A 121896-nucleotide genomic window follows, 5' to 3' on the forward strand; every position below is an offset into this window, starting at 1 on the left:
TGTGATATTTTCATTCATAAATATATCATTGTTCTTTTAGAACCACAAATCACATAGAAAATCATGACTGAAATGAGCTTCTTAAAGAAAGAGGAGAATGATTTAGAGTTCTGGAATATGAGAAAAACATATATTCCGGCAAATAAAGAATCAGCTTCTATCCATTTCTGGACTCAAGTTCTGAAAAATGATTCCATGAACCTGGAGAAGATAGGAGGAAGCATTTCCGCTTGGTAGAGAAGTGGACATTGAATGCACAATGCTGCATACAGCATCAAACAGGATCGCTCAGATTTGCTTAACTCTTTTTCTGTCTTTTAAGGGAGGAGGACTCCTTTGTGGGACAATGGATGGGAAAGGAAGGTATATCTGAAAATGATTGTGATATAAAAAGAAAAGATACCCATAACATACTTTCTTAATAGTTGAGTGAAATAAAAAAAATCAGATCTGTAACTAGGAAGGGGGAACTGAGGCTTTGCTCAATGTTATAGATTTGTTAAAGGGAAGAAGGGTTTTTGCCAAGTAGACTAAAGTGATTTGTTTCCCTAAATGGCAAGGAAGCTGTCCCTGAGATTTGATTGATCTGTTTCCCAGTTGCCTAGAGCAAAAAACAAAACAAAACAAAAAAACAGTCCACCAAGATCCAGTGCTCCTTGGAATTGGCAGACATCCCACTGCTGTGACAGGCATCATACCCATCCGACCCAACATACCCGGCTGACATTTCCAGATGGAGATGAAGGGGGCCACTTCTATCTGAACCTATGCTGCATTCTTACTAAGCATTCTCTCCATGCTATTGTTAAGTAAACTTTTTTGTTAAGTGTTGAATCGTAGACAAATATTTCATTTAAATCTGATCCCAAGCTTGAACTCCTAGACCAGATTTGGTCAGGCTTGGCCTACAATATTGGAAAACAAAAAGGCCTGATAATAACACTTGTGCTCCTAAGAAGGTTGTAGCAGGACAGAACTAGTGAAAATGGAACCAGTGGCAAGATGGTGAGTTCCTCAGGTGAGAGGGTAGGGGTCAGGTGGAGGCCATGATTTGCTGGCATGCCTGAAATGCACTCCCTCCTCACCTCTGCCAACTGGCCTTCCTCACTTCTTTCAGGATTCAGCTCAAATCCTGCTCACCCTCCTCCCAACCCCCAATGGCTAGTGTCTTACCTCTGAGATTACCTTCGATCTTCTCTGCATGTATCTTGTATATGTCCATAGTTATTTGAGCATTGACTCTCTCTTCAAAATGTGAGCCCCTTAAAGCCAGGGACCCAGTTTTTGCTTTTCTTTGTATTCCCTGTGCATTGGACAGTGGCTGGCCCACAGTAAGTGCTTAATCAATGCTTATTGACTTACTCATGTCCTGAGACACAAACTGATTCTAACTAGGGCTGAGGAGGGAGGCCAAATCTTGCTTTGGCTCTGGTTCTTTGAGCCAGTTCTCCAGGCCCACTGGGTGATATAAGACAAATTGTTGCAGAGAAAGGATAGTGGTTCCCTAGGCATAGTAGTTCTCAGCTATTTCTCAACACAGTTTGTATCAGCACGGAAGTGGGGTGGGGGGCGGGGAAGGGTTAAGGCAGGAGAGGGTTAAGTCAGGAGAGGGAGCTAGTCCTTCGGTCATTTATTTCATTTATTTTCACTGTAAATTTTGGCTTCCCAAGCCTTTCAAATTTCTTGCTGACTGGAAGTGGGGCAGAGGGAGCTTGGGGCCAGGCTACCCCTTGAGGACCGAAGGCAATCCCTACACCTGAAAAATTCTTAACTCTCTGGGCTCCAGTTTTCTGAGTTGTAAGGGATGAAAGTCCAACCCTCATTTTGCTAACGAGGAAGCTAAGACCTAGACAGGTGAAACAATTTGCCAAAGGTCACACAGCTAGGGATAGTTGCAATAGTTCATACTGAGCCAGGAAGACCTCTATTTTGTTCTAGCACCTGACACAAATATTTATTTGAATGTTCACTATTTACAAAGTACTTTACTAGAAGCTGTTTTTGGCATCATTTTCTACTATAAAACTCCTCCCTCACTACCAGCTGTTAGTCCTGGACCATCAGATCAGAGACAGCTGCCCTGGAAGGGCCAATGTGCTGAGGGAGGTCAAATTTCAACAACTAAAATAAAAAAGCATTCGATTGGTAGTTGAGAGTCTTGGGTTCTGGTCTTTGTACTAACACTAATTCTAGGCTTAAGTTTCTAGGATTTTTTATCCTCTAAAACGTTCTTATTTTATTTTAATTTTCTTATTTATTCCTCTTCATTCTTGTTCTCTTCACCTTTGAACCCTTATTTGCAACAACAACAAAGTTAAGCACCACTGAGACAAAGCAACCGATATATGCAGCATTCTTTGGGTATAGCCCCTACCTCTTTACTGATATATAATAGCTAATGTTTATATAGAGAGCTTTAAGTTTTGCAAAGCAGTTGTTACATCTTCTTAGACTGTTCATTTTAACCAGGTTAAGAATTTCCTATTATTACAGGTCTTGGATGGCATTTTGCCTTGTTGGGATTTGTTTGTGTTTAAGAAAATCCAAATAACTTCCCCAATAACTCAACACAAACTTTCTGTTTTCACTCTAGTGACTCAGCCTTACGCTCAGTGTAGTCTGTAGAAGTAAAGATAAGGAATCAAACCTCACCAGCCAAATTGGGTCTATACATAAACACACTTCTCTCAGTTTAGGATTACTGGAGAAGGTGGGGATTATATAAAATATTCTCTAGACCGCTGGGTGGGGCAGATATTCCTCCTCCGGTCCCTAGATCAGCCATGATTCTGAAACAAATGAGATATTCCCTTTTTTGTTGTTGTTTGCCTGGTTGGAGAAAGAATAGAAAGCCAAAAATTCTCCATCTGTCCTTGCTGATGTGAGTGTGGGTGGTGAAGGAGACAAACTGTGGGGCTGGAAAGATGTGGATTCAGTCAGTGTTCAGCTCACTTGTAGCAAGGACGTGCATCAAGGGCATGACATAGACGGTTTTCCAGTAATTAGAGAAATAAAATTCTGTGCATTTATTCATCCTTATGAAATCATACATCTCCAAACAGGTATGTGTAAACACCAACAAGCTTTTTCTGTAGAATCCTTTCAGATAAAAGGCTGACTGGGCTCCTAATGAGAAAAAGTATAGTAGATTTCACCTACTTCAAAACCATGCCAGAGTCCTTCTCCCACTACCAACTTCTCTTAATTCCCAGCTCCACCTTCAAGAAATGTGTTTTATTTATTCTCCTCCCTCTCCTCCCCACCCCTACCCCATCATGGAAGCCAGTTGGCCAGTGTGTGTGTGTGTGTGTGTGTGTGTGTGTGTGTGTGTGTGTGTGTGTATCTGAGTGTATATGTGTATGTATTTGAAACTGGGTCTCCTTATCTTGCCCTCAGCCTTCCCAATAGCAGGTACTACAGGAATGCTCTGCCACACCTGGTGAACTGGACAGCGTTAAGGGGAGCTGTCTGAAATCAGATCTTTTGGCCTAGACTTTCAGTTTCACTCAAATATCATGAGTTTGTTTGTTTCCTTCTAAGAGGTAGCTTGGTCTACTGCTGTAAAGAAGACTTGGGTTCAAATCCTTCCTCAGATGTTTAGTAGCTGTGTGACCACCGGGAAACCACTTGACCTCTCTGGAACTTAGTTTCCTCACTTGATGCCTTCTAAGATCTCTTCCAGCTAGAAATCTGATTCCCATAGTTAAAATAAGGTGCTGGAACAAAGTCTATAAGTTCTTTAAGTCTCTCTTAAGATCAGTTGAACTTTAAAAAAGCAGAAGTAGCAAAAATAGTTTCAGATGAAGGTAAAGATAGACCTAATAAAAAGAAATAAATAGGAAATTACATTATTTTTAAATGCTCCACAGATAATGAATCAGTGTCCATACTAAACACACACACACACACACACACACACACACACACACACACACTCCCCTAGTAGCTTAGTATCTAAAGAATGAAAGGAAAATTGAATTGAATTAAAAGCAGAAATAGAAAGTAAAATAATAATAATGGGGAACTATAATGTATTCCTTTGAGACCTAGACAAATCTAACCAAAAGATAAACAAGAAAGAAGTTAAGGATATGAATAGAAACTTAGAAAAATTAAAGCTAATAGATCTCTGGCAATTGCTGAATGGAAACCGAAAGCAATTTACGTCTTTCTTAGATGTACATGGCACTTTCATAAAACTTGACCATATATTGGGATGTAAAATCCTCACCTATATATATAAAAGCAGAAATAATAAACACATCATCTAGTAATGCTAATGCAATCAAAATTATATTTTAATTAAGGGCCCTTAAGTAAAGAATTTAGAAGTAATTGGACACTGAATAATGTAATTCTAAAGAACAGGTAGCTCAAAGAGCAAATTACAGAAAAATAGAAAATATCATCAAAGAAAATGACAATAATTTTTAAAATACCAAAACTTATGGGATGGAGCTAAAGCAGTTCTGAGGGAAAAAATGTATATCTTTAAATGTTTTCATCAATATAATAAAGAACAATGAATTGGTCATGTAATTTTTTAAAATGTGAAGACTACCAGAGTAGAATTTATTAAAATTAAAAAGAGATTTACAAAATTGAAAATAGCAAGATCATTGAATTGATAAATAAAATGAAGATCTGTCTTTTGAAGAAAAAACAACTAAAAAAGATAACAGTTAATCTTATTTTTAAAAAGGAAGAGGAAAAGCAAATGGCTGGAGAAGAAATAAAGGAAATGATCAGAAGCTATTTTGCCCAGTCACATACTAACAAATTGATAACTTACAGAAAATGGATACTAAAAAAAAATATAAAATACCCAGATTAACAAAAGAACGAATAGACTATTTTAATAATCCCATCTAACAGTGGTCAATCCAATATAATAAAAAATGACAAAACTATCTAAATTAATTTACTTATTTGGTGCCTTACCAAACTACCAAAGGAATGTTTTATGAAACTAGAAAACTAATAAAATTCATATGGAGGAACAAAAAGTCAAAAATCTCAAGGTTAACAATGAAAGAAAGGGGGTCTATTAGTAGAAGATCTCAAATTGTACTACAAAGTAGTAATCACTAAAATGATTTGATACTGGTTTAAAATAAGAGGTTGATCAGTAGAACAGATTCCATGTACAACATACAGAAGCAAACAAATGCAGTAGTCAAATGTTTGATAGATGCAAAGTCCCAAGTTACTGGGGGAATTACTCCCATTTTGATGAAAACTGCTGGGGAAACTGGACAAAAGTCTGGCAGAAATTAGAGTTAGGCCATACCTCACACCATATACTAAGTTAAGCTCCAGATGGTTATATGACCTAGATATAAAAGGTCACATTGTAAACATATTATAGGAGCAAGGAAGAAATCAGTTTTGAGATCTATGGATAGGGGAAGAATTCATGACTAAACAAGCAATGGCAAATCAAAGATAAATGATTACATCAAATTTAACAGATTTTGCACAAACAAATCTAATGTTGTTAAAATTAGCAAGAAAACAAGTAACTCTGGAAATTTTTTTTATGATGAGCTTCTCTGATAAAGTTCTTATGTCCAGAATACCTAAGAAACTTATTCAAATTTATAGCACAAAGAACCATTCTCCAATAGATAAATGGACAAAGGATATGAAACAGGCAGTTTTCAAAGGAATAAATACAAGTTATCAGCAACCATAGGAAAAAATGCTTTAAATCACTCAGAGAAATGCAAATTAAAGCAATTTTGAAGTTCCATCTCACACCTATCAGATTGGCAAAGATGACAACACAGGAAAATGGCAAATGTTGGAGGGCTGGAGGTGGGGGGTGGGGTGGAAAGAGGAGAAGAATTACACTACTGCACTGTTGGTGGAGCCCGTGAATGGGCCCAGCCATTCTGGAAAGCAATCTGGAACTATGCTCCACTCCAAATTACTAAATTCTGCATACCCTTTGACCCAGCTATAACACTACTAGTCTTATATTCCCCAAAGAAAGAAAAAAAGAGGAAAAGGGCATATAGGTACAAAAATATTTATTGTGGTGGCCAGAATTGGAAACAAAGGGGTTATCCTTCAATTGTGACTGGTTAAATAAATTGTGGCGTAATGCAATATTATTGTTCTAATAAAAGGACAGTTTCAGAGGAAACGGGGAAGACCTTTTTAAACTGATGAACAACTTGAGTAGGAGTATGTTTTATACAATAATAACACAGAAAAAAATTGAAAGACTTTAGAACTCTGATCAACACAACAACAACAACAACAACCACATGTACAAAAGAATAAAGATGAAACATGCTATTCACTACCTGCCAGAGAAGTGACAAACTCAGAATGCAGAAAGAGATACATATGTTTTTTGGTTTTTGACATGGCCAGTGAGGAAATTTGTTTTACCAGATTATGCATGTATATATTGAGGTTTCTTCCTTCCTTCTGTGACATTTAAAAAGTTTAAGACATAATTTCTGGGAAATTTAATCATTTTATCAACAAGGCTAGCATATTATTAATAAAAAGAGGTCAGTGGCACTCTTGAATGCCAAAGACCCTGAATGCAGCAGGCTCAAGTTTTGTATGCCCTTGGAAGAACAGGTGTTCCTGAGGGTAGCACTCAATTCTGATTGGTTAACAATTAATGAGAGAATATTATAAGGGGTGGGTTATATTACAGTGAGAATCTTGAGGTACACTTGGATCACTAAAGTCTAGATCAAAGAGACACCAATTTTCCATGTCACCTGTCCTACAAAAAGGAGAATCCACATTTTCCCCAGATCTGTCTGAGTAAACGAGTAGGAATGCACCCATTCTCAAGGCCACATGCGGCCCTCTAGGGCCTCAAGTGCAGCCCTTTGACTGGATGGCCTGAACTTAGAATTTCTTTTACTATCTGATTAGATCTTAGCCAGTGTAAGTCTTTGCCCAAGATTTCCTGCACTGGTTGATTCCTGGATGAGGAAGTGGAAAAGTGGAAAAACCTCGACCTTGATTCAATAATTAGTTATTAATACAAGAAAGAAATAATCATTTCTCTTTCTTTCTTCTTTCCTTTCTTCCTTTTCCTCCTTTATTTGTAAAAAGGAAAAACTAGAAACAACCCTGATGTCCAACCACTGGGAACTGACTGATATGGTATATTAATGTAACAGAACATTATATAACCATAAAATATGAAGGATATGAGCAAATATGAAAAGTCCTAAATGAATTGATGTAAAATAAAATCAATGAAGTAAGAAAAACATTATACACATTGACTCCAACATAAAAAAATCAAAGGAAGTGATTCATTATTCAAAATAGGAAATGGTGCAATTTAAAAAAAATGTTAAAATGCATGCTTCTTTGATAACGGATCTATGAGCTCTTAATATGGGTACTTCTTCCACCAATGTGGATCATAGCCTATCTAAGCCTAGTTTCTATAAATCCTCCGCAGATGATCTACCCAAAACATGAAGGCCTTTCTCTAGATCTTTGAATATTTCATGTATAATGTTATCTTTTTAAAAATATAGTTTTTAATCAAAATATAAATTTTAAGATTTTATTTGGAGATTTACTTTATTTTTGCTTTTATTATTTGTTGGGAACATTAAATTTATGCTAATAAAAGGATGTATTCTAATCTGACTTTGTAAATTGAAAAGAGAGATTAACATTGAACTAAGATACCTATGATGTACCTATGTTCATGGGTTCTTGACAACATTCCAAACTCTTTCACAGTTATTGGACTATTCAATATGCTGTACAGAGCATTGTGAGGCAAGACAGAACTAGAATGACAGGTTTAAAGAAGGACGCTGAGGAACTCTTGCCAGTCACTGTGTGCATGTCTCTGAGGGAAAACCTTGGCCAAGTAAGACTGAGCTGCATTTTCTACCAGAGCTATACCAGACATAGAAATAGGGGTTGAGGTGGCAGACAGATGAACTCCATTACCTGAGTTGAGAGAGTTAACTTAATTCCATCCCGCCCCCCCCCATGTTTTATGGGATAGCGGATACTCAGCCTGAGGGGGACCTACACTAGGAAAGACTGTGGCCTACCATTCTGGGTTTTTTTTTATTCACTTTGAAAAAAAAACCAAATTCACCATGTAGGCACCCTTCAAATGAGCAAACCAGCCTTCCTGGAAGTATAAGGGACCTGAAGCCTGAAGCTAGCAGTCAGGTAACTTAGTCACACCTAAGTGAGGCCATTATGGCTATCACCAAAGGGCAAATAGCTACTGACACCTAGAATAACTTCTCTTTATGACAGTCCCCCTCCCCCAATCCTCTACTTTTTTTTCTTAATGGGTGAATGATTACTTTCGATCTTAAGCACAAACATAGGATCCTGGAGATTATTGAAAAAGAGTGACCTTTGGGAGTTCCCTTCTTCATCTAAGTAAAGCTATAACAGGTGTTAAATTGACGAGATTTTTGTGCGAGATATTGACATCTGAGTTAAAATAGACTTCTTCACCTTGTGGTAAGGAGATCCCATGCTTCTTGCAACCCCCTAGGCCTGAGGGGATAGTAGACTCTAGAAAGAGGGAGATGTAATAAGGTAGTGAAGGGCTAATGGAAGTTGTTGGAGAAACACTCTCCAAGACTGTCATCTGTAGCACTCCCCTCTTCTTATCCCAGGTGAAAACATTTCTAGTTATGCCTCTGTCACTGAGATACTTAAAATTCATCAGTCCCCAACTAAAACGGTTCACTAAGTCAATATCAAGCATCTATGCTATCCTAGGTCCTGTGAGGGATACAACAGTTCATGACATCATACCTACCACGTAGAAGCTTATAATCTCTTTGGGCAGACTAAGATACAACCCAGAGAGTTAAGTAACAGTCTAAGGCAGTATATGACTAAATGCTGAAATGAGTAGTACAATCAATGTAATAGGAATGCGGAGCAGGAGACCTCAGGGGTAAGCGAAGGGAAAATGTCATGAAGGAAGTGGGACTTGCACTGAGGCGGAGAACTATGGGTAGGATTTGCATAGTTCGGGAAGAAGAGGACAGACATTCTAGGTAGAAGGACCAGGATTAATAGAAGCAGTAGGAGGTTAGGAGCAGCGAGGAGTGAGTGGCTCAGGTTGGGGGAGCCGACTTGTTGAAGGCTTTGAATGCCCTGAGGAGACTGGACTAGTTTATAGTCTGTGAGGAGCTGTAGAAAGATTTTAGCCGGGGAATGACAATAGCTCCCTTCCAAAACTTCATAGAACTGCAACTGGAATAAAATTAAACATTCCTCACCATATCTATCAGCGGAGGCATGAATTCTGTGAATAACAGTAGCCTATATTTATATAGGTTAATAGTTGTTAGCGAGCACTTTCCTCACAACCCTGTGAGGTACGCAGTGTAAATATTATCCCCAGACTTGCTTGGGATCCCAGAATCAGTAACCATCAGAACCAGAATTTGAATCAGTGCTCCTAACTGGGTCCAAGACTCTTTCCACTAGCCCAGCTGTCCAGAGGGCAGGTCCAATAGGATTTTGTAATGGTGTGTAGGCATGTGGTTGTTTGGTTGGGTGTTGTACCCTGCTAAACACAACGATTCAGTGCCTTTAGTGTGATGTCCTGCCATTGGTTTTCCTGTGCATTCTTCTTTGCAGTCATTATAGCCTAAATATAAGGTGATGTCATATGGCAGGTAGTTGAGCCCATCTAAAGGGGGAGGAGGATGTCGTGGGTGCTTCCTGCTAGAGTATTACGTTCTTTCAGGGTGGGGACAGAGTCTCTTTTCTCTTTGGACCTAAGGTACCGTTTTGCTTAAGCACGGTGGGTACTACAGTTTGCTGAATGAAGAGAGCACTTTAGTGCTTAAGTTGGTGTCAAAGGACGTGGGTTCAAATCCCTATGGTTACTAACTACTTGTGTGGTTTTGGACCTATGACTTAATTTCTCTGGGCCTTAATTTCTCAGGTGTCAAACAAGGAAGCTGGACCAAATGACCTTCCAGGTCGGGCTCTGATTGGATGACTCTTCTGCCTTTTTGTGGGAGGCCATCTAAGATGTAAATATTCCATCAATTAGGATCCGTGTGATTACGTCATTTCACGCTCTGATTCGGTGACATAGCTGTTTCTATTCTGAGATAATGATGTGTGAGAGAAGTTTGACTTGGGGTTAGTTAAGAGGAACGAAGGGGGTAGCCTTTTTGGGACCGGGCCTTTTGAGACCAACCTACCGCAGTCAGCCTAGCTGGCACGGGTACGCATACGCGAGCGCGCTCTCCCCTTCAAACCCCCGCCCCGCTTCTTTCTCCCCAGGTGAGAGGAGACGTGAAGGTGCAGGGAGAAGATAAGGAGGAGGAAGCTATTAGAAACGGAAGTGTCTACTGCCCGGGGGCGGGGGTGGAGAAAAGAGGCTGTGGTTGGAAGGGGCGGGACGGCATCTAGGCAACCAGCCCGAACGCTCTTCAGCGTCCTGCCGAGCACCCTTCCGGGAGGTGTCTCCATGGCAACGCACCGTAAAGCACGGCTGCGCAGCTGGTGACGGGGTGACGGGGTGACGAGCGAGACGGGGTGACGGGGGAGTAAGGGAGGGTGTTTTGGTGCCTGTCGCTCGCCGTCCTTTTTCCTTCTCTGGTCGATTTCGCCGCTCAGTCCTTTCCTCTTCCCCCTCCCCTCCCCTGCCCCTGTTCTCCCTCCAGCCCCAGGCCTCTCTCCTCCCGCTTTCGCCTCTTCTCCTGCGTCTTCCCCCCAACCTAACCCTACCCATTTCCCCTCCCCCTCCCCCAGTATATGCCCCGCAGCGCGGCCGCCCCCCGCTCCCCCCGGTCCTGCCGCCCCATGTGGCTGCGGGGCCGCCGCGGCGTTTCCCACTATGGCCCGGAAAACAGTTAGCAGGAAGCGGAAAGCGCCCGCGGCGCCGGGGACCGGGAGCGGGACCCAGGGCCAGCAGGTAACCGGGCGACTGGGAGGCTGGGCGGGGGGGTTGCCGAGGGCCGCGGAAGAGGGGAGTCGGGGCTGCGTAGGAACCAGGAGGCAGGCCCGAAGCGTCATCAGTCGGAGGCCCTTCTAGGCCCGCGGCTCCCCCGGGAAGGCAGGCGGGCAGGCCTGCGGAGGGTGGGCAGCGGGAAACCGGGGGGCGGGGGTAGCGGCCGGGATCAGGGCCTGGGCTGTCACCGAGGGCGGATCCGAGCCCTGCCCTCGCCCCCCGCCAAGACCCTCCTCCCAAAGCCCTCCTTTTCTCCAATGTCAGCGAGAAGTCCTGTTGCCGATCCCCCCCAAAGCGCATGATGGAGCTTCCGAACCCCCTGCTCTCCGGCCTGTCCTTCCTCATCTGCGGCCCGAGGCGAAGGAAGAAGCTCAGGGCCAAGTTCACCCCAGCCCATCGCCCCCAGCAAATGGCGCCCCTTTGGGGGAGTATGGTTGATAAAAGCAGGGTCCCCAACTCGGGTCTTTTTCTCCCCGCGGCCTCCCGGCCGGGTCCCCTCCCGGTCTCGTGTTTGTGTTTGACTTTTCGAACCCCCGCAACGACTGTCTGGAGCGCGGGGGCCGCGGCCGAGGGAGTCAGGGCTGCCCGGGTGCTCGGAAGGCCTAGGGACCCGGCGCCCCTACCTAGGCTCGCCGCCCTTTTCTAGGCCAGCCTAGCCCCGCAAGACCCTTTCGATGCTTCGTAGCGATTGCAAGCGTAGAGGGAGGAGGGGGCTGGATAGAGATGTGTCCCAGGTCGGTATGGGACCCACCCCATCCCTGGTTCCTTCCGCGGCTGAAAAGGTGCTTCTCCTTTTCCCCAAATCCCTTCTGTTTAATACTGTCTTGCTGGAAGATGATTGTAGACAGTTGCGGGCCTGTTCTGGGATAAACTTTGGGTCTCTGTCTCTCTCTCCATCTCTCTCTCCCCCTGTGTCTCTGTCTCTCTCTCTCTTTCTCTCTCTCTCCCTCTCCCTCTCCCCCTCCCTCCCTTCCTCTCTCCCTTCCTGTTTTCCTTTGTTCTTCCACATCTGTGGTCCTTACGTATCAATATGTCTATAAGCGTCTTTATGGAGCTGTGAGTTAAAAAGGGGCCTCTGGATTAAGTTTCTTCCTCCGTTGTGTTCAGGGCAGATTATTTAAAAACTGTAGGTTAGGTTACCAATTTTCATTGATATTTATAGGTTTTTATATTCAGAAGGGCAATGGCTGCAGCCTGTGATTTCTGATATTGCTTTCCACAGTTTGGCTGGGATCATTCACTAAACAAAAGGAAAAGGCTCCCTCCAGTGAAGAGGTCCTTGGTCTACTACCTGAAAGGCAGAGAAGTCAGGTTGCAGAATGAGTCCAGTTACTACCGAGTGTTGCATGGTTATGCAGCACAGCACCTTCCCAGTCTCCTGAAGGAGAGAGAGTTTCACCTTGGGACCCTTAACAAAGTGTTTGCATCTCAGTGGCTGAATCACCGGCAAGTGGTGTGTGGCACAAAATGCAACACGGTAAGCAGGAAGCCTTGTTTCTTGTGGTTTCTGCAGCTGTATGGATGGATAATCATTTTCCTATGTGACCTGGCTTAAAATGGGGTTCAAGGCAAACCAGAATCTTTTTCCCCTGCTTCACTTTCTCTTGGCCTGTCCAGTTTGGAGATTGCCTTGGTCCCAATACTTTTATTTCTAATAGCCGTTCTAGACCATCTTGTCTGTTTGACTTTGGACTAACCAAGGTTATCCTATGATAATAACACATTTTTATTGTTTTTATGACTTACATATAACTTTTACGTATGTTGTCTCATCGGATTCTCACAACTTTTGTGAGGTAGGAAGGGCAGAAGAAGAGATGAGAAATCAATCAACAGAAATTTATTAAGCACCTATTGTATTTAATACATGGTAGTTAACGAGTTAACCACTAACCCTACTCAGTGCTAGGCACTGTGATAAGCAAGGGGGTACAAAGAAAAGCAAGAGAGAGTGTCTGCTCTCAGGGAGCTCACAATCTAATGGACTATTATTAAGCTAGATTATGTGTGCTAGACACTGGGGATACAGGGATGGCAATCAAATAGTTCCTCCTTTAAGGAGTGTACATTCTCTCTAGAGCCATCCAGATAAAAGAACAGAGGTGCATGGTCAAGAACCCTTGGTTTCTTGGTTCCTAGGCTAGTGCTCTTCTCACTAGACTGAATCGGGAAGAAAGGGAAAAAGTTAAGCAGTATTTATTTAGCATTTAAAATGTGCCAGTATATTGGTGGGTACTATAAAAGAGTCAGACCGAAGATACAGTTAGAAATGAGGAGGGAGAAGTGTATGATGGGAAGGAAGGCTAGTAAAAGAAGATAGTACTAGAAGATATTAAGAGGTAGGTATTGGGAGGACAGCTGTATCTAGGTTTGAGGCTTTTTTATATTCACTTCCCTCTTGTATCTTAGGGTTATGTAAAGAGATAAATTTAATACTGGACAGGATGAGGTAGAGGAGGGGATCCCATATAAAATAGAATGCCTAAGTGCCCTGGTCCTTTAAAAATATTTACAGCAAAGATTTAAATTTTGAGGGGAAAGAATAATACCATATTAATTAGAAGTGAACTCCTACTTCACTTCCTGTTGAATGTGACTCACCTTACACGAGTACAATCGAACAGAAGTCTTTTAGAATTAATAGGCTTCTATAAAACACCCTCTTTGGTCATGCCTTCCTGGTTGCCTGCTAATAATAGTTACCTTAAAATCATCTGTTGTCATTGGTGAGAGAAGGTTGTCACACATTTGAGGAAGTTAATTCATATTCTTCCTTTTTACCCTCTGTATTTTTCAAATTCTTTTGCTTTTGCAAAGCCACAAAATTGTATTTGGAATAGTGATATTTTAAAAACTAAAAATAATATTTAACATTTATGTAGAGTTTTAAAGTTGTAAGGTACTTGGCATGTATTATCTTATTTGATCTTCACAACAACCCTATGAAGTGAGTGATATTATTATCCTTTTATTATATAGAACAAATTACTTGATCTAAATATAGGTCTAACCATTTCATTTCTTACCTACTGCTTCTGACCCTGTCAGGGACATAAAAATGTGGGAGAGTAGTGGTCTTCTACCATACTCTTCCTTTTTTCTTCATAGTTACTGAATATCTTTCCTTTTATCAATTTTAGAATCACAGGCTATATTCTTTTCTTTGTGCATTAATTTCTTCATTTTGTAAAAAGATAATGATGCCTTCCCTAGACAGTCTTAGTCCATCTAATGAAGATTTTACAAAGTATTTTGATTTCCCTGCACCATACTTGTTTATGCATAAATACTAGTGTTGGTATACTAAAATATGACCTCAAACAGTCTAATATATCCTTAGCATGGTGCCTGACATGTATTAGGCACTTAATAAATGGCAATTGTTGCTGAAACTATATTTTCCTACTGAGGCTTCATTTGTCTTCAGAGGAAAATCGAGTAAATGAGACCTTTGCCTAATGGCTAGTGTTTTGAGAGAGTAAGGGTTATTGGGAAAAAGTTTTCTGTATAGCGCTTCATTTCCAAGCTTACTTGGGTATTTTACTTGTTGAAGTTTGCCATTTGTAAAATACTTAAGAACTTTTACTGGAAATGGACAAAGTCCAGTGAGTCACAGAATAAGACTATATATTTTTTATAATAAGACTATATAAGACTATATATATTTATCCATGGGTTATGGAAATATTACAGGGTATATATTTTATCTGTCTTGGCTTGATGTTCTTCAGACCATATCCGAATGCCATATAGATAACTTTTAAGTCAGATGATTTCCAAATTAGTCTTGGAACTAAGTAGCATTTAGATTTCTAGTGGGACTATGACTTGTTCTGAATGAGTAACGGTAACAGCACTGTTAAAAGGCCTCCCTGAACGTTTGTGTTGGGTAGGTGTTCTAGCATGTGGAAATTCCAACAATGGGATCAATGCATAACTTGCTAAGACTCTGTAAAGCAGGATTTTAGAAGACTGCAGAAAAGATGTGCTTCCCATCTCTTGGAAGAGAGGTGATAAGCTAGAAATTCAGAAAGAGATACATTTATAGACATAAATAATGTGTTGATTGTTTTGCTTGATTTTATTAGTTAGATGGGAGGGCTTCTGTGGGGTTTGGGCAGGTGGAATTGATAGGTACTGGGAGTGGTCCAAGAAAAAAACCTTCAGTGAAACATTTTTAAAAATTCAGAAAGGGGCACAGGGAAGCAGAACAGTTTTGTTACTATTGTGTTAGCTCTAATATATACTTTGGTAAAGCCTTAATCTCTTTTTTTAATTATTTTTAAATTTTATTTGCATTTTCAGTTCGAAATTCTTTTCTTCCCTCCAGCCACTTTCCCACCCATTGAGAAGGCCAGAAATATAATACCTGTTAAAAACATTTCTGCATTAGCCGTGTTTCTCCTTCCTTCTGCACCCCTCCCCACAAAAAAAGGAAAAATAAAAGGAAAAAATATGCTCCCATCTGTTCTCTGAGTCTATCCATTCTGTATGTGGAGATGGATATCATTTTACATCATGAGTCCTTTGGAGTTGTGGTGAATCATCATACTGATCAGAGTTTCTAAGTCTTTCACAGCAGATTATCTTATTTATTACTTTAGTGAGTAGATTGTTCTCCTGGTTCTGTTCACTTCATTTTGTATCATTTCATATAAGTCTTCCCATGTTTTTCTGGAAACCATCTCCTTTATTATTCCTTACAACACAACAGTATTTCATCACATTCATATGCTATCACTTGTTGAACCATTCCCTGATTGATGGGCATCCCTTTAGTCTCCAATTCTTTGCCACCATGAAAAGAACTGCTGTGAATATTTTTGTATATACGGATTCTTTTATCTCTTTGAGTATAGACCTAGTATCAGTGTTGTTGAGTTAAAGGGTATGTACAGTTTTATAACCCTTTGGGCACAGTTCCAAATTGTTCTTCGTAATGGTTGAATTAGTTCACAGCTCCACCAACTCCATTAGTATACCAGTTTTCCACATCCCCTCCAGCATTTGTCGTTTTCATTTTCTGTCATCTTAGCTAATCTGATGGGTGTGAGGTGGTACTTAAGAGTTATTTTAATTTGTATTTCTTCAATTATTAGTGATTTAGGGCATTTTTAATATGATTATTGATAGCTCTTATTTTTTTCTTCTGAAAACTATTTATATTCTTTGACCGTTTATCAATTATGGAATGGCTCCTGTTTAAAAATCTTAATCTCTTAAAAGATTTAATTTCATATATAATTCTTTATAATATATAATTATATTCTATATAACCCTCTATATCCCTTGTAAATAGAAATGTTCATGTTTGATATTTGTCAAGTCTGTAACTTTTGAAAAAATTAATATAACATTAAACTATAACAAGTTCCGTTTAATAAACAATCCTCTTCACCATTCTTCATTTATAAAAATGTTCATGTTTGTCAAGTTTTAATAAGAAGAAAACTTCTTTTAAAGAAGTAGCATGTGTTATAATTAACATATGGCTTTCTGAGCCACAGTTGTTAGATTGATCTTTTCCTGGTCAGTCATCAGTTGTCTTTAACTCTGGGGATCCCCTGGTCTCAGTTCTTTTTTTTAAAGAGCCCTGACAGTCAAGAGTAAAGGTGGAATTGAAAACTGGAAAGAGTAGCAGCAGTTTGTTACAGTGAAAAGTGAATTTGAGTTGGAGTTGGAGAACCTGGGCTCCAATCCTGCCTCTGTCACAATATGTCTTTGGGTTTAAGTTTTCTTGTTTGTAAAATAAAGGGATTGGATTAGAGAACCTCTAAGGTGCCTACCACCATTAGAATTGTAATTTTATGATCTATGATCCTAAGAAGGTACAAAGAATAGAAGCAACCTAATTTGGGGTAGGGGAGGACCAGGGAAGAAAGATCTGCATTATAAGATATCTGCTGAACTTATTTGCGATATCCTGAAGGTATCAAAACAGAGAAAGAATTTCATTGGGAAGCAACATTGATTAAGCCAAAGAACTTGATTTTTTTCGTTGTTTTCAATTATTTCATTTCTCCAAAGGAACAAATGGTATTTGGAAAATTAATTGGATTTTAATCTTTAAAATAACAAAAATATTAAAAATTCTTTGGCTGGTTTTGGATAAAATATCTTTTTCATGGTGTATATTATTATCTCATGTATCCTATCTTGCCTGTTCGATCCATAGATAATCGGTTCACAAATTTGTTATTCAGTCTTTTTTAAGGAATATCTTATGAATACTTTTATACTTTTTAAGATGAAGTATTGTGGCTTCTAGGTTTAACTTGTTTTGTTATGTTTTAGAGTATTTTACTCCTGTGGAGAATTTTGCTATGAAGTGGCTTTTAGAGACTATGTTTTGGGCATTATGATGGCTCTGCTGTGTGACCTTGGACATGTCACACCTTAGCTTTCTTACCTAGAAAATGAAGGGCTTGTAGTGAATGATTTCTAACTTTCCTCTCAGCTTTAAGTGTGGCATATATGACTAAATTTCATTTCACCTGGCCACTTAGACCAAATTTTCTTTAGGTGTTAAGGTGCACAGGGCACGTTTTATTGCAAGATTCTGACATAAAGGGTTCCAGGCCCTGCCTATTTCTCTTGACCTTCCCTCTCACCCCACCTCCACCCTCCCAGAATTCTCTATCTTGGGTGTAAAGGCATCAAGGATGCTTCGTAATGTGCTATTTTGCTGATACTGTTAGATTCTCAGTAGATGAAGAAGGTGTGAGAGTAATAATGGATAAGAATCCTAGGATGTGAAAGCAGTCAGTTCAGTTCAACAGAAAATTACTCATTGCCCACTATTTGAAAGGTGTTGGGATTAGTGTCAGAAACAAAACAGCCCCTACCTTCTGAGAGTCAAGTCAAAGTCAACAAACATTTATCAAGCATCTGTCGTGTGTCAGGCACTCTGCATAGTGCTAGAAGATAAAGGGAAGAGCAGAAGACAATTCTAGCTATCAGAGTGCTAAGAGCCAAATGAGGGAGAAAGCATGTAAACAGCTATGTACCAACAAGATATGTTCAGGATAAATTGGAGTTAATAATAAAGGGAAAGCAGTAGCATCGAGGGGACTATGCTACCTTATGTTACAATATATTACTTTATGTTAACATTTATGATAACATAACATGTTATCTTTTTTTCTATTTTTTTTTGCAGGGGGGAAGGCAGGGCAATCGGGGTAAAGTGACTTGCCTGAGGTCACACAGCTAGTAAGTGTTTCAAGTGTCTGAGGCTGGATTTGAACTCAGGTCCTCCTGGCTTCAGAGGCAATGCTCTACTCACTGCACCACCTAGCTGCCCCGTAACTTATGTTATCTTATGTTAAATTACGTCACATTATGTTATACACATTAGAAAAGATCAGATGAAGGATGGAGCTTGATAAATTTTGTGTGAAAGGGCTGTTTTTCTTTTTTTGCTTGGTAGAATATGTGAAGAACTTATTAGAATAAATGAGGAGGTAGGAATAGTCGGGTGGTATATGAAATGTCATATTGACTTTTCTGAGGACATAACTGCCTATATTAAGGCAATCTGGGGACAAGGATTTTCATTTCTTCTGAAATGGAAGTGACTACTATTTCCCAGAAGGATGGACTATGAAAACAAGTGAGTTTGCTCTGTCACAGAGAAATGTCTTTTTCCTGTCTGCACTTTAAGCAGAATTTTCACCAAGGTTCATGTTGCATCTACAGACTCAGTGATGAGAGGAAGAGGGTGACCCACAAGTGATCAGTTGCCATTTGAATCTGTCATGGTAGATTCAGTTTAGGATTACATTTGGGCCACTATAATTATTTTTTTTAGTTGGCTTATTCTCAGAGGTTATGTGTGACTTTGAATTAATTCCTGAAAGCCGCCTATCCCTCAGAGAGGATAAAAGAGGTGCTTTTTTTTTAATAGATCTTGTAGGGGAAGAGTAGGAATCAAACAAAATATACTTATGCCATTGGTTGGCATGAGAAGGAATACAAGATGAGAAATTGTGGTTTTTTAATTTTTTTAAAAAAAATCTTCATTAATCATACAAATATTTGTGTGCTTGCTTCATGCAAATCACTTTGCTAGGTGCTGTAGTGATGTTAAAAAAAAATCACGATTTTAGATCTGTAAGTAACCTCTGGATCCTAATCCAGCCTTGTCCTTAAAAGATTAAGAAACTGAGGCCTAGAGAAAGTAAGTAATTTTGTATAAGGTTATTTTGAAGAATTTATTGTTTTATTAGTGTGGGTTTTTTTTCCCATCAATACAATTATAACTCTATAGTAGATTGTTTTGCCTAGATGTGTTCGTCAGCTGATGGAAAACTGCTGATGAGGTTCTCTCGGCAGATATGGGTAAAAATAAAGTAGGGTTAGGTAAAGATTGTAGGAGCCCTTATGCGAAACTCTTTGGGAGGAAATTTTACCTCTTTTCAATGGCTAATAGCGTGTAGCCCATTTTATATTTAATAATATAAGCCTACATAAATATTTTTTTTTCAGAGTTACTGTCCATCTTTTTTTTATTTATTTTTTATTTTTTTTTATTTTTATTTTATTTTTTTTTAAATGCAATTTATTTATTTAACATATTTGGTTTTCAGCATTGATTTTCACAACATTTTGAATTACAAATTTTCTCCCCATTTCTACCCTCCCCCCCCACTCCAAGATGGCTTATATTCTGGTTGCCCTGTTCCCCAGTCAGCCCTCCCCTCTATCACCCCCCTCCCCTCTCATCCCCTTTTCCCTTCCTTTCTTGTAGGGCAAGATAAATTTCTACGCCCCATTGCCTGTGTATCTTATTTTTTAGTTGCATACAAAAACTTTTTTTGTTTTTGAACATCTGATTTTAAAACTTTGAGTTCCAAATTCCCTTCCCTCTTCCCTTCCCACCCAACCTCCCTAAGAAGTTGAGCAATTCAACCTAGGCCACACATGTATTATTATGTATAACCCTTCCACAATACTCATGTTGTGAAAGGCTAACTACATTTTGCTCCTTCCCAACCCATCCCGCTTTATTGAATTTTCTCCCTTGACCCTGTCCCCTTTCCAAAGTGTTTCTTTTGATTACCTCCACCCCCATCTGCCCTCCCCTCCATCATCCCCCCCCCCCCACCTTTCATTTTTTTTTATCTTCCTCCCTCTTCTTTCCTGTGGGGTAAGATACCCAACTGAGTATGTATGGTATTCCCCCTCAGGCCAAATCTGATGAGAGCAAGGTTCACTCATTCCCCCCTCACCTGCCCTCTCCCCTCCTCCCATAGAACTGCTTCCTCTTGCCACCTTTATGCGAGATAATCCACCCCATTCTATCTCTCCCTATCTCCCTCTCTCAGTATGTTACTCTCTCATCCCTTAATTTCATTTTATTTCTTTTAGCTATCTTCCCTTCATCCTCAACTCACCCTGTGTCTGCTCTCTCTCTTTTACATATATATATATATAAACACATATATATATACACATACATACACATACATACATATACACACAGATATATACATACACATTCACTTATATATATACATAAACATATATATATATATATACATATATATATATATATATATATGCATATTCCCTTCAACTACCCTAATACTGAGGTCTCATGAATCATACTCATCATCTTTCCATGTAGGAATGTAAACAAAACAGTTCAACTTTAGTAAGTCCCTTGCAATTTCCGTTTCTTGATTACCTTTTCATGCTTCTCTTGATTCTTGTGTTTGAAAGTCAAATTTTCTATTCAGTTCTGGTCTTTTCACTGAGAAAGCTTGAAAGTCCTCTATTTTATTGAAACTCCATATTTTGCCTTAGAACATGATACTCAGTTTTGCTGGGTAGGTGATTCTAGGTTTTAATCCTAGCTCCATTGACCTCCGGAATATCGCATTCCAAGCCCTTCGATCTCTTAATGTAGAAGCTGCCAGATCTTGGGTTATTCTGATTGGGTTTCCACAATACTCAAATTGTTTCTTTCTGGCTGCTTGCAGTATTTTCTCCTTGATCTGGGAGCTCTGGAATTTGGCAACAATATTCCTAGGAGATTTCTTTTTGGGATCTATTTGAGGAGGCCCTCGATCGATGGATTCTTTCAATTTCTATTTTGCCCTGTGGCTCTAGAATATCAGGGCAGTTCTCCTTGATAATTTCCTGAAAGATGGTATCTAGGCTCTTTTTTTGATCATGGCTTTCAGGTAGTCCAATAATTTTTAAATTATCTCTCCTGGATCTATTTTCCAGGTCAGTGGTTTTTCCAAGGAGATATTTCACATTGTCTTCCATTTTTTCATTCCTCTGGTTCTGTTTTATAATATCCTGATTTCTCATAAAGTTACTAGCTTCCACTTGCTCCAATCTAATTTTTAAAGTAGTATTTTCTTCAGTGGTCTTTTGGACTTCCTTTTCCATTTGGCTAATTCTGCTTTTCAAGGCATTCTTCTCCTCATTGGCTTTTTGGAGCTCTTTTGCCATTTGAGTTAGTCTATTTTTTAAGGTGTTGTTTTCTTCAGTGTATTTTTCAGTATTTTTTTGGGTCTCCTTTAGCAAGTCACTGACTTGTTTTTCATGGTTTTCTCGCATCCTTCTCATTTCTCTTCCCAATTTTTCCTCTACTTCTCTAACTTGCTTTTCCAAATCCTTTTTGAGTTCTTCTATGGCCTGGGGCCAGTTCATGTTTTTCTTGGAGGCTTTGGTTGTAGGCTCTATGACTTTGTTGTCTTCTTTAGGCTGTATATTTTGGTCTTCTTTGTCACCAAAGAAAGAATCCAAAGTCTGAGACTGAATCTGGGCGCGTTTTCGCTGCCTGGCCATATTCCCAACCAACTAACTTGACCCTTGAGTTTTTCAGTGGGGTATGACTGCTTGTAGACTAACGAGTTCTATGTTCTACGTTTGGGGGGGAGGTGCCAGCTCTGTCAGAGCCGCACTCCTCCTTCCCCAAGGACCCCCAGTCCAGACTGGGCTTAGATCTTCAGCAGGCTGTTGCACTCCTGCTCTGATCTGCCACTTAATTCCTCCCACCAGGTGGGCCTGGAGCCGGAAGTAACAACAGCTGTAGCTGCCCCACCTCCGCTGCCCCCGGGGCTGGAAGCCGAACCGCGAACTCCTTCCACTCCCGCAGCTTTTCCCACTAACCTTCTCCGCAGTCTTTGGTGTTTGTGGGTCGAGGGGTCTGGTAACTGCCGCAGCTCACATATTCAGGGCGCTAGGGCCCCCTCCGCCCGGCTTCTGGTCTGGATCGTCCACGCTGTTCAGGCTGGGCTCTGCTCCACTCCGTTCCCAGCTCCCAGCTCCCAGCTCCCAGCTCCGTGTGGAATAGACCTCACCCAGAGACCAACCAGGCTGTCCTGGGCTGGAGCCCTGCTTCCCTCTGCTGTTCTGTGGGTTCTGCCGTTCTAGAATTGGTTCAGAGCCATTTTTATAGGTTTTTGGAGGGACTTGGGTACGGAGCTCACTCTAGTCCGTGCTTACCAGCCGCCATCTTGGCTCCGCCCCCCCCCCCTACATAAATATTTAATAGTGATTGTCCTATTTGGTGAGCCCTTCATCAAGGAAATGGAATTCACATGTTTGACAGCATGTCCACATCTGAGCTTTGGTAATATCCCAGCCATACTCAGATGAAATGCTGAATGTGTCATTAATTTGGTGGGTCCAAGGAAAATAATCATCTTCCTGCTTTCCTTTAATCTTTATCATGAGACCCAACCCAGGTTCAGTGGGGACTTTTTGACTACCATATATCTCTGAAGGAGGAAAGAGTTTTTTTTCCAAGGCAAATGTAGAAGCAGTATGCCAGTTTTTACAAATGGAAAAGTTGCTAGATATCTTGATTCCTGCATATTAGGCTTGATAAATGGCAGTTATTTTTTCTAACACTAGTTATAAACAAGTACGAATCCTATTCGTTTTCCAGTACTGTGTCAGAATCTGCTGGAGGGCACAGGGAACCATAGGTTTAATGAATTTCTGAGGGTTTCCTTGTAGCCTTGTCTCTTCTTAGTAGCCTTTTATGTCTGTGGATCTTATTCATTGTTCTTAAAGAGACAGTGCTGTCTTATCCGCTGTTCAGAGTTACAGATAGAAAGGACAAAGTGAAAACTTTAATCAACTTAGTATTCTTTTATGAGGCAATTAGGAGTGCAGTGGACAGAGCATGGGACTTGGAAGCAGGAATCAGGAATATCCAAATTCAAATCTGGCCTGACAGTTACTAGGTGTGTGACCCTGGGCAAGTCACTTAACTTTTATTTGCCTCAGTTCCTTGTCCACAAAATGGGAACACACTGTAGAAGTAAATGGCAAACCACTCCAGTAACTTTACCAAGAAAACCCCGTAGACAGAAGTCCATGGAGTCATGTAGAGGCGGACACAACTGAACATTATTCTTTTATGAAGGCATTGAGCTCTTTAAGCTTCATTCTACTGGTCTCAAGACCAGGTCATTGTAAAACTGTTTGGAAAAGCCAGTTAGGTTTCATCAACCACCTTGTTTTTATAGTTCCAGAATAGCCAAATATCAGAGAAATATGGAAATACCAAACTGGGTGGGGCCACTTATACCCCTCTCTGGGATATTTCTTCCCTTCTAAGGTAGAGTCATCTGGCTGAATCCTGTCTCTTGGTTTCACATTTTTCAGTAATTTGTAAAAAACCTTTGGTAACTCTTTGTGCTTGTTTTCTTTAACACAGTTGTTACATGAGGAAATTGAGACAGAATATTTGGTGATGAGTCATATAGAAAATGTAATCAGTCAGATTTGAACTAAGCTATCACCTCCGCTATTTGCTTATTTTAGTCTTGCTTTTAATGAGGCTGAATGAGTGATTTTAAGCATATGCAAATAGTGTCTAACACCATTAAATTTCTGCTAAGCCATTTTTATTATGCATCTTCAATTATAATATTGTTGTGTTGAAACAAAGGTGGAATTCATATCCTTTCTGGTTTTCATTTATTAGCCAGTGACCTAATAACTTTTTTTTTAATTCAGCAAACATTTACTGAGCATTTCCTCTATTCAAAGCACCACACTAGTAAGTAGGTCTACTGGGATAAATAGTGATATTGTTCTTACCCTCAAGAAATCTAAATCTTTCAGTGACAGCATCCTTGATTTTCCTAGAAATCTAATTTGTGTGTGTGTGTGTGTGTGTGTGTAAAGTTATTACAATCTATATACAAGTAGCCTGTAAGTTTCAATTTTATAATTATGAATTGATCATTTTAATAAGCACAAGGAAATAATATAGTTTAGATAAGGTAGTCTCTGGCCTTTGGGAGTTTAGTTATTATCTTATCTCTCTGCCTTATCTCCTTATTTGACTGTAATATAGAATTAAAGAAGTACAAAATACAGTGCCTTATGAGGTTCCTACTATCACATTGGTTGACCCATACCATTTGCTTTTGAAAGTGACTATCATTTGATGAATTGATTTGGCTTTTTCCATTGCTATGGTGTGACTGTTTTTTTAAAATATTTTTATTATTTAATATTTTTAGTTTTCCACATTGATTTCCACAAGATTTTGAGTTACAAATTTTCTCCCCATTTCTACCCTTCCCCCCACTCCAAGATGGCATATATTCTGATTGCCCCTTTCCCCAGTCCACTTTCCCTTCTATCACCTCACTGCCCCTCCCATTATCCCCTTTCCTCTTACTTTCTTGTAGGGCAAGATAGATTTCTATACTCCATTGCCTGTATATCTTATTTCCCAGTTGCATGTAAAAACAACCTTTTTTTGAACATTTGTTTTCAGAACTTTGAGTTTCAAATTCTCTCCCTTCTTCCCTCCCCACCCACCCTCCTTGAGAAGGCGAACAATTCAACATAGGCCACACATGTATAATTATGCAAAACACTTCCATAATAATAGTCATGTCGTGAAAAATTAGCTATATTTCCCTTCATCCTATCCTGGCCCCCTTTATTCATTTTTCTCCCTTGATCCTGTCCCTTTTCAAAAGTGTTTGCTTCCTCCCGCAATCTGCCCTCCCTTCTATCATCCCCCCTCTCTTATTCCCTTCCCCCCACTTTCCTGTAGGGTAAGATACCCAATTGAGTGTGTATGTTATTTTCTCCTTAAGTCAAATCCTATGAGAGCAAGATTCACTCATTCCTTTCACCTGCCCCCTCTTCCCTTCCAATAGAACTCCTTTTTCTTGTCACTTTTATGTGAGATAATTTACCCCATTCTATCTTTCTTTATCCTTCTCCCAATATATTCCTCTCTCGCACCTTGATTTTGTTTTATTTTTTTAGATATCATCCCTTCATATTCAACTCACTGTGTGCCCTCTGTCTATATATATGTATTTTCCCTTCAACTACCCTAATACTGAGAAAGGTCTCACGTGTTACAAATATCATCTTTCTATATAGGAATGTAAACAAAATGGTTCAACTTTAGTAAGTCCCTTGAGATTTCTCTTTCCTGTTTACCTTTTCATGTTTCTCTTGACTCTTTCATTTGAAAATCAGATTTCCTATTCAGCTCTGGTCTTTTCATCAAGAAAGCTTGGAAGTCCTCTATTTTATTGAAAATCCATATTTTGCTTTGCAGCATTATACTCAGTTTTGCTGGGTAGGTGATTTTTGGTTTTAATCCTAGGTCCTTTGACCTCTGGAATATATGTTCCAAGCCCTTCAATCCCTTAATGTAGAAGCTGCTAGATCTTGTGTTATCCTGACTGTGTTTCCATAATACTCAAATTGTTTCTTTCTGACTGATTGCAATATTTTCTCCTTGACCTGGGAGCTCTGGAATTTGGCTACAATATTCCTAGGAGTTTTCTTTTTGGGATCTTTTTCAAGAGGCGATTGGTGGATACTTCTAATTTCTATTTTACCCTCTGATTCTAGAATATCAAGGCAGCTTTTCTTGATAATTTCTTGAAAGATGATGTCTAATCTCTTTTTTTGATCATGGTTTTCAGCTAGGCCAATAATTTTTAAATTATCTCTCCTGTATCTGTTGTCCAGGTCAGTGGTTTCTCCAATGAGATATTTCACATTGTCTTCCATTTTTTCATCCTTTGGGTTCTGTTTTATAATTTCTTATAAAGTCACTAGCTTCCACTTGCTCCAATCTAATTTTTAAAGTAGTACTTTCTTCAGTGGTCTTTTGGACCTCCTTTTCCATTTGGCTAATTCTGCCTTTCAAGGCATTCTTCTCCTCCTTGGCTTTTTGGAGCTCTTTTGCCATTTGGGTTAGTCTATTTTTAAGGTGTTATTTTCTTCAGTATTTTGGGGGGTTTCCTTTAGCAAGTTGTTGACTTGTTTTTAGTGATTTTCTTGCATCATTCTCATTTCTCCTCCCAATTTTTCCTCTACTTTTCTTACTTGATTTTCCAAATCCTTTTTGAGCTCTTCCATGGCCTGAGACCAATTCATATTTTTCTTGGAGGCTTTTGATGTAGGCTCTTTGACTTTGTTGACTTCTTCTGGCTGTGTGTTTTGATCTTCTTAGTCATCAAAAAAAGATTCCATAGTCTGAGTCTGAGTCCTTTTATGCTGCCTGCTACGCAGCCAACTACTTGACCCTTGAGCCTTTTATCAGGGTATGACTGCTTTTAGAGTAGAGAGTATTTTATTCCAAACTTTAGGGGCTTTGTGCTGCTGTTTTCAGAGCTATTTCTATTCCACCATTGCCACGAACTCTGCCAAACCAGTGCTCTTCCTTCTCCAAGAACCACCAACTAGGGCCATGACCCAGATCCAAGCAGGGCAAAGCAAGAGAACCCTGCCTCTGCTCCAGCAAAGCAATCCTGCCCTCCTGCTCTGATCCACTGCCTGATTCCTCCCACACTGTGTGGGCCTGGGGCCAGAAGCAGCTTCCACTGGTGTCTGGAAGCAGCCACAGGCGCTTCCTGCTGCTGCTGCCCTGCCACCTCCTCTGCCCCCTGTGGTGGGGCCAGACCATACACTTCTCTCACCCAGATCCAGCAGTTTTCCAACTAACCTGCTCCATTGTCTTTGGCATTTGTGGGTTGAGAAATCTGGTAACTGCCACAGCTCCATGATTCATGGCCCTGACACCTGCTCCACCCAATTCTTGGTCTTATCTGTCCTGGCGCAGCCCATGCTGGGCTATGTTCCGCTCATAGCACAGTGCAATAGACTCTTCCCAGTGACCATCCAGGCTGTCTTGGGCTGGGGACTTGTTTCCCTCTGCTGTTTCATGGGTTCCACAGGTCTGGAATTTGTTCAGAGCCACTTTTACAGGTGTTTGGAGAGATTTTGGGGGAGAGTTTAAGAAAGCCCCTGTTTTCCAGCTGCCATCTTGTCTCTGCCCCATCGTGATTGTTTTTTTAATGCTGAGACTCATGAATTATCTTTAGAGTAAAATTTAATTTGGAGTTCATGGACTCATTTTTTGTTATAAAATTCTTAATTTTGATAACTACATCAATATGATCAGCTTCTCTTGCAATCTTACATATTTTATGCACTTGAAAATATTATTCTTCATCAGACTGCCAAAGGGCCCATGACATAAACAAGGTTAACAACCCCTGACTTAGAGTTAAATAGGCAGTGGCAGAAATGAATTCATAATAAAACTTTTTTATTTTCAGGGGTTTTTTTCCTGTTACGTTGCACCATATTGTATGGGAAACTTCTCAACCACTGTTCACTTGTATATGCCTGAGTTGATGCTTTTTGTATTCCATTTTCTTTGCTTTATCTTTATTACTAGACTTGGAGCTCCTTGAGGGAAAGGATTCTGTTTCTAATCTAGAATCAGAAAAGACTTCAGACCATTTAGTCACAACCCGTTCATCTAACAGATAAAGAAATAGGTTCAGAAAGGTAGTGATCTGCCCAAGGTAACACAGGACCTAATCAGCCTCAGAAATGGGGTTCTTTCTATTGTATTAATCCACCACCTATTTGGTTTTTTTCCCTTTGCTCCTAAAATAGTGCTGTACATGTGGTAGATATTTAATATTTTTTGTTGTACTTTTTACTTTGTAAAAGGAGCTTTAGTATCTACTTCTTTATTTTGAGCTTTGGATGTACTTCCTTTCACCCCAGTCAGATTTTGAATGGACAGAAAGAATATCCTTGTATTAGTTGTGTCAAAGCTTCTTTTTTGTGGGCATATCAGATTTTAAAAATACACCATCCAGATAATTTTCCCTCCTCCCTTTTTCCCCTCCACTTTTCCTTCCCTTTGCCCTGATTTCTTTTGGCTACTGAGAAATGATAAAATTTGGCATTTTCATGGCATTTTTATTTATTATAACAGAGCTTTATAAATGTGACAGTAAGATTAGCACCAAGTAGTTGGTAATTAGTTTTCTTTAAGTTACTTAGTGACTTGATAGATCTAAGAGTAGAACCTGTATATCCTAACTCGGGGGGGGGGGATAGGGGGGAAGGGAAGGGAGAGCTAGGTGTGTTAAAAGACCCCTACCCGTGCCTTAGTATCCTGAGGCTTGGTAGGAATAGCTAGGAAATAAAAGTGAAGGAAAGGATTCATCATTAAAATAACTATAATCCATCTAACAATTCTCACATGTTAAAAGACTGTAGTATCTGTATAACCAAAATCATCTCTGCCCTTTAGCAGTTTGCATCCTAGGTTTTCAGGGTTAAAGGATCTCATCTGGGGAATGCCAGTCGGGGACCAACAAGGAGAAGATTAGGACTTCGTAAGATCATTCTTCTCTTTTCCACTTCAGCAAAATGATCTATCTTTAACCAAGCAGTTTCAATTGAGAAAGAAAGCACAAAAAACGATAAAGTCTCACGTGCAGTGAGCCTTAAGAACAATGCTCCTGTATTCTGCTTTAAATGCAGTAGTATTTGCAAGTTTGAAATGGTTGTTACAATCACTTCAAGGCAAAACTAAGATTCAGATTTAGAATCTAGAAGGAAGAATTCAGACCCAAGTCTATTTAGATATCTTGTTTAATTAAATTTGCTTTTTAAAAAAATTGACATCTAGTGATTTTCTATCACCTTCATTTCTGAATATATCTTTCCTGTTCCCAGTCTCTCCTCCCCCACCCCAACCCCAACCCTCCTGGCAAGCGATTCTTTGTAACCAAAGATAAAAAACACGAAAGAAGAAAGCAGTTGAATGAAACTAACCAATACCTGGTATGTTATGTTACTGTTACTGTTACCGTTACTGTTTTTAAAAAAATGGGGATTACTAGGTTCTTAGAGAGATTATTGTAACTGTTACACTGGTAGAAGATTGTAAAGTTAGACCAGCTAGTTTGTTGTGACTGAGGATCAGATTGACAATTCTAAGGGCAAAACTCTTGTGTCTGTAGAATGGAAATTTCCCCATGACTAGCCTACGGATATTACCTGTAATCTTTATTTAGGATCACCAAAGGATAAAACCTTAAGAGCATATTCAATCTTTAATCAAGGCCTCCAGAGTCATGGATAAAAAATAAATTTACCAGGCATTTCTAGATAATATTTCATTGAATAACACAGCAGTCTTTGTCTTTTAAGAAATTTTGAGTAATGTGACCTGAGGACACTCTTAATCTCTTAAATAATGTTTTTCCCCCACCATTAAATCATGCTGCTAGTCTCTGATAGGAAGAGTTTTACTCTGTTTTACTCAGGCTTGACTGGTTTCCCTTTAGAAAGGAGTCAGGGAGGCTATTTAAACTATTGGCATGTCTGCCAGGTTATCAAGGCATAAAAAACCCAACCTTTGTGGGGGCGGGGTGTTAGTGTTCCCCAGTTTTGGCAGAATTTACTGCCATCATGGTGAATAGAGGTAGAAGGGAAGCCCTCTCCACTTTAATCAATGTTGTATTCTTATTGATCTTTTTTATGGTTGAATAAACTTCTTTTCATTAAATACTTTATGGCCCACAAGTTTCCTGTTCTGTTCCAGTCCTGACACTAAACCACTGGACTGTTTGGAGTTAGTTCTTGCTTGTCATAGAGACTGGACCAGTTATTTCATTAGTATAGGGAACACCTAGGTGAGGAAACTCAGTCTACCAATGCAAGTCAGCACCCTTTCTGCAACTTACAATCTTAAAGAGTTTCCTAGAGCACTGAAAGGTATGTCTGAGGTGAGAGTTGAAGTCTTTCTGACTTTGAAGCCAGCTCTCTTTCTGCCTCACCGTTATTATCTCTAGTACCTTAGTTCAGAAAGTTGATATTTAGTCCCATTTTTGAGCTAGCCAGCCTAGTTCTCCTATATTCTCCTCTATAAGATATTGATTGCCCTTTTGGGGTAAACAGCACATTTGTGGTCTGTGCTCTCCAGTTCTAGTCTTGGCACCACAGCCATTGTTCAGGGGATCAATTCTTGTAGAAATTTGACCTAGCAACTAACTGCAGGTACTGCATTCTCAGTTGCCATGTCTACTGACAACCCAGGAAAGAAAGTCATCATCACCAAATTCCTTAACATTGTCAAATGGTTCAATGAATATGTTTTCATTCATGGACATAGGACTAAAGATGCATTTTTATCTGCCTTTTTTTTTCCATTTTTGCTCTACCCTAAGCACTATTGGGACTTTTCACCTTTCTTGTTAACTGAAACCTTCTATATGTATTGACTTCCCATGACAATGTGAGCTGCTGAGAGCAGGGATTGTCTCGCTTTCCCATTTGTATCCTCAGCATTCAGCACAGTGCTTTGCACATAGTAAGCACTTCATTTATTCCTTTGTAAATGCTTGTTAAATTCGATTACTGCCAGTTTGACCCTTCTTCCCCTAATTTAGTAAACTCTAGTATCATCTCAGTGATCAAATACAAAATCTTCTAGCACTCAAAGTTCTTAATAATTTGGCCTGTTCCTAGTTTTCTAGTTTTCTTACACCTTTCTCCCCACACCCTAAATATTCTTTGATCCAGTGAAACTGACCTCCTTGCTATTCCTTTCATAAGATTATCTATAGACTCTAGGCATTTTCACTGACTATTCCTTGAAATACTGGAATACTCTGAAAGCTTGGAATACTCTCCCTCCTTATCTTTGCATCTTGGTGTCCCTGGCTTCCATCAAGTCCCAGCTAAATCCTATCTTCTACTAGAAGCTTTCTTGATCTCTTTTAATGCTAGTTCCTTCCTGCGGTTGATATTCTCTCTCTCTGTCTCTCCCCTCCCCCCTCTCCCTCCCCCTCTTCCTTCCCCTCTCCCTCCCTTCCTTCCACCTTCCCTCTCTCCCCCCTCTCATTTATCCTGTATATACCTTGATTGTACATAGCTGTGTTCATGTTTTCTTTTCCTCTTCCCCCACCTCATTACATAGTGAACTCCTTAACAGTAGGAACTGTCTTGCCTCCTCATTGCTTAGCACAGTTTCTGGCACATAATAGGTGCTTAATGCATTCTTATTGACTGACTGACAAGGAGTCATGAAGGTAGTCAATTGAAACTGATTACTTATAGTTTTGTTATGTTTTGAAGATATTGTAAGAAAAAAGAAAAGATGGAGGACCTTGTTAACACATAATTGGATTGTGCAAGTGTAATTGTGTAAATGTGGAAAGAGTTGGGGGAATAAGTGTTACTTGAACTTTACTTTCATATAAATTGGCTAAAAGAGGACAAAACACACGCATACACACATGAAGAGTTTGGTTTAGAAATATATTCAACTCAGCAGGGATGCAGACAAGAATAAGAAGAGGAGAAAGGGAATATGAGAGGGATGGTAGATTCAGGGAAAGATTTACTCATAAGCAAAACAAACCTTAAGCTTGGAAGAGAGGAGAGTGAAGAGAAGGGTAAATGAAAAAAAGTTTAATAGCTTGAAACAAGTTATTAACTTGGGAGAGATGTATAGAGAGAAGAAATTATGCGAAGATAGAAAGGAGGGAAATGGGAATGGGATGAACTCACCCATAAAATAGAGGAGTTGAGCAGACTGGGAGGAGGAAGAAGGAAAAGACATTTATATAGTGCCTATTCTGTGATAGGCACTGTACAAAACACTTTTTTAAAAACAAATGTTATCTCATTTGGTACAACAACCCTTGGCAGTAGGTATTTTTATTATCCCCATTTAACAGTTGAGGAAACTGAGGCAAAAAAGTGACTTGCCCAGAGTCATACAGCTAGTACATGTCTGAGATTAGATTTGAATTCAGGTCTTCCTGATTCCTGGCTTAGCATTCTGGGTCACCAACTCCCTGTATGGATTAGAAAGCAAAATCCAACAATATGTTGTTCACAAGAAACACATTTGAAACAAGGAATCCCACAATTAAGAGACTGGAGCAAATTTATTATGCTTCAGCTGAACACAAAGAAGCCAGGATAGTAGTTATGATTTCAAACAAGGCAAAATAGCAGAAATAGACTTAAAGGAGATAAGAGAGGGAAACAACATTTTGCTGAAAGGTAACAGAGACAATGACTTGGTTTCAATACTTAACATAAGTGTACCCACTCAGCTTCTAAATACTTAAACAGCTAAATAAATTATGAAAAAAAGTATACAACAAAACTAAAATAGTGGGGGACTCAATTTACTCCTATCAGCCCTAGCTAACTCTAACCCTCCCCCTTCCTCAAAAAAGGAAAGAATTTAAGGACTCGAATTTTAGAAAAGGCAGGTATGATAAACCTCTGCCAATTACTGAATGGCAATAGAAAAGATGATACACATTTCACAGCTGTGCATGGCAACTTTCCAAAAATCAATCATGTTGATACATAAAAACCTCACAAATTCAGAAATATTATATATATATCCTTTATTGATTGCAATGGAATAAACATTATATTAAAGGGCTCCTAAAAATAGTATTAAAAACTGAATGTCTTTTAAAAAATACTGTTTGTCATATTGAAGGCTTTCTGAGAAAGTGGATACTTGGGATAGCTATAGTGATATAAGAAACAGAAAATGTCAATAAAAATGTATTTTTTAAAAAATCAACTGAATACTAAATGCCTTAATCTCCTCCTGGCCCCGTTCTTGGCCCCCAGAATTCCAAAACATTTTTTCTTATCCTGAAATTTCCCCCAGTGCCTGAGGCCTTCTCACTATGGAACACTCAACTTATCCCTGTAGTCTTATGAACCTGAAATGTCCTGGACCTTTCTCCCATTGGTAAGTTCCACCATTTTGTGTAGGGGCCTAGACCAACCCTCACTCCCCTCTAAGACCTGTTCTTGGCTCCTGAACTTTAAAACCATGCCCCCTCACTGAGTATCCTTCTTCTCCTCCCCCGCCCCCAACTCCCTTCTGTGTATTGTCTTCTCTCATTAGCATATAAGCTCCTTGAGGACAGAGACTGGTCTTTTTTGTTTGTATTTGTATCTCCAGTGCTTATCACAGTGCCTAACATATAAGTGCTTAATAACTCTGCTTGTTTTCTTCCCAAAGACTTGCTGGTCAAACAACAAATAGAAATGATTGATAATTTCATTAAACATATTGACAGCTATGAGACAATATCCATAATTTTAAGGATTCAGACAAAACAATCCTTTGGGGTAAATGTGTATCTTGAAATACTTTTATTATCAAAAAATATAAAGAATAAATCAATAAATTGGGAATGCAACTAAAAATACTAGAAAACCAACAAATTTTAAAAATCAAATTAAACATCAAAATAGAAATCTTGCAAATTAAAGAACTTAATAAAGTTGAGGGCAAAAATCATGGAATTACCTATTAAATAGATAAACCACTAGTTAATTTGATTAAAAAAAAGAGGAAAAGCAAATTGCCAATATCAAAATTGAAAAAAATTCACAATGAATGAAGAAAGGAAGGATATTGTTAGAAACTGTCTTGTCTAACTATATGACAATAAACTAACAGTTTAAATGAAATAAATGAATATTTACAAAAATATTAACTACCCAAATTAACTACCCAAAGAAAGAGAAAATTTAATAAATGACATCATTTCGTAGGAAGAAATTGAATAATTCATAAATGTACTTCCAAAGGAGAAAGCTCCAGAACCAAATGGATTCACAAGTAAATTCTAGTAAACACTCAAAGAATAATTCATTCCAATATCATATGAATTGTTTGCATTAATAGCAAAAGAAGAGATCCTACCAAATTCTTTTATAACTCATATAGTCTTGATACGTAAACTACAGAAAATCAAAAACAAAACCTAAGGATCCATATCCCCAATGAACATAGATGCAAAAATTTCAAATAAAATATTAGGAAAGAGACTAAAACAGCATATCACAAAAATTATTCTTCCTGAGTAGGTTGGATTTATACCAGGAACACTTGTTGTTCATTCATTTCAGTCACGTCCAACTCTTTGTGATCCCACTTGATTTTGTTTTGTTTTGTTTTTTTAGCAAAGATTCAGGAGTGTTTTGCCATTCATTTCCTTCTCCAGCTCATTTTACAGATGAGGAAACTGAGGCACACAGGGTTAAGTGATCTATGCAGAGTCACATAGCTAGTCAGTATCTGAGACCAGATTCGAATTCAGGAAGATGAGTCTAGTGCCAGTCCAGGCCTGGCACTGTATCCACTGTGCCACTGTCTATATCAGGAATATAGGATTGGTTTAATATTAGGAAAACTATAAACTTAACTGTATAATGACAAAAATCAAGAAAAATTATGTAATTATATCAATAGATGCAGAAAAATTTTCGACAAAATATAAGACCCATTTCCATTAAAAACACTAGAAAACATTTAAAAAATGGATCTTTCTTTAAAGATAAATATTATGTGTATATAACCAAGAACTACCATTATTTGTAAAAAAAAAAAATGAACTAGAATCCTTCTAGTAATTGAGAGGTGAAGAAAGGATGGCCATTGTTACTACTTCTATTTGTCATAGTACTAAAAGTGCTCACTATAACAGGCAAGAAAAATAAATTAAAGGAATAACCAGAGTTACAGAAAACAAAATTATCACTTTTTTGCAGGTGATATTGCGGCATACTTAAAGAACCTTGAAGAGTCAGCTAAAAATTAATTGAAACAATAACTTCAGCAAACCTGCAGGATATAAAATAAATCCATACACATCATCAGAATTTCTGCATAATACCAGTAGGAAAAGCTAGAAAGACACTATTTAAAATTACTTGGGTGTATAAAATACTTGAGTCTACCTTTTAAGATGCACACAACTATTTTTTTTAAACTGACTACAAACAAATGTTTGCAGAAATAAATCAGATCTAAGTGAAAAAATATTAATTGTTCATGGATAGGATGAGTCAATATAATAAAAATGATACTACTATCTAAATTAAATAATTTATTTTGTGCGATGTCAAACTACCAAATGATTAAACTAGAAACAAAAGAACTAAAAAGCAGAATATCCAGGTACAATAACCTAATAAGGGAAAAAAAGACCAAGAATCTCAAGAGCAATAATGAGAATCAATGGGAACAGAGAAGGCTAGATCTCAAACTGTATTACAAAACAGTAATTATTAAAATAATCTGGTACTGATTAAAAAGTAGATAGGTCAGTGGAACAGATTAGCTATACAACATATAGAAACAAATGTATTTGATACCTCAGTAGTCTAAATACAAAGACCCCAGCTACTGGGATAAAGACTCACTATTTGACAAAAACTGCTGGGTAAATTGGACAGCTGTATGGAAGAAATTAGATTTAGGCCACAACCTCACACTTTAAACAAAGATAAGCTTTGAATGGTTATATTACGTAGACATAAAAGAACATATAAACAAATTAGAGAAACGGAAAATTACCTATAAGATCTGTAGATAGGAGAAAAATTCATGACTAAAGAATTTGGATCACAGATGAAAAATGGATAATTTTGACAACATAAAATTTAAATGTTTTTAACAGACAAGCTTTAATAAAGCTAAGATTAAAAGGGATTAATGGGAGAATTATAACAAATTTCTCTGATACAGGTCTCATTTACCATACATACATGTGTATATATATATATATATATATATATGTATGTATATATATATATATATATATACATACACAGAGAGAGAGAGAGAGAGAGAGAGATCTATCTTTATAAGGCTCTGTTTCAGATTTATAAGAATAAGCCATTCTCTAATTGACATGAACGCTCAGTTCTCAAGGGAAGAAACTTAGGCTATTGCCATATGAAAAAAGTACTTCTAATTACTAATAATTAGATGTAGATTTAAGCAATTCTGCGATTCTACTTCATATCGATCAAGAATGGCAAAGATGACAAAAAAGAAAAATGGCAAATGTTGGAGGGTCTGTGGGAAAGCAGGAACATCAACACACTGTTGGAGGATCTGTGAATGGGTACAACCATTCTGGAAAGCAATTTGGAATTATACACAAAAATTACTAAAGAGTGCATACCCTGTGTCCCAGCAATACCACTGCTAGGTCTATACACAAAAGAGAGCAAAGAAAGAGGAAAAGGCCCTCTGTGTGTGTGTGTGTGTGTGTACACACACTTTTTGTGATGGCAAAAAAAGAAACTATGATAAAGCCAATCAATTGAGGAATGGCTGAACTAAGTTATAGTATATAAATGTGATGGAATACTATTGTGCTGTAAGAAATGAGGGAAATGAGGATTTCAAAAATTATGGAAAGGCTTAGAGGATGCAGAGTGAAGTAAGAAGAACCAGAAGACCAATTTATATTTTTAACATTAATATAAAAATAAATAAATTTGAGGATTTAAATAAACTGATGAATTAAATGAGCAGGGCCATGAAAATAATTTATACAGTAATAACACTGTTAAAACAAGCAACGTTGAAAGCTGCAAGAACTAAGATCAATATAGTGACCATTCATGATTTCAGAAGATGGATGATGAAACATGCCCTCCATTAAGGTGGTGATGGATTGAGAGTGCAGAATCTCACACACACACACACAGACACATGTATATAACTGTCAAGGGAATTTGTTTTGCTTATGTATATTTGTTTCAAGAAATTTGTTGTTTTTAAATGGGATGACAGATGGGGGAAAAGAGATTTCTTTTAGTTAAAAAATAAAGGGGGGTACTACAGATAGATGCAGGATGTTGCATGCATTTTCAGTTGAGATCACTTTAGTTTTAGTTCATTGTTTTACTTTGTTACAAGATACCTCAGGGAGTAAGGGTAATCTGTATATGTTTATAGTATAAAAATGATCAATAAAACTTTAAAAAAAATGGTTCTAACTGTAAGAGACACCCAAAAGTAGAATGGGTTGCCCCAGGCGATGGAGGAGTCTCCTTCATCAGAGAGAGACTTGATGATCATTTGTTGAGTATATTATAGTGTAAATTCCTTTTGGGTATGAGTTACAATCTCAGAGTATGGTCTTTCTCCCCGGGGGTCCCAGAGATACTTTCAGGCATTCCATGAGGTTAAAATTGTTTTTGTAATAATACTAATGTGTTTTGTCTATTAAAATTCCCCTCCTTTCTCCATTATATATCTGTGTGAGCCCAGATATTCTTTATCTTCTCCAAGGAAAACAACATATTGAAACAGATTGGATGCAAAAACAGATATGAGAATCTAAATGTCTTCCATTAAGCCAGATATTAAAAATATTTGCAAAATTATATAAATCAGTGCTGTTCTCGCTGATTTTTTTGTTTTGGAAAATAGTTATTTTTCATAAAAATATTTATGTTAACACATAATGGCTTTGTTGTTATTTTAAATGAATTAATAAATTTTAAAAGTTGTCAGTTTTAATATTTAATATGGTAAATAAATATAACCCACATAAAGAAAAGCTCTTTGGGGTCCTTAATTATTTTTGAGTGTAAAGGCAACCTGAAACCAAAAAGTTTGTGGACCACTGGACTAATAACCAACTCTAAAATTCTATAATTACCCAGCCAACAAAGGAAAGGATCTAAAGAAGGTTAGGAATGGTTACTGATCATCTAACCCAGGGACCAGCATATTTATAGGATCTAGAAGGGAGTAGCCCAACCACTAAACAATGGACACTTTGGACTGGGGAGAGGAGGGAGTCAATATGAGGGAATCACCTTGCTGAGAAAGTTGATAGATAAGAAGTGGTATGTTGGGTTAGCTAAGAGTATCTGAGACATCAAGAAGTCCAAAATAAACTAGAAATTGACAGATTTTAGAAACTGTTGGTAAGCATATCTGTAAAGGTGGGTCTGACCCCATCTTTTGAAGCTCACCAATTGTCATTTAAAAGAGACGTTCCTCAGAGAGTTATGTGAAAACTAGCACGTCCTCTCCAGTGGAAAAGTGAAAACTTCATAAAATGTCTGCAGGGCTGGGCTGGGTACCTTAGTGATGTTGGAGAGCAAGGGTAACATTAAAACATGGCAAGATCTCCTTAGCAACCTCCAGTGTTTTCCCATTATCTTTTTAATAAAATCCATTTAGTTCTCTCAGCTGTTGTAGAATCTATGGCAATTTTTTTGTTAAACCCTGAAAATTATCAGTCAGTATGAATTTATTAAGTGCCTACTATGTGCCAGGTACTGTGTAAGTGATGGGTCTTCAAACAAAGGCAAAAGACAATCCTTACTCAGTGAACACGCAATCTAATAGCAGGGAAACAAAATAAAGACAGCTATGTAGAAACAGGCTACGTACAGGATAAACTGGGAATAATCAGTAGAGAGAAGGTGCTAGCATTAGAATCAGGAAAGGTTTCTAGTAGAAGGTGAGATTTTATCTGGGATTTGGAAGAAGCCAGGAGGTAGAGATGAGGAAGAAGATTATTCCAGGCATAGGGAACAGTGAAAATGTCCAGAATCTAGAGCCAATGTGTCATGAGAGGAGCAGCAATGAGATAAGTGTTAGTGGATCACAGAGTATTAGGGAGGTAGGGAGGGAGGAAAGTAGAAGAGGACTAGAAAGGTAGGAGAAGTCCAGGTTATTAATGGCTTCAAAAGCATACAAGATTTTATATTTGATCCTGGAGGTAATAGGGAGCTTATTGAATAGAGTGGTGAGATGGTCACATTTGCATTTTAGGAAGATTAATTTGACGGCTGAGTGGAGAATGGAATGGAATGGGGAAACTTGAGGCAGGGAGACCAGGCACTAGGCTCTTGCAATAGTCTAGGCGTGAAGTGATAAAGGCTTGTACCAGGGTTGTAGTAGTGTCAGAGAAGAAAAGGGGACATGCAAGACACGTTATAAAGAGAAAAGCTATAAGACCTGGCAACAAATTGGGTAATATGAGAAGAGAAAGAGAATAAGGGATTGAAGATGGCAACTAGGTGGTGAGCCTGAGTAACTGGGGGAATGATGGGATACTTTATAGTAATAGAGAAGTTAGAAAGAGAGGGAGATTCTGGGGAAAAGATACCAAGTTCAGTTTAGGACACATTGGATTTAAGATGTCTATGGTACATCCAGTTTGAGAGATATTTGATAGGCAGTTGGAAGTGAGCCTGGAAGGCAGAGAGCTTAGGCTATCTAAGTAGATCTGAGAATCATCATTTCCCATGAATTTAGTTATCATCTCTGAAATAGTATAGAGAGAGAAAAGAAGAAGGCCCCTAACGGAGTCCTATGGGACCCCCACTGTTTGTGAGCACAATCTGTATGAAGAGCCTGCAAAGAGTACTGAGAAGGAGCAGTCAAACAAGTGGGAGGAGGATTAGGATGGAGTTATGCTGAGGAAACCAAGAAAGATGAGTGAGTGAAGAAGGAGGAGGTGATGAAAGACAGTGGAAAAGGCTACAGAGAGATCAAGAGGGACGATTACTGGAAAAAGGACATGAGATCTGGCAATTAGCATCTCTGGAGTGAGTAGTTTTGGTTGAATGATGAGGTTAGGAGTCAAAATGTAAAGAGAAAAGGAAGTGGAGGCACTGATTATATACAATCTCCTCAAGGAATTTAGGGAGAAGAGATAGGGGACTATAGCCAATGGGGATCAAGCAAAGGTTTTTCGAGGATTGGCTTGATAAGAAGAAGGAATACTTCTTGTGAGACAGGAGTGAAGGAGGAGATAATGGTAGAAAGGATATGAATGATAGGTGAGGAGGAGAGGAGAAACGTCCCTCAGCAAATGGCCTCAATTTTTTTTTCAATAAAATTTGAGACAAGGTTTTCAGCTGAAAGAGTTGGGAGGAAGAGCCATCACAGATTTGAGGAGGGATAAAAAAGGTTTGGAAGATTTGCTGTGGTGGGTGGGGTAGTGAATTAATCAGGGAGTTAGAAAGATTATTTTGTGGGAGTAAGGGCCCAGTTGAGATTATATAACATAAATTTATAATAGATCCAGTCTACATGGTTTTGTGTTTTTTTTTTCCAGCTTTGTTCATCTAAAAAATTTTCAGAAAAAGGCAACATGAAGATTTTAGTTTGTATACCAGACTGGATTGTGGATGAATGAGAGAGGTTATGAAGTCTCCCCCCTCCTCTCTGGCAAGTTTTTTAGGAGAAAGTCTCATTTGATTTAATAGTGAAAAATAGGGTCTTGCTTTCAGAGAGACTAAATGCATATCAACATTGCTTCCTATCTAAGATTCCATAGGTTGGTTGTTGTGAAGCATGGTTGGGGAAGTCTTGGCAAATCAAAGGGAAATAAAACCCCTCAGAAAGATAAAAGTCAGCTTTCCATTCTAGCTCATTAGAATCTGAGTTCTTGGTTCCTTTTTATATATTTTTTATAGTAAATGGTTGCTTGCTGCTATATAAGCCATGTATTGTGAATCTGTGAGCCCTTACCTCAGGTCACCTATTTATATCATCCACAGACCAACATCCCTCCTTCCCTACCCTCATTATTATTATTATATTCCTACTCCCCTGTCTTTTGTCTGTGATCTCCCCACTCCACTTTTTCTCTCTGAGCCTTATTTTTGTTGTGTCTGGCCCTTTCTTTTAATTCTTTGTCTTCATGCTAAACTTCTAGCTTAAAAAAAGGGTGCTTGGAAAATAACGTGCTGTACATGGAATGGGGATATGGTTTGAATGTTTCAGACCACTGGTAGGGTTGAATTCCAATAAGAAAACTGTACCAATTAGCTTATTTCCAAAGCGTAGAAGGAACAAGGAAACGGACTTAATAAAATGTAATAAATCTAATTTTGATAGGTTTTCTTTTTTTTTCTCTCAGTTCTTTTTTTTATTTAATATATTTAGTTTTCAGCACTGATTTTCACAAGAGTTTGAATTACAAATTTTCTCCCCATTTCTACCTTCCCCCCCACTCCAAGATGCTGTATATTCTGGTTGCCCTGTTCCCCAGTCAGCCACTGCCCTCCCATCCCCTTTTCCTTTCCTTTCTTGTAGGGCAAGATAAATTTCTATGCCCCATTGCCTGTGTATCTTATTTTCTAGTTGCATGCAAAAACTTTTTTTTTGTTTTTCAACATCTGTTTTTAAAACTTTGAGTTCCAAATTCTCTCCCCTCTTCCCTTCCCACCCACCCTCCCTAAGAAGTCAAGCAATTCAACATAGGCCACATGCATATCATTATGTATAACCCTTCCACAATACTCATGTTGTGAAAAACTAACTATATTTTGCTCCTTCCTCACCTATCCCCCTTTATCCAATTTTCTCCCTTGACCCTGTCCCTTTTCGAAAGTGTTTGTTTTTGATTACCTCCTCCCCCATCTGCCCTCCCTTCTATCATCTCCCCTTTTTTATCTTCTTCCTCCTTCTTTCCTGTGGGGTAAAATACCCAATTGAGGTATTCCCTCCTCAGGTCAAATCTGATGAGAGCAAGATTCACTCATTCCCCCTCACCTGCCTTCTCTTCTCTTCCTACAGAACTGCTTTTTCTTGCCACTTTTATATGAGATAATTTACCCCATTCTGTCTCTCCCTTTCTCCCCCTCTCAATATATTCCTCTCTCATCCCTTAATTTGATTTATTTCTTTTAGATATCATCTCTTCATCTTCAACTCACCCTGTGCCCTCTCTCTGTCTATATATATATATATATATATATATATATATATATATGTCTATATATATATATATATATACACATACATATATATATACACATACATACACACACACACACACACACACATATATATATGTATATATATATATATATATACACACACACACACACATACATATTCCCTTCAGCTACCCTAATACTGAGGTCTCACGAATCATACACATCCATGTAGGAATGTAAACAAAACAGTTCACCTTTAGTAAGTCCCTTGCAATTTCTTTTTCTTGTTCTTTTTCTTGATTACCTTTTCATGCTTCTCTTGATTCTTGTGTTTGAAAGTCAGATTTTCTATTCAGCTCTGGTCTTTTCCCTGAGAAAGCTTGAAAGTCCTCTATTTTATTGAAAGTCCATATTTTGCCTTGGAGCATGATACTCAGTTTTGCTGGGTAGGTGATTCTTGGTTTTAATCCTAGCTCCATTGACCTCCGGAATATTGTATTCCAAGCCCTTCGATCTCTTAATGTAGAAGCTGCTAGATCTTGTATTATTTAGATTGTGTTTCCACAATACTCAAATTATTTCTTTCTGGCTGCTTGCAGTATTTTCTCCTTGATCTGGGAGCTCTGGAATTTGGCGACAGTATTCCTAGGAGATTTCTTTTTGGGATCTATTTGAGGAGGCCCTCGATCGATGGATTCTTTCAATTTTTATTTTGCCCTGTGGCTCTAGAATATCAGGGCAGTTCTCCTTGATAATTTCTTGAAAGGTGATATCTAGGCTCTTTTTTTGATCATGGCTTTCAGGTAGCCCAATAATTTTTAAATGATCTCTCCTGGATCTATTTTCCAGGTCAGTGGTTTTTCCAATGAGATATTTCACATTGTCTTCCACTTTTTCATTCCTTTGGTTCTGTTTTATAATATCTTGATTTCTCATAAAGTCACTAGCTTCCACTTGCTCCAATCTGATTTTTAAGGTAATATTTTCTTCAGTGGTCTTTTGGACCTCCTTTTCCATTTGACTAATTCTGCCTTTCAAGGCATTCTTCTCCTCATTGACTTTTTGGAGCTCTTTTGCCATTTGAGTTAGTCTATTTTTTAAGGTGTTGTTTTCTTCAGTATATTTTTCAGTATTTTTTGGGGTCTCCTTTAGCAAGTCATTGACTTCTTTTTCATGGTTTTCTCTCATCCTTCTCATTTCTCTTCCCAATTTTTCCTCTACTTCTCTAACTTGCTCTTCCAACTCCTTTTTGAGCTCTTCCATGGCCTGAGACCAGTTCATGTTTTTCTTGGAGGCTTTTGTTGTAGGCTCTTTGACTTTGTTGACTTCTTCTGGCTGTATGTTTTGGTCTTCTTTGTCACCAAAGAAAGATTCCCGAGTCTGAGACTGAATCTGGGTGCATTTTTGCTGCCTGGCTATGTTCCCAGTGAACTTACTTGACCCTTGAGTTTTTCAGCGGGGTATGACTGCTTGTAGAGTGAAGAGTACTATGTTCCAAGCTTGGGGGGATGTGCTGTTGATTTCAGAGCTATTACAGGCAGCTCTGCCACCCCAGCACTCCTCTTTCCCCAAGAACCCCCAACCGGGACTGGACTTAGATCTTCAGCAGGCTCTGCACTCCTACTCTGATCTGCCACTTAATTCCTCCCACCAGGTAGGCCTAGGACCGGAAGCAACTGCAGCTGTAGTTCTGTAGCTGCCCCACCTCCGCTGCCCCCAGGGTGGTGGCCGAACCACAAATTCCTTCTTTCATTCTGTCCCCAGCAGCTCTTCCCACTAACCTTCTCTGTTGTCTTTGGTGTTTGTGGGTTGAGAAGTCTGGTAACTGCTGCAGCTCACTGATTCAGGGCGCTAGGGCCCGCTCTGCCCAGCTCCTGGTCTGATTGGTCCGTGCCGCCCACGCTGGGCTCTGCTCTGCTCCACTCCCAGCTCCGTGTGGGATAGACCTTACCCAGAGACCATCCAGGCTGTCCTGGGCTAGAGCCCTGCTTCCCTCTGCTATTTTGTGGGTTCTGCAGTTCTTCTCTGTTGTCTTTAGTGTTTGTGGGTTGAGAAGTCTGGCAACTGCCGCAGCTCACTGATTCAGGGCGCTAGGGCCCGCTCCGCCCGGCTGCTGGTCTGGTTGGTCCACGTGGCCCACGCTGGGCTCTGCTCTGCTCCCAGCTCCATGCGCAAAAGACTTCACCCAGCAACCATCCAGGTTGTCCTGGGCTGGAGCCCGCCTTCGCTCTGCTATTTTGTGGGTTCTGCAGTTCTAGAATTGGTTCAGAGCCATTTTTTATAGGTTTTTGGAGGGACTTGGCAGGGAGCTCACGCTAGTTCCTGCTTTCCAGCCGCCATCTTGACTCTGCCACCAGATAGGTTTTCATTAAAAAACATGTAGTAGTAAACAGATACTTGCATTCCCTTAGGCTGCTGCCTTAGGGAATGATAATAAGGCTGTGAATAAAAAGGAGGTGGCTTATGGAACTGATTAAACTGTATTTGGTGCTTGGAGGAAAAATGTTGTAGGCCCTTACATTTTTTTGAAGCTTATTTACAAAGTTATAATAGCCATTCTTTGGTTGTAGCCTACTGTAGTTCACTAGGTGTGGTTCCATGGAAGGAGCCTTAGAATGAAAGGTGAGAGACCTGAGTTTTCATCTATCTTTGCTGTTCTCCCAGTATGACCTTTGACAAATCATGTTACGTCCTTGGGCATTAATTTCTTCATCTGGAAATGAGGGGTTGAAAATAGCTCCTAGCTATAAAATTCTTTATGTTAGGACTCCAATAGCTATGTGATTTCATCAATGTGGTTGTCCCCCCTGCAAAGTTACAGAGTGCAACCCATCCATATCTACCACTCCTCCATTCTCCTAACTTTTCCAAAGGGGTCCATCCAGTATGCTAGGGAGCCTTCCCTGAGTTCTCTTGGTCTCTCAAAGATAGTCACTAGGACCTTCCATCAGTGATCCACTTGTCTTTTTTGATCTTCCACTTTGACATCCTTTACATTGTCCCTTCTTTGTAATTCTTCATTTTGAATGTGTTGCAACCTATTCATACCAGCCATGCTCCTCATTTTTGCTGTGTGGATAATCCTCAACTTCAGTGTTTTAGAGACCATAGCTTTCTATGACTCGCAGCTGCACAACTCCAGAAGAATATTTCTATTTAAAAGATGGGCTTTTGTTTCTTCAAGAAGGTTGTGGTTATTAAAAGAATATTGCAGTTCCCCAAAGGTAATCCAGATTACTTTGCTCCTCCTTTTCAATTCTGGGCTTAATTTTTAAATTAAGATGCATTGTCCATCCAAGAAGTAGGTATATTTCTGTGGATATTTTGGTGGATGAGCTCTATAAGTTGTCCATCTGTAATAGCAATTTATATCTGAAGATCTTTCCCACCTATTAATAGGCCATGTGACCTACTTACATCACAGGAAACCCAAGTCACATGTAGTGGGAAGAGCTTGCTGAGAAGAAAAGGAAATTGTGTCACAGGAAATGCTGAGGGAGCAGTTACGACAGAACTGAGGGAAAGAGAGCAGACCTGTGATAGCTGTGCTGTAAGTTTGGCTTGTTTTTTGTCAAGGCCCCAGCAGAGGGGCGGATGGTTTTGGGATGCTGAGGCTCCATGCTTTGATGTTGTATTTCGAATTCTTCACTGGTGTGGTGGATTGGGTGGATGGCTTACGGGATCTGGTCCTCTGGTGTCTGAATAAATGGTTAACATCTTCTCCTTCTATGTGGAGAATCTCATATATTTCGCAATACAGAACCACATAGGCATTTTGACAATTATCATTTATATTGTGATTATTGCTTTGCTGATACACTATCATACTGCTTAGTGTAGTGTGGACAATAGGCATTTTTTATCCGCTTGTTTTTCCTGCATAGATAGTCAAGGCAAGTTCCTTTTGAATAGTTGTATGTCTTATCTAGGAGACTTTGGGATATTACAGAGCTTGGTGTAGTCAAGAAGACACTGGTAGACATCTTTTATACTTCCCTGTATTATGTCTTACTGACTATTAATAATGAGAAGGTTGTAAACATAGTTAAAGAAGCTTTTAAATACACTCTTTAAAGGAGAGACTTTGTGTTGGTAGCTTGTTTTCCTGAATTAAGTGCTTTTGAAATAATCAGCAAACAATAAGCACCGTAAGCAAATAATAAGCACTATGCTGAATATAGCATAGTATTCTTTATCTCTTTTAGTCAGTTCTGTGATGGTCTATTGTAGAATATTGCTTATGAAAGTTAGCCTGTTACATTCTAATTCCATTATCTCATATACCTTTAATTTATATTTAAATTACTCCCAAAAAGATTTCATGTAGGTGGTAAAGAAGGTATATGGGTCAATAGTTATTAATATTCTCTTGGTCATTTATTTTGAGTAGTAATAAAGTCTTCATTCTTTCCACACCTTTGATACCTTCTTCTCTTTAACATTCCTCGAAAATCAATTCCTCATTGTCTTCAAATTTGGCTGTTATTTCCAGTATGGCTTGATTTGTATGACTTGGCTTAGCTCAGTTGTTTTTTCCCATCTTTGCTTTCTTCAGTACCTTACTTACTCTACAAGGACATCTGAGACCGATGTTAGAATCCAAATGTGGTGGCTTTACTATTCTTAATCTTGAAAGAGTTTGTTTAAAAAACCTGCAGATATTTTCCATTCATTGATTTTTGTTGGCTTCTGTTTCAACCTTAGTTGTCTTTCAGATTACTTTGCTTAATTAGGTTTTCTCTTCTACTATTCCTTCTCAGTTCTTTGAGGTGATACTGTCAATAATATTCTACCAACTTCTCTATAAGATTTTACAGTGTTTTGCTGGACTAATTTTTTTGAGGATTTTAAAAAATACATATTCATTGGGGGATTGGAAAGTATATATATATATACACACATATATAAAAATATATTTACATAAATAAATATATTTTTAAAATATATTTTACAAGTTTATAATTTAAACTGGTATTGCCCTTGGTTTTTTTTAATCTCTCTATTTGGTCAGATGTTTGCACTGGTATGCTGGTAAATGTTTAACAACCTCCTCTCTAAAAAAAAAATTGTACATGATACACTTTTAAGTTTAATCTGAATTATTAACATTTTCTTCTATCACTTTCCATAGTCTAAACAATAAGTAAAACAGTAAATCAAGCCATGATTTGTTGTGGTTCCTAACTTCTGAGTTATAAATGTTCATGCTGAAAATTTAACAATTAGTGCTTAAAAAGTAAGCAGACTCCTTCACACCCCTTAATGTTTGCTAACTGAAATGGTTTTAAGAAGCTCTTTGAGTTTCCTCATTCTGGCAATTGATTGATGCCAGTTAAACTTTTGTATGAAATTGTAGTAATCTGTATGAATGTCTTTCTTCCTTTCATTTTTCAGTATCAGAAACTCATAGTATAGTTCAAGTTGGAGTCATTTTAATTGCATACATCTTAATTTTAACTTTAAAATTTTCTTTTATTATTATGAACTTAACCAAATATCAATAAATATGACTGTTTCCTCAAAGAACAGAAGAAGATTACATATGAAACCATGATACTCTACTATGTACAATTTGTTTTCTTTTTAAATGTATTTCAGACTAAACATGGTAGTTCCAAAACTGCCCTGCTTATCTGTGTACCCTTTTGAAATTCATTCTGTTCTCATTTTTTTAGCTTTTAAAAATGATTCATGTGCTGTCTTTCCTTTAATATATCTCCCTATCCCTTGTAATAAATAAGTATAGTTAAACAAAACAAATCCACATATTGGTGGTAATATCTAGAAGAGTATCTCTCATTCTGTAGCTTTAGACCATCAACCTCTGCCAAAGGGTTAGGAACATTGTTCATCATCAATCTTCTAGAGTCTTGATTAATAATTGCATTGATCCCAGTCCTTACATCCTTTACAACTATTTGCCTTTTCAATTTTGTGGTCATTGTAGATCAGTAACTACTAATTTATGTACCTACTCTCCCATCTATACAAAATCTTTATGAAAGTCATCTATACATGAATTAATGGCATCCTTGATGAGGGTGTTAGGAGGGGACAAGCAGGTATTCTCAAGAAGTAGTCAACAATGGACCCCATCTTTACCATCCACAATTAGCCTAAAGATAGAGAGAATATAAAATGCCATTATGTTTATTTTTTTTTATTATGAAAAAATATTTGATGGGATAAAAAAATGCTACCTTACAGGCTCTGTAATAGCACACTATCTTTAATGTATACAGGATTACTTGGAAGATATAACTGTTCAGTGACCCCCTATTCATAAACATCAGGCAGGGCATCAAACAAGGAGGCAGAGGACACCATCAAGGAACTGTATGACAGGAAGAGAAGATCATAGGATGGTCACATGACAAGAGCAGGATGTGACAAGTTAACAGCCAGAGTACCTTTAAAAAAATTTTTATTCATTTTAATCAGCCAAAATCTTCTGTTTTACCCTCTTACCTCAACCTTCTCCTAGTTTACTCTCCCCAGCAACTGAGAACATGAGAAAAACAAATCCCATTACAAACATGTCTAGTCAATCAAAATAACTTTCCACATTGGCTATGTCCAAAAAAAAATTTATCTCATTCTACATTTTGAGTCCTTCACTTCTCTTTCATGAGGTGCATAACATGTTTCATCATTAGTCCTTGAATCCTAATTGGTCATTACGCAGTGAATTCAGCATAATAGTATTCTGGCACACTCATATGCCATAATTTGTTATCCACCTCCCAATTTGTGGGCAGTCCCTCCCTCAGATTCCTATTCTTCACCATCTCAAAAAGTAAAAATTTTTTTATATCCTTAGTGTTTATTTTGCTTAGAACAAATCCTCCCTTAATCTAACTCTCTTTTAATTCTCCCTCCTTCCCTTCCCCTCCTATTTTCCTATAAGATTAAGTGAATTTTTGTAACCAACTCTATGTATATATGTGTGTATTCTTCCTTCTTTCAACCAGTTCAAATGAGAAAGAGGTTCAACTGTCAACCCCCACCTTGTCTCCTCCTTACTTATATTGATATCTACTTGTACACTCTGATTATGTGAGATAATTTTCCCTAACCTTCCTTTACCTTCTGCCCACCTCCATGCATTCCTCTCCCTCCCTCTTTGCATTCTTAAGAGCATCAACACAAAACAGAACCATTCCCAGTGTTTCTCTAGAGTCTCGCTATAAGCCCTAATGATGATAGGATTCAGAGTGGACATCAGCTCCCCAAATTTGAATGAAAGCACTTTCTCTTTGTTTCGTCCTTAATCATTGTTCATTCATGTTTTACCTCTGTATGCTTCTCTTCACTCCTGGTTTTGAACTTCAAAGTTTCTTCAGAGCTCTGGCCTTTTAATCAGGAATTCTTAGAAGTCCTCTCTTTCATCAAAGGTCCATATTTTCCCCTCTAGGATTATACTCCATTTTGCTGTACTAATGCACAGTCTCTTTCTGGGCACTGGAATGCTCTGGGCTATGCTCTGGCCCAATCCTATTTATCCCTAATGTCTGTAGAGCTCTCAGTCTGTCTCCCTACACCAACATGGGCCTGACAAAGGACTCACTGATTCTGGATTTTTCCATCAGGATTCATCTGGTGTATTTTATAGATATGTTTGGAGGAGTTGTGAATGAGAACTTAGCTGTAGTGTTCCCTTCTATTGTGCCATTTTGGCTTCCAGATTGCCTTTGAAATTCCAGAGCAAGAAAGGAGCCCAGCATGTTGAGTGGACCACTTGTGGCAAACTTTGGGAGAATGTAGACAAGAGTCACAAGGCATTAGACAAGAAGGTTGGGTAGGCATAATTGGGTTATGATCTGTCTGCATTGTTGGAGGGAACTCTCAAATCTGAGATCACAGATACATTTGAGTATCTGAGCGAGTCTTCTCTCCCTTGTTTGGACAAATACTCTTCCCCGATCCAAAATTGTGAATGCTGTCACCTTCCTTATCCTTGCATTTTTTTTAATGATGGAGCATTTAATATTGATAGTAATAATAATAGCTAATATTTATGTAGCACTTTAAAGTTTACTCAGTTGTAAAGAGTGTTTTGCAGTTTTATGCATGTAATTCTGATTTTTTTATGTGAACCTCTCAGGTATTTTCTACATTCTGTAGTTTTGTATAATTTTTTTCCTATCTTTCTAGATGAATTTTATTGGTAATATACAGGAAAGTTGATGATTTTAAATGTTTGTTTTATGCCCTGCAACTTTACTGAATTGATTATTTCAATTAATTTTCACTTGATTTTCTAAGATTCTCTAAATAAACCATACCATCTGTAGTAAAAAGCAATAATTTTGTTTCTTCATTGCCTATGATTATTTCTTTAATTTCTTTTTCTTGAGATATTGTAATAGCTATCATTTTATTTTTTTCTAAGTCAACAAGCATTTATTAAGTGCCTACTATGTACCAGGCACTGTACTAAGTTCTTGGGATACAAGAAAGGGAAAAGACAATCCCTGCCTTCAAGGAGCTCACAGTCTAATCAGCCCATCAGTTTTTTCCCACAACCATACAATTCTCTGATGATATCTTTTTTTTTCACTTAATAATAGCTATCACTTTATAACAGTGTAAAAATACTAATAATGGTAGTGCACATCCTTGCATTACACATGATCCTATTGGAAAGGTCTCTAGTGTTTCTCCATTATAGAAAATATAATAATGCTCTTGGTTTTAGATAGCAGTTATTTGCTATATTCAGGAAAAGTTCATTTATTCTTCTGCTGTTAAATGTTTTCTAATATAAAAAGGTATTATATTTAGTCAGAAGCTTTTTTCCCATCTACTAATACTGATGCTTTTTGTCTTTGTTATTAATGTTTGTTATTTATTAATAAAAATATGGCCTATTATGTTTATACTTTTCCTAATATTGACCCAATCCTGCATTCCTGGCATAAATCCATCCTACTCTTTTATAATCTTTATATTGCTGTAGCCTCTTTACTAATATTTTATTTGATTTTTTAGATCAATACTGATTAGAGAAATTGATCTGTAGTTTTTTGTTTTATGTCTCACTGGTTTATGTCATAACCATATTTGTTTCATAAAAAGAATTTAGTAGGATCCCCTTTTTCCTATTACTTCAAGCAGTTTATGTAATGTTGGAATTAATTGTTCTTTGAATGTGTGATATGGTATTCACTTATAAATATGTTTAACTCTAGATCTTTTCTTTAGGAGTTCCTTTATGATTTATTCAATATCCTTTTCTGAGATATAGTTTTTAAAAACTCTTGTTTTTGTCTTTTAATCTGAGGATTTTACTATTTTATATTTATCTGGGTTTATTGGCATATAATTAGGCAAATTTTTTTCTGATGATTGCCTTTCTTTTTTAAAATAAATTTTTCTTGACATCTTTGCTTTTAGTATCACCAGAATTTCTCCCAGGATTCTTGCCCTCTCTCACCTCTCAGAGAGCCATTTTATATGACAAATGGTATTTTTTTAAAAGACAGAACAAAAAGAGAAAAAGATAAAAAAATCAGCACAACTGATCAGTACATTGGAAAAAGTCCCCCAAAACACGATATGCAACATCTGTGGACCTCCACCTCCCTTTCGTGTTTCTTCATTTGGAGCCATTCTTATTTTTTACAATTTTACAATATTCGCTTTTGATTTTTTTGTACGTATAGTTGTTCTTTCCATTTATATTGTCATAATCATTGTGTATATTGTTTTCTTGGCTCTTTTTACTTCACTTTGCATTATAGTTCCTGAAGATCTTCCCATGCTTCTCTGTAGTCATCATTTCTAACAGCACGGTAATATTCTATTACATTCATGTACCACAGTTTATCTGTTCCTCAGTTAGTGGGCACCTGCATTGTTTCCAATTCTTTGTTGTCACAAGAAGTTCTATTATAAATATTTTGGAGTATATGGATATTTTCTTCTCATCAGTGACTGCCTTGGCCTATAAGCCCAGCCTCTGGGTCAAAGAGTATGGACATCTAGCTACTTTATTTACATAATTCCAAATTGCTTTCCTAAAGGGCTGTACCATTTCATATCTCCACCAACAGTGTGTTAGTGTGCTTTGGACAACCCCTCCAACATTGACTACTTGCTGTCTTTTGTCATCTTTGTTTATTTTTAGGGTTTGAAGTGAAAGCCCAGGATTATTTTGATTTACATTTCTCTTATTGTTAGTGATTTGGAGCATTCTTTTATGTGGTTGTTAATACTTGGCAATTCTTCCTTTGAAAACTGTTTGCTTATATCCTTTAACCATTTATCTATTGGGGAATGTTTTGTGTGTGTGTGTGTGTGTGTGTGTGTGTGTGTGTGTGTACTGTTTATATATCTTATATACCAAGCCTTTAACAGATAAATTTGATATGAAGATTTTTTTCATTAAAACTATTTCCTTATTCTTGGTGTATTAATTTTGTCTGTTTAAAAGCTTTTCAGCTTCATGCAATCAGAGTTATCTTATCTTTTGTTTAGTTAAGAACTCACCTCCTATTACACATAGCTACAAGAAATATATGGTGTTTCTCTTGACATTTTTTTTAGTATGAGCTTTAATATCATAGTCATCTTTCCATATAGAAAGTATTGCAGGATATGGTGAAAGGTGTTGGTTTAAAGCCTAATTTCTGCCAGACTGCTTTCCAGTTTTCACAGCAATTTTTATTCAGGTATAGAATTCTTTCTGAAATGATTTGTTTTTTGTTTTATTGGTCCCTGGGTTATTGAGTTCCATTGTTTCTGATTCTTCCTTGTATAGTCTGTTCATTGACCTACCTTTCTTTTTTTAAGTAATACCAGATGGTTTTTATGACCTGTGTAATATAGTTTGAGGTCTGGAAGTGCCATTCTCTCTTCATCCCTCTTTTCATAATTTCCTTTGATATTCTAGAACTTTTATTTTTCCAAGTGAATTTTTCATTATTTTATCCAGTTCTATAAAGTATCTCTTTGATAGTTTGATGGGTATAGCATCAAAAGCATAAATAAATTTTTGTAGTTTTGTTTTTTTTGGCCCAGCCATGACCAGTGAACTTTCCTCTAGCTATTTAAGTTGATCTTTATTTCTTTAAGGAACACTTTGTAATTGAATCTATTGAAGTCTTTTACGTTCTTTGGCAGATTGATTCCCAGGTACTTTATGAATTTTTTTTAGCTATTTGGAATGAAATTTCCCCTTTTATTAGTGCCTTTTAGATTTTGTTATAATCTAGAAATGCAGTTTCTAGATTTTTGACAGTTTATTTTGTAGCCTGCAACTTTGCTAAAGCTGTTAATTTTCTCAGTTTTTATCTTTACTAATTCACTAGGGTTTTCTAAGTATACCACCATCATCAGCAAAGAAGGACTAATTTTATCTCTTCTTTACCTGTCTTTATGACTTTAATTTCTTCTTCATGTCTTATTGTTGCTGTTAGCATTTCCAGAATGATATCAAATCATACTGGTATTGTGGAAAATACCCAAGAGTCCATTGATAGACACTGCTGCCAATCAAAACTCTCAACAGACAGAGATCTAGGAGGCAAAACGTAGGTTTTGATTATGCTTAAGCATAGACCCAGAATCATTAATAAACTCTTGGTCCCGATTAGAGGAGTCACACAGCTTATATAGTTTTCAGTTACCTCAGAGACACAAAGGAATAATTTTTGGTTTTTTATTTGTCAAAGGTCTCACACATATTACTTAAGGGAAAGAAATACAAAGCTTGGTGTTGAGATAAACTTAAGCAAGTTAAGCAAGCTAAGCTTGTAAGGTTTACACTTCAGGGATGGTATTTGGAGAATTTACTGTGGGTTAATTGAGAGGGGAAGAGTTACATGCCAAAAGATTTGACCCTGCCTGAGCTGGCTGTGGATTCCTCAATAAATGAAGAGAAACGTTTGGGCCTCTTTCTGTTCCTTATTGTAGATAAGAAATAAACAATGACTGAGAGTCTTCAGCTAATTTTAACACATGATAAGAAAGGCCGTCAAGCAGTTTTATGATCTTCCCAACAAAAGTGGGAGCTCTGGAATCCAAATAGTAGTGGATATCCAAAAGGAATCAAAAACTCCTTTGACACTGGGAAAAGTGGGCATCCTTGCTTTACTCTCATTATTTATTGAAAAAGATTATGGTTGCATATGATGCTTGCTTTTAGTTTTAGATTGATACTTTTTTATATTGAAAAAAGGCCCCTCTTTGCCTATACTTGGTTGGATTTTAGAGTAAATGAGTGTTGTACTTTGTCAAATATGTTTTATGTATTAAGTAAGATAATCATGTGGTTTGAGATATTTTTGTTTTTAATTATGATTGTTTATTGTTGCCCGAACATTGAGCTGTCCTTGCGTCCTTAGTATAAATCCAACTTTGTCATAATGATTGATTGCTAGGATAAATTGCTAGTCTCTTTGACAGAATTTTATTAAAATTTTTGAATGATATTGGTTGGTGATATTGGTCTGAGTTCTCTATTTTATCCTTCCCTGATTTAAGTATTAGGAATATATTTGCCTCAGAAAGAATTCTGGTAGGGATCTATCAATTTTTGAGAATAATTTATGTAATACAGTTACTGGTTGTTAAGTGTTTGACAAAATTCTCCTGGAAATTCATCAGGACAGGGAGATATTTTCTTTGCAGTTTTCTATGTGTTACTTTGGTAGTTCTAGTTCTTTTTTTGAAATTGTACTATTTAAGATCTCAGTTTGATTTTCTGTTAGTTTGAGTGTTTTATATTTTTAGTTATTCCTCATTTCTTTTGTATTCTCAGTTTTGTTAGCATATAACTGTGCGTAATAGGTGTTGTATGTTTTTTATTTCTTTTGGTTTTGTTGTGATTTTACCTTGCACATTTACTATTTTGTTGGTTTGATCTTATGCTCTCTTTTAAAAATCAGATTGGCTAAGGGTTTACCAATTTTATTAGTCTTTTCAAAGAACACATTATCAGTTTCACTTCTATGGGATTTTTTCTAGTTTATCAATTTATCCTCTGCATTTTAATATTTCTTCTTTTGTGCTTATTTTAGGTTTGCTTATTTATTGACTATTTAATTTTTTAACTGCACATTCAGTTCATTAATCCTCTTTTTCTATTTTGTTAATGTATGTTTGTAGGGATATGCTTTTTCCTCTGAGGACTGCTTTAGCTGAATCCCAGAAATTTTGGTATGTTTTTTCATCATTATAATTTTCTTTCACATAATTGCTTCTTTGACATACTCATTATTAAGGATTCCATTGTTAAGTACATCATTTGGGTCTGTATCTTTTGTTAGTGATCTACGAACTGATGGCTGTTTTATGGTCTATAAAGTATGTGCTTACTATTTCTGCCTTTTTAACATTTGTTCTCAATATTTATGTGCTCCAATATGTGGTCAGTTTTTGTAAAAGTTCATGTGGTTCTGAGAGACATGTATGTGTTTAAAATGTAAATTCAATTTTAATTTATTTTCAAGTACTAATTTTCTCCCTTTCACTCCCTTTCTTCTGCCTGTTGAGATGAACAGAAAAACAAAACTCATTACAGATGTGTATAATCATTTAAAACAAATTCCCACACTGATTATGTCTTAAGAAAGAGATGGAAATATTCTTTAGTTTGCACTCTGAGTTGATCAGCTCTCTTTCTGGAGGTGAATAACATTTCATCACTAGTCCTTTTGTGATTGATCATTATATTGATCAGTTACTTAAGTCTTTCACAGTTGATTATCTTTACAATATTGCTGTTATTGTGTAAATTGTTTTGGTGGTTTTGACCACCTCACTTTACATCAGTTCATATAAGTCTTCCCAAGTTTTTCTGAAGCCATCTTCTTCATAATTTCTTACAGCCCAGTACTATTCCATCACATTCATATACTATAACTGGTTCACCCATTCCCCAGTTGATGGCTATCCTTTCAATTTCTAATTCATTGTCACAACAAAAAGAACTGCTATGCATATTTTTGTACACAAGTTTCTTTTTGATCTTTCTTTGACTTCTTTGGGATAAAGACCAAAACCCCCCCAGCAATATTGTTGCATCAGAATGTATACACAGTTCACTAGCTTTGGGGGCATAGTTCCAAATTGTTTCCCAAAGTGTTTCAACTAGTTAATAGCTCTACCAGCAGTACATTAGTATTCCTGTTTTTTCCACATTCACTCCAACATTTGTCACTTTCCTTTTTTGTCATCTTAGCCAGTCTGATGAGTATGCGGTAGTATCTTAGTTTTTTTTAATTTGCATTTCTCTAATTATTAATGATTGTAGAACATTTTTATATGGATATTGATGACTTGGATTTCTTCCTCTGAAAACTGACTATATTCACATCCATTAATTGGGGAATGGCTTTTATTCTTGCAAATTTGACTCACTTTTCTATATATGTTAGAAGTGAGGCGTTTATCAGAGAAACTTGCCACAAAGATTTTTGCCTCCAGTTTCCTGCTCGATGTCTAATTTTAGCTGTACTTATAGTTTTGTAGTGTAGTTTGAGATCTGGTCCTACTAGACTGCCTTCTTTCCTACTTTTTCCACAAGCTTTTGATATTCTTAACCATTTCTTCTTCCAGATGAATTCTGTTATTTTTTCTAGCTCTATAAAGTTATTCTTTGGTAGTTTGATTGACATGGTGTTGAATAAGTAAACTAATTTAGTTAGTATTATGATTTTTATTATATCACCCTGACCTACCAATGAGCAATAATATTTCTTCAGTGATTTAGATATGTTTTTATTCATGCTGAGAGTGTTTTATAATTGTGTTCACATAGTTCCTTTGTATGTTTTGGCAGGTAGACTCCCAAGTGAGAAACATATATTCTTTAGCAGTCCCATTTAGAAAATGCCACAAGTCTTTTAGCTCTAGGTTTCTCTAGCAATTTGTTCAGTTCTGTATTTTCCCTTTTTAAAAAAATCTTTCCATTCACCTTAGAGAACACTGAAATCTCTTGTCACTATTCCATTACTATCAATGTATTCTTGCAGTTCAGTTAATATTTCCTTTATTAACTTAGATGCTATGGCATCTGGACCACGTAAGTTGAATGTTGATATTAATTTGTTGTCTGTGTACACTTTTGGCATAGTGTAGTTTCCTTGTTTGTCTATTTTTATATTTTGAAAGTTTGATGTTTACTTTATCTCATACCATGATTGCAACTTCTGCTTTTTTGTATTCACCTGATGCATGGTAAATTTTGTTCTGGCCCCTCATTTTTATTCAGTGTATGTCTTTATTAAGTATATTTCTTTTTTTTTTTTTTACTTTTTTTTGTTTGTTTTTTTTGGAAGGCAGGGCAGTTGGGGTTAAGTGACTTGCCCAAGGTCACACAGCCATTAAGTGTGTCAAGTGTCTGAGGCTGGATTTGAACTTAGGTCCTCCTGTCTCCAGGGCCGGTGCTCTACTCACTGCACCACCTAGCTGCCCCTAAGTATATTTCTTATAAGCTATGTGGGGTTTTGTTTTCTTATCCAGTCTGCTACTCTTTTTTGTTTTATTGTATACATTTAACCCATTCTCATTTAAAATTGAGTTCAATTTATATCTTTTTCTATTTGTTTCTAATGTTTTCCCCCAAATCCCCTAAATCCCTCTCTTCCTTATTAAATATAGTATTATTATTTTAGCTTAATCTTTTAAAGTTATTTTAGCTTAATCTTTTAAAGCTGCCCTCTTCCCACAAACTTCCCTTTTCTCCTTCAATTTTTGTTCAGTTTGTAGATTTCATTTTCTGTGTCTTTTTCAAGAAGGGATTTCTTTCCCTCATTCTCTTCTTTATTTATTTTCCCTTTCTCACTAATCTAGACTTTCATTCTTTGATTCATGGCCCTTACATTTATAGTCAGTCCTCAATTTTTGTGGGAATAACATTCCTAGAAAACAGTGCAAAAGTAAAACCCATGAATGTTGATATGTTGAACCTATGGGAAAATAGGGGGTTAGGTTCCCACAACCACCAAAACTATGATCGTTTGCTTGAGATTGCTGAAAATTAATTTTATGCATATAATTCTTTATAACAAAACATTAATTCTGATAATATGGACTTTTCCTAACACAATAGCCATGAAACAACTCATAAAATGCAAAGAAGAAGAAAGGCAATGCAGGATGGGAAGGGGGGGAAGGGCAGTGATATTTTTCAGAGGTAAAAAGGGAAAGGAACAATCTGCCATCTCTAATCTGCCATTCAGCTAACTTCCCAGGAAAAGCACTTACCTCCCAGTGAGTCCCTGAACTGGTAAGAGCTTGGAGCTGGATTCTCCCTTCAGAGAACACTAGGGAGCCCTGTGGCACTGTTTAAAGAAGAGAGCAGGGTTACCACAATCTCATTTACCCACAAACTTAGCTGCTTTTCCATTTTTTTCAGTTCCCTCATCTCGCACTTTAGAGGTTACTTTAGGATTTTCTGGAGTGGATTCACTTTTATGAATATTTTCCTCCTTTTTGCAGAAATAAAGTTGTGCACATTTTGCCTCTCATTTTTTTCTATAGCAAATGTGCACAGTCGCCAACATGAAAATTAAAATGAGATTACTAATAAAATCATGTGAATGCTTGAAGTTGTGAAAATTAAAGGCTTTAATGTTAATCATTGACCATATTTAGTCCTTTATTCTCTGTATTCCTCATGAAATTAACTTTTTCGGTATTTTTATCTATTTTGTTAAATGTTTTCCAGTTACATTTTAATCTGGTTCAGAACTTGTTCAGGAGTTTGTGTCCACATTCAGTATACAGGTCACATGTTTGACATTGCTGGTATAGCAGAAAGATTTTCTTTTTTGAAGTTGTAGTGGCAGAATGAATTCTTTTGGAAAAGCAAAGGAGAGACAAAACCCTTAATACTGGCCTTCTTAAAGCCATATTCAATAACAAGATACACTTTTGGAGAGCATCTTTTTAAAATCTCGAGGTTTTGGACCCATTCTCGTATTCTTTAGCCACCTAAAACAATTTTGAGACATGAAACCATTAGGAAATCACATGTAGTCAATAAAAGTGGATAGTCAGGCAAATGACTTATGAAATATTCCAACTCACAAATCCTGACCATACACAGTTCCAATTTCTCCTCTTTCCTTCCTTCCTTACTTCCTTCCTCCCTCCCTTCCTCCTTCCTTCCTTCCTTCCTTCCTTCCTTCCTTCCTTCCTTCCTTCCTTCCTTCCTTCCTTCCTTCCTTTTCTCCCTCCTCCTTTGTGATGATTGAAATGTTCAAGAGACATAGTTTCTGGGTAGAAATTAAAGCTTTTGTGGCAACTATTTTGGGTTACCTAACAGTTTCTGTTATCGTGTTATATATCTGTTCTCTGGCCCCCTTTTTTCTCCTGTGCCTTTAGAGATACCAATTCCTGCAAGTGATAGAGAGGATATTGCCCCATGAACCTGAAAAGGCCTTAACCTGAAAGGGCCAGGGTCTCCCAATGTATCTTGGGCCATCTCCAGTCATCCTTATGAATATCTGGCCACTGGACCCAGATGGCTCTGGAGGAGAAAGTGAGACTGGTGACCTTGCACAGCCCTCGCTTACTCAAATCATAGTCAACAGCAAGTCATGTCATCATTTCCCTGATGTCATGGTCCTCTTTGAAAATGAAGGACAAACACAATTGCCCCATGGTAGAATTATTGCTATGTCCTTAATTGTGCAGTTCATTACTGACCTTTCCCCACACCCACCCTAAGCCTAATCATTTTCTGCCTATTTTTCTCAAAATCTCTTCTCTAGGTCTGTGCCCATCCCAATTCTGGATATCAGTTGCTCCCAGAAGCTCTAATTCCCCTTCTAGTGAGGCAGTATTAGTTGTTTTTTCTACTCAGCAAGTCCCCAAAGTTATTCCCATTGTAAAATCCCTTTCTTCCTTTATAGAATTTCTCTTCTCCCATAGGAACATTCGTCTCTGGTACTCCTTCCCAGTAACATAATGAAGTTTCCTTTTTCCTGCTTTTTTCAATTCCTCCCTTTACCTCCTTGCCCATTTTCTTGTAGATTCTCGTCTTCCTGAGTGCCTAAAGAAGTTATTTTCCCATCATCATTAGTCTTTGACTTGATTGGGGTACATCACATATTCCCCTCTTTTTCCTCTCCTTTCCCCTTTTATGGCCCTCTTATTTTGTAATCCAGACTTACCAAAATACAGTGATTCATTTGTAGGCAGAATGTCATGAAGTTTAGTCCATGATATTTCAGGCCTGGTTTTCCACACTACTCTTTGACTTATGCTTTCAACCATGTTTCGTTGTGTACAGTTTTTTAGATGAATAAAACATTTGTTTTATCTGTTTTATCAGATTTTATTGATACCTTTTGTTTCTGTTTCACCTAAATTTCCCTCTGTATTCTTTAACTTTCCTTGTCCCATAGAGCCATCCCTAAGAATAAATTTTTTTCTTTTAAAATTTTTCTACTTAATAGTATTTTATTTTTCCAATTACATGTAAAGATAGTTTTCAACATTCACTTTTTTGAGATTTTGAGTTCCAAATTTTTTCCCTCTTTTCCTCCACTCCCCCTCCCAAAGACAGCAAGCAATCTGATATAGGCTGTACATGTACAGGCATATTAAACACATTCCACATTAATCAGGTTGTGAAAAAAGAATCAGAACAAAAGGAAAAAGCCACAAGAAAGGAAAAAAAAGAGAAAATAGCATGCTTTGATCTGCCTTCAGCTTTGCATAGTTCTTTTTCTGGATGTGGATAGCATTTTCCGTCATGAGTCTTTTGGAATTGTTTTAGATCATTGTATTGCCAAGAAGAGCTAAGTCTATCAAACTTGGTCATCATACAATGTTACTATTACTATGTACAATGTTCTCTGATTCTGTTCACTTCACTTAGCTTCAGTTCATGTCAGTTCAGTGTCTTTCCAGGTTTTTCTGAAATCTGCCTGCTCATCTCTTATAGCATAATAGTATTCCATTACATTCATGTACCACAACTTGTTCCTTCCTGTACATTTAAAAAGAAGTCTCTTAATGGTCTCTCTGTTGTTATGTTGTTGTTGTTGTTGTTGTCCTTCGTTGCTGCATTTGTATACTTTTCTTGAATTTCTGATGAGAAGCAAAAATCTCTTCAGGTCTGGATTTCTTCCTAGTAATGTTTTAAACTCCTCTTTATTATTTGAACATGAATTTTAGGCTCACATTTGCAGGGTTGGTCACCTTGGTCTATGTCTTGAGATCCATTGCTCTTCTAAACATGAACTCTTCTTTCCTGCATTTTGCATTAATAGTCTTGTGTTAATTGAATTTCCTTTTCCTTGTATTTGTAGGCCTTTCTCTTGGTTGCTTGCAGAATTCTTATTTCCTAATAGTATTGTTAAATTTAACCACTGTGTTTCTTGGAATTTACACCTTGTATTTTTTTTCCTAGAGGTTATTTATAGATTCTTTAGATTAGCACTTTTGTTTTCTTTGTTTGGATGCTTAAAACAGTTTTCTTATATTATTTCTTGCATTGTGGGATTCAGATTTTTGAACTTGTATTCTTCTGAGAGACCTATAATCCTTAAGTTCTTTCTATGCATATTTTCTTTGAGGTCAATATGTTATGTTCATATAGGGAACATTCTTTTAATATTATTGTTTTTTTCTTCTCTTCTTCCATATTATCCTTCACTATTGTGTATTTGCATTCCTAATCAATTATGCTATTTTGTTTCTTTGGTGAGACTTGCTAATGTGGATTCAAATTTTTCTTTTCCTCCTACTACATCTTCTCTACAGGCTATAAACTCTGATTTCACAATTCTTATTTCTCTTTTAAACCATTCAGGAATATCCTGTGGTTCCATGCTCTCTTGGGAATCCACAGGACCATCTGCCTGATCAGGTATTGATTTGTTTTCCTTTGTCTTGCTATACTTATTTATTTATAAATCCCTGACTTTTTTAACACTAGATCAGGAGGCCTTATCTCTTTCTTCTGTTAATGTATTCCCTGTTGGTTTATCTGCTTATGCTCATGGTCTTTGAGTTTTCTTACTCCTGGTATTTTTGATAATTTTAATCTTTTTTCCTTCTTTTCCCCTATTGCTCATTTTCAGACTCCCTCCTCCCTGATAGTGGTTTTCGTGGGGGTTAGATCTTAAAGTACCTCTGCCTCTTCCCAAGCTGGCATTACATTGTTCATCTGCCCAGGTCTGTGCTTCACATGACTTTTGAGGGATAAAAGTGGCCCTAGGTGGATGATGGATGCTCTTTCTTTCATTGTTAGTGGTGGGCTCACAGTCCATCATACATGTTCCCTATGTTTCTTAGTTCTCTGGTTCAGCACCAAGTGCTGCCATATGCCTTAGCAAATTTCTGTTGATTTTGAGTTTCAATATCCCTGGGAGTTTGAAACACTGGGAGGAGGAGGTGTTGGAGTTGAGAGTGGACTCCTGGGATGTATGTCCTTTCCTGTTTCCCTCTATACCTCTGCTCTCCTGTAGGACTCTATTGCATCACAAAACACTGCCATGTGACTACCAGTTTTTGCTGATTGGAGTTTGTTTTGGGAAGGAAGGATCTAGGAGTGGATTTGAGATCTGTTGTAAGCCTGTGAGTTGGCTTATGCAGCCCTGCTGTCTGGTGCATGAGGGGCAATGAGGGAGAAGACCTAAGCTTCCTTAGGTCAGGGACTGTCTTACTTGTATCACTAGTACTTAGCACTTAATGCCTGAAAAATAGTAGATGCTTAATAAATGTTTATTGACTGTCTAGCTTTTGTTTCCTTTTCCATCTCTGTATTGAAAGGAAAGTTCTTCATTTAGGCTTTTAATGAGGCAAAACTCAGAACAAAGACAATTAAAAGGAGTTTATTATAAATATGTCAAAGTAGCCAACTCACTGGCCGATCACTGGAGATTAGTTCTCTCTTCAAGATGGGGACAGCTTTTATAGGTAACTTTAATCCAGAATCCAGAGAGGTCCACCCCAGAAAAAGAGGTTGAGCCCTTGCATTTTAGTTCCTCCCCAAGGTAGCAAAAACATGACAGTTTGCAGGTAGGGGCATTTGACAATGAGCAGGTAATACAAAAAGCTGCAGACTTGATGTTTCCTTCTCCACCAGATCTTCCCTCAACACTGATTGATAAGCAAGCCTGAGAACAACGGGATACTGAGTCAACATACCTTTCAGCAATTTGGCACTAACCATATATATAGAAATGACTGAACAACAAAACAAAATATATATAGTTAAGCACCACATTCAATTTCATATTGTACCTTTGTCCCTAACTTCATCCTGATCTCTACTGCTGATTGTGCCAGATTCCTGGCTATAAGCTAAGGGACTTGAACTTACAATAGGAAACAAGTGTCACAAATCATAAGTCTTATGTTTCCGTCAATGTCATGAAATTGAATAAACTTAGTCATAATCTCTTGTATCCCCCAAGGAGACAAGTCTTGTTTAATAGGCCCTATATGTAAACTAAGGCATGTTACAGATCAAACCGCTTAGAGGGCATACCATGTAATGATTTTAGAGGGAGATGTACATATCAGCAAAGTCACCAAGAAAACTCAGTAAACATAAATACTATGATATAATAATGATCATCAATATCAAATAACAGCAATTCTCCTTGTAACCTTGTAACCAACTCCCAATGTTCAGTTAATCAGCACATTTCATCATGTGTCCCATGCAATTGTCTGGTACCAGTAAACATTTTCCTGTGGACATCCCAGAATAAGCTTGCTTCTTAGGCAGCTCTAGCACAGTCTCTTTCCAGTGGATTTGCTTCTCTGGCTTCAAGTTACCCGTAGAGTCCTATATGATTCTAGGAAAATCTTTTGCAAAATAGATTTCAGTACAATTTGGTCACCCTCCTAAATTTGCTTTTTCCAATAACTAGGTCATATGGTGAGAACTGGCTCAAACCTCATGGCTCTGGTTTCATTAACAATAGCACCATAAGAACATCACATTTAGAAGCCCGTAATTCACTTGAAACTTTGGAAAATTCCAGTTGTCACATACTACTTTCTATTTCTATCTCCTTTATAATTAATGCAACTTTATATGTAAAATCCTAAACTTATTGTCATAACATGCATAAGGCCTTTTCAGAACTCTATTAGAACATGCCCAAAGCCCATATATATTCCATTCGAATAATTTATTTGACATATAAAGCATCTCATATTGTGGCTTTCTAAAAACTTTCCACACCTGCTAATTTCCCCCTTAGGAGTAGGAGATACTTTAAGGATCTAATACCATATATGAATATATAGCTACTCATGACAAATAGATGCTTTTCATCCCTAGGTTCAGCATTACATAAATAAATTTGCTTTAAAATGCTTAATAAGAATAACAGAAGCCTTGGGATGAGATGTATAAACACAATAATCCCAAATTGCATACAGAGAACAGCTTATGTAAAATGAGTTGTCCATGGAAAAACATGTGCAGTTATTAAAAATATTCTGATGGACCTTAAAGTAGAGTGCTGCTCTCAGAAACCCTTTAAAGAATGGGAATATCTTTAAGGTGACTCTTAAGTAGTTTGCATGCATTAGTACTAATCTAACAACCAATAGATTCAGTATTGCAATGACAAACTACTATTTGCCTGCTCCAATAATAAAAATTTGCTGAGAGTAAAAAGCAGGAACATGGTTATAACAGAATCAGAACTGGTCCTCTAGGTCCAAGCCTATTGTTATGTTGAATGACTCACCATAAAAATGTGTATACAGTATAATGCATCCTTAGCTCTGCTTGAGTTCAGGTAGGAGCCATAGTATATTGGGGATCCTTGAAGAGTTTGGCTTTTCTCTCCTTTGATTAATTCAGTGTATTTCATTGAGTCTTACTAGGTGCTAAGCCCCAGTCCCAAACCCCTATTAGGTGCTAAACCTATGTGGGTGTGGATTGGTAACTAAGGTGGGGCCCAAGGTGGGGCTAAGGGAGGCCTAAATAGATCTTTGCTCCTAAGTTTACCCCAAACCCCTAATTACTAGGTGCTAAGCCTATGTGGGTGTGAAGCTTCCAGGGTCCTAAGGGGTGGTGCTAATTCCAGAGCCAATCATAGCAGCCTAAGTTCTGGTCATTCAGATGACGTTTGATGACGTCTGAAATGGTATAAGAAGAGAAGACAGAGCTATTTGCTCAGGGCTCTCACTCTTGGTGGTCTGCTGATGTGGAGACTCCGGGCAGCTGTAGTTAAGAGCCCTCCAGCTTGCCTGGATGTCTGGACTTGGTTTTCTTGGTAACTATGAATTGTATTTGGTCTGTCTGCCAGTGTTTGTAATGTGTTTGTATTTGCTCTGAAGTTCAGGGTGCTGGATTTTTCCCCTGAACTAAGTGAATGGTATTTGTATGCTAAATTAAAGTAAACTTGTCAACCCCTTAACGTTGCTTTCCTTAGTAAAGCAGATCAAAAGAACCTGGACTTTGGCAGCCTTCTTGTTGTCGGGTTCGTGTTGGTCTTTCACCCACACAACAGCTGCTAGCCAGATTGTTGAAACACATAGTTAAGTTCCTATAACCAATCATGCAAAGTCCCACTTCCATTTACAGGATACCAAAGCCAGACTCAGGATTTAACCAAGTGGGAAATATTCCTGTTCAGAAGTAATGCAATGGGAAAACCAAGTCAAAAGAATTCTGCCTTAGCTGTGCCAAGGCCCTCCTCTCAGCCAGATATAGACTCCCCACCTGTAATAGTTCCCAGACTGTACTCCCTCAGGGCAGCACATGGTATCCCCCTTGAATGGTAGACTATTGGCCTCATGACAGTAAAGACAATCATAACCTGAAATCATAACTCAGAATGTTAGATTACAGTCCCATGAGATTTCATTTCAATTAGCAAGTTTCATCAAACATAGCTTAGTACTAAGTTATTATTTGTCTTCTCATGGTGTTGCAGTAACAAAGTTTACCTGGCCTTTGAACATTTACTCAATATCCTTTTCTTCCTTTTGTCTTCTCCTAGAGTCTAAACTCATCTTGGTATAAAATATATCACTAGAAATCAAGAAAATAATTCTATTCTGGAATCCTATGTAGTGAATATGTGATAGTTCACTCAAACCCTTAGAAAAATAACACTGACCAGTTGCTGTAAATGTCCAAATAATAGCTATATCTATCTCTAAAGGTATTTTGTATTCATCCCTTAAAGCAAAATGAATCTTCAAGAGTGAAGTTTGTTAATAGTAAGTTGGTTCAAGATGTATATAACCTTCACAGTGACAGACAAATAACCTTAGATGAGACTCACTATATTATAGGGAGGCTTGAAAGTTTCACCTCTATTTGGTGCACAGAGTGTTTTTATCCTATTTAATCAATAGGAATTCCACAACACAGCAAGCTTTTGCACAGGATTTGATAAGAGTTTATGACCAGATGGTCCCAAGAAAAATTGTGAGTTTACAAAGGAGATTTTACGAAGTCTATTCTTTGTATCTTTTTCCATACTGTAATCAATGACCAATTTTCTCTTTGAAAATAACTATGTAAATACTTGATAGGGCTTAACATTGTGACAGTAGCCCCCAATAACTTAGTTAACAATCTCATGATTTTCAAAGTGATAGCCAAATAATTTTAGGTGAAACTTCCTCTTAAATATAGGCAAATCTGAAAGTTTATAATTTCCTAAATTACAGTACTTCAGAATATTACAACACAAGGTTAGTAGGGCTGAAAAAATGACATAACAGTTTTCAAACATCTTCCCACCTACTTTTAACAGTACAATTCATAATCCAACAACATCCGGATTATAAGAGAAGCATATCTAATAGTATTCTGATATAATAGTTTACCAAATTTCACAATAAAAGAAAATTTAGAAACATAACAATACCATAAACAATATTATATGTTTGAAACTTGAAACAAACCCCATTACTAATCAGGTACATTTCGAAATTATCTTACACAGAAAATCATTCATCTCATCACCATTGGCATTATATACTGATGATATCTAAAATCCCATATAGAGTATGAAGCAATTACACCTAATTAAAGAAATAATAATAACAGTTAACATTTATGTAGCACTTTACAATCATGTGATCCTCACAACAACTCTGGAAGGTGGGAGCTTTTATTATCCCCTTACAGATTAGTAAACTGAAGTAAACAGACATAAGTAACTTGCTTAAGGTCACACAGCTAATAAATGTCTTAATGCCAAATATTAAATGTAGTTTATATTGGGTTCTGAGTTACCACAATTATCTTGATAGGAGAACACACTTAAGCCACATTCCAATTTCTGTCAGGACAGATTTCAAACAAATCAAATCAAATCTGGATTTATAATCTCTAGTTGTAACATCTAAATATCAATTTATCCAAGGCCTATCTACTGTTAGCACTTCAAAAGAGAGCCTATTATTTCCATAAACTCATTTTAAAAAAAAAAAGATGTAGCGACAATTCTGTACTTCCTATAACCTTTTCTCCTATTTCCTCAAAGAGCTCTATCAATTCTTAGTCCCCTGCCTCTTTTACCAATCTCTGAGACTTTCAAGATAAGGAGCTGCCCTGAGTGTTCAGCTTCTAATTCCCTATCCCCAGGGAATTTCACGCTGTGTATCACCAATAGCTATCCTTAACTGAATATCAAAACCTTTTCTCACTTCAGTTTCCAAAATCCTTTCACTCGGACTACACGACTTTCCTTAACTTTCTACTTCTTATCTCTAACTCCCTTAAGTATCTCCTGCTTCCTTTTCAATTTAGCTTATTTAAAAAACAAACAAACAAAAAACCCTGCACCTGTCTTGTTTCTTTCACATCCTGATTCCACTTATCCCTTACCAATCACATCCCAGACTACACTTTATTCCACTAGATTCTATTATTTCCCTTATCTGTCTTTCTCTAGTCTCTCTCTCCAACTTTAGCAGCAGTCAGAAAAGGGAAAGGAGAGAGACTCCTTTTTGTTTGTTTTTAAAAGCATTGAAAGTTGTACTACAGGCTTCCCAAAATTCCAAGCCACCTTCCTTCCCCCCTCATCATGACTGTCTATCCCCATTATCCACCACCAGTCTGGGCTCAGGCCTTCAGGGGGTTGAGGTAGGCGGTCTCTCAGGTGGCTGGGGGGTAGGGCTGGATAGTCATTCTTCTGCTCCTCCAGTTTTTTCCAAAATTTTCCTTTTGACTTCTTCCCTCCATTTTTACCCTCAATGATATTCTGATCTTTTGCCAAGATAATGAGGAGTAATAGTTATTCCATCTCTACAGTGAGCCTAGGCTTTAGATCTACAAATTAAGTTTAAAATGTGCACCTGACTAAAATAACCAAGGTCCCATCCTTTTCCTGGCGCGCATATGTGTGTGTGTGTGTGTGTGTGTATTTTACATATATGTGTGTATACACACACACACATTTTTCCCCTCCTGTAGTTTACCTACCAAGCTTTATCTCTCAGTTATGGACTTAACTGGCAGGATTTTACCAAGCTCTTACAGTTTGATTCCCAGGATTCCTGCTCCCTCTATGAATACTAGTATTTCCATGCAAATGTATGCAAGGCCTTTACTCACCTGCCCCATACTGGGGCATGTTTTGTCTTTTGTCTTGCTTTCTTTGTGCACAAAAGACCTTTGCCCTATCTGCTCATGTGTCAGTCCCCTGTGTCCACCTGCCCATGTGTCAGTTCCCTGTGTTCGTCTTATGTCTATCCGTGCTTCTAGTACCCTGTGTCTGTCCCCACTTGATGTTCTCTATTTACATATACATACATACATACATACATACATACATATATAAATTTAGATTTGGGATTTATTTCTCTTTCCCATTTAGCTCTGGGGATCTAAATTCTCTGCTGCTTCTCTTCTTAACTAACCTGCTGGGGGGGGGTCGTCCGTTCCAGCCTGCTTTCAGGCTCCCACAGTTAGAGCCAGAAGTGAAAAAGCCCTCAAAAAAACAAAACTCCAGAGTATTGCTCACCACTTGTTGAAAAGAAAATTCTTTATTTGGGTTTTTCACCCTGATTAACAAGGCAAAACCCAGGACAATGAAAATTAAGAGGAATTTATTATAAATATGTCAAGGTAGAAACACATTGACTGGCTAGTCACTGGAAATCAACCTTGGCTTCAAGGTGGGGTCAGCTTTTATAGGTTATAGGTAAGACAATTGAGATAGGTCCACCTCAGCAGAAGAGGTTGGGCCCTTGCATCTCAGTTCTTCCCCAAGATAACAAGAACACCACAAAGAGCCAGTAACGCAAAAAACTGCAGACTTGATGTCTCTTTCCCCACCAGACCCTCCCCCAACAGTGATAAGTAGGGCTGCGAACAATGGGATACTGAGTCAACATATTTCTGCAGCTGTTGCCAATAATATTCTGTGAAATGTTTTCCGTTGCTCTCGGATAACACACTTAGCTTACCTTCTCCAATGAGAAGCTGAACTTCAGAGGGAATTCATTTGAATCCCTTACAGAGCAAGCTAGTGACAGAGCCAAGAGTGAGGCCCCAGGTACCTTCCTTCTTAACGAGAGAGCCTCCCTACTTAACCAAAGTATTTGGCTCTTTTCATTTTTTTTTCCCTCCTTTTGCTATTTTTGACCAAACAGGTTTATTCTAAAGCAAGAGTAAATGAAAACAGTGTAGTTCCGGTTCCCTAAAATCAGGATGAAGGGCAGGGGTGGGGAGGGTGGTGTTGAGAGTGCTTCATGTTAATACATGAAAGCTTCTGTTGTTACTTCTGTGTTTCTTCTTTCTTTTAGCTAGCTAATTAAATCAAAACCCTCTTCCTTTGCTGATATTTTTTTCCTGTATCTGTTCAGAGACTTCATCTATCACTTTAGCAGTATTCAAGTAAATTAGGAGGCAGTGTCAATCAGCAAGAATTTATTAAGTGACCATTAAATGTGACTATTAAGTGATTAGCACTGGGGATACTATGAAAGGCAAAAAAAAAGTCCCTGCTCTCTGGGAGCTCACAACAATAACGGAGACAACATGCAAACAACTGCAGACAGTTCTCCCTTTACTTAAATTTGCATTATGCAAATTCAACTTTATGTAAAAAATTCTCAAAGAAATCTGCATTCTAAAAAAAAAACTGTTAACTTTACTAAACTGTACTGTGCTCTCTCTCTTTCTCTATGTGATACTCCATGACCTCTCACCCATCTCCCAAAAAACCTTTAAACCCTTTAAAAAAAGCCTCCTGGTGAAAGCAAAAGAATGGATGCTCAGGAGTCTCCCCTGCCATCAGATCAGCTGAGAGAGGAGACCTTTGCCCTATCTGCTCATGTGTCAGTCCCCTGTGTCCACCTGCCCATGTGTCAGTTCCCTGTGTTCGTCTTATGTCTATCCGTGCTTCTAGTACCCTGTGTCTGTCCCCACTTGATGTTCTCTATTTGCATTGTGTAAAAATCACCTTAAGTAGCCATTTACAGCATGAACTCTCTGTATATACAAACAAGATATATACAAGACAAATTGGTGATAATCAATGGTGGAAGGCAGGAGGCAGAGATGAGGAGAAATATTCCAGAAATGAAAGATGGCCAGTGAAATTGCCCAGAGTCTAGATGGAGTATCTTATGAGAGGAATAGCCTTAGATCAGTGAGTCTTGGGGGAGAATACTAAGGTAGAAGAAGACTGGAAAGGTTAGAGGGGGCCAGTTTGTGAAGAAGTTTGAATGCCAAACAGAAGATTTTATATTTTATCCTGGAGGTGATAGAGAGCCACTGAAATTTTTAAATGGGAGGGGTGACTTGATACGGTCCGTCTGTGCTTTTTCAAGATTAATTTGACAGCTTAAGTGGACGATGGGATGGAACTGGGGGGGGTCTTATTTTAATAGTCCAGGCATGAAGTGATGAGAGCTTGTACCAAGGTTGTGGCAATGTCAGAGAAGAGAAGAGGGTATATACAAGAAATATTACAAAGTTATAACCTATAGAACTTGGCAACAAATTGGATATGAGAGTGGGTTGCAAGCCTGGGTGACTGGGAAGATGGTGGGGCCTGTGCAAGTAATGAGAAGGTTCAGGTTGTCTGTGGGACATGCAGTTTGAGATGTCTGATAGGCGGCTGGAAATGGGAGTCTGGAGGTCAACAGAGAGGGTTAGGGATGTATAAGTAGATCAGGGAATCGTTAGCATAGCAATGAAAAATTGAGTGCAGGGGAACTGATGACACCACTGAGTGAAGTAGTACAGAGAAAGAAAAGAAGGCCCAGGACTGTCTGCGGCAGAGCGATCTGGATGAACCTCCAACAAAGGAGATTAAGGAGTGATCAGACAGACAGAAGGAACTAGAGAGAAAGAATATAAAAAAAAGACAGGGCAGTATATGGTGCCAAAGGCTACAGAGAAGATTGGGAAGGGGGAAGCCATCAGATCTGACTATTAAGAGATCATTGGTAACTTTGAAGAGAGTTTGAATGATTAGGTCTGAAATAAGACTGTAAAGAGCTGAGAAGAAACTTGAGAGGAAAGGAAGTGGGGATATTGATTATAGACTGCCTTCTCAAGGAGTTTAGCTCCAAAAGGGAGAAGAGATATAGGGCCATAGGTAGCAGGGATAGAAGGGTCAAGTAAAAGTTTTTTGAGGATGAGGGGAATAGGAGCAAAGTCAGTGGACAGTAAAAGCAATGTAAGGGTGAAGCCTGCCCACACAAGATCAGTAGTAGAATAGGAGGATAAGGGATTCAACAGAAGATGATAGTATAGAATTGAACTGGTTTGCCAAGGGGTTAAAATGGGGAAAGGAAGCAAGGGTAGCTAGTGCAGAGGTCATGACCTGGGAAAAGAAGTGAGGGGTTGAGAGATGAGAGGACCCAGTGAAAATGATAGGTTCCAAGGGAAAGGGAGAAGTAGAATGACAACATATAAGGAAATTTCAGAGATCATAACCGTGGAAGTGGTGGAATGCAAGATTAAGGCTATGACCATTTTTGTGTATAACTGAGGTGGGTTGGAGGATTAGGCCATGTGAAATGAGTAAGTTGAGAAACTGTGAAGTTAGGATGTCTGAGAAAATATCAGTATGTATGTTGAGGTCCTCTAGTGTGAGGGCAGCAGTTGGGAAAACAGGAAAGCCTGTGAGCTAGGCACTGAATTTAAAAAAGAGAGTGTCCAGGAGATCTCTAGGCAAAAGGTATCAGAATTTTGACTGGATAATAAATATGGATTGGGTGAATCTCAAAGGAGTAGCATTTATTTAGTGATGGAGATAGAGGAGGAGCCTGGTAAGGGTCTTGGGGAGAAAGGAGTATTCCAATGCCTCATCTCAACCAGTGAATTGGAGAAATGAATGAAAGTGTTGTAAAGGGTGGCCAACGAAGCAGTGTCATCAGAAGGGAGCCAGATCTTAGTGAGAGCCAGAAGAAGAAGAGATGGGAAAGATGTAAGATAAACATGTCTGTTAACAATGAAGCAAGCCTAGAGTACTGTGGAAGGTGTGAGTAGCTTTAGAGTGGGGCATTGTAGGAATTTTGGTTGAAGGGAATGGGAATTAGGGATTGGGAAATGGGAAGATAGAACAGAATTTGAATGACACCCAAGGGTTCAAAATCAATGAGATGGGGAAGGTATGACTGGGTGGGAATGTGTTCATCACAGAGAAATGAATTCAGGTAGGTTATCAATCTAGGGTTTTGGCCTCAGGGTGAGTTCTCTTAGGGTTTTAGGCAGCTCAGGTGAGGGGACCATTTGAAATGGAGGCTGAAAGAATGGCATTTCACCGCTTCTCCTGAATGGCTTTTCTTTCCTTAATCCAAAGGCATGGTATGAGATGGAATGGTGTTTCTCTGCTTCCCCAGAAAGACAGGAGACCTGGCGCAATGTAATGGCATTTCTCCTTTTCCATGGAAGGCAAGAGACCTGACAGGGGATTTGTCAGGGTTTCTCCCCTTATGTAAAAGAATGATGTTTCTCTACTTCCATAGGAAGGCAGGAAAACAGGATGATTGAATGGTGTTTCTCCATTCCTAAGGAAGGAGACCTGGTATGATGGAATGGAGTTTCTCTTCCCACCCCAAAGGCAGGAGACTGGTGTGCAATGGAATAATGTTTCTTCACTCCCCCAGGAAGGCTGAAGGTCAGACAGATCAGATGATATGGAATGGCCCTTCTCTTCTTCCTGCAGAAGGCAGGAACTGGTGCATGATGCAATTAACACCGAGAGGTTAAGGGACCTGCCGAAGGTAACACAAAGCGTATATGCCAGAAACAGTACTTGAATCAGTGTGTTCCCGATGCCAAGGCTGGTTCACACACAATGTGACAACAACCATGATAACAATATTTAGCATTTCTAGCTTTAAGGTTTTCAAAGCACTTTACATGCGTCTCATTTTATCCTCATAATAATCCTGTAAATTAGGTGCTGTTATTATGCCCATTTTACAGATAAGGAAAATGAGTCAGTGGTTAAGTGATTTGCCTGTTGTCACACATTTAGTAAGACATTCAGGAAAGCCCAACAAAATAACTTTTGAGCCAGCTTTGTCCTTTAGTCAAGTGATGGTTTTGAACTTAATAGTCTCTTAAACCTGCCTCCAATCCCGACACTCTTTTATCTTCAGTGACTTATTCTTCCTGCTGCTCAGTTTTCCTCAGCATCAACTGAGAGTATTAGTTGCCAGTGATTCCCTCAGTCTGCTTCCAGTTTCAACTCTACAATCAGGTATTTGTATAGACTTTTGTAACAACAATGTGGCTGGCAGCTGCTGTAGGTGTATAAGACCCAACAAGACCAGCAACAAGAGCTGCTAGCACAGGTTCTTTGATCTGCTTTTCTAAGGAAAGCAACTTTAAGGGGTTAATGATCTCACTTTAATCAAACATACATATATCATTCACTTAGTTCAGGAGGAAAAGCCAGCACCCCGAACTTCAGAGCAAATACAAATAGAAATTACAAACAGAAAATATCAATAGATCGAATAACACAATTCAACAGACAGGCATTGTCTAATCAAGACATCACATACATAGTTACCAAAAAGAGAAACACCAACATCTGGGGAGGGGGATGGGCGGGGGAGGGAACCTCCAGCAGCTACCCAGAGTCTCCACATCAACACTCTTGAGTGAGAGCCTCAAACAAAACACTAACCTTTGAGTTTATATACCCTGTTCAGGGCCCTGAAGGCTTCATACCTAATCAGTAAAAGGGTGTGGACCTGGGGCTTATCACCTAGTAAGACTTAATCAAAGGCACTTGATTACTTTAGCATTCTCAAAGAGAAGACAGTAAAAAAAAATCCCACCCTACTTACTGATACAACTTTCCCTGACTTCTCCTATTTTCCAGTGCTATGAGTTATTAGTTCTTATTTTTTGGACCCCACAATTGACTATAGAGTTATAGAACCATGATTTATTGAATCCAACTTATTATATACCAGACCAAAATTTGATGGGCAATTTTTTTTAATGTCAGAGAGTCATTTTTTTCCAGCACAATTCAACTTAGGGAGACAGACAGAATGGTCTGTGGACACAGGGATGAAGTCTGGCCAGGAGTCGAACACAGATCCAAGGTAGACTGAGGAAGGGACTGGTACATCAGAGTGGCAGTCCATGGTAAAGAGAAGTTACTAGGCCTTGGGTGGTGTCCAGACTGAAGCCTGCAGAGGAATAATCAGGGCAGGAATCCCAGACACAAGAAGCTACAGTTCTGACTGAGCTAGAAGAGCTTTCCAGCTGGTTGATAGTGACTGAGTTCAGCAGCACATTATAATTGTTCAGACCCAAATCTAGGTCAAGAACTTGCAGAGCTCAGATTTAGGGTGACCTCAGATATAAGGATGGTGCTATATAGTAATCAGTTCTTGCCCTGGATCAGACCATTTTGGGAGCACTGAAAACTTGCAGGTCCTCAGCCTGAGCTGCCTTCAGCTCTCAGGATCCCAAAACTCAATATATCATTCATAATATAATACCACTCAATAGCCCAAGAAAGCAGCAGCAAGATGAGCCCAGACTTTCCCTCAATTACTGTGCAGAGCCTGGCATTAATATCAAATCCAAAGTCAGGAAATAGGCTGGGAGAATGAGCAAACAAACAAAAAGAACCTCAATTTTTATGGTGACAGGGACCTTCAAGACAAAAAAGAAACAGAAGAAAATGACTCCCCAAATATCTACAAGCAAAGCCACAAAGAAAAAGACAGCATGAGCCTAAATCCAACTAGAATTCATGGAAGAGACAAATTAAAGAGGGGTTTTTGTTTTGTTTTGCTTTTAATGTTTTTATCAATGAAATGAGAGGGCTAGAGGGGAAAAAAAAGTGTAAAGGAAATGAGAGCAAAAGAAAGAACTTGAAAGGGAATTAACAGTTTGGCTCAAGCAGTTGAAAATCAAATGGACCAAATAGAAACCAATGACTCCATGACACAAGAAATATTAAAACAAAATCAAAAGACAGAAAAACTAGAAGAAAATGTAAGGTAGCTCATAGCAAAAACAACTGACCTGGAAAAAAGATCATGGAGAAAAAATTTAAGGATCACTGGACTACCTGAAAACTATGGCCTAAAAAAAGTGCCTAGACATGATATTTCAAGAAATCTTAAAAGAAAACTGCCCAGATCTCTTAGAACTAAAGGGCAAAATGGAAATAGAATGATTCTACTGGTCACCTCCGGAAGGAAGGAAATCCCCCTGGGAATGATAGCCAAAGTCCAGAGCTTCCAGGTCAAAGAAAAAAAGTACTGCAAGCAACTAGAAAGGAAGAGTTCAAGTACTGAGAAACCATAGCCAGTATTACATGATTTATCATCCTCTACTGTTAAGGAGCAGAGAATATGATAGTCCAAAAGGCAATGGATATAGGCTTGCAGTAGAGAATAACATAACCAACAAAACTGAGTATAATCCTACAGGGGGAAAATGAATTTTTAATGAAATAGAATTTCCAGACTTTCCTGATGAAAAGAACAGAACTGTGTTAAAAACTTTGAAGTTCAAACACAAGAGTTAAGAGAAATATAAAAGGTAATAAACAATCATAAGGGACTAGATAAGGATAAATTGCTTACATTCTAATATGGGGAAATTATATCCCCTGTGAACCGTTTCTTCATCCTCAGGTATCTAAGAGGATGTCTAATTAGATAAGACCTGGCCATGGTTCTGTTATTTCTTGATGAACTTAAGAAAAGAATGGAAAAAAGAAAAGTGGAATATACTAGGCAAGGAATGGAAAATAAGGGTAGAGGAAATTATCTCACATAATCAGGATGAACAAGTAGACATTAATACAAACAAGAAGGAAGGGACAGGAGGGAGTGAGAATGGCTGACGCTTGAACCTTGCTATCATTTGAATTGGTCAAAAGAGGCAAGAATATACACACGTGGATTTGGGTAAAGAAATACATTTCATTCAATAGGGAAGGGGAAAAGGGAGAAGGAGAAATTAGAGGGAAGGTTGTTCTAAGTATAACTAACTCAAAAATATATGCAAAAATATCTGTAGCGAAGAATAAGAATATGAGGGGGGATACTATTAATTAGGGAATGGCTGAACAAGTTATGGTATGTGAATGTGATAGAACTACCATTTTGCTAAAAGAAATGATGAAAGTAATGGTTTCAGAAAAACCTAGGAAAACGTATATGAACTGATGCAGAGGAAAGCAAACAGAACTGGTAGAACAATTTATACAATGATAACAATGTGGTAAATACAAATAACTTTGGAAGATTAAGAACTCTGATCAGTGTGATGACCAGCCATAGTTTCAGAGAACCAATGATGAAACATACTTACCACTTCCTAATAGAACTCAAAGTGTAGAGTGAGACATATTATTTTGGATGTGGCCAATGTCAACATTTGTGTTACTTGACTACATATATTTGTAACATGGGTTTTGTTGTTGTTTTTTGTTTTTCATTCTCATTTGGGGGTGGGGCAGGGAGGTGAGAATGCAGATGATTTGTTGATTGAAAAATTTATAGTTTTTGAAAGAAAAATTAAAATTAAACAAACAACCTAAAGTTGTTTGACAAACAGTATATACAACAATAAGCATTAGTATACACACACACACACACACACACATACATACACATACACACCTCTGTGAGGTAGTTGCTATTATTATCCCCATTTTACAGATAAGAAATTGAGACAAACAGGTTAAGTGACTTGCCCAGCATCTTACAGCTAGTAAGTGTTGGAGCAGGGGTGGAGAACCTACAGCCTTCTAGGTGTGGCCTTTTGACTGAGTCCAAGTTTTACAGAACAAATTCTTTCTTTAAGGGAATTTGTTCTATAAAGTTTGGATTGAGTCACAGGGCCATACTTGAGGATCTAGAGAGCCACATTGACCTCAAGAGCGAAGGTTCCCCACTCTTGTGTTAGAGACTGTATTTGAACTTGATCTTTCTGACTCCAAGCCCAGTGCTCTATCCACTGCACTGCCTAGCTGCCTACAAATAAAGGATAGGGCAAGTGGTCTTCAAAATAAGCCATTTCTCCTAGGCACTTATACAGAAAATACCTAATCATATTGGGTTCACAACTGATCAGCTGTTGAAGGCATTTTGTTGTATTTCAGGATATTTTGTTGTGTATCAAGGGAAAGGAGAGAGAGACTCTTTAGTCTTCTTTCTCATTGGCTTCAGGAAATAGGTGGACTCTGTATTTTACTCAGCCTTGCAGAACAACTAGGGTAAAGGAAGGCATAATGTATTTTTTTTAAAAAGAAATGTACAGTCCTTTTATCCCACTTCTGCCAATATACAACATAGAGGATAAATACAAAGTTTTAAAAAACAGCGTGAAATAAGACAAGAGAACTTTAACACTTAGTGATACCACTTCATCTTGTATTTTCTCCATGACTCATCTGTACCACTTCATGTGGAATGTGTTCTTGTGTTCTTGTGCTTCATGGTTTGTCTGGAGGGGGAGTCTCCAGCCTAGTTCTCTGACTTCTGTAACTCAGACTGTACCTCCATACCTTTCCCTACAAGAGGTATTAGGTACCAGTTCTACTTGACCAAATAAAGGAAATGGAAGAGGGCTAATCAGAAGAATAGGGGCATCACAGAAACAACCAGAGTGAAAACAACTTCCCCAACCAAGGAAAGGGACACTAGAAATACAGCTAGGGCCACTCTTTTTCCTGTGGAGCTTACTTTAGTCAGAGATTGGGCCCATATACCCCATACCCTTCAAAAAGAGCCTGAGGCTACCATATTGTTAAGGCAAAATTCATGACCTCCAAGAGGACCATGAGCATGCCTGAATGGTTTGGAATCACAAAGTATAATGAATTCTCTAGGTAGAAGGAAGAGGAAGTATAACATTTATTTAGATTCCAAAGGATCAGACCCAAGGACCAATGCCCCCAATTCGATATTGTGGCAACATTCCAAAACCAATAAACCCACCTCACTATAGTAGCAAGGAGATTACAACAAAATATTATAGCAGCAAGCCTGACCATACATGTGCTTCCCCTCAATGCTAGGGCCCTCCTATAAGAAGATCATTCACAAGTCCTAAGTCCCTGCTCAGCACTCTCTCCTGTGGCTTCACTGACTCAAAGTTCCGAAACTCCCTCCTGTGTTCAGCACTCTCCACTCTGTACGCTCTGGCAGCTGGCCCTTGGCTCCTGAATCCTGCTGCTCTCCATTGCGCTCTCAGTCCTCAGTCCTAAGTTTCTCAGCTTCTCATTTCTAGTCCTCAATTTCTCAGTTTCTGCCATTTCCAAGTTCTGTTCTCTCTTTTTATACAGTCCTTAGATGACATCTGATTGACCAGAACTCAGGCACATACCATTGGTTGTGGTCTTAGCAACTCCCCTTAGGGCCCTGAGGGCTTCCTGCCTCTCTCAAACCAGGGAACTGGTTTACTAACCAGCCTGGGGACTCATACTTAATTAGTGAAAGGGTGTGGGCCTGTCTCTAATCTGACCTCCCTTTGTTGGCTCCACCTGAAGCCTATTCCATGGCTTTACAGCTACTCATCCCCAGGGGAAATCTGTGCAGCGGTTGAAAGTTGAGAGATCAGAGAACATGAAGGTACATTCAAAATAAGCATCTAGAAATACTGGAATGAGTCCAAAAGACACAGAATCCAAGGGAAGAAAGCTGAATATAAATCTAGTTCACAAAGAGAAAAACCAACAGAGAGGTTCATATAACAGAAGAAGTAATAAGTAAAAAGTCAGATACACCAGAGCACTGTGAACAAATAAACTGAAGGAAAATGACCCAAAATTCCTCAAAGAGAATTCTGCAGATTCACCTACTAAGGAAGGATGGAAGAAAGGAAGGAAGGAAGGGAAGGTGGGTGGATGGGTACATGAAACTCTAAAATGGCTCAAAAAGATATTGAAACTGTTATGGGAACATATTAGATAAGAAATTGGGCCAGAAATCAACTCTTAAAACAAAATTTTAAAACAACAGAATTTAGTAGATACAATAAACATTTTCTCCGAAGAAGTAGAGTGCCTTAAAGAAAAAAAAATCTAGTTTAACCCAAAAATACAGAAGTAGAAGAAAATTTGGTAGAACAGAAGAAGGCCACAACTGTGAAAATCCATGACTTCTTTTTTTTTTAAACTAAAATTTTATTGATATCGACATTGCATAAATTTCTCCCAGTATCCATTCCCCCTCCCAGAGAGCCATCCCATATAGCAAAGGATTTTTAAAGAAAAAGAGGAATGAGAGAAAATTAAATTAGCAGTACAGATCAATATATTGAAAAAGTCTGAAAACATGCAGTGTTCCACACCCATGTACCTCCTACCTCTGCAAAGGAGAGGTATATTACTCTTCATATATCTCTCTTGGGGCCGTGCTTTTTCTTTGTAATTTTGTAACATTCACTTTTGATTGTTCTGTGGTTTTGCTTCTTTCCATTTATGTTATTGAAGTTATGGTAATACATTATTTTCTCCATTCTTCTTTACTCTGCATCTGTTCATGCAAGTCTTTCCATGCTTCTTTTCATTATTCAGATTTGTCATTTCTTTTAGAAATGAGGTCTTTATCAGAGAAACTGGTTGTAAAGATTTTTTCCCAATTTTCTGCTTCCCTCCTAATCTTTGTTGCATTGGCTTTGTTTATATAAAAGCTTTTCATTTTAACATAATCAAAATTATCCATTTTGCTTTTTGTAATGCTCTCTATCTCTTGTTGGGTCATGAATTCTTCCCTTTCCCACAGATCTGATAGGTAAGCTATTCCCTGCTCTCCTAAATTGCTTATAGTATTAGCCTTTATTTCTAAATCATGAACCCATTTTGGCTTTATTTTGGTATATGGCATAAGATATTGGTCTACACCCAGTTTCTGCCATACCATTTCCCAATTTTCCCAGCAGTTTTTGTGAAATAGTGAATTCTTAATCCAGAAGCTGGATTCTTTGGGTTTATCAAAGAGTAGATTGCTATAGTCATTGACTACTGTGTCTTATGTACCTGATCTATTCCACTGATCTACCACTCTGTTTCTTAGCCAGTACCAGGTAGTTTTGATGACTGCTGCTTTATAGTACAGTTTGATATCTGGTATGGCTAGGCCACCTTCCCTAGCATTTCTTTTCATTAATTCCCTTGATATTCTGGACTTTTTGTTCTTTCAGATAAATTTTGTTATTATTTTTCCAGCTCTGTAAAATAATTTTTTGGTGGTTCGATTGGTATGGTACTGAAAAAGTAAATTAATTTAGGTTAAATTGTCGTTTTTATCATATTAGCTATGCCTAACCATGAGCAACTGATGTTATTCCTTTTAATTAGATCTCACTTTATTGTGTGAGAAGTGTTTCGTAATTGTGTTCATATAGGTCCTGGGTTTGTCTTGGCACGTAGACTCCCAAATATTTTATAGTGTCTGCAGTAACTTTAAATGGAATTTCTCTTTGTATCTCTTGCTGTTGGACTTTGTTAGTAATATATAGGAATGCCAAGGATTTATGTGGGTTTATTTTATATCCTGCAGCTTTACTAAAGTTGTTTATTATTTCAAGTAGTTTTTTACTTGATTCTCTAGGATTCTCTAAGTAAATCATCATATCATCTGCAAAAAGTGATAATTTAGTTTCTTCTTTGCCTATTCTTATTCCTTCAATTTCTTTTTCTTCTCTTATTGTTACAGCTAATGTTTCTAGTACCAAATTGAATAATGGGGTGATAATGGACACCCTTGTTTCACCCCTGATCTTATTGGGAATGCATCTAGCTTATCCCCATTACACATAATGCTTGCTGATGGTTTTACATAGATACTATTTATAATTTTGAGGAACACTTCATTTATTCTTATGCTTTCTAGTGTTTTTTTTTGGGAGGGGGGAAGGCAGGGCAGTTGGGGTTAGGTGACTTGCCCAAGGTCACACAGCTAGTTAAATGTATCAGGTGTCTGAGGCCAGATTTAAACTCAGGTCCTCCTGACTCCAGGTCTGGTGCTTTACTCACTGTGCCACCTAGCTACCCCTAATCTAGTGTTTTTAATAGGAATGAGTATTGTATTTTGTCAAAAGCTTTTTCTGCATCTGTTGAGATAATCATATGGTTTTTGCTAGTTTTGTTATTGATATGATCAATTATGCTGATAGTTTTCCTAATATTGAACCAGCCTTGCATTCCTGGAATAAATGCTACCTGGTCATAGTGTATTATTCTCCTGATAAGTTGCTGCTGTCTTTTTGCTAATATTTTATTTAAAATTTTTGCATCAGTATTCATTAGGGAAATTGGTCTATTATTTTCTTTCTCTGTTTTGACTCTTCCTAGTTTGGGTATTAGTACCGTATTTGTGTCATAAAAAGAATTTGGTAGGACTCTTTCTTCACCTATTTTCCCAAATAGTCTATAAAGTATGGGAATTAATTGCTCTTTAAATGTTTGATAGAATTCACATGTAAAACCATCTGGCCCTGGAGATTTTTTCCTAGGGAGTTCATTGATGGCTTCGCAATTCTTTTTCTGAGATGGGGTTATTTAGGTAATTTACTTCCTCTTCTGTTAACCTGGGCAGTTTGTATTTTTGTAAATATTCATCCATTTCCCTAAGGTTATCAAATTTATGGGCATACATGTTGGGCAAAATAATTCCTAATTATTGTTTTAATTTCTCTTCATATATTTGTCATTTCTTAAAGCACATTAGTAGTGCATTAAGTTCCTGTACCATAATTGGTTTAGCCATTGCCTAGTTAAAAGACATCTACTTTGTTTTGTTTTGTTTTTTCAGTTCTTTGCTACCACAAAAAGTATTGCTATAAGTATTTTGGTTGGATATATGAATAACAATTGAATAACAAGCCAAGGTAAATGATCTTGAAGTTAGGAATAAGAGAGATAACTTAAAAAAAATTATTTTCCCCCATTACATGTAAAAATAATTTTTAACATTAACAATTTAACATTAACATTAACATTTTTAATATTTCAACATTCATTGTATTTTTTTAAGTTTTGAGTTCTAAATTCTATCCTATCCCTTCCTTCCCTACTTCCTGAAACAGTAAGCAGTATAGGTTATATATGTACAATTATGAAAACATTTCCATATTAGTTGTTTTGTGGAAGAAAACTCAAACTAAAAAAAAGGAAGAAAGAAAGTGAAAAATAGTATGCTTTAGTCTGTATTCAGACACCATCAGTTCTTCCTCTGAAAATGGATAGTATTTTTCATCATGAATCCTTTGGAGTTGTCTTACATTATTGTATTGCTGAGAATAGCTAAGTTATTCATAGTTGTTCATCTTAAAATATTGCTGTTATTGTGTACAATGTTTTCCTGGTTCTGCTCACTTCATTTTGCATCAGTTCATTTAAGTCTTTCCAGGTTTTTCTGAAATCATCTTGCTTGTCATGTCTTATAACATAATAATAGCACAGAGATAACTTAAAGATCGTTGGTTTCCCAGAAGAATATAACCAACCAAACCTGTATATCATACTATAGGAAAAAATACAAGAAAACTTGCAAAAGCTCTTAAAAACAGACATGTCAAGTCAACAAGCATATGTTAAATATTTACTATATATCAAGCACTGTGCTAAGCAGAGAGACACAAAAGTGGTCCCTGAACTCAAGAACTCACATTCTAAAAGATATATGCAGGAGAATTATCTCAGAGAGAAAGCAATAAGGAGGTTGGGGGATAAGGTAGGGGATATTAGGCCATGAAAGGCCTCTTGCATAAAATGGGATTTTACCAGAGAGTTGAAGGAAGCCAAACAAGCCAGGAGTTGAGACAAGGGAAAGCACTCTAATCATGCGCCACAGTCAGTGAAAAGGCACAGTTAGAAAACAGGGTGCTATATGAGATGAACATTAAGAAGGCCAACATCACTGAATCATAGAATATGTGAAAGGGGAAAAGGTATAAGAAGACTGAAAAGATAGGAAAGGGCCAGGTTGTGAGGAATTTTTAAAGCCAAACATTTTATATTCGATCCTGGTGGTAATAGGGAGCCATTGGAGTTTATTGTGTTAGAAAAGTGACGTGGTCAGATATTTGCTTTGGGAAGATCACTTTGGGCAGCTGGGTGGGAGGGTGGACTGGAGTAATGGGGAGAAACTTGAGGTAAGGATACCAACCAGAAGGCAGTAGCACAAGCATGAGATGATGAGGGCTTGTATCACAGTGATGGCTATGTGAGTGGAAGAATGGGACTGAATTTGACATATTGCAAAGGTTGAAAGGCCAGGTTTTGATAACAGATTGGCTGTGTGGGATGAGTATAAGTGAGGAGTCAAGGATGATGCCTAGATGAGGAAAAGAGGGCCAAATGTGTTTGGAATTGGTAAGAAAGTAGTCAGTGGACAGGGAAAATTGATTAGTGAGGGAATAAAGGTGATAGGGAAAGAATTCTGCTGTAGAAGCTGAAATAGAATGGGATCAAGGGTGCACGTAAAAGAGTTTGCCTTGGCAAAGGAGAAGGGCTACTTCTTCATGTGACATGAGTAAAGGAGGAGATGGGAGGGAAAGACAAATGAGATCAAGAAGGGAGAAGAGAAGCTCTTAGTGATGGCCTCAGTTGTTTCAGTATAGTATGAGGCAAGACTGTCAGCTAAGGAAGTGGGGAAAGAGGGAGCCATGATAGGTTTGAAGAGGTGACAAGGTTTGGAAAAATCATTGTGGTAAGTGGATTAGCAAATCAATGATGGAGGTATAAAAGAATTGCCTTGGATTTCAGAAAAACCTAGAAAGATTTACATGAACTGATGTTGAGTGAACTGAGCAGAACCAGGAGAACATTGTACACGTTAAAAGCAACATTGTGCAATGATCAACTATGATAGACTTGGCCCTCCTCACCAACAAAATGATCCAAGACAATTCCAAAAGACTTGTGATGGAAAATGCTAACCACATCCAGAGAAAGAACTATGGAATCTGAATGCAGAGTGAAGCATATTATTTTCCCTTTCTTGTTTTCTGCTTTTTTTTCTTTCTCCTGGTTTTCCCCTTTTGTTCTGATTCTTCTTTAACAATATAACTGATGTGGAAATATGTTTAACACGATTATACATGTGTAACCTACATCGGATTGCTTGCAATCTTAGGGAGGGGGGAAGGAAGGGAAGGAAAAAAATTGGAACTCAAAATCTTACAAAAATGAATGTTGAAAACTATCTTTACGTGTAATTGGGGAAAAAATAAAAACCACTAAGAAAAAATAAAACAATTGCCTTTCCTCACTGTGTTTCCAGTTGAGACTATGTAACATAAAATTGTGATGGACCTAGTCAGCACATTTTCTTGATTTTCTCCAGCTCTTTCGAGCAGCATGTGAGTAAGAGTAAAAACATTGGGAAGGGAGAGGAGGAATGGGGGAAATCATCTCACATAAATGGAGTGGGCAAGTACAACTAGGAGGAGGGGGAGAGGCTAACTCTTGGATCTTACTCTTATCTTAACTGTTTAAAGGAGGGAAGAATACACACACACACACACACACACACACACACACTATTGAGCACAGAAACCACATCTTACTCAACAGGAAAACAAGTGAGAAAAGTGTTGAGGGAAATGGAAGGAATAAATGGGAGGGTAGCTTTGGAGGTGGGGAGAATTAGAAGCAAAGCTTACTCTTAAAGAGGGGGCAGAAAACAAAAAGAAGGAAATATATAAGAGATGGGATGGATTAACATAATTAAAATCATAATTTTGAATGTGAATGAGATGAACTCACTCATAAAATGGAAGAGGATAGCTTCAGCTGGATTAGAAACCAGAATCTAACAGTATGTTGTATACAAAAACCATATTTGAAACAGAAAGATAAACATGGAGTTAAAATAAGGGCTTAGAGTAGAATCTATTGTGCTTCAACTGAAGTAAAAAAGGTAAGGGTAATCCTGATCTCAGACATAGCAACAGTAACGATAGAGAAGGGGAAGAAAAGGGAATAAGCATTTACATAGTGCCTACTTTGTGCCAGGCCATGTGTTAAATAAGCACTTTTACAAATATTATCTCATTTGATCTTCTCAACCCTGCAAGGTTGTTGTTGTTCAGTTGTTTTCAGTCATGTCTGCCTCTTTGTGACCCCATTTGGAGTTTTCTCAGCAAAGATACTAGAATGGTTTGCCATTTCCTTCTCCAGACCATTTTTACAAGTGAGGAAACTGAGGCAAACAGGGTCACACAGCTAATAAGTATCTGAGGCCAAATTTGAACTCAGGAAGATGAGTCTTCCTGACTCCAGGCCTGGCATGCTATTCACTATGCCACCTAGATCCTATTATCTCCATTTATCTATCCTCAAATAGACCTAATTTGGAGAGACATATAGGGAAACTACATTTTACTAAAAAGGTACCATAGGAAATTAATTATTATAAATACTAAATATATATGCACCAAATAGCATAGCATCTAAATTATTAAAGGAAAAGTTAAATTAGAGGCAGAAATAGATAGTAAAACTCTAATACTGAGAGACCTTCATTTGCCTCTCTCAGACTAGATAAATCTAACACACATAATTAAACAAAAAAGAAATGAAGAACCTGAATAGCATTTTAGAAAAGTTAGATATTATAGATGTCTAGAGAATATTGAATGGGAATAGAAAGGTATTTTTTAGATGTGCATAGTGTCTTCACAAAAATGGACCACACAAATGCAGAAAAGCTGAAATATTAAATGTATCTTCTACCTACCATAATGTAATAAAAATTACATTCAGTGAAGGGCCTGTGATGCAAAGATTAAAATTAATTGGAAACTAAACAACTTAATCCTAAAGAATAGGCAGGTCAAAGAACAAATTGTGAAAATAGTCATTATTAAAGACAGTGATAACAGTGTAACAACATTGCTAAGATTTTGGAGATGCAGTGAAAGCAATGTGTAGGAGGAAACATATCTTTAAACATTTTCATCAGTAAAAGAAAGAGCAATCAATAAAAGGGGCATGCAGCTGAAAACTAGAAAGCCAGTAAATTAACCTTCCCCCCAAATTAAATGCCAAAATAGAAATCCTGAAAATCAAAGGAGAGGTAGACATTTGAAAGAAAAAAAATTAATAAAACTGGGAGCTATTTTTGGTAGGGGGGAATAACAAAAAATAGAAAGGCATTAGCTAATTTGATTTTTCAAAAAGAGAGAAGAAAATCCAAGTACCAGTATCAGAAATGAAAAAGGTGAATTTACAACCATTTGATAAGAAATAGAGAAGTATTTATAAAGTTACAAATTGCCCAGATTAATAGAACAGGAAATAGAATATTTTAATAATCATATAAAAAGGAATTGAATAAGATACAAATAATTTCCCAATGTAGAGAAAGATCCAGGACCAGATGGGTTTACAAGTAAATTCTACCAAACATTTAAAGAACAATTAATTCCAATACTCTGTAGGCTTTTGATGGAGGGGGCGAGGAAAAGAAAGAATCCTACCAAATTCCTTCTATGATACAAATATAATCTTGCTGCCTAAACCAGAATCAAAACAGAGAAAATCATAGACCAATGTCCCTAATGAACATCAGTGCAAAAAAAATTTTAAAAATATAAGCAATGAGACAACAGCAACATATCACAAAGATAATGAGCTTTGACCATGATGGTCAAACCATCTTGATTTGACTAGAAGGGCAGTACTGGTTAAATATTAGGAAAATTAAGAGCATTAATAACAAAATTATATGTCAATAGATATGTGTCTATTGATATGTGTATATGCAGAAATGGATATAAAAAAGACTTTTGAGAAGATGCAGCAACCATTACTGTTAAAAACACTAGAAAGCATAGGAATAATTGAAGTTTTCCTTAAAATGATAAGTAACACATATTAAAACTAAGAGGAGAACAATATATTCAGTAACAATATTGTAAAGATTATCAATTCCAAAAAATGGACTATAGTCTTACTTATTATGCATCCTTCATGAGCAAATAACTTCTCAAGTACCTAGTTTGATGACAATCCATGATCCATTTAGCCATTTCCTAATCAATGGGCATCTACTTTGTTTCTAAACCTTTGCTGTCACAAAAAGTGTGGCACAAATATTTTTGGTGTACATGGGGACTTTCTTCTTACCAATGACTTAAGGTATGGACATTTTAGTCACTTTATTTGTATGATGCCAAATTTGCTTTCCAGAATAATGGTACTTTTTCACAACTCCACTAACTATGTATTAAGGTGCCATTTTTTTTGTCTTTTTTGCCAATTTTTAGGCTGTGAGGTAGAACCTCAAGATTGTTTTGATTTGCATTTCTCTCAGTCATTTGGAGCAGTGGGAAAGGGAAATGATCTGAGGAGGTGTTAGAAGATGATGAAATCCAGGAAGGTAACTAGGTAGCAAATGATAAGAATTCCCTGAGTACTATCCTTAAATGAGGAGGATCAAGAAGGAGCTTCTAAGTTTGTACTTCTTGCCCTCTCCAGCCAGAGAGAAGGAAGAGCCCCAGGAGCAGAGGGTGCTGGGGGGTGTGAGTTTCTGAGTTTTTCATCTTTCAGTATGATGAGTCTGTTTTTGTCTGGCCTGTGAGCTAAGAATTATTTTTACATCTTTAAATAAGACTTTAATTTAAAATGTAAAAACCATTCTTCAGGCTATAGTTTGCTGATCCCTATGGAGTTTTCAGGTGACGCAGCAGGACACTTGGAATGAACATATCAGCACTAATAGTTATTTAATGTTCAAGACTAACTTGGACTCCAACTTTTCTGATATTGACAGGTTAAGCAAATACTATAACCTTAGCGGTAGGGAGAACTTGAGCATGAACATGATTACCTTAAGAGGAGAATCTGTTCATTACCATCATGATTTAAAAAAAAAAATTCAATTAACAAAAAGAATTTTCTTTCCTTCCTGCTGCCTCCCTCACATTTAAATACCCCCACTCAAACCCTTGTAACACATATGCATAATCAACACAAACTAATTCCAGCATTGCTCACATCCAAAAATTATATGTTGCAGTCTACACCGAGTCCATCGTCTGTCTGACAGGAGGTAGATAACATGTTTCATCATAAGACCATCTGGAGTCATTGTTTCTCATTGCATTCATTGGTCAGTGTTTTTAAATCTTTCAAAGTTGTTTGCCTTTTAAATGTTACATAAATTGTACTGCTGGTTCTGCTCACTTCACTCTACATCAGTTCATACAAGTGTAACAGTGAAGCAACAAACACAACATCAACGATAATCATGAATATGCCTGTGTAGTTCTGTATCGCAAGGTATAAGAAACTCTCCATAAAGAAGTTAAAAGAAGTATAACATTTATTCAGACACCAGAAAATCATATCCCATAACCAAATGTTCAGCTCCCACAGCCAGTCAGCCCACTTTATCATAACAGCAAGGAACTTAAAACACCATATAACAGCGTGGAGCTTCACCATCCCAAAACCTCTCTGAACCCCTGGTGGGGTCTTCCCAAAACAAACTCACAGTACAGCTAAGTCAGCCTGTTTTAAGTTCTAACAATCACGAGGGCAGCCATTGGCAGCCATTAGCAGCCATAACATCTCTCTCTTTCTCTCTCAGCATTTCCTGTGACATAACTTCCTTTTCCTGTCAGGAAGCTCCTCTCACCATGTAACTTAGGACTCCTGTGACATAAGCAGGTCACAAGGCCTATTAATGGGTGGAAAAGATCTTCAAATCTAATTGCTACTACAAGTCTTCCCATGTTTCTCTAAAACTATTACCTTCATAATTTGTTTAGCCACTCCTTAATTAAGGAGCACTCCTTTGGTTTCGTTTTTTTTGCCATCACAAAAAGACCTGCTATCAATATTTTTGTATCAACATGATATTTAAAAGCATTTCACCTAGCAGGTCTTTCTGATGCAGCTATAACCCTGTAATCTACAACCCTGAAAAAAGATAATACATTTTCTCAGCTTCTTAGTTATTCTTTTATGGTGTTTCCCTGTCCTATTTTTTTCTTTCAGTTGTTTGTAGTCGATGTCCAGACAGGCCAGATCACCAAGATTCCCATTTTGAAAGACCGAGAACCTGGAGTGGTGACCCAGCAGGGCTGTGGTATCCATGCCATCGAGCTGAACCCCTCAAGAACTCTACTGGCCACTGGAGGAGACAACCCCAACAGCCTTGCGATCTATCGGCTACCTACGTTAGATCCTGTGTGTGTGGGAGATGTAAGTTGTTTCTAAATGTAGCTGGAGATGTATAGTGGGAAGAAGTAACAACTACTGTAATGGTCATCTCTTTGAGGTTTACCTAGACTTTCACATCAGAGTTGGACTTATATTCCTGCATGATGATTGGTGCACCTGGTTTAAAATATCCAACAGGAATATGGAAATGAATTCACCATGTTCCTGTTTGCTCTAGAAGTTGAATTTAGAAAATAAGCTCCCTTGTGTGTGGTTCAAGATAGGGTAACCACATAATGAAGGATCCAAAGAAGATCTTATAAGGTGTTTCTGTGGAGTGGACCTCCCTCTGGCATTCTATCCATCCTCCCTTCCCTTTTCCCCCTTCCTCCTGAGGCCAGTATTAGAATTGAACTCCATTTACTCAGTTATGTGCCTAGAAAAGTCAGAGTTTACCCTAGGTTGCAGCTGAAACCCAGCAACACAAACATAACCTATTTTCTTTGGGAGTTTCAGGGTGATATTTTACAGTAATATATTTGGGGGGAAGAATCCCACTATTAGCTATATACTGTCACAGACTCTAAAATATAAGGCATATTCTTATAATGGGAGGTAGATAATAAAATCTACAGAGTTACCACATTTACTTATAAACTCTAATTTTGGAATTCCTACCAAAATGTGCATGAGATGAAGATCCAACTTCTCTTTTTCTTCTCTTTGGAGGGGGGAAGGGAAGGCAATTGGGGTTAAGTGACTTGCCCAAGGTCACACAGCTGGTAAGTGTCTCAAGTGTCTGAGGTCAGATTTGAACTCAGGTCCTCCTGACTCCAGGACCACTGCTCTACTCACTGCACCACCTAGCTGCCCCAAGATCCAACTTCTCAATCCATGACTTAAGAGATTTCTTTTAAACCCTCAAATTGACAAAATTTCCAGGTATTGAGGAGAATTTAATAACTCTTGAATATTTTTAATTTCAAATTCTATCTTTTTATTTGTCATTATTAATTGGGAGCTTATTTCCTAGAATTTGGAATTTGTCCCAAGTGGCAAGTTACTTATTCATGTTAGAATTGTTGCTAGTTCAATTTAACAAAAGAGTAAGCTGAGACAGTCCTCCAAGCAAGAGAACATTCATTAGCAGGGCATGCTTCCTGTCAACAAATGGGTCAATGTTTTGCCTCCATTTATGCCAAGGACCCCCAGTAAAAGGACAGTTTCCTTTTTATAGGTTTTGGGGAATAAAGAACAAAGGACAGAACAGGGTAGATTGTTGAGGATAATGTGATTGGTTATAGAGCTGAGGTGCGAGGAACAACATGATTGGTTGGAAGTTTGGTAATGGAGCCTAGCAAAAAACCCCTCCTTCCCTCCTGGTGCAAGATAACAAACCAAACATCCTTAAAGGATAGTTTGGGGTGTAAAGCTATTAGGCCCAACTCCCTTGTGTTCACATGCATCCCCAACAGTCAGCTAAATCCCTTGAGGCACAAATAAATCAGTGATCAGTAAGATCCTAATCCTAATAAGTTTAGAGACAAAGACTCATGACTTAACCATTACAGGACCAAAACAGTTACAGAACAAAATCAATTAGTTGTAAATAGGATCAATAAGAAAGTGATCCACAGGATCAATTTAATCTCAGAATTATTTAAAATGAGTTGATTCTTGGCTTTAGTAGAGCTCAGGCTATTACAGACTTATTTCCCTTTGTCCTGTTTCTGTTTTTTTCCTTTGAGGAACCATAAAAGTGACACTGAGAACTTGTCTAAATCAGTGTTGAAGTGTGTTTGGAGCATAACCCTAAGTATTCCTTAATATCTCAGTTTGGAGTTGATTGAACCCTATCTTGGATCTTTTGTGTTTTTAGACAGTACTACTTCTTTAATGAATTCCATAATTTTACTTTCTACTTCATTAAGAATCAGTTTCTCAGACTTTTTTATTAAGTATCAATTTATCTGTTTCAGTTTCTGAGGGTGTAGATATGGCTGCTATTTCTTAGTACTTTGGAATTTGGTATAGAATTTGTTGTTCGTGCCATTCATAACTTTATAGACTTATCTCATCTCCCCCCTTGTTGTTCCATATTGAAGAATCTAAAGTGTTTTATTTTCTTCTAAAAAAACTCATCCAGCCCTCCAACCCCTGGATCATTTAGTTGTTTTTATGGACCTTCTCAAGCTCTATTATGTGGCAGCAATCAAAACTATGCATTGTATTCCATGTACAGGTGAATTCCGATTTTGTATAAGTGAATAGTTGTTTTTGTCTCCAAGCTTTCTTAATAATGCCCAGCATTTCATTGTCTAGAAGAGTCAAACTTACTTTTTGTTTTGCTGAGCAGTTAGCCATTTTGGCATCATATAAAATAAAAATAAATAAAATAAAATAAAATTTAAAAAAACCTTTCCTAGCTCCATTCAAGTTCTGTTTTTTAAATTCATTTTGAACTTAAATGCAAAAAGACAAAAAACAATTTCCATTTATGTAGCACAACACAAAGAGAGCATTCAATATGAAACCATGAACCTTCATTTCACATTATTTACTTTAAAAAAAAACCTATGTTATAAATACTACACATCATTTTCAAAGCTATCCTCCTTTTCTGTGCTTCTATCTGAGTTTTCTTTTGTTCTTTGCTGTGCACTTTTTTTTCTCCCTTCCCACACTGCATTAGAGAAGGCCACCATTAGCCACATATATGTGTGTATATATATATATGCATATAGGAATATGCATATGTATATGTTAAAACCATACTGTACATCTCTTTATCTTTCTTTCTCTGGAGGTAGATAACATCTTCCTTCATATGTCTTTTATAGTTGATTTGAATTTTCAAAATAACTTAGTCATTCACAGTTATTCTTTGAACAATATTGCTGTTACTATATATAGTGTTCTCTTGGTTCTGCTCATTTCACTCTTCATTATTTCTTGCACATCTTTCCATTTTTTTCCAAAATCAGCCAGCTCATCATTTCTTGTAGCACACTCCCATCACAATCATATACTCCAACTTGTTTAGCCATTCTCCAGTTGATGGGCATCCCCTCAATTTCCAGTTCTTTGCCACCACAAAGACAGCTGCTGTGAGTATTTTAGAACATATAAGTTCTTTTCCTTTCTCCATGATCACCTTGGGAAATAGACCTAATAGTGGTATTGCTGGGTCAATGGGTATACACAGTTTTATAACTCTTTGAGTTATAAATCCAAAATCGTTAGATCAATTCACAGTTCCACCCACAGTGTATTAGTGTCCCAATTTTTCCACATCACCTCCAACATTTGTCATTTTCCCCTTTTATCACTTTTGCTAATCTGATAGATGTGAGATCCATTCAAGTTTAAACATGGATCTGCTTCTGTACCCTCTTAGAAAGATGCAGCTATCATATCATGCAATTTACATTACTTAAACCTTGCATGACTGAACAAGGAGTTTATGCCAAGGGGCAGAACTCTTCTCTTTGTTTTCCCAATTTTCTGTCCCAAAGTAGATAGCATTGGCGGAGAAAATGACAGAACTACATAACGGAAGAGGAATAGCCTTTTTCCCCTAAAAACTTGGCTTTATTGACTCCTTTTGTTTCAACATCCATCATTTCCACACACCCTCAGAATTAAACTCTCCCTTGTAATCAAGAAAACAGTTAAACAAAGACAGCCAGTATGGTGACCATGCCTGATGATATAGCTTATAGTTTCCCCTAGTTGCCCCCCTGCCTCTCTGGTGAAAACAAGGAGATAGGTCTTGTTCGTGGTTCTTGTGGCTCTACAAGACTATTATTTGCCCCTTCTCTCTTTTCATCTCTTCCCATATTTTGGTACTAACTTTAAGTAGCCTTCTTAGCATAGGGCTTTCTCCTGACCTTTCAATTTAAGCCTGAAAAAGGTGTCCCATCCTCTTCCTTGACCTCCAACCTTTCCTCTTCCTATCTGTCCTTTCCTGCCCCTTCCCCATCTTTTTTAAAATCTCATTTTGTGAGAACTCAGGCTTAAGCCAAACTGACTTCTTTATTACCTCTATAGGGAGCAAAACTTTCTTGTTCATATTTCAGATTGTGGATTAATAGGCCAGGTAAGCTTAGTCCTTCAGGATTGATTCATTGGCACCAGGTGGAGAAGCAGTGTAATCAAATCCCAAATCTAATCATTTATACAACACTTAAATTAAAGCAAGATAATATCCTGCTAATGAGAGGCATTTGAGTCAGCAAGAATGATTTGAAGGTACTTGTCTCATTCCACCCTACTTTTTAAAAAATTCAGTAAAAAATTTAATTTCAGAGCTTAACAATTATAAATGCTTGTGTACATTTATTCAATCAAGAATTAAACCTTAATCTAAGCCACTGCATATACAGTTTGAAACAAAAGTTTTTGAAATAAATCATGAAAAATTGCTTGGGGGTTTCTTTACCATAAGGAAATAATTAACGATGTTAAACTATCTTGCCTTCTAAACATCATAAATTGCAAAGTCAGCATTTTATATTACTGATTTTATTCATTAACACAGACATAACAAAACATAACTATAGTTGAATATTACAACAAAAACAGTAGCTACTAGCGAGTATGTTAAAATGATTGTAGTCCTTCACTTATGCATTATTGCATACATACAAAAACCAGCATTAATTACAATGAAGAATATTCCCTGGCTTCCATTAAGAGGCTTGATACTGAATACCACTTCATACTTATCATCCTTAGAAATGTTCCCATTAGTCCCCATTGTGACATCATCTTCTTTCTTGAGATGAGTCAAAGTTTGCCCATTCTATTTGATCCATTCCTTCAGTCTCCTCTGCTTCTTTTCTTTCAAGCGATAACTCTTCCAACAAAGCTAGCTTATCCTCTGGAAAGTTTACCTTAAGTTCAGTTATTAGAATCCCTTTTCCTTAAGGTCAGTCATAAATCAGGATGCCTTCCTTCAGCACACATTTGATAATTCCGTGCTTGTTAATCTGACCAGGGCAAGAAGGAATGACTATAGCTCTATCATCAAGAGTTGATATTGATTTCTGAAAGCCACAGAGTGCGTCAACGAATTGGATATTTGTACACATGAAAAGGTCCTCAGCTCATCATGTAAATATAGCATGGTACTTCTGATCCAAAGCAGTGTTAATATCTCCTGGCTCACGTCCTGGTTGCAGGTCACCTTCATTATGGAATGTTATCTTCTGACCATCTTTCATGCCCTTGTCATTATGAACCTCCAGAATCGTTTTCTCTTGAACAATTTTCCTTTCACTGCAGCATTTAAATCTATCTTTAGGGCTGATTTGTTCCCCATGCCCTTGGCATTCCATGCAAATTGATTGAATTTGCTGAACCATTCTAGGTCCTATCTGATGAATTCTTATTTGCATTCTAGTATCTCTGCATTTGATACGGCATTCTGCAGCTCCTTTCTTACCACCCTGTCCTTCACATTCATCACAAATTAAATTCTTTTGCAAAGCCATTTTTCTTGTTGTACCATTATATAAATCTTATAAGGTCACTAGCAGATGATGAACATTTTTACTTCTCTGTTTCCTTTGCCTTTTTCCACCTCTTCCAAAAAACATATCAAATACTTCAATTGGAAAACCAGAGCTACTACCAGAGCCACCGTCTTTGATGGCTTGTTCTCCACCTTTGTCATATGAGTCTTTTTTCTTTGCATCAGAAAGCACTTCATATACTGAGAATTGTTTGTTTGAATTCTTATCTAGTTGGTATTTCAAGGATAGTTTCCTATATACCTTTTTTAGTTCTTCCTGGGAGGCATTGAGTTTTACCCCAAAAAACATCATAATAAGTCTTTCTTCCCCGTTTTCTATAGTCAGGGCACGATGCTCAGAATATGCCATTGTCGAAATGGCAATGTCTGGGGGACAAAAGGGGACTGCCAGTGAATCATTTGGGATTTTGGGGGAGCAAGTGGAAAAAAAAAGAAGGTTGGGGTGGGGTAAGTTCTTTTGCATGGAGCTCGGGCAGCGATGGCTTCTCTTCTCTCTCCACTTTTCACTGAGTTTCCTGGAAAGTTCCCCATCTCATCCTATTTAAAACACGAAATTGATCCTCAAAAAGTTCTGGGACCAGAAATTAAACCTAGAAACAGTGTTAAGAACCCTTCAAGAAATGAGATCATTCTTGGTCATGCAGAGATGTCAGAATTGAGATGGGATGATAGCTTTTTATTAAACAGTCCCAAGGGATAGAAGATCCATATATAAAGCAAATTTCTGCTTTAAATAAGCAAATATAGTATTAATAGAAATGGAAAGAGTTATTAATGTGATGATAGTTAAGATCAGTGGTGTCAAACTCAAATAGAAACAGATTCCTGTGGGCCACAGATGACTTAGAAAACCATAAATTACCATTATTGTTCTATAGTATTATTTATTTTGTTAAACATTTCCCAGTTACATTTTAATTTGGTTCTACATTCCGACGAGAGTTTTGTGAGCCACATACCTCTGGTCAAGATAAATAATGAATTTTGAATAATGAGGCCATTGGCATTGTATTTTATTTTCTTCTTGCTAGGAAACATGAACAGTTCTCCTGGAAATATGTAAGGGAGAATTAGGCAAGGACTTGAGATAAATGCTGAACTCATTTATTGATTCCTAGGCACCTCCATTTACTTAAGAGAATTTATTTCTTCTCGGCTTCAGGAGAGATCTGGAGATGTTTGTGTCAGTCCCCATTGGTTAGAATGTTATTACATTTATCATTTTTACAAATATGCTTTGGGGTAGACTATAGCTGCCATTTTAGCAGGTTGATTTGCAGGTTTTCTTTTGCTGACTGACAGACTGAAAATAATGGAATCAGTGTGATAAGCCTGATTTTCTCAGTGATTTTCTTTTCTTCTCTCCCCTGCTTCAAGGATGGACATAAGGACTGGATATTCTCTATTGCATGGATCAGCGATACCATGGCAGTTTCTGGTAAAGTTATCATATTCTAAGATGATTTTCAGTGTTGTAGGATCTTTTGGAACTTTCTGGCTAAGGGATTCACATCATACAGTTGACCAAAATTACAGAATGTTTGATTCAAAAGAGCTTACAGGCCTAAATAAAGTAATAGGATATATTCTGTACATTCTCCTTAGAGTCATTTTTGAGTAGGATTATCAATGCGAGTGGCAATAAAGAATATATAGGAGTAGGAGCCAGAAGACTTGAGTGAGTGATTAGTCAGTCAGCAAGTACTTATTAAATGTTTCCTGTGTGCCAAGTACTGTGGGATCCAAATACAATGAGTGAAACAGTCCCTGCTTACAAGGCATTTACATTCTAATGACTACAAGGATCTATGTCACTATATACAGAAAATATACAATCCAGATAAATACAACAAGGTGATTTGAGAGGGAGGCGCTAGCAGCTGAGGGGATCGAGGAAGGCTTCATGCAGAACATGGTGCTTGACTGCATCTTGAAGGGGGAGCAGCATTCTCTGAGGTGATGATGAGGAGGAAGTACATTCCTGTCATATTGTGTAGTCAGTGCAAAGACAAGATATAGAAAGTAGAGCACTGCCTGTGAGGAGCAGGGGAAAGGCCAGCTTGGCTGGAGCTCAGACTGAGGGACTAGAAAAGAAGGAGGAAAAGGGTACAATGAGATTGGAAAGAAGATTCCCTTTGGATCAGTTCTTTACTCTTTTCCTTGGTTGTATGACAAGATTCTTATTTCAGGAAGCTGCAGGATTTTTTAAAAATGGATTTAAATATAGGAGAGAATCTAGGGCTATGCGATTTTCGGGTTCTGGCATTTGAAAGCAGTTGTACTTATAGAGAAAATGTTTTAGTCAAGTATTTATTTTAATATTGCCAGCAGCAAACTCAAAAAAAAGAAAGCAAAGGATCCCCAGAACTTTATCTTTCTATCCACAATCCCACGTACATTTTTTTAGCCAAGAATAATATTTTTCATTTGAGGTTGGCAGTAACCAGATTGCTTAAGAAGTATATGCACAGATACAAGAATGCTTTACTAGTGAACTGAACCCAGATCGGTTCCTTTATCATACGCATGAGGAAACTGAAGCCCAGAGAGGGAAGATGATTTGTCCAAAGACTAAGAGGTCCTAGACTCAAAAGAGAATCCAAGAGTCAAGGCCTGAAACTTAGCTTTTCTGACAGCAAGTCCATTGTTCCTTCCACTACACTGTGCTTCACCTTATTGATACACATTTTAAAATCATTCTTCTTACTTTTTAATTGCAACTGTTATTTCAACATGTGAGCAATTTCCCATTTGCAAGAAAAATATAGGACTTAATTCATATTTTGTCATAGTCTTTAGTATTTGTTTTCAGGTCTAAGGAAAAACTAATAGCTTTTAAAAATTAGAAAGTGTCTATTGTCTTATATATATTACTTTTTTCAGATTTTGATGCTTTATACTGTATAATAATTGAGAAAAAAGATTATTTCCAAATGACCCATGTACATTATAAATGTATCAAACAAATGAATTTCCAATGTCCATGTTTTGGCAGCATAAAATAATTTCTATTATCAAAAAAGAATCCTGAGAAGACATTGAAGAATATGCCTACAAAGGCTTTATTCATCAGTCTTCAGTGGTTTTGCTTGTTTGGGCTACTTGAAATAGATGGTTGCTTCACAATTGATCAGATCAGCCATGGGTTGATTTACCCATCTGCTAATGCAGCCAGAAACCCCATAATGACTGTTGCATGATCCAGCATTTATTGTCATCTTTGGGTTAGCAAGTGCAATCATGTTCTTTTTAACTAGTTAATATTTTGTTTGTATCTGTGGCTCTCACTGATATAAAATAAATAATGTGATTCACAAAAAAAGAATGCTTTACTCCCTTTGGGGATCCTGACGCTAGGATCTACCAAGGGCTGAGTTACTGATTTCCCACATTTTCCTTAAATACTATTTACCTTCCTGTGTCTCTTCCCAACCTAGGTGCTAGAGTGAGGACAGTGGCCCATAAGGATGGTACTTAAGGTGACTAGGAGGTGAATTTCATTGTCTTTAGCCCTATGGAAAGAAAGTGAAATGAAGCTTATTTAGGATGCCACCTGAATACCAATTTTACATCTTCCATGTCATCTTCAGCTCCTCATTTTCCCTTATCCTACACATCCAACAGCTTCCAAGTCTTCTTGATTCTAATATCTCTCACATCTGTCCTAGTCTCTCTAATCACCAGCTCACCAGCCTTGTTCAGGCCCTTGCCTGGACTCAATGGAGTCTGCCTCTAGTCTCTCCCCTCTCAAATGTATCTTCCACACAACTGCTAGAGTGATTTTCCTAAAGCCCTGGTCTGACCATGCCACTCCTCTACTCAAGTAACTATAGTAACTCCCTCTTAACCTTTAGCATCAAATACAAGCACCTTTGTTTGGTATTTAAGACCTTTCAAAATCTAATTCCACCCTACACATCCATGCTGTATTATACATTACTACATGAACCTAATCTCTATGGCTGTTCGTGCCTCCCCTCTCCCAAATTATCTTGCATATATTTTATGTATACTCACATGTGTATGTGCTGTTTCCCTCATCCAATAGAATGTAACCTCCTTAGGGCACGTACTGTTTGGGGATACAAAGACAAAAGGCAGCAACTAGAAACAGCATTGCCACGTGGCAATATTGCCATATATTAAGTACTTGTCAGCTGATTGCTTGAAGTGCTTCTCTGTGGGGTACTGTGCTAGGCACTAAGAGTGCAGAGACAAAAATTAAATATTCTTTGACCCCAGGCATTTTCTATCCTCTTGGACATTTACTATTTGTAGGCAGTTGAATAAAAGCATGTTATTTTGAAAAGGTAGAGATCTCTAATTGGGGGAGTTGAGGACACCTTACATAGGGACACGGTCCTTGAGTTAGTCTTTGAATGAATATAAAGAATCTAAGAGACCGAGGTAAGGAGCAGGGGACTACATTTCATGCAGGTGGAACAGACTATGATAAGGCAGGGAAACCGGACTTGGTGTGCATAGTTTATAGAGTACACAGTAGGCCTCTTAAGATAGAACAGAGTTAAGCGAGTGGAGTAATATGAAACTCATCTAGAAAGGTAGGTTGGAGCCAGGTTATAGAGGGCTTTAAATGGCAAGCTGGGGAGACTGCCACAAGGCGAGAGAATGTCAATAAGAAGGAGGAGACTAAACAGTCAGGCCCATATTTTGTCAACTCGATTTGGATAGATTTGGGTAGGGATTTGAGACTAGAACCAAGATACCAATTAGATGGCTAGATTGCAGTAGTTCTGGCAAAAGTCTGAACTAAAGTTCAGATTATGTGAGTGTAGAGAAGGGGGTGGAGGTGAAGGATGTGGGGATGAATTCCACAGTGCTTGGCAACTGAACATACATGGGGATGAAAAAGAAGGAAGTGTCAGAGTTAAATCTGAGGTTATGAAAGCAGGTGGATGCAAAGATGATAAATAACTTACAGAAATAGGAAAGCTTTGGAGGAGGGTCCAGTTCAGCAAGGAACATAATGAGTTTAGTTTGGTACATGTTGAGTTTAAGATGCCATCATCAAATTAGAAATGTTTAGCAAGCAATTGAGTATGTAAGATTAAAATTCAGGAGAGAGGTTAGGGTTGGATGTATAGTCTGGTGCATTGTCTGGATAGAATTGGCAAGATGAACAAGAGAAAATATACAGAAAGAAGAGAGCCTAGGCCTGGATCTTTGGGGACACCAAAATTTAAGAAGTAGATGGAAGATACCTGCAAAGAAGACTGATTAAGAGTAGACGAGCAAAAAGAGAACAATTTACTTTTGTCCTTTTAAGTACAGCAAGAAGCACACTGGAAAGCATTTCATAGCATGGAGTAAGGCAAAACTGTAGCACTAATCCATTCAGTTACCCTGCTGATGGTCACAAAGGGGTCTGAGTGAGAATGAATGAATGTGTATCCACCCCAGCAACTGGAAAAATAATCCAAACTAAATGACCTTTCAATGGTGAGTCAGATGTGGCCCCTTTCTATGAAAAAAATAGTACCTTTAAAGGCAATAAAGATGGTGATGGTGTTAATAGCTCTGTGAGGATCTTGAGTAGGAAAAGGTAAGACTTCCTGACAGTTTCCTATGCCACATCCCTGGGTTTGTTTAGGCTTAAGCTAAAAATCTGTAAGAAAATTTATTCTTAGAAATAAAAGCCTTTTATTTCAAAAGTAATTTCTTAGTGCAATTTTTAAAATGTAAGATATGTTGTTATCCCTGAGTATCAAACAACTCACACTTGTAATGCATACTGTAGCTTACAAGGAATTTTTCTTAACAGTAGCCCTGTTAGGTGGTTAGTACTTAAGTATCATCACCTTTATATGGATGAGGAACCTGAGGATCAGAGAGGTTGTGACTTGTACCCATGCACATGTCTCAGTCAGGATTCAGACTGAGGCCTGGTGACTCAAAGCTGATTGATCTTTACGCTCCCTGTAACTAGAACTGAGGCTTTCAAAATGAAGGTGAATCAAAACTTTTCTAGGGCCTCCTTATCATTCAGAGTAATAGGTTCTTACCTCCCTCAGAGACTGTCTTTCATTCTCTATCCCACACTTGGCTCTTCCCTTCCACATCAGCCTTGTGTTTTGCAGGTTTTCCTATTCCCTCAGAACTGAGGCCTTTAGCATTGATCCTTGCTGTTAATTCATATGACAGAACTGTGTGTGAGGCTCAAACATTATTGGTTTTTTCTTTTGGTGTTTCTGATTTAGATCAGGCTAGCTATTTATAAGAATTAACATAGAATCAGGGCCTGAAGGAAAAGTAGTGAGGAAATCAGGCCTGTATGACAGCACAAATTAAAAAGACACTCTAGCCCTCAACTAGTCCTATTTCAGGACTCTCAATTCTTGGTAAACTCTTGGTGGGCTATTGGTGAGTGTGAGAAGGAACAAAGGATTTACAACTGTAAGGTATTTTAGGGCTGTTGGATATAATACCTCATTTTACAAATGAAGAAACTGGTACACAGAGTTGACTTGCCCAGGGTCACAAAACTAGGAAATATCCGAGGTGTGATTTGAACCTAGGTATTCTTGGCTTGTTCAGATGTTCAACATCCTACCCACTACATCACAAAATCTCCAAGAGCATAGGGAAACGTTTGTGTAGGGGATAGGAAGTTGTCCTAATATCTGCAGAACTGGACTAATGAAACCCACTGTTTGGTTGAGAGGAAGGTTAGTCAGTGCTTTGTGTTTGTCCAGACTGAGAACTTGTTTCCTCTGCAGGCTCACGGGATGGTTCCATGGGGCTTTGGGAGGTGACAGAAGATGTGTTGACCAAAAGCGATGCCAGGCACAACGTATCCCGGGTCCCTGTTTATGCTCATATCACACATAGGGCCCTAAAAGACATCCCTAAGGAGAATACTAATCCTGACAACTGCAAGGTCCGGGCTCTGGCCTTCAACAATAAAAACAAAGTAAGTATGTGTGCATGTGCTTGCATGCTATGTGCAGGGGTCTGAGGAGCACACACAGGGGTGAGTGTAGACAAACTACAGGAAGATATCAATGCTGCTGGGGAATTTAATTATTGGAGCCTGCTTTTGCTTTTTCTTACTGTTAGACACTTTAGGAAACATTTCCTTTATTCTTGAGCTTTCACTGAACGAGGCTGAAAGTAGGCATCAGCAACTTTCCAATGATAAGCTTGAGTCAGTACTAATCAAGTAACTTGGGTCTTTCTGGCTTCCTGACATTGCCCAATTTGGTTCTCTTCTCCCTAAAGTGGAGAGAAATATTTGCCAGAAACAATAACAAGGTTGTAAGTCCACCCTGGAGAGGTGGGAGCAACCGAACTAAAACACGTCAGCAAATGAGACTTCTGTTGGTACTTGTCTCATTTCCCCAAGACAGTCCCTGGCTTAGATAGTTTGTATTTGGTTTCCCAGAGTCCTGTGGACTTATTTATGTACATGCTCGTTTTGTTGATCATTTATTTACCCGTTATGGATATAAACTGTTGCAGGTGCTATAGTCTATTACTATGACCCTAAGAGCAGTCACTAGCCTTATTCTGTTTCCTTCTCTGATGACTTGCACTCCAAAGTTGACTTGGATCTTCCGAATCAGAAGTGTGAAATAAGGTGGAGGTAACTTGAGGCAGAGCTAGAAGAATCATAAGAAGAACAAAGGTCTCCAGGAGAGGGGATCAAGCAGTTAGTAGTAGTAATAATTGTTATTGTAACTTATTATTATAGCACTTTAAAGTTTACAAAATGCTTTTACCCTACCAACTCTTAGAGGGAAGTGCTATTGTATACAATATATGATAAGTATATGCTGTATATAATATTGTATATGTCATATCATTAAATATATAATTATCGTTATCCTTATTTTCTAAATGAAAAGACTGAGACTCAGAGGTAAACACATTTTGCCCATAGTCACAGACCTATAATTCAGATCCATTTTTCTTGACTTCTCTAAGCCCAACTCTCTTTCTCTTATACCACATTACCTCTCCACAGTGAAGCAAGAACCTTAATGGGATGAGATAGGTGGAGGGACCAGGATGGGAAATCCTTGCTGCGTAGTTCTAGCCACCACCACCCAGTTCTGCCTTTAATGCCAATGGGACCTGAGTTGTTGTAGAGGTATCTTTAACCTGCTTCTTGTTTTTTTTCTTTCAGGAGCTTGGAGCAGTGTCCCTTGATGGCTACTTTCATCTCTGGAAAGCAGAACATACATTGTCCAAGGTGTGATCACAGTACCTCCTTTGCGACTTTATATAAAAATCAGTTAACCTTGTAGTCATGGTGCGCCGTGACTTTTTCCTAGTCTCCTAACTAATTCTGAGATACTCAGCTATAGAAAACCCCTAGGTACCTTTTTGCTTACAACTAAGCTTGAGGACATCGTAGAAACCACTTGAATTTAACTCTTGGATCATTAAAATCCAAGTGTAGCTTTCTTTTTGAGAATCCTAGATATTTAAATGGCTCAATTAGAAGATAATTTTTAATATTACAAAAAGTTCCACTACTGTATTCTTTTAAATAGTGGCCTTTCTAGTATCTTTAAGTGTTTATAAATAATTAACTACTTGATTAAGGCATTGAGGGCAAATTAAATTGTTAGCCAATGGCAAGTGCATATCAATTATAAAGATAAAGCGTCTCTGCAATGATGGAGTAAACCAGTGGGAAGATGGATGTATTTACATGCAACTTTTCAAGAATGGATTAAATCTAATTCACTTATATTTGAAATAGTATCTTCCTCTTAATTCCATAATCAGACATTCTTTGCTTCTTGCAACTTCTGTTTTGTAATTACTTCTCATGAGGAAACAGCCCTTCAGAAAGTCTTTTTTCTCTTAGCTAGGTTACAAGATTTTGTTCTTCAGGATGCTAGCACAGTACTTCACATAGACGAGTACTCCATAAAAATTTGTTGTGTGGATGAATGAACCTGACAAGATTGCAATGAGTTTCTTATTGGAGGGTAAAAGGAGGTAGAATAGGTTACTCTCCTATCTTCTAACACATACACTGCCCTTTTGATTTGCCTTCTGTAGTCTAGTCTATCCTAGTAGTTCTGTTGAATGTAATGACTTGGTCAAAGGTAATGAGATTGCTGTATTTATCCCATAATAAGGAGAAAGGTGGCTCTGTTTAAGTAGGCGAGCAGGTTCCTCTAAACTTCGATTTAAGGCTTGTCTTCTTTCCTGCCTTATTCTCACCAATACCCAGCTATTTTCATTTCTTAAAGATGATCACATACTTTTTCTTCTGGCACCTCTAGAGGCACAGAAGAAAGAGTTTTTATGGGTTTATTTCATTGATAGTTTATATTTTTATCTGTTGATCATCTTGCCCTTTGAAGGTGTTAGGGTCAGGGGTTGTCTGCCATTTCCTTGTGTCATATGCTCATCCTCTTTCTGTTGGTTTTCAGCTCCTGTCCATCAAGCTGCCATACTGTCGTGAGAATGTGTGTCTGGCCTATGGCCATGAGTGGTCTGTGTATGCAGTGGGCTCCCAAGCTCATGTTTCCTTCTTGGACCCACGACAACCGTCACACAATGTCAAATCAGTCTGCTCCAGAGAACGAGGCAGTGGTGAGAACCCCAGCGTGGGCGCACTTGCTTTGCTTTCAACATACACATGTATATGAGCTGACACACTCCTTCTTGCCCTCTATCTTATTTGGCCAGCATAGCTACAAGGCCAAGAGACATCCGGGCAGAAATATGGCAGATATGTTTTGAGTTTTCAAGATGATGAAATACAAATGCATTATTCTTTGTGGGTAAAATATGTGGATTTATGGTATGAGAGTGAAACACAGCATCACTTAAGCAAGAAGAGAACTATTCCTAAACATTCTAAGTTGTATCCAAAGCCATGTTGTAAACCAGCAACCAGTAAGTGTGTTGTTTCAGTATTAGCCCTCAGAGACCAATAGCATCGGTTCAGGGGTGAGGAACCTGTGGCCTGGAGGCCACATGTGGCCCTCTAGATCCTAAAGTGTAGCCCTTTGACTGAATCCAAACTTCACAGAACAAATCTCTCTAATAAAAGGATTTGTTCTGTAAAACTTGGGCTCAGTCAAAAAACGGCCACACCCAAGGACCTAGAAAGCCACATGTGTCCTCAAGGCTGCAGGTTCGCTACCCCTGGATTAAACACTGTTGTCATCCTTAACTGAGATACTGGCCTTTTTTTTTTTTTGGACCTGTGATTTCATTGGTATAGGAAATTCCTAGTGAGGAAATTCCCTCTACCAATACAAATACATACCTACCTACAACTAATAGTCTTGTTTAAGACTATAATTATAAGTGGTTAGTTGCTCTGGGTACTGAGAGGTTGAGTGTCTCACTCAGGGTCACCAGCCAGTATGTGTGTCAGAGGCGGACCTGAACTCGGTTCTCCCTGACTCTGAAGCCGGCTCTCTGTCTTCTGGGCCAGACTGCCTCCCACTGATACTGGGTGAGCAGGACGAATTCAGTTTCTAACTGTTGTTTTTGATAGGAACATGTGTGCTTCCTCTTCTTGGGACTCTTGCTTGGAGCATGTCCTCAGTCCTCCCCTCCCCCACTCTCTGGCATCTCTGTCCCACTCTATTACTCTCACTCCTTCCCCCTTCCTAACCTAATGTATTTTAGAGACAATAATAATGGCAACACTATACTACCGTGCATCTAGATAGTATCTTACAGCCATCAAAGCATTTTGGCAGGGGGCAGCTAGGTGGTGCAGTGAGTATGGTACCAGCCCTGCAGTCAGGAGGACCTGAGTTCAAATGCGGCCTCAGACACTTGACACGCTTATTACTAGCTGTGTGACCTTGGGCAAGTCACTTAACCCCAACTGCCCTGCCTTCCCCCCCTCAAAAAAAAAAGCCCAACATTTTCACAAATGTTATCTCATTTGAACTTTATAACAACCCTGTATGAGGCAAGTTGTTTCAGATGTTAGTGATTTTATAGGTGGGGAAGCTAAGGTTTGGAGAACCTCACCAGCACTATAGCACAGTGCTCATAGCTGGCTACTGAAAATGGATACCAGGTGTTGAAATAACTTGCAAAAGTGGCTGCCAAACTCTTCTCAGTGACTCTGAAAAACAAAGATCTGGGTTGTAGGAGGATGCCAAAGGAAGGGAGACAAGCAAACATTGTCATGATGTTCAAAAACTGAAAGAAAATGGATACCTCAAATCATAAGCCAGTGAACTTGATATTAATTTAGGAAAAATTCTAGAACAAGATACTAAAAGGACAATTTCTGAACTCTTAGGGAATAGGTGATAAGCCTGTATGGTTTCATGAGGAACTAGGGATGCCATAATAAGCCCATTTCCTCTTTTGACAGGGTTACTATACTAGTTGATCAGGGGAATACAGTGGACAGAGTAGATGAGGAATTCAGCAAGGCGTTTGATCCAATCTCTCATGATATCCTTGTGGACAAGATGGAGAGATGTGGACTAGATGATAGTTCAGTTAGGTCTGGGTTCAGAATGAGTTTGCTAAGTGGACCCAGAGAATATATATATATATATACATATGTATATATATATATATATTCAGTAGATTGATGTAATACTGAAGAGTGGTCCCTATTGGAGTACCCTACACCAGGGAACTGTCCCTGTCTCTGTTCCTTATTACTGACTTGGATAATGGCAAAAGTGGCATACATTTTTTTTAAAATTTAGATGACATGAAACTGACAGAAGTAGTTAAATAAATTGAGCTACAAAGAGATTAGGATTGTATAGTGAAGATAATGAAATGAAACAGTAGGGATGAATGTAAAGTCCTGAATCTGATTTTCAGTGCCAGGCTCAGATTGCTTTCAAGAAAGTAAATGCATAGACCTATGTAATAGAAAGATTAGTTGGGCAGCTATGTGAGGAAAGGCTTAGAAAAGGGAGACCATCAGAGGCAGGTAAGTCAGGTAGGAGGCTATTATAATAGTCCATAGTTAGAGGCCCTGACGATAGTGATAAGAATGAATATGAGAAAAGGGAAAATGATTGTTGGAAATATTGTGGAGATAAAGTGAATAGGACTTGGAAGGTAGAGGAGAAGGAAGAATAAAAGATGAAACTAATGTTTTAATCTTATGTAACTAGAAGGATAGTGATACTCTCTCCCCAAATAGAAAGGATGGGAAGACAAGCAAGTTTTAAGGGAAAGATGCTAAGTTCAGTTCTGGACCTGTTGATTTGAGGTGTTGGTGGAGATCTTCCACAGGTAATTGGAAATACAATAGTGGTGATCCCAAGAGATTGAAGGATATAGAAAGGATAAATCCATGAGATTTCCCCAGGATAATAAGCATATATGTAGAGAGAAATCTGAGGACAGTGACTTGAGAGATACCAACACTTAGAAGTCAAGAGGAGGGAGACCAACTAAGACCAGAAACAGAAAGAATGGTTGGACAAGTAGCAGGAAAACCAGGAGCAATCAGTGTTACAGAAGACCAAAGAGAGAGGCAAGGGAGGCTGATCAGCAACGTCAAATGCTGAAAAATGGTCAAAGGTAGGCCCTAAAAAAGGCCACTGGCTTTGGAAATTAATTAAGTCATTGGTGAACTTGGAGTGGTTAAAATCAATAGAGTGGTTAGTTTGGGAGGCCAAATTGTAAGGATTTGGAAAATGAATAGGAGGTGAAGTCTAAACTTCCGTAGTGTAGGCAGCTCTTTCTACTAGTTTACTTGAAGGGAAGAGAAATGTAGGATAAGAATTTGACAGCGTATTTGGGTTGAGAAGGTTTTTGGTTTTTTTTAAGATGGAGAACCCCAGAGCTTATTTGTAGGCTGAGAAGAAAGTGTCAGGAGAAAGATTGGTGAGATATAGGAGGCTAAGGAGGGGGAAGGACTTTGGGGAGGAGTTAATAGGTCAAAAGAACAAGATTCAAGTGGAAATTTGAGCAAGACAGGGATTGAGATTGAGGGCACAAAGTTTCACAAGGAGCTGTTCTACCTCATCCTCTGAGACCATACCAAAGGGAAAGAAGATAGAGAAGGTTGCCAGGAAGAAGGGAAGATGAGGGAGCTTAGGATCAATCTTAAGTCACTTAGATTTAAGGGGATGGAGTAGAATTGAAGGCTAGAGGAGAAGATTTGGAATAGCTGCTGTGAGAACCAGGAGAGTTGATGTGAGATGAATAAAATTACCACACAGCAATGCTGAGAGAGTGTATATATTGGATAGAATGTCAGACTGGGATTCAGGAAGCCCTGGGTTGAACTCCCACCTCAAACATTTGCTCCTGTGTTACTTTGGATGGGTCACTGAACTTCTTTGAACGTCAGTTTGCTTCTCTTAAAAATTAAAAATCTTAACAAGTAGGTAATAGCACCTCCCCTTAAGGACTGTTGTGAGGATCAAATGAGATAATGTATAGAAATTGTTTTATACACTTGAAAGCATTGTATAAGTGGTAGCTGTTATCATCATTTTTGGTAGAAGTATAAGAGATAATAATCAGAGAAGGAGCTTTAATGAGAGTTCAGGGTCTTGAAGTGGATGACTGCCCCATGGGTGGCTGAGATGGAGTACAGCTAGAGATCATGGGTGCCTAATGGAGAAGCCAGGCTGTTACTGTCATCAGCACAAATTCATGATCATCACCAAGCCACCAAGGAAAATAACAAGAGTTAGAGTGGAGAGGAAAACTTTTAGTGGTGTGGTAAAGTAATTTAAGGAAGTTGAAAGGTATTCTGGCATTTGATAAATCAGTGATAGCAATAAAAGGTTTTTTTGGTATTGTTGAATCATTTTCAGTTGTGTCTGACTCTTCATCAGCCCACTTGGGGTTTTCTTGGCAAAGATACTGGAGAGCTTTGCCATTTCCTTCTCCAGTTCATTTTACAGATGAGGAAACTAAGGCAAACAGGGTTAAGTGATTTGCCCAGGGTCATATAGCTAGTAAATGTCTGAGGCCAAATTTGAACTCAGGAAAATGAGTCTTCCTGACTCCAGGCCTTGCACTTTATTCACTGCACCACCTAGCTGCCCAACAAGAATTTTAGACTAGGTGATAGAATCATACCCGTAGTGAAGAGATCCATGGTGTCTTTAGAGGAAAGCCAGGATTCCACTAGTGTTAGGAACTAGTCTGTGAGGTGAAAGGTTCAAAGAAGAAGGGGAAGTTTATTCATAGAATGGAGTGCATGGATAAAGGAGAATGTAAGCCTATGAGGTGAGGCTGAGGATGACAGTGCAGGGAGAGAAATTTGCTTTTTCAATGCCACAAAAGTCTTCTCTCTGAAGCAAAAAGGTTCTTATTTTGTGATGTCAAGTCACATGTGGTAGTGAAAGCTTAAGGCCCCAACTGGACAATAACATACAAGGGGCACAATTTTCAAACTTTGCTTATTGGCACATACAAATGCCTTGTAATATCTCTGGTTGAGTCCAATTTGTCTGATCCCCTGCCCAGACCTCATCCCTCCCCAAGCTGAACTCACTTACTACTGGCTATCTGAAAGGCTGTTTAGTATTTTTGTAATCCTAGTCTTTATCTGAAGTAAAAATGTTTTATCTTTCCCTATCTTCTATCACAACTTCTCCCCTACTCCCTTTAGAGTCAACCCCTCTTTTTATTTTGGTTTTCTCAATCTTAAGTCTTAGCTTTTGTGGGAAAACAGGATTCCTTGTTTCTTCACAAACCAGGTAGTATAAGTACAGATTTTCGTAATTATGCAAATGATCTGGCAGACTACAGAAGGATAGATGATTTCCAAAGTCTTCTCTTCCAACTTGAGATTTTTTGAAACATGATAACCTGTAGTAGATGGTAGTTTATAAGATATACTTCTGAGATACAACCCAGGAAGAGAATCCACAGTTGATGTCTCAGAAGACTTCAGTCCTATGTGTTGATACAGCAAAAATAGGTCAGCCATCCGGCATTAATACCCGAATGCTGGGTATTATCAGAAAAGAATTTAGAAACAGAACCACATACAGCAACTTACCCTTGTGCCAGACTTCTGTGTATAACACAATTACTCTCATCTTGGGTATCCAAAGGGCTTTTCACTATCCTGTGAGGTACAATACACAGGAATTTATCACTGTTTTACAAATAGTCAACCTAAAGCTGAGAGGTTGTGACTTTCCCAGGAACTCAGCCTGTTAGTATTAGAGTCAGAATTTGAATTTTGGTTGTCTTCTGACTTAAAGCTAGCATTCTTTCTTAATACTGTCTTTGCCTTGTACATACAAACTTTGATTACTATGGACTCTTCCAGTTATCATTCAGACATAGCAGGACTGTAAAAAGTCCCCAAGAGGTTCTGAAAATAATCCAGGGGTGGAGCAGCTGCCTTTGGAGGACAGGCTATAAAAATGCTTCATCTTGGAAAGATGAAGGCTATGAACCTTCATCTGAACCTAAAAGTAGTTGATACTCTTGGAAGACAGAATTCAAAAAGATCTCAACAAACTTAAACAACCAGCCAGAGGTAACAAAATAAAAGTTAACAAGAATAAATACAAAGTCTTGCTTGCACTTAGTTTTTAAAAGTCAACAGCACAAGTTGAGTCCTGTGAAAAGACCTTTTAGTTAACCAGACTCAATATGAGCAAGCAATCCAACATGGATTAAAAAATGGATAAAAGTTTATTATCTGTTTCAGGGATGTAACAGTTCTGTCACACTCTGGGGTAGTCAGACTGTATCTGGAACATTGTTTAGCTCTGAATGCCATATTTCAGTAGTGACATTGACAAATTGAAGGACAGACAGGATGAGAAAGGGTGTGCACAAAATGCCATCTGAGAAACAAGAGGAAATGTCTAGCCTCGAGTTGAAAAGATTTAAAGTGGAGAGAGAAGAACAACCACTCCCTTAAAATATTTGAAGGGCTGCCATGGGAAAGGGGAAACTTCTTATTCTGTTCACTCCAGAGGGAAGGTGGGCGGGGGGGAGGGGAGACCTAGAAATCAGCATTTTCGAAATGCCTACATTTGCCAGGCAATGTGCATTTTACAACTATTTCTTTGATCCTGACAACAACCCTGGCAGGTAGGTTCTGTTATTATCCTTGTCTTACAATGGAGGAAACTGAGTCAAATGGAGATTAATTGACTTGCCCAGTGCCACACAGCTAGTGTCTGTGGCTAGAATTGAATTCAGGAAGGTGAATCTTCCTGACTCCAGGTGCAGTACTCTATCCATTGCACCACCTAGCTGCCCACCTGGAAGTTAGTCAGTAGACATTTCAAGGAAGCTGACTTAAGCTCTGTATAAAAAGCAGTCTAATGATAAGAGTTGTCCAAAAGTGTGTAAGTAGCCCTTTAATGAGATAGTAGTGTATGTGAAGCATTTTGCAAACTTTAAAGCACTACATGAATTATTATTACTGTCATTTTATTGTATCACCCAAATTCCCTTTTACTTGAACAGATGTTCAAGTAGAAGCTGGATAATCACCTTGTTAATAGAGATTTCTTCCAATTTGTTCCATTTTTGATAGTTTTTACTAACTGCTAGGAAATATATTGGACAGAATTCTTCTACCTCGTGACGTCTACCTGTTGGTCCTAGTTCTACCCTCTGGAACAAAACAGAATAAGCTTCTTTCATCTGGACAGTCATTCGGGTATTTGAGAACAGCTATCCTGTCCCACTTAAGTCTTTTTAGGCTCAGTTTTCTGAACTATTCTTTATTTAACATAATTTCAAGACTTCGTACCTCACCTGAGACCTCACTGCTAGCAGAATTCTTGTCAATATCTCATAGTAACTTTCTAAAGCTCGGAACATACTGTTCAAACTCCTTCTCCCTCCCTCATACCCCTTATTTAAAGCAGATGGCCTCTAATTTACTATTATTTCAGCCATCTCTCAAAGTTGCTCAAGTTCTGTCTTCTCCATCTTAAAGTTTATCTTTATGTTAACTTATCTTTCCCTTCTGTGTCTAAGAGTACTTTGTTTCTAAGGCTAATCCTTTCCTGTGCTCACATCCCTACCTGTTGTTTTTGAGACTACTCTATCGTCCTTTTTTTTTCTTGTACCTTCATTCTAGTCCTCTCTACTGCCTTCCTTCCCTCTAGCTTATCCTAAATAAATAAATTAAAATGAATTTCCCTGTAGCTACTGTTCCTTCTTTCCTCCTGGACATTAGTCTCTACTCAATAGTCTAATTATCAATCAGTAGTCTAATCCAGGGGTGGGGAACCTGTGTCGCATGTGGCCTGGATCTATAAATATAGATTAGATTATGTTTACCTCTTCTTCACTACCCCTTCACTCTTTAATCCTATCCAGTCTGACTTCTGTACTTTTGACTCCATAGAAGCTAGCCTCAAAAGCTTCCAGTATTAATCCAACAGCCTTTTCTCATTACATATTCTTCTTTCCATAGCGTTTGATCTCCCCTTCTCTCTTGAAACTCTTTTTTCCTTTGGTTTCTAACAGTGCTATCCTGAATCTTGTCTTCCCTCTTTAACTGTTCCTTCTGTAACTTTTTAACTGGCTTCTTTTTCTCATGCCCCCTAAATGTGAGTGCCAAGATTCCGTCTTCTCTTCTCTACCTTAATTTCATCCATACCCGAGACTTTAGTTATTGCCCCCTCAGTGGATAACTCCCAAGATAAATAGATCTCACCACTGAACTGTCTTCCAAGTTTGTCTCACATTTTCAAAGTACATTCTGCCTTTTATATTCATCTGGCATCTGAAACTCGGCCTTTTTAAAAGCCAAACTTGTTATTTTTTCCACAAAATCATCTCTTTTTCCTGATTTCCCTCTTTCTGTCAGTGGTATCACCGTCCTCTGTTACCCAGGCTGAAAACCGGAGAGTTCTCTCTGACTTGTGCCATTCTCTTCCTTCTCTCCCCTCCCTTCATCACTTCCATTTATTCCTTTCTACTCGTATCTGTGGCTGACTTCATTATTGCACACCCATACAGTGACTTCCTAATTACTTTTCCTCTTTCTACTCCCTTATATAAGCACCAGATCAAAGCACCACTCAAATTATGTCACTCTTGCACAAAAACCTACATGTCCCCCTTAGTGTCTGTAAATTAAAGTCCTGACTCCCTAACTTGATAAATTATTCTGAGCTTTTTTCTCTAGCTTTATTTCCTGCCTCTCCTCTATACTTACATTTACGGTAGCCAGACTGGATTATCCTTTTCCCCAAACACCTTTTTTGTTTCTCCGATTCTGTGCTTTGGGTCATGCCATTTCATCTACCTGACATGCCATTATCTCCTACCTCTAGCTGCCAAAATCCTACTTTCAGGACCCAGTTCAAATGTTGTATCCTCCTAGAAGCCTTCATGGATTGACCAACCCTTCTTGAAGTATTCTTCCCACTCAAAGCTTTGTTGGCATAATTAACAGCACTTATTACATATCGCCTCTCATTTTAGTCATTTATGTTCATGTATTTTCTCCCCTGTGGTCACAACAATAGATTTAAGTCTGCTGTACAAGGACCAGCCTAGCTTTGTACAAAGAAGCTTATCACCAGTAAGCTGGCCTGCTAGGTGATCAATTCTTCACCATGGCAGTTCATGAAACTAGGTTGTAAATTTCTTGTGGTCAGGGACCATGACTTTTTCTTTGTCTTTATATTCCTACCAGTACTAATTCTTAGGATAATGTCTTGTAGATGGTTGCCATTCATTAAATAGCTGTTGAATGAATAGGTATAATACAGGATGAGGTGCGACAGCAATATCATTATAGCATTTTGGTTTTTTTTTTTTAAACAAATATGCAAGAACTTTTTTATCCAAACGAGAGCTGTCCTTCTTTGTTGGCTTCTTGGAAAGCCACAGACTTACTGTTATTGCCCTTTCTCAAGACCTTTCTGGGACTTCTCTTAGAATTGACTTTGGAGTCATCCTTCTGAATAGCATCAGTGGCAAGAGCTCTTCATCCTCTGGAAATGTGTTCAGTTTTTAGTTAATGCCAGGAGTCACTTAGAGCCCTGTCTACTGTGTAGAAAGTAGGGAACTGAGCTGGAGAATGCCATTTTTTATTATAAAAAAGGTATAATCGTCATATCTGATTTTGTTGCCTGGCTTGTAAGCAAACTCCGTAAGCAGTTCCCAAAGAGGAGTTCCTAAGTGGGAACAACACTGGAATAGATGCAGAAATGACTGGCTTCCAGGAGCACTGCTTTGAAGAATGCTCCTTTGAATAATGCATAAGCTCTGTTTTTAGAAATCATTCTCATTACTTTATATTCACAACTCCCTAGAAGCATGATGACAGTAGTTTTGTGGCAATTAAAAATCACAATTTTATACAGTGAACAGAGTAAATGGAGAATTCATAAAGCTGAAAGGCCATTCAAACTGGAACCATACCCAGGTTTAAGAAGGACTTAGGTCTGTCATCCACCATTCAACCTGTAAGTTACTAAGGAATGTTAAAGGTGTGCCTTGAACTTTTAATTTGAAACTTTAGGAGTCTCCATCACCATTCTCTTTGACACAGTATCCCTTGGTTTCCCACTAGGATCATCAGCATTGGCCAGGTGGCCCTTAGGACTGACTCGGTGGTACATTCTGATGATTTTAGAAGGCCACATTATAAGGTTCAGATTTAATACAACAGGCAGGAGAAGACCACCATAGGTTTTCAGTGGCATGTTTAAAGATGATTCCATGTCTCTTTTTGATCACTCTCCTCTCCCCTGGCCCCAGGCATCCGTTCGGTGAGCTTCTACGAGCACATCATCACTGTGGGCACAGGGCAGGGCTCCCTGTTGTTTTACGACATCCGGGCCCAGAGGTTTCTAGAAGAGAAGCACTTATCCTACTATGGGTCCAAGCCCAAGCTCGCAGGGGAAAATCTGAAGCTGACCACTGGTAAAGGCTGGCTGGTGAGTGAGCCTTCCATTGGGGGGCAGGAACTGGGCGGGGAGTGCCTGGGCAGCATCAGAAAAAATAGCTCCCTTGCTCTGATGAATGTTTTTGCTATACAACTGGTTCACATAGGAGCAAAAAGACTAGGTGGGCTGGGCCCCTTCATCTTTATTCTCTGATTTACCTTTACACATTTGTGACCAAGTAAGGGGTGGAGATTATTGCCTCCATTTTACAGATACGTGAAAGGTTAAATCTCTGAGAAATTAAATGCTTTACCCAAGGGCAGCCATTTACTGGTGGATCTGGGAGAAAAATATAAGCATTGCTGTAAAGCATTGATATATATGGCCCCATCATTTGAATTTTTTTTTACCCATTTCCTAACCAAAGTAGTAGAATGTGTCCAGGTGGCACAGAGTCATTCTTCTGGGGCCAAGTCTCCTGGCTCCAGTTCTGAATGCAATATGATACATCTCCTGTGACTTTACTTTCCTTACCAAGGCATCAAGGAGCTAACAGACACTTTTTCTCCTCCTTTTCCCAACAGAATCATGATGAAACTTGGAGGAATTATTTTTCAGACATTGATTTCTTCCCCAATGCTGTTTACACCCACTGCTACGACTCGTCTGGAACGAAACTCTTTGTGGCAGGAGGTCCCCTCCCTTCAGGGCTCCATGGGAACTATGCCGGGCTCTGGAGCTAATGAATAACTCTTCTGAAATGCAGAGATTTACACTAACTCCCATCTTCAGTTTCCTTGTTTCTTCTTTCCATTTTTCAGTTGTGTGATGCCCTTGTCTTATTGGAACATCAGAATTTGCTTTTGACTTGGGCATTTGACACAGGCTCCGTACGTTGGTCTAAAGTGGCTTTTTCTTTTTTCCCCCCTTTGGCAATCAGAATTTTGCTTTAATACCTTTTTTGGCTTTTTATTTGCTTCTTACCCAAAGGATTTTTTGTTAATCCCATATTGTATTTCCTTTTTAAGTGACACACACTTTCCCCTATTTGGCTTCTGCTTTAGGCTGACACAGTCATACTCATCCCTACTTTGCTGTTGTGAGGTAGGATTCCTTTATACTTATGTGGTTGCTGTCAGACTTTCTGTGAAAGTTTGGGGGCTGTGTGTGGGTGTGTGGGTGTGTGTGTGTGTGGGTGTGTGTGTGCGCGCACAGGTACTATGTGTGTCATTGAAATTACATGGAGTGAGGATTACTTGTAATTAAAATATTTATAAAAGAAACTACTTTATCCACAGAGTCCAGCTTTGGGACTGGTTTTATCTTATTTTTTAAAGTACAAGTCTAATGACACTGTATACAAAAACAGAAAAAAACCCCATCACCCAGAAAAACCATTGAGAAAGATTGCAGGCATCCCCTGGGGCCCTATGTCAGGGTCTCCTTCCTGGGTTCCCCTATCCCCTAGGGATTCCAGGGTCCAAGAGGGGGTAAATGCTCCCTTTCCTTTCCCTTCCCCTTGCCCCCATGGCTCCCTGAGGAGAAGGCTTCTGCTCATGCGTCACTTCCCATTCCCCTGGCCTGCTTTTGCTTCTCTAGAATGTCAAGGTCTCTGATGGAGATTTTAGAAAAGGGGTAGAAGTTTAAGTACTGGATTATGCCAGATTTCCCTAACTCCCATTAGCTCTCCTCCTCCCTCTCCCTCTAAAAAAAATTAACAAATCCAGATTGGGGGCCTGCAGCCAGCCAGAAGAACCTCAAGTCTCCTTTGGCTTTGGGGAAATTCCTTGTTCCTTTTTCCTTCCCTCTTCTGATTACCTTGATGGGTTTGGTTTGGTTTGGTTTGGTTTTCCTTCAGAAGCAAGTTCAGTCCGGGGATGGGGGCTGAGTATCTGTGTGTAGTGTGTACCTAGTGTGTAAAATATTAGTTTCTTGGTGTGGTGGGGGAGGGGGTTGGCCCCAGAGTACCATGGCTGAGGCGTGACTCACTTGAGTGCTCCTCGTCCTTGCCTGGGTGTGCATGTAGCAGCATTGATGTAATTAGTAAATAGGAATACTCTTCCTATTCCATTCCCCCACCTCACCAATTTGTATGTTTGGGCTCCAAGTTTTTTTTGAACATAGCAGTGACAAACTTGCCATGTAATCGTATTGTTCCCTGCTCTTACACTCATCATGTTGCAAACAATGCCTGTTCCCTTGATTTGATGATTTCCTCTTTTCCTTTGAGCACTTACTCCAATTAGCTGCCAGAAATACTTCCTGGGAATGAGAGCTATCATCTCCCTCTTCTCCCTGAATCATCCAAGTTGATGAGGGGAGGCTGCAGAGATGCTCTGTGCCCAGGGAGCTTCAAAGTCTGCACTGACTTCATGACATTAGAAACACCATTAGTTGTGGAATTGTCCCTTTCTGACCTAGAGAAATAGGTGCTATCAACAGGGGATTAAGCAAAATGCTAGATGTTACAAATCTCTAACTGTCTTAATTTGTCTTTTCTCCTAGTATTAAACCGCAGGCTGTAGATTACTTAGTTCTCAAGGAACTTCTATCACTTTAAAGGAAAAAAAGTACTTGTAACAAAAAAAGAAAAAAAGATAAAGTACGGTATTTTGTACTGTCGCCTGACCCTCTTCTGTGATGGGCAATGCATTTGATTGTTTGGGATTTTCTGTTTTTAAAAATGTAGCACTTGACTTTTGCCAAGAAAAAAAATAAATATTATTCCAGTGCAACATGGTGTGAGAGAGTATGTGTGAACCTAAGGTACAGGGTGGAAGGTGGGAGGGCCTCTAAGTACTTAGGGATTGGCATTCATGTCCAGTTAGCATCCTAGGGACTGGCATAGGTATGAAAGTACGTAATGGTGGGACGTGTGACCTCTCAATACTAGTCAGGCCAAAGGCATGTATTCTATCCCTATTTAAGTCATTTAGCTTTACACACAAAAATATCTGAACTCATAGTACACAGTATAATGACCCAGAACCCAACTTATCATAGATATTCTGTAGAAAGAAGCTTTTATCTGATAGATTAGGAAACCTGAGCAGGAGCCCAACATTCCTAGGGGGAAAAAGAGTTTCGTAGGGACTAGGAAAGAGGATTCTTCAGGAAAATTATCCTACAGCTTATTTCCTACTCCTTATTTCCCTTAAGCATTGAGAGTAGAACCGAAACACAGAATTCAAAAATCAGAGTAGATATCTTTTTAAAATATTTTTAATCATGTATTTTATTTTTATATCACCTAGATTTTCCTACCCTACAGTATCCTCTCCCTTCCAACTCTCAGTAACAGAGAATGTTTTTTAAAAGAAAAAGAGGAAGAAGAGAAAAAAACTCAGAACCAATCAACACATGAGAAAAATCTGACCTTATAACCTTATATGCTGTGTCCTGTATCCATGGACCCCCAACCTCTGCAGAATGAGAAGGGAGCTTCTTCTATCTCTTCTCCGGCGGCCAAGCCTGTTTTTTATAATTCTGAAGCATTCATTTTCGCTTGCTTTGTGGCAGTTGTTCTTTCTCTTTATTTCCATGGTTGTAGTCATTGTGGATGCATGTGCAGTTTTCCTGACCCTGCTTAATACTCTGAATTCATTTCGTGTAACTCCTTCCATGCTTCTCTGTCTTCAGAATGCTTGTCATTCCTTACAAAACAGTAATGTGTGTTCCACAATTTGCTTAGCTATTACTCAGTCAGTGAGTATCTACTTTGTTTCTGTTTCTTTTCTACCTGAAGAAGTAGTGTTTTAGATATTTTGTTGCATACGAAGTTACAGTGAACCAGACAGACCAATCACATAAGGCCTATAGAGATTTTACTTCCCAGCTGGAAAAGGATTTTCATATTGAAGTCCGAGTCCCTTTTGTCCCGAAGGATCATCTGACAACATGGGGAACAGAGAGGTGAGGGGCTTTGGATCCGTGAACCTTGCAGAAGTTTAAAAAGAGCATATAGAAATAAGAAATATGATTAAAGCAAATATAACCAACTGAAGCAAATTTTTAATGTGTCCAGTTATATAGAAGGCAGAAGGGAAATGATCCAGTCAAGTGAGGTCCACTGGTTGTCAGAGGACAGTAGGCCTGGGCAACCACTGTATTTATCACATATTTCTTCCTAATATGTTGCAGTCTGTCCAGAGTTGTAAAATACAGGTGCAACACAAGGTGTCAAGGCAAAGACTTCTACTTGATGCAGTGTGGAAGATCAAGGAGGTGGCAATTCTGGTAAATCTACTTCTTGCAAGGTTTTCCAGGTGAGAGAGATGATAAGGAGAGCTTTATGGAGCCCAGTAATCCCTAGGTTGGGTACCACTTCCCACAAATGCCACCACTAGGTGTCACATTCAGTATCAATGAGAGTTTTAATGATAGGGTTAACTTCATGGCATAGGCAGGAAAATGGAAGGCGCATTTCATCCCATCTCTGTTATATCCCAGCTCCTTCATTTATCCCCACTCAGACTTACTCTCTTCCTGTCTCCTGGCTGCTTCTCTGCTGCCTACAAGTGACCATATCTCACCCATCCTAGTCCAACTTGCTACTGGAGAAGATGAAGGAGGCTGTCGTCTTCCTGAAGCACTTAAAAGGAGCCCTTCCTTGATTATCAATCCTTCCTCAGGTCCAGTGGAAAAGTAAGGAGAAAGCTGAGAGAGGCAGGGTTGCTGAGATGCCAGAAGAGCACTAAGCTAGAAAAGCAGACTAATTCTTGTCCCTTGTGTAGTATGGATTTCTTTTTGCCACCTCTGTCTACTCTCTTTCCTGCATCTGTTAAAGTATGCCCTCCATTGGAGGTCCTTGGTCTTCATTCTCTAATGCCATTCTCATGTGCCTTAGGTTGAGCAGAAAACAAAGCTCCTTCAAGAGGCCACTGTTGTTTTTCATTATCCCTTGTTAATGCCATGTTACCAAATATTTGCATATAATTAGTCTTTCCAAAACTTCTCATACATTGACTCTTTGTCATCTTTGCCAGACTGTCAGATGTGAATGAAAACTTTTAGGGTTGTCTTGATTTGTATTTTTCTTTATTATTAGGGATCTAGAACAGGGATTCTCCAACGTTTTCCACTCACTACCCCTTTTCTGAGCTTCAGCAGCTTCTCGGTGTTACGTGGCCTGAAGGCATGTGCAGTGCAAAGTGCACGTGCTTTTGTTCAGAACCAAGGCTGCAGTGAAATCGCACAATGCAGCATGGGCCAGTGCTGCCAGAAACTCCTCGGATTCATTACACTTTTGATTGTGAATTAATTTTTGGTCTTTTTGAATTCAGAAATCTTTTACTGTTGCCAGTGGGGCTGCAACCCACAGTTTAAGAAGTGATGATTCTAGAATATTCTTTTGTATGGTTGTTAATAGTTTGCAGTTCTTCTTTTGAGAACTGTTTCTTCATATCTTTGGCCACTTGGGAATGACTTTTGGTCACATATTTCTGAGAGTTGCCTATATATTTTGGATATCAAACCCTTGTTAGAGATGCTTGATGCAAATTTTTTTTTTCCCCAATTGACTACTTCTGTTTTTACCCTAGATGTGTTAATTTTGTTTATGCAAAAGCTTTTCAACCTTATATATAATCAAATTATCAATTTTATCCTTTAAAATTGCCTCTACCTCTTATTTGATTAAGAACTCATCCCCTACCCATAGCTGTAAATGCTAAATTACTTCTAATTTTTTGTGTGTGGCACAGCCTTTAATATTCAGTTCTCATATCTGTTTTGAATCTGTTATAGAATATGGTGGAAGATGTTAGTCTAAGCCTAATTTAAGCCATACTATTTAATAGTGTTTTCCTAGAACTTCTGAAAAAATGATTACTTTCCTAGGTAGTTTGTTTTGGGCCTCAATTATTTTGAGCAGATAATCTTTTTCAGTGACTCCTTGTTTAAACCAGCCATCTGGCCTGTCAAATTATACCAGACATGCCACAAAGTATGTAATATAGGAGGTGGTTTTAGAGGGGCAGAATGAGAAATGAAACCTCTTTGCAGTGCATGGCCATTTAAAAAAGTAGCATGATCATTGCAGGGATCAAGTGATCTAGACACGGCTGGAAAATAAAGGTTACATGTGCTTGCAAACCTAAACATTAGGGTCCGAGGATGACAGGAGGACTCTGATATGTCAGCATGTCTATGACTTCATCCAAGTCATTGATAAAGCAACTGTTCTATAGCAAAGAGCTGCAGACCGATTCCTAGAACACTCAATGAGAGACTTTCAGATTGACACTGAACCATGAATCACTCACTGTTCTTCAGGTTTGGTCATTAATCTGTTCTGAACGTACAGGGTGTCAAAATCAATTAGAACATCCCTAGGGCTGTATATTGACTTAGAAAATTACACATTAGCTATATCATATTGTATTTTTGTTTTTTGTTAAACACTTTTTGATTACTTTTTTATCTGATTGAGCTTACGAGGGGGATGTTATGAGAGTGAGCTTAGCACCTGTGGTATAGCCCACATCTCTTTGTGTGGATAGCAGGAGAGACTTTACCAGGTGTTTTGCTGAATTCTAGTTATATTTATGGCTATGGCATTCCCATGGTATACTAGTCTAGTAATCCTGTCAGAGAAGGAAATGAGGTGTCTTATATGACCCAGTCTCAGTGAAATCATGCCAGCTCTCTATGATTCCTGTTGCCTTTCCTACATACTCACTAATCATACTACCTCTGATAATAAATGTCTTTTAGAATTTTGCCAGGAATTGAAGTCAAGCTCACAGGTCTCCACCATGTTTCTTCCCTTTTCTTTTTCATCCAGATCATTAGCGATTATGTTGTCAGAATTTTGCTCCTTATGATCTCCCATTCCTTTTAAGCTCTCTTAGGCTCATACCTGTAGTTCTTAGAACTTCTTGATATTTCTTGGAACTTGTGAGATATGTGCTTGGATCTGACCTGTGTTCCTGTGACCTATGTTACTCTGAAGTCTAGAATGACCTGGTCACTTTTTTCCCAAGGGTCTTGTCACTTCTTCAGTGACTCAACTCATTCCTTACAGGAACTCTGTTTTAGCCAAACTGGTTTACATACTGTACCTAAAACACAGTTTGGGATTTTCTGCCTTCACTTTTGTTTACACTATTCCACATGCCTGGAACAAGAGAAGAGAACCTGCATTACCAAAACCCAGAGAAGAGAGAGAATGCAGAAGGGAGAGGGTAACCAACAGGGTCATGCTGCACAGAGTTCAAGAAGGATGAGGACTAAGAAAAGGCCATAAGACTTAACCAATAAGATGTCTTTGGTAACCTTTGAGAGAGCAAAGGGGTATAATGTCCCTCAATG

At 38.2% G+C, this 121896-nt stretch overlaps 1 protein-coding gene and 1 pseudogene across 1 annotated transcript; one reads left to right on the forward strand and one right to left on the reverse strand.

Annotated features, from left to right (window-relative positions):
• The first annotated feature begins 10444 nt into the window (after positions 1-10444).
• On the forward strand, positions 10445-117320 carry DCAF12 (DDB1 and CUL4 associated factor 12). Its single transcript, XM_036739037.1, has 9 exons — positions 10445-10912; positions 12171-12425; positions 89113-89319; positions 96191-96251; positions 101551-101744; positions 102960-103025; positions 104224-104386; positions 114458-114636; positions 115170-117320. Exons 1-9 carry the CDS (start codon positions 10835-10837, stop codon positions 115326-115328), a joined length of 1362 nt encoding a protein of 453 aa, XP_036594932.1. The 5' UTR covers positions 10445-10834; the 3' UTR covers positions 115329-117320.
• LOC118831642 lies at positions 94026-103219 on the reverse strand (annotated as a pseudogene).
• Positions 117321-121896: the final 4576 nt, after the last annotated feature.

This window comes from Trichosurus vulpecula, chromosome 1 (assembly GCF_011100635.1).
Source record: "Trichosurus vulpecula isolate mTriVul1 chromosome 1, mTriVul1.pri, whole genome shotgun sequence".
In the NCBI taxonomy this organism is placed as follows: Eukaryota; Metazoa; Chordata; class Mammalia; order Diprotodontia; family Phalangeridae; genus Trichosurus; species Trichosurus vulpecula.

What these genes read in the sequence shown, in the direction of transcription:
- DCAF12 (XM_036739037.1), top strand. Translation starts at nt 10,835, where the DNA reads ATGGCCCGGAAAACAGTTAGCAGGAAGCGGAAAGCGCCCGCGGCGCCG. An exon ending in CCTTCAACAATAAAAACAAA is followed by an intron (nt 101,745 to 102,959) that starts GTAAGTATGTGT and finishes TTTTTCTTTCAG; the next exon opens with GAGCTTGGAGCAGTGTCCCT. An exon ending in CAGAACATACATTGTCCAAG is followed by an intron (nt 103,026 to 104,223) that starts GTGTGATCACAG and finishes GTTGGTTTTCAG; the next exon opens with CTCCTGTCCATCAAGCTGCC.